General features: G+C 41.3%; 2 protein-coding genes and 2 pseudogenes across 6 annotated transcripts; 2 read left to right on the top strand and 2 right to left on the bottom strand.

Moving 5' to 3' along the window:
* Window positions 1–42,663: 42,663 nt before the first annotated feature.
* LOC127491544 (transmembrane protein 183-like) lies at window positions 42,664–43,253 on the top strand (annotated as a pseudogene).
* A 7,835-nt stretch (window positions 43,254–51,088) lies between these two features.
* On the top strand, window positions 51,089–105,806 carry FAM3C (FAM3 metabolism regulating signaling molecule C). Of its 5 annotated transcripts, none has more exons than XM_051848905.2 (10): window positions 51,089–51,217; window positions 64,242–64,296; window positions 69,100–69,204; window positions 76,028–76,057; window positions 76,758–76,881; window positions 85,139–85,197; window positions 86,721–86,771; window positions 88,803–88,887; window positions 103,041–103,167; window positions 103,861–105,806. In XM_051848905.2, the coding sequence occupies exons 2-10, from the start codon at window positions 64,284–64,286 to the stop codon at window positions 103,948–103,950; spliced, it is 684 nt and encodes a 227-aa protein (XP_051704865.1). In that variant the 5' UTR covers window positions 51,089–51,217; window positions 64,242–64,283; the 3' UTR covers window positions 103,951–105,806. The 5 variants fall into 5 exon arrangements, with proteins under 5 accessions (XP_051704865.1, XP_051704863.1, XP_051704866.1 ...); XM_051848903.2 differs by having other exon boundaries at window positions 51,134–51,335; XM_051848904.2 differs by lacking the exon at window positions 51,089–51,217 and adding an exon at window positions 51,644–51,736.
* An 8,758-nt stretch (window positions 105,807–114,564) lies between these two features.
* On the bottom strand, window positions 114,565–126,376 carry WNT16 (Wnt family member 16). Its single transcript, XM_002712104.5, has 4 exons — window positions 125,939–126,376; window positions 125,492–125,742; window positions 123,382–123,668; window positions 114,565–116,647 (listed from the first exon to the last, which is right to left on the bottom strand). The coding sequence occupies exons 1-4, from the start codon at window positions 126,031–126,033 to the stop codon at window positions 116,183–116,185; spliced, it is 1,098 nt and encodes a 365-aa protein (XP_002712150.1). The 5' UTR covers window positions 126,034–126,376; the 3' UTR covers window positions 114,565–116,182.
* A 12,880-nt stretch (window positions 126,377–139,256) lies between these two features.
* Window positions 139,257–139,603, bottom strand: LOC108176819 (large ribosomal subunit protein eL39-like; annotated as a pseudogene).
* Between the last annotated feature and the right edge of the window lie 4,576 nt (window positions 139,604–144,179).

Genomic DNA, 144,179 nt, shown 5'->3' with positions numbered 1-144,179 from the left:
AGCTGTGCCTATCCAAAGCCAGGAGCCAGGACGTTCTTCCAGGTCTCCCACGCAGACTGGGCCATCTTCTACTGCTTTCCAGGCCATAGCAAAGAGCTGGACCAGAAGTGGAGCAGCCAGGACTTGAACTGACACCCATATGGGATGCAGGCACTGCAGGCAATGGCTTTACCCGCTACGCCACAGCACTGGCCCTGAATAAAATCTTAAAAGCAAGTTTTCCTTCAGCAACTGTCTTCATTTTGTTGTGGGGATTTCCTGAGACTTTTGTTTCCAGTATAAGGCTTTACAGCTGGAAAAAGATCAGAAAATTCAAAGGCAGATCAGAAGAGATACAGAGATGATGAAAAGCTTGGGAAATGAAATACTGTGGCTAAAGTAATGGAAGTCATTCATCCCAGCAGAAGATATTATAATTGTCCTCAGGCATAAATATGCAGAGTATATGGAGAATTATGTACAGCTACTTTGAACGGTACTGTGGACAAAGTAGAGGAATGAAATTAAATTAAAAGTAGTGAAAGCAAATTTCCTGACAGTGGTGGCTGTACTCAAATAGGCTATTAAGAAAATTAAAGAGAGGCTGGTGTTGTGGCATAGCAGGTTCAGCTGCCACATATGATGCTGGCATCCCTTATGGGTACCAGTTCATGTCCCACTAGTCTACTTCCCATCTAACTCCCAGCTAATGAGACAGTAGAGGACAACCCAAGTGCTTGGGCCCCAGCCACCCATGTGAGAGACCCAGTTAAAGCTCTTGGCTCGTAACGTCAGCCTGACCCAGTCCTGACTATTGCAGCCATTTGGGGAGTGAATCAACAGATCAAAGATTCTCTCTCTCTCCTTTTCTTTCTCTCTCTCTGTCTCTCTTTCTCTCTCTCTCTAAATCTGCCTTTTAATAAATAAATAAAATTTTTTAAGAAAAAGAAAGAAACCTCTATGGATGTATTAGAAAATAAGGAAGTTTTCAATATAAAACAATTTCCAGGCACTAACTCCTTCCAAGGAAAGCAGTCAGATATAATTCACCGTGCATATGTTCTCACATTTTATACCTTGGACAGATCTGCTCCCAGCTCATTTGGCCCAGGGATGGGCTCTGGCTGGATTGGTGGCTACCATCAGGGCCCCTTCCAAGAGGGACAGTTTGGTTTCTTTTCTTTCTTTCTTTGAAGATTCATTCATTTATTTGAAAGTCAGAGTTACAGAGAAGGAGAAACAGAGGCAGAGAAAGATGAGTCTTCCATCCCGCTGGTTCACTCCCCAAATAGTTGCAACAGACAGAGCAGGGCTTCTCTGAAGCCAGAGTGAGGAGCTTCTTCCCAGTCTCCCATGTGGGTGCAAAGGGCCAAGCACTTGGTTCTTCTTGCTCTGCTTTCCCAGGAGCATTAGCAGGGAGCTGGATCAGAAGAGGTACAGCAAGGACTCGAACCAGTGCCCATATGGGATGCCAGTGCTACAGATGGAGGTCCAGCCTGTTATGCAACGGTGCCAGCCTGCAGGGACACTTTGTATTGGATAAGGTCATTACCTCCTCAGGAACCACTTCTCCTTTTCTTATAATACATCCCATTATTTTTCTTGTGGAACCATCCTTATCCGACTCCATGTAACCCATTCCTCCAGCCAGAGGGATCAGTTCAGAAATAACAAGTAACACAGAAGGAAGAGAATATTATTATATTCTTAGAATTGTATCTATGAACTATATTGAATCTGTCAAATACTAATTAAAATTTTAAAAATAATCAAACAAAGAGACCCAATTCCAGGACTTTTTTTTTCCAAAATGTTGGGAGCAGAGAATCTTTCTTTGTGACATGTTTGGGGGAATAAGATTTGATGCCTGGTTGAAGTGATCCAGCGTTAGGTACCTCTGCATGGAGACCATAGCAATGTCTGGCACCTTACACACTTGCATTCAGGTTCCCCAGAACAGAAGCATTTGATGACCAGCCAGGGAGCCAGCAGTGAGGCTGCTGAGCAGCGCACTAAGCTATGGAACTGAGGAAGGGACAGAAGGAAGAGGCAGCAGTCGGTCTTTGGTTCACCTCCATCTTTACAGCATCATGAGATCCCAGTGTCCATAATCCTCTGCCTCAGTGCAGTTCGCGATAAATGAGGACTCTCCTGAAGGATTTCCTCTCTCCCTTCCATTCAGTGGCCAGCGGTCCATGCTTTCCCTCTGGCAAACCTGTATTGAAATCTTTCAACTGCTGGTGTCATTTCTCCTGTCTTCTGAGTATTTATTTCCTTTAATTTTAGTGTGGTCTCAAGAAAGAGATAAATGTGCTTGATCAATACATCTTTTTTTTTTTTTTTTTTTTTTTTTGAGAAGCAGAGAGACAGAGAACTTCTGGCTGCTGATTAATTCATCAGATTTACTATAACAAGGGCTGAAACCAGAAGCCACAAACTCAATCCAGATGCAGGAACTCAATGGCTTGAGCCATCATCCATGCCTTCCAGGGCTTGCAGGAAAACTGGAGTCAGGAGTGGAGCAGGTATGGAACACAAGTGTGGGACACCAGCATCTTCAATGTTGGGCTAAATGCTCTCACTACCACCACCATCGTTTAACCATATCTATGGTAAGAACAAACCAAAATGCCCAAGAACAAACAATGAAGAGGAAAGAGTGAGAGTTAAAGTAACAGGTAATGTTTGCTAACTGCTCTCATGAGCTAAGTGGCAGTAGCTGGGCCACTGCAACTCAGTGCCTCTGGACATTCACTGTGGGCTGGCATGTCCTCAGAGGGACAATGCTGAATTCACGTAGGATAGTGACCAGACCCACTGCGCCCTGGCAGAGACCCAGCCTGCAGATGCTTCAATCTGTAATTTTCTCCTGGCCCAGTGAGAGTGATTCATAGGTTAATTCACTTGGTTCAGTTTTTTTTTTTCTACTTTCAGATTGACTTCAGGTCTGTTAGGTAGTGTTTGTCAACAAATATTTAGTATGCAATGAATAGGCACAAAATATTAAGTTATATACCAAAGCACAATGAAGAACCAAATCTTGTTTCAAAAGATCTTTCAATCTTTGGAAGAAAAATAATGTGTATGCTAGAAATCACAAGAAGAGAAGTATTTTTGACAGAGAAGGGCAGGGCAGGGCAGGACGATGCAGATGGGATGGGTGAGGCAGTGGCCACATGTAACAAGAAGAAATGTTTGGGAATAATCAGCTCTCTGATGCCAAATTGTAGCATCAGTGTTTACAGATATCTCTCTTTTTAACAATTTTGTATTATTTTATTTTCATTTTTATTTGAATGTCAGAGAGACAGATGGAGAGAGATTTTTCATTTGCTGATTCATACCCCAAATACCCATAATAGCCAGGGGTGAGCCAGGCTGAAGTTAAGAGCCTGGAAGTCCATCCTGGTCGCCCTCGTGGGTGGCAGGTACCTAAGCACTTGAGCAATCACCTGCTGCCTCCCAAGGTGCTGGATCAGAAGTGGAGGACTGGAGACTCAAACCAGGCACTCTGACATGGAATGTAGGTGGCCCAACCAGCAACCTAACTGCTGACCAAATACCTGTCCCTCCAGATATCTCTTTATAATGTCATTTTAGGCGTGGGATTAGTACTGGAGAGAGTTAACCCAGATTAGAGGGCGGGAGAATTGACCTGGTGGAGGTATTATTTAAAAAATACACAATTTTACACTATTCCTAAAATATAATCTATAATTTTTTCTGGTCTTTAGTTTTCTTATTTAAAATATCTAAGGTTGTTTACAGTTCTGAAGTTTTAGTTTTGAACCAAAGATTCTGGATTCTGGCAATCTCTTCATAGTCTTCCTCTTTATATGATAGTCTGACCCAAAACCATTTTATTAAAGATAAGGCTAAACATATGTAATTTCATCTTTACATGAATTTAATATTTTTTAAATCAAAGAAAAATAACAAATGAAAATAGAATTTTGCTATTTTACATGAGAATAAGATAGCTGCATCTGCATTGTGATATTAGAGCTCTGTGAGGGATTGGCAGCAAAATTGTTGACCTTGAGTCTGTATTGTTTGATGATATCAACCATGAGTTCTCAATGAATTATCATTCATGTGAGCTGAGTGACATCTAATTAAAAGCCCACTAAGTCATGAACTCAGAAAATGTATATTATATTATCTGTGAGATTAAGAAAAATTTCTTAAATTTTCTGCTTATGAATTCCTACTGAATTATACTTATAAAAGTTATAAAAATATTTTATATATAAATCTATATTATATTATATATATACTATAAAGATAATTATAATTAGATACTACATTGCACCTGTACACACAATTGCTTTCATTTTACAGAGCAAAAAAGAAGTACAGACAAAGTAAGCATGACGAAGAAGCAGAGCTGGAGTGATAAAAGGTGTATCTTTTTTCCTTTTATAGAAATTAATTTTTCCTGAAAAGAAATAGAAGATCATTAGGAAATCTTAGAAAATAACTAAGTAATAAGTAAAGGAAGGCCTGGTAAATTTCTCAGGTGACTTGCTGATAGACTTTTTTCTTATAAACATGAAGCATAAATTCAAAATTCTAATAAAATGAATTATACCTAGAATGTATTGAATTCTGGGTATCAGACTCTGCACCAGGCATTTTCCAAACTCACCTAAGCCTCAGAACAACCCTATGAGACAAATTTATCTTCATCTAATATGAGAAGGTTGCATTCTCCCTGAGCAAAATTAATTGGCCATTCTGAGGACACATATGGAACCAAAAGAAGTAGAGGAAGATTAAGAAGCTGGGCTGTCCAATGCAAGTACCTACAGTGTTAACCATATTGCCTTAGGCCCAACCATGGCAAGAAATAGACCCCACAGAAGTTACACCAGATCATGTTAGTATTTTAACATGAAGCAAATTCCAGTGCTTCTCAAACACTGCTTCCCATTCGAATCATCTGTGGTGCCTTTAAGATCACTGCTTTCGGCCAGCGCCACGGCTCACTAGGCTAATCCTCCACCTTGCGGCGCTGGCACACCGGGTTCTAGTCCCAGTTGGGGCGCCAGATTCTGTCCCGGTTGCCCCTCTTCCAGGCCAGCTCTCTGCTGTGGACAGGGAGTGCAGTGGAGGATGGCCCAAGTGCTTGGGCCCTGCACCCCATGGGAGACCAGGATAGGTACCTGGCTCCTGCCATCGGATCAGCACAGTGCACCGGCTGCAGGGCACCAGCTGCGGCGGCCATTGGAGGGTGAACCAATGGCAAAAGGAAGACCTTTCTCTCTGCCTCTCTCTCTCTCACTGTCCACTCTGCCTGTCAAAAAAAAAAAAATCGCTGCTTTCATCCCATAGCAATGAAATCATAATGTCTTGTGCAGAGAAAACCAACCATCAGTATTTTTAAAGATCCCTAGTGGATTCTAATTTCACCAAAATTGAGAACCAAAACCAATGACCAATAGTGATTTTAGGCATCTCAAACTAAAACTGGTCTCGGAGTCTTAAACTTCACATAGGAAAAATCACTCTACTGCAGGTTCTAGACCCAGAGGTTCAGTAACATGCAAAAACTATTCCCTATTTTAGGTAAGTCTTCCCTCTTTCCACCTCCTACCCTCCCTACTACCCCCCTTTACCAAAATCCTACACATGTGTACAGTTTAATCATTGGGATATACACAGGTGGATGTAGAGATACATGACAGTGATTTTTTTCTTTAATGTAACAGTGCACTGTTAGCTAAGCATACAGAGAAATGGGAGAGAGATTTGGTAATTAGCAGTTATTTTTGATATTGCTAGACAGCCAAATGAGGAAATTAAGCCAAAAGAAATCCACTTTGGAACCTAATCATCCCATTTGGCTGTCTACCATGATCAAATTATTCATCAAATTGCCTTTTCACTTGTTCTGTGTGTTCCAGCATTGTATAACTGAAAGTACCCATTTCAAACAAAACTCTTCTTTTTGCTATCTTTTGCAAAAAGTACGAATTGAAAAGGAGCTCACAAATCATCTGCACCAACCTCATTTTACAGTTGAGGGAATGAGGCCCTCGGTTGTTGCCTTACTCCAACAATGCTATCTGTGCCTTCAGGATCCCCTGTACAGCCTTCTGTCTTGGGATAACAACTGAGGTGACACCATGTCAGAGGGAACTGTCAGGAGACTTGGAATTGGCAGCCTTTCCAAGGAGGGGCATGTAATTCTGACACCCACAAAATCTGGCTCTCCTGGAGAGGGGATGCATTCTGCCTAGTGTGAACTGAATAGAGAAAAAGGAGGGAAAAAAGAATGAGAACATTCAGGTTAGGCTGTGCCACAGATAATTGGCTTTTTCCTAGCCTAGGGTTTTCAGGGGCAAACATAAGGAGTAGACACCATCTCCCAGATCTTGAGATGTCAGAAGGGTGGCTTGTTTCTTTCGCCTCAAGTCCTACAGATCTGTAGCTCCTTCCTTCAGACCTGGATGATTCGTGACCTCAGAGTGTTTGTGGTCCCTAAACCCTTGTGGCTGATGCTCACTCTGGCCTGTGGCAATTTCTGAAGTTCCCACCTCCATCCTCTCCAACACAACTAAATTATATTACCTATACTGGTCTCCTAACTTCTAGATACTTCTTTTTTAAAAAGATTTTACTTATTTATGTGAGAGGTAGAATTACAGAGAGAGAAAGACAGGGAGAAAGATCTTCCATCCACTGGTTCACTCCCCAAATGTCCACAATGGCCATAGCTGAGCTGATCCAAAGCCAGGAGCCAAGAGCTTCCTGCAAGTCTCATGTGGATGCAGGGACCCAAGCACTTGAGCCACCTTCCACTGCTTTCCCAGGCCCTTGCAAAGAGTTGGAAGGCAAGAGGAGCAGCCGGGACATGAACCAGCACTCATATGGGATGCAGGCACTGCAAGCAGAGGCTTAGCCTATACGCCGGTCCTCTTTTAACTACTTTTAAAAACTGTGATTAAAAAGCAGCTATGTAGAGTGGAAAAAGGAATATTAACTAACCAAAGTGAAAGTTTCTCCTAGCATTATCGGAGGAAGTGTAAAGATGATTCACTTTATGGAAATAAAAGCTTATGACGTCAGCCTGCGCCGCAGCTCACTAGGCTAATCCTCCGCCTTGCGGCACCGGCACACTGGGTTCTAGTCCTGGTCAGGGCTCCAGATTCTGTCCCGGTTGCCCCTCTTCCAGGCCAGCTCTCTACTGTGGCCCGGGAGTGCAGTGGAGGATGGCCCGAGTGCTTGGACCCTGCACCCCATGGGAGACCAGGATAAGCACCTGGCTCCTGCCTTCAGATCAGCATGGTGCGCCGGCTGCAGCGCGCTGGCCGCGCTGGCCACGGCAGCCATTGAGGGGTGAACCAACGGCAAAGGAAGACCCTTCTCTCTGTCTCTCTCTCTCTCACTGTCCACTCTGCCTGTCAAAAAAAAATAAAATAAAATAAAAAAGCTTATGATGTCTTTATATGGTCAAATAAAAATTTATCCAGCAAAGCAGACAGTTCATTAGTGACTGTTACCAAAAGGCATGCTTCACTACCCTGCTAGGAAGGCTTCCTTACTCCCCATGGTAAATATTGTAGAAGACTACACTATTAAGAAGCTTTAATTGCATTAGATTGTAATCGTAGCCTAAGATTCTAGGCAGCACCTTTGGAAGGCAAATCACAGGATTTCATTATATTGAATTGACTGTGAACAAAACTCTTGGCCTCTTTTCCACATGCATTGCCAATCAACACAGCTTTTCCAAAATGTACCTGGATATAATTGGTTTGACTATTCTTTGCATTGACCCTATGATGCGATGTCAGAAACAAGTCAGCCTTTCTGTATCTTTATTTAGGCATGTCTAAATATCTATCAATGTAAACTATCCTCTACTTTTAATTCCTGTCTACCCCTTCCTCCAATCCACTAATAGAAATCTTACCCAACAGCAACTAAAGAGCTCCCTTCTTCCCTTATTCTCTAACCCACTAATCTAAGCCAAATGCCATCACTCTTAAACCTTCTGAAATTTTATATTGATTCTTCCTAAACCCAACAGTTCCCATGCCAAAGAGTTCTCTCTGTTACTCCTTTTGACTGTAATGCATTTGTTTCAGGAAGGAAAATATTATTAAAAAGATGACTTCAACTTCCTGTCAATGCAGACCCTGGGAGGTAATGGTGATGACTCAAGCAATTGGGTTCTTCCCTCAATGTGGAAGACCACATTGTGTTCTTGGGTCCCAGCTTCATCACTGGCCGAGCCTTCCTGACCATTGTTGGCATTTGGGAAGGGAACCAATGAGTGAGAGTACTTTCTCTCTCTCTCTCTCTCTCTCTCTCTTTCTCTCTCCATCTCTCTCTCCCTCCTCCTTCTTCTGTATCTTTGTTTCTTCTTTGCCTCTCAAAAATGAAAACAAGACAAAACAAAAAGATGATTCAACTTTGCTTTGATAATGTAGGTAAGACACATAAAGATTCTCTTTCCCACACTCATTTTATATAAAAGTAGGCTCCAAGGTTTGGTCAAAATTGGAATGGTTGATAATGATAATATTATCAGCCAAATTTAAAAAATTTTTTAAACTTCCCTCAGAGGCTGCATTGTGGTGGAGTGGGTTAAGCTGCTGCCTGAAACACTGGCATCCCATATGTACACTGGGTTAAGTCCTGACTGTTCCTCTTCTGATCAGGATTCCTGCTAATGTGCCTGGAAAAGAAATGAAAGATGGTCCAAGTACTTGAGCCCCTGCCACCTACATTGGAGACTCAGATGAAGGTCCTGGCTTTGGCCTGGCCCAGTCCTGGCCATTGATCATTTACAAAGTGAACAAGCAGATTGACAGAAGATCTCTCTCTCTCTCTCTCTCTCTCTCTCTCTCTCTCTCTCCTTCTCTCTGTAACCCTGCCTTTCAAATAAAATAAATAAATCTTTAAAAAAATTTTCCCTTGGAACCTGAGATGAAGGATTTGTGGGGAGGGGAGTCTTGATATGAAGAAAGAAGAAAGATTTCAATAGGGGGCAAGAAAAACTTACAGGGGGAAGAAAAAGAGAAAAAGAAAAAGAGAACGATTCCTCTGGTAAGGGTGTCTATGGGTCTTTAAGAACAGTACTATATGTGGTCAGGAGGGTTTGGGAAATCATCTTTAGTTGATCAGAAGACAGAGACCCTCCCTTTCTCTGGTGAGAGACTGTCCTTTCCATCACCATTTTCTGATGGGACACATAAAATACAAAGCTATTTGTACTCATTACAACAGAGAAAGGTCACCTTTGTAAATTAGTAAGATAATTAAAGGGAAGGACAGTAACTAAAATATTAATCATGAGTTGAGAATTGAGAGTTCTAGAGAAATGAGCTGTCGCAGTCAGGAGTAAAAAGCATTTATCAATGTTGGAGGCACAGTGCAAATATGTAGGGGAGGCCCCTCATATAGATAAGGCCAAAAGGACCTGCACCTAGGAGGAAAGTTCCTGCTAGTACTGATAACAGGGTGACTTCATAGATTACACAACACTCACTGGAGCAGATTAAAACCCAGAACAAACTGTCCCAAGAAAGAATTCATCCACTGAATCCTTCCAGCGCTGCCTCTTCTTTACTCATGGGTGTGGGAGAACAAGTGAGGTGCTTGGAGTTACCTGTTACCTTTAGGAATCTCCATCATATGACCGGTCACTCCTTTCTTTCTTTCTTTCGTTTTCTTTCTTTCTTTTTTTGTTTTTTTTTTTTGTTCCTTCAAGAAAAATAAGGAAGTGTGGGAAAGAATAAACAATTCTTTAAAGAAACCAAGTTCTAATTTCTTCTAGATCCCTAAATAGCACTGTCATTATGTGTCTCATAAAGGAAGTGAGTGAAAACCTTAATATGGGTTTTAAAATAACTTATTTTCTGTGACCCAAATAAAATGTAAACATGAAGACAAAGATTTCATCCTTATTGATCAATGCATTGTGCCCAGCACCTGGAAAAATGTCTAGAAGATGGGTGCTGAAAACCGATTACTAAATGGAATGAATCAGTGTTTGGATGGTTCTAAAGTTCTCAAACCCTCTGCAGATATCAGCTTCACAAAACAACTGGTGTTGGGAGTACTTTGTTGAGTGTAGGTGAGAAAGCAGTGTTCCTGTGTGATGTGACATGGGCAAGGTGACAACTCAGAAGTCAACACCATAAATAGAGATAAAGCACTAAGAGGGAGCAGAATAATGAGTAATAGGGAACCAGGAAGACATGGAAATATGGCAGTGAGAAAGGAGTACTTTACTTCAAAAGCACATAGAATGGTGGCCCTAGCCAACTATTTGGATTAAAGGAAAGATGGCCCTGAAACCCAGAAGAATTTAAGAGCTATTGAAGGAATAAATTGCAAAACCATTCTTTCCTTGTGAACAAACTCCATTTCAGTCTAAACTGGATCTCAACCTGAGATTTAGAACAAAAGATCTAAACAATCAATCACCATTTATCAGATTCAGATAGGGCCCAAGAACAGATTTCACCCTGTCCCATTATTATTTCTTTTAGTAGACAGTGAGAGAGAGAGACAGAGAGATCTTCCTTTTTCCGTTGGTTCACCCTCCAGTGGCCGCTGTGGCTGGTGCGCTACGGAATGTGGCGCCCCGACCGGCACTAGAACCCGGTGTACCGACGCTGCAGGCGGAGGATTAGCCAAGTGAGCCACGGCACCAGCCCTATTGGTTCTTAAAACTAGATCAGGGGCTGGCGCCGTGGCTCACTTGGTTAATCCTCCGCCTGTGGCACCAGCATCCCATATGGGCACCGGGTTCTAGTCCTGGTTACTTCTCTTCCAGTCCAGCTCTCTGCTGTGGCCCAGGAAGGCAGTGGAGGATGGCCCAAATACTTGGACCCCTGCACCCACATGGGAGACTAGGAGGCAGCACCTGGCATAGCTCTGGCGGTAGTGGCCATTTGGGGGGTGAAATAATGGAAGGAAGACATTTCTGTCTCTCTCGCTCGCTCTCTAACTCTGTCAAAAAATAAATTAAGCAAGTAAAAATAAAATAGAATAAAATGTCTTACAAAGTCTTAAACTAAATATTTAAAAATTAATTAATTAATTAAAACTAGGGCCGATATACCTACATACATGAAGTAGTGAAAATGAGCTGCAGTTTTCACCCACACTGTTTCGATGAAGTGCCTCACTTTGTCATTTTTAATAATAATTGTATGTATTGTATATCTGCAGGGCACAGTGTGATGCTTTGGCTTGTATTTACACTGTGTAACTATTAAGTCATTCTTCTTCACTTTTTCTTTCCTGAATCCTGTTCTCTAGTCTAGGCTTCATTCACCTCTTTGCCCAGGGGTGTTGACTTAATCTTGCATTTGACCTTTTTAATTTGAACTTAGCTTTTGGTCTTCCCAGGATTTAAATTTTGGCTTTATTCAAAGGTCTATACTGGCTCATAACCCTGATTCTAGATGAGAATCCATATAAATTGCAAATCTTTGTGATCCTGACACCAGGTATTATCTGATGGATTGATTCCAACTTCTTTGTAAAATAAGAGTTGGAGAAAATCAGGATTATGTATTTCAAAAGTCTCACAAGATTAAAATAAATACATGTGTGGGGCCAGCACTGTTGGGTAACAGGTAAAGCTGCTGCCTGCAGTGCTGGCATACCAAATGGGCACCAGTTCAAGTCTCAGCTGCTCCAATTGTGATCCAGCTCTCTGCTATGGCCTGAGAAAGCAGTAGAAGATGACCCAAGTTCTTGGGCCCCTGTATCCACCTGGGAGGCACAGAAGAAGCTCCTGGCTTCAGATCAGCTCAGCTCTGGCCATTGCAGTTATTTGGGGAGTGAACCAGTGGGAAGGAAGACCTCTCCCTTTCTCTGGCTCTAACTCTCTCTGTAACTTTCTCAAATAAATAAAATCTTAAAAAAAAAAAAGTAGATGCATGTAAAGTATCAGGGATAAGGTACAAATACTTAACTCTGCAATTGATTAGTATTCAATAAATTTATTGAGTGCTTTGTTTGTTCAGCACTGATAGATACTATTATTATCTTCCTCATTGTCTCTTCCCACTCATCTTTTTATCTTAGTTTTTTGTTGTTATTTTAAAATAATACAGAAAAGTACAAAGAAGAGCTTAATGATCACACACAGATTTAACAATATCTAACCTCTTGCCATTTTAACTTAATATGTAAATATTATATATGTGCATATATAATATTTTTCTTGAAAGCAGGGATGGATATGTGTGCATCACATAAAGTGGGATTCATTACAAAGAATAGAAAGAGAGGAAATGAGGCTGTAGTATTATATAACAGGTATAATTCAGTGAAGACAAGTTTTATAAACATCTATATGCCAATATGGCATACACACATATATGTGTATATATATATTTAAAATTATATATCATATAATATTTATATATATGTATAAACTTCCACATATGAAAGAAACTATGTCATATTTGACTTCACATATCTGGCTTATTTTTGTTTAACATAATGATCTACAGCTGTATTCATTTTTCTACAAATGTCAGGATTTCTTTCTTTTTATGACAGTAATATTTCATTGTTTATATTTACCACATATTCTTTATCCAGTCATCCACTGTTGGGCATGTAGGTTGAGTCCATATTTTTTCTAGTGAATAGGGTTGCAATAAACCTGAGAGTACAAATATTTCTTTCAAATATATTCCCAAAAATCAGGATACCTTGTAGACCTGTTTTTAGTTTTTTGAAGAATGCCGACATTGTTTTCCATAATGCCTGTACTAATTTGCATTCCCACCAATAGTGTATTAAGGTTCCTCTGTTTCCACTTGTTATCATTTGTTATTTTTTCTGTTTTTTTTTTATGATAATCATTGAGTCCTTTTAACTCAATGAGTGAAATGATACTTTATTGTGGTTTTTGTGTTTCCCTGATGGCTAGTGATGCTATAGCATTTTTTCATATATTTGTTGGACATTATTCTTTTGAAAAATATACTAGATCTTTTTTATATTTTTTAATGGATTGTTTGTATCCTGGTTGTTGATTTTCTTGAGCTTCTTATATATTCTAAATGTTAATCCTTTATCCTATGCATCATCTGCAAATATTTTCTCCCATGTTGTCAGTTACCTCTTCACTTTTCTAATTGTTTCCTTTGCTATACAGGAGTTTCTTTGTTTATTTTTTGTTTCATTTGTTTATTTTTGTTTTATTGCTTGTGCTTTTGGGGTCTTATCCCAAAAACCATTACCTAAACCAATGTCTTAGGTTGTTTCCACTATGTTTTCCTCCAGTAGTTTCGTAGCTTCAGGTTTAAAGTTAGATCATTGATCCATTTTGTGTTGGGCATCCAATTCTCCCAACATCATTTATTGAAAAGACCGTTCTTTCTCCAGGGAGTATTTTTGGCACCTTTGTCAAAGATAGGTTGGTTAGAGATGCACAGATTTATTTCTGGAGTTTCTATTCTTTTCCATTTGTATATCTATCTATTTTTATGCCAGTACATGCTCTTTTGGTTATAATGGCCTCGTAGTATGTCTTGAACTCTGATATTGTGATGTCTCTGACTTTGTTTTTACTGTTTAAAATTGGGTATTCAGATCTTCTGCATTGTCATGTGAATTTTAGGATTTGGTTTCTTTTGTTTGTAATTCTGTGATGAATGTTGGTATTCTGATGGGCATTGCATTCAATCTGTAAATTGCTTTGTATAACATGGACATTTTCCTAATATTAATTCTTCTAGTTGGAGAATAAGGGAGATCTTTCCACTTCATTGTGTCTCCTTCAATTTTTTCATTCATGTTTTGCAATTTTCACTGTAGAGTTCTTTCATGTTATTGGTTAAATTGACATCAAGATCTTTAATTTTTTGGTAGATATTGTGATTGAGATTGCTCTTATAAGCATAAAAATTACTAATTTTTGTATACAGATTTTGCCATCTGCAACTTTGTTGAAATCACCTTTCAATTATACTTGTCACTGAGTGAAATCTTTTGGTTCCCCTATGGATGGAATTATGTCATCTACAAACAATGATAACTTGACTATTTTCCTTTCCAGTTAGAATATCATTTTTTTTCTTTTGCCTGATAACTCTCAATAAAACTGTCAGAACAATATTGAACAAAACTGGTGAGAGAGGACACGCTTGCCTGGTTTCTGGTCTTAATAGAAGTGCTTCAGCTTTTCCCCATTCAATATAATTTTGGCTGCAGTATTGGTAATTATATCCTCTATTTTGTTGAACTATATTTCTTCTATACCTAATTGGTTCAAGATTTTCATCATGAATGGATGTTGGGTTGTATTAAATGCTTTCTCTAGATCTGTTGAGATGATCATATAATTTTTAGCCTGAATTCTATCCTTTCTTGTTTTTTAATTGCATTTTCCTTTTTTAGTTAGTTTTTAATGGATTCGATACAGTTCATAGATATAATTCTATGACTATAATGACATTTCCTTCCTCCCTCCCTCATCCTCTCTCCTTCCCACACTTGTTCATTTGTTCGTTCTTTCTTTCTTTCTCTCTTCCTTTCTTTCTTCCTTCTTTCTTTCCTTTCTTTCATTTTTGAAATAGCATATTTTTAGTTTACATTACAGTCAAGGGCTTAATGCTTCACCAGATAAGAAGCTTAACCACTAAGAAGCAAAAAGACCCTAGTTTAGTGGGAATATAGGCAAGGGCTATAAACAATAATCAAGTAGAAAGCATTTCACCTACAGACAGTAAATTTTAAAGTAATCACAGATCATTAAAACTATAGTAGTATAACATTTTTAACCATTGCAAAGTATAAAACAAAGGTTGAAAAACTATATTTGCAGCAATATTGTTACACACAGTCATTTTTTTTTTATTTTTGTCCTTTGATTTCTTTGCTTTGTTTTAATTTTCGCTCCCACATATAAGGGAGAGCATGTGCTTTTGTCTTTCTGTGTCTGGCTTATTTCAGTCAGCATCATGTCCTCCAATTGCATCCATTTTGAAATAAATGGTAGAATTTCATTGTTTCTATAGCTGAATAATATTCCATTTTGTATATATACCACATTTTCTTTATCCTCTCATCTGATGGTGGACAGTTTGTTTGGTTACATATTTTGGCTATTGTGAACAGTGCTGCTGTAAACATGGAGGCGCTAGTATCTCTTTGATAAAACATGTTCATTTCTTTTGGGTATATATACTCAGTAGTGGGATTCCTAGATCACATGACAAGTCTACTTCTAGTCTTTTAAGAAATCTCCATACTGTTTTCTACAGTTGCTGCACTAACTTACATTCCCACCAACAGTGTATGAGTGTTCCCATTTATTCCACCTCCCTAGCAATATTTGTAACTCAGATTTCTAGATTTTAGCCATAGTGACAGGGATAAGGTGATAAATCATTGTGATTTTCATTTGCATTCCTTTGACGGCTAGTGTTAGTGAACATTTTCTTATTTTGTTCATAGATTCTTATGTTATTCATATGTATTTATTCTTTTGAGAGCTATCTATTGATGTCTTTGCCCATTTCTTAACATATTGAACTGATATATTATATTTATTGATTTATGTATGTTGAACAATCCTGTATCTCTATGATAAATCCCATTTGGGCAAGCTGAATGATATATTTGATGTGTAGATGGATTTGATTTGCTAGTATTTTGCTGGGAGTTTTTCATCTATGTTCATCAGAGATATTGATCTATAGTTTTCTTGTTTTTGTTGTATTCTCGTCTGATTTTGGAATTAAGGTATATTGTCTCATAGAAGGAGTTTGTCATTCATCTTAATGAAAAATATTTTGTCCTTCTAACAGTAACCTTTTGGTCTATTATGGTGGTCTTAGCATCTCCCATTCTTCCTGATTTGAAGAGATTTTCATTCTTGCTTTCTTGTTTTAATTGGGATTGTTTGTTGACCTTTTTGTTTCTCATTGTACTGTCTGTCTTCTCTTTCTCACTTTCATACCGGTGTACACACACACTGTTATGAGATCTACTTCCACTATCTTCTTCAAATATTCTGATGTACAATTTTCCAGCCCCCATCTCCACATTCATCATAATTATTATATTTTTATCTTATAATCTGCTCCTCTATGAGCAATGACACCAGTTACCTCTGTGTTCTCTTTACTAAACTGCCTTGATGCTACATTTGCTGGGTTTGTTTTCTTAACAATCCTGCATTTCTATTTAACATCGTCTACATGCTAGCAGTATACCTGATCTCATTTTAGTAGTCATTGCTATTCCTCTATGATTCAGTCATGAACGTCTTGGCTGTTCCATGTCTCTCCTGTCCCCTTTTTTACCCACTGCAGCCAACATTCTGACTTTAGAGACATTCACCAAGGTTTTATTACCTCCTAATTCACTTCACCCCAATGGAATCTACTTCACAAAACTGACTTTGGCCTGAGACTAAGCAGCATGGACTATAATGCACCCTCTTCACTAGGCTAAATGTCCCGGAACTGAACATTCTGCAGAACTGGACACCACAGTCTTCTATAAAGGGCTGCTACCATGGCTTTACTTCTCCACTGCTGCTTTCCAGAAACTGAGAATTCTTAGAAGAAGGTGTAGAGTAACTCAGATCCAATTCTTTTTTCCTCATTGACTCTGTAAACCCTCTCCTTATAAAAAATTCCCCATCCCCAAATCACAGAATCAGACATAGAATGTTAGGGGCTTTAGAGATTGAGTCCAGTTCTTTTATATTGCAAGTGAAGATTCCGAAAACTGTAGCCTTGGATGAGGACAAACAGACATTCTTAACCAGCTAAAAGTTTGAACTCAGTCTTCGTGGCTCCTACCTGATCTTTCACAACCAACTTCCTTATTTCCCCACACAAGTAAGTCCTGATCATCTAGTATATAATCTTGACTCTGATGACAAATTTGGGCCATCATCTTCAGTTTATCCCAGCATTGATATGTTCTTCAGGTTTTTTGATGTTTTCCCTAAGTTTCAAAGTAAGAGGTAAACTTCTTTATTCCTAAGGGAGAACCTCTCCACTTTTTCATCTGAACTGCAAAGCCCAATCCTTCTATTTTCCCTCATTTTTAATTGCTCCTTTATTTTATTTTTTTTTTTACATTTCAAGTCACTCTTCTCTGTAGATATCTTTTTAAAAACATGCTGTCAACTCCCTGTCCCAATAAATAGCATCAAAAAAAAAAAAAAAAACCAGGAAGACAAAAAGAAAAAACAGCATTGCATTGGCCTTATTTACCTTATTCTCTTATTTACCAAACTATTTCTCTCACCATCAAACTTAAGAAATGAGTGATTTATACTTGCTAGCTTTCTCTTCCCACTTCTTAATCTGAAACACTCATATGTGCATTATATAACCTACCAAAATTATACTTTCAAATATAATCTCCTTTCCACATTCTTATTAAATCCTAAAAATCCTTTCTATCATCTTATCCAAAATTTCTGTGGAATTTCAAGGCTTGCTATGCTCCTTTCCTTGACTATCTCTCTATATAGCATTTCAAATTTGTTTTGGACTTCCTTCTCTGATCACCTCCCTTCTTCAATTCTTCCAAAACCTAACCACAAAACACCGGGTCCTATCACAAGTCTCATACCTTTCATTTTTCCATGATCCCTTCCAATCTTAAAGTTTCCAGTAACAATCCATTTGGATAACTCCAAATCCAACAACTCTAGCCAATGCATCGTGCCTGTAATCTAGGACCAGATTCCAAACGCTCAAGGATAGCAATATTTGGATGGTTTTACAGCCAAGGGCTTTGATAACATTATTCAAGTAAATCATGCAGGTAGAGAAAAGAAAATTGCTCAGAGTCAAACCCTGAGGCACTTAAGCAATTAAAGATTAAGTAGAGGGGCCGACGCCTTGGCGCAGTAGGTTAATCCTCCACCTGTGGCGCTGGCATCCCATATGGGCGCTGGTTCTAGTCCCGGCTGCTCCTCTTCCAGTCCAGCTCTCTGCTATGGCCTGGGAAAGCAGTAGAAGATGGTCCAAGTCCTTGGGCCCCTGCACCCACGTGGGAGACCTGGAAGAAGCTCCTGGCTCCTGGCTTCAGATCAGTGCAGCTCCGACCACTGCGGCCATTTAGGGGGTGAACCAACAGAAGGAAGATATTTCTCTCTGTCTCTCCCTTTCACTGTCTGTAACTCTACCTCTCAAAAAACAAATTAAAAAAAAAGATTAAGTAGATAGGAGTCATCAAAGGAGACAGACAACAACCAATCATGAGGAAAGAGTAGAAATGAGAAAAATAATGTATCTTAAATAAAAGAGAGGAGTGAATGGGAAAGAAAGCAGCCAGGCTCACTGCAAGAAACAGTTAGTACAGCAGGATAGAGAGAGGCCACTGAAGCTGTCAACTTCATGAAGTTTACACATCAAGGAGAGTGACAAGTGGAGACAAAAGCCAGACCCAAGTGGAATGAGTGCCCGGTGATAAGGAAAAGGGAACAGAGTAAGGGAATTACTCTTCAGAAAAGTTTTACAAGAAGATCAGACTGCGGTAGGAAATGTAGGGCCAAGGTAGAAGTTTTATTTTGTTTCCTATTTTTTTTTTTAAAGATGTATTTAGTTTTTATTTGACAGGTATAGTGCCCAGCTCCGGCCATTGCAGTCAGTCATTTGGGGAGTGAACCAGCAGATGGAACACCTTTCACTCTGTCTCTTCCTCTCTCTGTCTGTAATTCTACTTCTCAAATAAATAAATAAAATCTTAAAAAAAAAAAGAAGTGAGGATGATTCCTAGCATTCTACAATAGGGAACACAATAAGTGCAACTTCCTCAGAAGGGAACATGCTTCCCATGGTCAAGGTATATTCAGAAACCCAGTATGGTCGGAACACAGTTTGAGAAAGTGAATGGTGACAGATGAGATGATGTAGAGCAGATCCTCAGAGTTTTATAGAAACAGATAAATGGAAATAATACCACATGTGCAAATTAGAGTGGACCTCAAAGATAGTTTAGCATGACACGTCTTATTTTATACATGAATAGATTCCTAGAAAGCATGAATGAGTTTCCAAAGTTATGAAATGGCTGGCTCAATAGGTTAATCTTCCACCTGCTGTGCCGGCACCCTGGGGTTCTAGTCCCGGTCGGGGTGCCGGATTCTGTCCTGGTTGCTCCTCTTCCAGTCCAGCTCTCTGCTGTGGCCTGGGAGTACAGTGGAAGATGGCCCAAGTCCTTGGGTCCTGCACCCGCATGGGAGACCAGGAGAAGCACCTGGCTCCTGGCTTCAGATCAGCGCTGTGCGCTGGCCGCAGCAGCCATTGAGGGGTGAACCAACGGAAAAGGAAGACCTTTCTCTCTGCCTCTCTCTCTCACTGTCCACTCTGCCTGTCAAAGTAAAAATAAAAATAAAAAAGTCCTGGCTCTGCTCACAATTCCAGCTTCCTGGTAATGCATATCCTGAGATGCAGCTGGTGGTAGCTCCAGTGCTTGGGTCGCTGTCACTTACACAGGAGACCAAGATAGAGTCCCCTGATCCTGGCTTCAACCTGACCTAACTGCAGTTGTTGTGGGCATTTGGGGAGTGAACCAGCAGATGAGAGATCTCTCTTTGTCAGTCTCTGTGAGACTCTGTCTCTATGCCTTTCAAACAAACAAAATAAACAAATGAAAAAAATTTTAAAGAGCGGGAGTTGTGGCACAGCAGGTTAAAATACCACTTGCAAACTCCTACTTCCCATATAGGGGAGTGCCAATTTGAGTCCTAGCTCATCTGCCTCCCTGCCAATGTTCCTGGGAGGCAGCTCAAGTACTTGGGTTCCTACCACCCACATGGGAGATCCAGATGAAGTCTAAACTCCTGACCAGCATTGGCTGTTGAAAGCATTTATCTGCCTATCTGTGTGTGTGTGTGTGTGTGTCTCTCTCTTTCTCTGTGTGTGTGTCTGTGTGTGTGACTCTGCCTTTCAAGTAGATGAATATAAATAACATAAATATTTTTTAAATATAAAAAGCAACCATAGACTGGGTGGCTTGAAAAACAGATTTCCGCCCCACCCCCCCAGGGGTTGTAAAATCCAAGATGAAAGTGTTAGATGATTTAGTTCCCCAGTGTGAACTCTCTTGCTGGTTTGCAGATGGCCAGCTTCTTTCTGTGTCCTCACAGGGTAAATAAAGAGGGAGAGGGACCTGTGCTGTGGAGTAGCAGGTAAAGCCAGCTTCTGCAGGACCAGCATCCCGTAAGAGTGCTGGTTCAAGTCTGGCTGTTCCAATTCCAATCCAGCTCCCTGCTAATGCACCTGGGAAAGCAGCAGAAGATGGCCCAAGTGCTTGGGCCCCTGCTCCTGGCTCCTGGTTTCAAACCAGCCCAGATTTGGCCATTGCAGCCATTCGGGGAATGAAGCAGTGGATGGAAGACCTCTCTCTGTGTGTCTCTCTGCCTCTGCCTCTCCCTCTCCATAACTCAAATAAAATAAATAAATCTTAAAAAATAAAAGAAGGAGAGCTCTGCTCTCACTTCCTCTTCTTGACTTCATCTAGTCCTATTTTTCCTAAAAGCCCTATCTCCAAATTCCATGATATTAGGGGATTAGGGCTTCAACATATGAATTTTGGAAAGACAAAAATAGTCATTTTATAACATTACCTATCACTCCAACAGAAGGTGGTAAAACTTGATAGAGATAAAATTCTGCAGTTTTATAAATGCAGAGTGATTGTTAACAGCTCCTAAGGTACAAAAATAAAAAGAGTGTAGGTTGGGGAAAATATAGGTCTACCCACAGTTTGGCAAGAATTCACTTGCTGCTTCTTCCTGAGTGGGGATAATAATGAGTTCAGAATTAACAAGGTTTAATAGACAAAAGAATTTTGTCTACCAACAACACATTTTCCTATTAGGCGTTTCCTGTTTCACATTTTAATGGCATAATCTTTTGTTTACTTGGGATTTTATAAAACCTGGAGAAGTAGTTAATTATTTGTTCTAATCAATAAACAAAATCTATTTTATTATTAAGCTTATTTTATGATGCCACCAGTATTTCTCATTTTTAAACATCATAAATAGGTAGTAAAGGACAGTGACAATTTACTCCATTTTTAGATTTTTTTTCTTTATTTGAAATGGAGAGAGAGAGAGAGAGTGAGTGAGAGAGAAAGGAAAGATTGGTTTCCCATTCCCTGGTTCACTTCACAAATGCCCACAACAGCCAGGGTCAGGCCAGGCTGAATTCAGGAACTCAATCCAGGTCTCTGACATGGACAGCAGAGACAGACCTATTTGAGCCATTACCTGCTGCCTCCCAGGACGCACATCAGCAGGAAGCTGAACTTGGAGGTGAAACTGGGACCAGAACCTTGGCATTCTGACATGAGATGCAGATGTCTGGAGTGGCATCTTAGCTACTGAGCCAATTCCTGCCCTTAATTTTAGAATTATCTATTTTGCAGTTCTTTTAATTTAAAAAAATTTTTTTTATTTATTTGAGAGGTCGACTTACAGACAGAGAGGGGCTGAGACAATGAGAAAGGTCTTCCATACACTGGGCTCACTCCCTAGATGTACCCAATGGCCAGAGGTGAGTTGATCCGAAGACAGGAGCCTCTTCTAGGTCCCCAACATGGGTGCAGGAACCCAAGCACTTGGCCATCCTACACTGCTTTCCCAGGTCATAAGCAGAGAGCTGCATTGGAAGTGGAGCAGCCAGGACATGAACTGCGCCCATATGATGGGTGCTGGCAATGGAGGCTTAGCCAACTAAACCATGGAGTCTGCCCTGCAGTTCTTTTATTTTAAAGGGAGAAAGACAGAATTCTCCTATATGCTAGTTCACTCTGCAAATGCCCATAGCACCTGGGGCTAGGCCAGGCTGAAGCCAGGAGCTCAGAACTCAATACAGGTCTCCCACATGGGTAGCAGAAACCCAATCACTTAAGCCACCATCTGCCTCCTCCCAGGGCACATATTAGCAGGAAGCTGGAATAGAATGCAGAGCCACGACCTGAATCCAGGCAGTATGATGTAGAATATGGAGTCCTAAGTGGCAGCTTAAAAACTGTACCCAACTCCTGTCCAACAGTTGTAATGAAAGCATAAATTTTGGTAATTGTGGCATATTTATACATTCAAGTTGATGAATTATTTCCTTTTGAAATGATTTCTCCCCAAAGGAAGTCAACCTCTGAGAAAAAGTACCCAGATCTATTCTGAGATTGGAGCCACACTGATAATTAAACTAAGTTACTTGTAGAGTATTTGCTTATTTTAAGAACCTGGAGTCGACTACTCCAATGTCTTCCAGCATCTGCTCCGCCTCCTTCACAACAAGAGGACTTGGTTTGGCTCCACCCAGTGGGAGATGTCAGATCCACTGCAGTGGATAGGACCAAGGGACTGTCTTCTGGATGGGCAGTGGACAGAGGCAATGTGTCCCACCTGTTCAAAGAGAAGTGCTTGCCTTCCACCTGTCTGGCTCCCCTCTCCTTTCATCTGAGTCATGTGGACTGGAGGAAACCTAGAGGCTGGCAGGGCAACCAGCAAGAAGAAATCAAGTCTTTGAGAGAGAGCTGTTACGGAGCACATCTGCCCATCTCTCTAAACCAGCTCCTTCCTCCAGCCTGTCACACAGACACCTCTGAGTCAACACACTCCACTAAGGATAAGTGTCTCATTTTGTGGAGGAGACACTGGCATATGTGATGTGTTCCTTCTCTTACTGAGATAACAGTCAAACAACTGACACAGAAGAGATCACTCAGACACTGAAATACTTAGTACAGTACATTAATACTCTCAGGAAAAGAATCACGTTAGTTAAAGAAGTCTATGGAGATTGGAGAAAGGTATTGAAATACAGGTTAAAACTAGTCTAAAAGTGAAGAATGGGGAGCAAGTGTTTGGTTCAGCATTTAAATCATCAGCTGGGACATGCACCCCCTCCCCATATCAGAGTGCCTAGGTTCAAGTCCTGATTTCATTCCTGATACTAGCTTCCTGCTCATGTGTACCCTAGGAGATAACAGCTGATGGCTCAAGTATTCCAGTCCCTGCCACCCACATGGGAGACCTGGACTGAGCTCCTAGATCCTGGTTTCAGTCTTGTCTAGCTCCGGCTGTTGCAGGTATTTGGGGAATAAACAGGTGAGTAGGGAGGCTTAGCCCACTTAGCCCAGGATCTTGGTTTCAGCCTTGTCTAGCTGTGCACATTAGCAGTTAATTGGAATCAGAACCAGACCCAAGAGACAAACCCAGGTACTCTAATATGGGACAAAGGCATCTCAATGGCTGCGCCAGAACCCCAGCTCTGGAATATTAGTTTACAAAGGTACAAAACTGAATAAAAATCAAAGTTTTTGTGCGCACTTGTCCCATATTTCAGTAATGCTGCAGACTTTGTGCTGTCAGACTGAAGTAATCCTGACTTATTTATTGTGGGCTTAGCTTATTTGTGTCATACATAGGATATCGTCTTATATTCCTGGGAGGTTGGTTACAAATACAATGCCTGGTACATATAAAGGGCCCCTATTTTGCTCCGAATTGAATTAAAAACCACAATATTTTATTGCACAATTTTCTCCTCATGGCATACGTGATGATGAGGATAGCCTCTCATAGAGCAGCACTCACAGGCTGCTTACCTTGGCAGTTTCAGACATTGCATTTCTGTGTTCATTTCCATTTGTAATTTCTTGCTGTCCTATTTATTCTCCAAGGGAGGTGTGATACTATCTATGTTAATATTTCCTGTATTCATTCTTTGCACAAATATTTACTGAGTGCTACAAAGAGTGTAAAGTCCACGAGATTAGAACCAGTCTGTCTGGTTGAGAAAAGCAAGGTCAATATGACTGGGTCAGAGTGAACAGGGGAGAGGAGGGAATGCGGTCAGCAAGACTGAAAAGTGCCTGGTTGGACTGTGTAAACCTTGGACAGGAGCTTGGATAGCATAGAAATAATGTGTTATTATGGAAAAATAAATACCATTGTGATTAATGCCAATATGTAGATCAATCTAGAGCAGACGCTCTTAGGCTAGAACATCACACTGAAAGTTTTCAGTCAACTTTGCAGAGGCTCACTCTTCAACAGAAACGTTCAGAACCATGGTTACTGGGCACCCTAGGAAACCTCCTAACAAAAAGTGAGAGATCAAAGATGTAAACAAAGAAGGTAGTACAAGAGCAGAAAAAAATGCTATGTAAAAAAAAAATCTATCATTAGAATCTTTGGGATGGTGAGGAAGCAAAGCCCAACAACAAAAATGTGCAGTGGGCTAGAACAGAAAGATAGAGGACTTGAAGAAGTGAAGATTCCAGTGAAAAACTGAATCAATGAAAGCAAAAGATAATCTTTGCAAAGATCAATAAAATCAATAAACCTCTAGGTAGCAAATTATAAAAATAGGAGAGACAAAAGTTACTAATATCCAAAATGAAACAAGGGGCATCACTACAGATCCATGTAGATTAAAAGAATAATCAAGGGATATTTTGAACAACCTTATAAACACAAATTTGATATACTAGATTGAAATAGATCAGTACCTTGAAAGACGTGATCTGCCAAACTCACAAAAAGGAACTGACAATCTGAGTTGGCCTATATCTGTTAAAGAAATTGGATCAGTAATTAATAACCTTCCCAAACAGAAAGCATCAGCCCTGAATTGATTCACTGATGAATTGTTCCACATATTTAAGGAAGAAAGCACAATAATTTTCTAAAACTCCTATCAGAAGATGGAAGCAGAGGGAATACTTCCTAACTCATTGTGAGTCTAAAACTACTCTAATATCAAAATCCAACAAAGATGCTACAAGAAAATTACATACCAACATCATTGCTGAACGTAGATATAAAAATCCTTACCAAAATATTAGCAAATTTAATCCAACCATGTATTTTAAAAAAGAATTATATACCATCGCTAAGTAGAATTTCCCCAGGTGTGCAAGGCTGATTCAAAATTTGAAAATTAATTAATATAATCCTTCACAACAACAGGCTAACAAAACAAAAAGATATACATCATTACGGATGCAGCAAAAGCATCTGGTAAGATCTAATAATCCACATGATATAAACTGCTGACATGGAATACATGGTAACTTCCTCAACTTGATAAAGAACATATCTAAAACCCTATAGTTAACACCATATTTAATAGTAAGAAAATTGAAGCTTTCTCTCTAAAATCAGTAACAAAGCAAGGATGTCTCCTCCATCACTCTATTTCAAAAGTGAAGTAGAAGCTCTAGCTAATGCATTAAGATGAAAAAGAAAAAAATGTATACATTGGGAAAGAAGAAATAAAACTGTGCACAGATGACATAATCCTCTGTAGAAAATCTGAGGGGCCGGCACTGTGGCATAGTGGACTGGGCTCCATCTGAGGCACTGGCGTCCCCTGTGGGTACTGGTTCGTGTCACAACTGCTCATCTTCTGCTTGTGGCCTGGGAAGACAGTGTAGAATGACCTGAATGTTTGAGCCCCTGAACCCATGTGGGATGCCCAAAAAAAGGACCTAGCTCCTGGCTTTGGATCAGCCCAACTCTGGCCATTGCAGTCATTTGGGAAGTGAACCAGCAGATGGAAGATCTTTCTGTCTGTCTCTCCCTTTCTCTGTCTGTAACTCTGCCTCAAATAAATAGATAGAATCTTTTTTAAAAACAAAGAAAAAGAAAATATGAAAGACTCAGCAAAATCTTCCTTGAACTAATAAATGCTTATGACACTGTTTCAGGATATAAAGTTATTATAGAAAAGACCATTGCTTTCCTATATAACAGCAAATAACGAGTGAAATTTGAAATTAGAAATGCATTACTATATTTGTTAGCACTGATAAAAATACATAGCTATAAATCTAATGAAATTTTTCCAAAATTTATATAAGGCAAAACTATAAAATCAATTCATTGATAGGAAGAGTTAATATTGTCAGGATGTCAGCTCTTCACAACTTGATATCAATATTAACAAGTTTATGGATATTGACAAACTAATTCTAGTTTAAATGGAGAGGCAAAATCCTCAGAATAGGCAAGTCAGTATTGAATAAGAACAAAATGGAGGTACTGACACTAACCAACTTCAAGACTTCAATAATAGGCCACAATAATAGAGACTGCATGATAATCAAACAATAGATAAATAGAGTAATGTAGTAGAATGTAGTAGAATGAAGAATCCGGAAATAGACTCACAAAAACACAATCAACTAATCTTCAATGAAAGGGCAAGGACAAAATGAAGCAAAAATAACCTTGGCAACAAATGATGCTGGAATAGCCCTATCCACATGCAAAACAAATGAATTTAGACACAGGCTTTATATCCTTCACAAAAATAAATTCAAAATGTACCATAGACCTAAATGTATAACACAAAACAACACAAAACAAATGAATTTAGACACAGGCTTTATATCCTTCACAAAAATAAATTCAAAATGTACCATAGACCTAAATGTATAACACAAACTATTTAACCCCTAAAAGATAACAGAAGAGAAAACATAGATAACCTTGGGTATGTTTCTGACTTTTCAGACACAACATCAAAGGCAAAATAAATGAGGAAAAATTTTGATACCTTGAACTTCATTAAAATTAGAAAATTCTGCTTTGTGAAACACCCTGTGAAAAGAACTAAAAGGCAAGCTACAGGCTATAAGAAAATATTTGCAAAAGATATATCATATCTGAAAAGGGCTGTTCTACAAAATAAACAAAGGACTGAAATGAATAGTAAGAAAACTAACAGCTTGAAAATACATGGGCAAGAGACACTTCACCAAAGAACAAATACAGGTGGAAATAAAGTTTATGAATATTGTTTCAACATCACATATCACTGGGGAATTGCCAATTCAAACAATGAGATATAACTACATACATTTAGAATGGCCAAAATCCAAAACACAGACAATACTAAATGCTGATAAGGGTGTGGAGCAATGTGAAATCTCACTCATTTCTAGTGGAAATGCAGAACAGTATAGTCACTCTGGAAGACAATTTGGAAGTTTCTTTAAAAACTAAATTTATCCTTACCATAAATCTAACATTGTGCCTCTAGGTTTTTATCCAAATGAAATGAAATCTATGGCCACAGAGAAACCAACAGCAGTGTTATTCCCAAACTTGGAAGTAACCAAGATGTCCTTTAATAGGCAAGTGGATAAATAAAGAGAGATACATCAATCCGTGCTAAAAAGAAACGCAATAACAAGCCATGAAGAGACATGGAGGAAACTTAAATGTATGTTGTTAAATGAAAGAAGACAATCTGAAAAGGCCACACTGTATAATCCCAACTATATGACATTCTGGAAAAGGCAAAACTATAGAAACAGAAAGTTTCATTGGTATGAGTATGGGAAGGATGAAAAGGCAGAGCTCAGAGGATTTTTAGGGCAACAGGACCTAGTAGGCAAAATAGTATGACACTACAATGGTGGGCACGTATTATACATTTGTCAGAACTCAAACAATGAATAACACCAAGAGTGAGCCCCAAGATCAACCACGGACCCTAGGTGACGATGCTGTACACTGTGGTGTGGGAGGTAGATAGTAGGGGTGGTTGTGCACATAAGAGGGCAGGGGACATATTGAGCTCTCTGTACTTCCCATTCATTTTTACAATAAGCTTTAATGACTGTAACAAAGTCTATTAAAAGTTGATTTCTAAAAATTAAAATTGACATATCATCAGATGTGTTGGTACACTATTGATCAGAGTTTTTACTTGTCTAGGAAAGCTAAAAAGTGAAGTAATGATAAATATACAGAAAACAAGTCAAATTGAAAAATCAAGATAACTATTATCTAAGAAGAAAATTATAGTGGAAAAAATACAATATCTAGCTCAGATTCAATTATTCCTATATACTCCTAAGCACGAAATATAATTTGTTTTAACATATATTTTGATAAGTATTGCCTTGATAAATCAGGAAAATTGTTACTAAGCAAAAAATACCTAACTGGCATAACTACATAAGAAAGATATGGGGGCCAGTGCCGTGGCTCAATAGGCTAATCCTCCGCCTGTGGCGCCGGCACACCGGGTTCTAGTCCCAGTCGGGGTGCCGGTTCTGTCCCGGTTGCTCCTCTTCCAGTCTAGCTCTCTGCTGTGGCCCGGGGGGTGCAGTGGAGGATGGTCCAAGTCCTTGGACCCTGCACCCGCATGGGAGACCAGGAGAAGCACCTGGCTCCTGGCTTCAGATCAGCGCCGTGCGCTGGCCGCAGCGGCCATTGAGGGGTGAACCAACGGAAAAGGAAGACCTTTCTCTCTGTCTCTCTCTCACTGTCCACTCTGCTTGTCAAAAAGAAAGAAAGAAAGGAAGGAAGGAAGGAAGGAAGGAAGGAAGGAAGGAAGGAAGGAAGGAAGGAAGGAAGGAAGGAAGGAAGGAATTGGGGAAGTGAATTCCGTGTGTGTGTGTGAGTATGTTTGAATATGGGTGTGTGTTCTGGATGGGTGCCAGTTGCTAATACCAGAAGAAACAGCTAAAAAGTATTGAAAATGTAATAATTTGTGGTCATGATACTTTCAAGAAATTCTTTCATTTCTTATGTTTGAATTTTACAGTTGGACCTTGTGAGTCAAAAACTTTTCTGAAAAAAAAAAATTAAAACCTAGGATCATGAGCCAAGCAGCCTTAATCAGCCAAAGGTTCACATTTGAACTCTCAACAATGGTTTTTTGTTTTGTTTTGTTTTTTGTTTTGACAGGCAGAATGGACAGTGAAAGAGAGAGAGAGAGAGAAAGGTCTTCCTTTGCCGTTGGTTCACCCTCCAATGGCCACCGCGGACAGCCTGCTGCAGCCGGCACACGGCGCTGATCTGAAGCCAGGAGCCAGGTACTTATCCTGGTCTCCCATGGGGTGCAGGGCCCAAGCACCTGGGCCATCCTCCACTGCACTCCCGGGCCACAGCAGAGAGCTGGCCTGGAAGAGGGGCAACCGGGACAGAATCCGGCGCCCCGACCGGGACTAGAACCCGGTGTGCCAGCGCCACAAGGCAGAGGATTAGCCTATTGAGCCGCGGTGCTGGCCAACAATGGGTCTTGAAAGGAACAGCAAACAAAGACTTCGATCTGTATCCAAGTAGACAGAAGACTGATTCTATAGAAAAGCCAAAGAGATCCTGCAACAGCTGGACGTGTCCCCACAATTCATGTGTTAAAATCCTAATGCCCTGTGAGCTATATATCAGGGATGAGCCTTTGAGAAGTAACTGAGTCAGGAGACTTAGGCCCTCATAAATGGGATTAGTGACCTTGTAAAGGGACTCTGGTGAGCTCTCTTACTGTACTTCCACTAAATGAGGGTACAATAAAAAGCCTTAAGTTTATAACCCATGGAGGGGGTGGGGGCTTCCCAAGAGCACAGTCCCATGGGCAGCCTGACCTGAGACTTCCAGGCTTCAGAACCATAAGAAATACATTGGTTGTTCACAACCCACCCAGTCTGTGACGCTCTGTTATAACAGCCTGAGTTGAAAAAGGCAGAAAAGCAGCCTGATAATTGAGAAGGCATTGGACTGAGAATGTGAGGTAAGGAGGGCCTTGCTGGTGATAGACTTTTATGAAAAGTAGAATTTAACTGTAGGTTAAAAGAGTTTGTCAAACTTCAATGTTTGATTCTGAGATACTTAATATGGATATTATGATTTATCTGTGAAATAAAAACTTGAATGGATAGTAATGGGTGGTGCGTTGAGTGGCGGCCCTCACAGATGTACATTCACATCCTAACCCTCAGATCCTATGAATGTTATTTGGAAGGCCACTGCAGATATAAGTAAATTAAGGACTTTTCTGAGATCATCGTGGATTATACCAATGGACCCTAAATCCAGTAAGAAGCACACAGAGAAAAAGACAGACACAGAGAAGAGGTTGTGAGGTCAGAGGCAGAGAGTAGAGTAACGCAGCAATAAGAAAAGGCTATAACGTGGCTATAAACTAAGGAAGTTAAGGAATGCCATCAGTTACCAGAAGCTGGAAGAGTTAGGCAGTGGTTCTCTCCCAGAGCCTCCAAAGAGGACACAGCCCTGTTAACACTTGACTTCTGGCCTCTAAGACTGCAAAACGATAGATTTATCTTTTCTTTAGGTTCCAAATTTTTGATTATTTGGTATGACCCATGAATCTAATAAAAAGAGACCACGTATCAAATATGGGTCAAATAAATAAACATTGGGAGTGGGAAGGCACACACACACACACACACAGTTGAGATGGGCAGTGGCGACACAGGCTGTAACTATGCCTGTGTTAATCTTACAAACTCTTTAAGATAGGTATTAGGCCAGTGCCAAGTCTTTCTTTGTGATTTCCACTGTCACTTTTCCTTTCAAGGAACAAGAGACATTATAGAGAAGGTAAGATATAGATATAGGTAGAATGCATTTACACAGGTTGATTCTTAACATTTTTGGAGATTTGTAATATTCCCCACCCCCACCATGATACGGCCACTCTTCACATTTTTCCATGTGGATTTACTTCTTTTTTATGATATGACAAAAACCTGATAACTTTATTCTCCATAGAATTTGAATAGTGCTATTTCTTAGGAGAGATTTGTATTTTATTAAAGGATTACTGAAAACAACAGAAACTTTTTAAAATTGTCTGTTTTATGACAATAGGTCTGATCTGATTTCATCATCATTTAAAAAAAATCATCTATTATTTTTCACTTTATGTTTCTGTGTGGGAGCAAACTGCTGAAATCCTTACTTAAGGTATACTAAGCTGATCTTCTGTATATTAAGATAATCGAAAATGAATCTTGATGTGAATGGAAGGGGAGAGGGAGTGGGAAAGGGGAGGGTTGTGGGTGGGAGGGACGGTATGGGGGGGAAGCCATTGTAATCCATAAATCGTACTTTGGAAATTTATATTCATTAAATAAAAGTTAAAAAAAATTGTCTGTTTTAGGGTTTTATTTTTTCTATTTAAAAGAGCAGAAACTCATTACAGCAGAAGGAGTGACATCATCAGATTTCAGTAAAATGCTACCCACGTAGAAGACCAGGATTGAAATCTGGGCTGGTGGGGGCCCGCACTGTGGCATAGCGGGTTAAAGCCTTGGCCTGAAGTGCCAGCATCCCATATGGGCACCGGTTCTAGTCCCGGCTGCTCCAGTCCCGATCCAGCTGTCTGCTATAGCCTGGGAAAGCAGTAGAAGATGGCCCGAGTCCTTGGGCCCCTACACCCACAAGGGAAACCCTGTGTGGAGCAACTGAGACTAGACTAAATTACTGGAACTGCTAAGACTAATTCTATGCATCTGCTCTCCCACAATATGGCGCTGAGAGGGAGCAAACAACCTCTACACAGCTGCCTCATCAGTTTGACTGATAAGCTGCAGGAGCTGATCCTGCTCCTGATTGGAGGAGAGCTGCGTGCTCGGCATGTGGGCAGCAGAGTTGGGATTGGTGGAAGAGGACTATAAAGGAGGAGAGAAACAACATGCACCAGGACCATCTGAGGGAAACATCTGAGCAGACCCCGAGAGAGCTGGCCGGCAGTGTGCCGCTCCTCCGCGGAAGCGGGGAAGGCAGCAGGGGATGCCGCCCCTCCGCGGAGTGGGGGGGGGCGAGGGGGGAGCGGCAGCTAACCCAGGACGGTGTCGTTCCTCCGCAAGTGAGGGACCAGCAGCAAACCCGGGAAGAGCCGGGCAGAAAGAACAGTGCAGGGTCTAGTGTTGTTCCTCTGCGAATGGGGGAGCGACAAACCCAAAAGAAGCTCCTGGCTCCTGGCTTTGGATTGGCACAGTTCCAGCTGTTGCAGCCATTTGGGGAGTGAACAAGCTGATGGAAGACCTCTTTCTCTGTCTCCACCTCTCTCTGTAACTGTCTTTCAAATAAATAAAATAAATATTAAAAAAAATAAAGAAATCTAGGCTGGTGGCTTTGGCCTGGCCCAACCCTTGCTGGAGTGGCCATTTTGGAAGTGAACCAGTAGGTGAGAGATTTCTTTCTGTCTGTCTGCCTATCTCTCTGTTGCTCTTCCTTTCAAATAAAGTGAAAACAAATAAACAAGTAAAACAGTTTTAAAAAATTACGGGAACAAGATTAAATCAAGGGCTAGCTCCGTAGCTCACTTGGTTAATCCTCCGCCTGCGATGTCGACGTCCCATATGGGTGTCAGGTTCTAGTCCCAGTTGCTCCTCTTCCAGTCCAGCTCTCTGCTGTGGCCCAGGAAGGCAGTGGAGGATGGCCCGAGTGCTTGGGCCCTGCACCCACATGGGAGACCAGGTGGAAGCACCTGGTTCCTGGCTTCAGATCGGCGTAGCTCTGGCTGTGATGGCCATTTTGGGGGGTGAACCAATGGAAGGAAGACATTTCTCCTTCTCTCTCTCACTGTCTAACTCTGTCAAATAAAAAAAATAGAGAGATTAAATCAAATGTGTCTCTTTTCTAACTGCTATTGATAAAGCTGAATTCAGCTGTCTTTCTTTTTCATGAATCATAAGATCAAAAGTCAAACATATCTATTGAAATATTTTGATGGTGAACAAAAGATATTCATTATTAAAATGATAACATAGGTATTACTAATCAATCCGTCTCCTCCTTACTTTTTACTCCTTTCATAAGGAAACAAAAAAGAAAAAACTACAGAAATCATAACTTTAATCAATTCCAAAATATTAGTATAGTTCATGATTACAGTCAGCCTTCTGCTAGAATTTAATTCCATCTTTCTTTATAAACTCACTCAGGCTTTGGGATAATTGTCATTGATTCTGTTTGCTGTTAAAAATAATGTATTACTTTTCTGGGACTGTGTTTAGAGTTAGTCAGTAGGGCCTAGCATTTGACCTAGTGCCATAGGTTTCCCTGCAACACTGCCTCAAACAAAACCAGACTATCCCAACTCCTGGCAACAGAACTGTTTACCTTTATACTAAGAAGGTTGAGAAGGCACCAAAGTCTGCTTGTGTCTGTGCACAGGCAGACTTTGAGGAGTTTGTACTGTGAGACCTAAAGTTCTGATGAAGTTGTCTAAAATGAAAAAAAAAAAAAAAAACACACACATTAGCAGGGCCTTTGGTGGTTCCATGTGTGCAAAATGTGACAATGACAGCATGCAGCATGCTTTCCTCCTTGAGAAGCAGAAAATTGTTGGGAAAGTGTTGAAGGGACAAGCACAGAGTCAGAAAGCTAAATCCAAAAAATGAAGCTTTTGGGTAATTAAAAAACACACAGCATGTTCTAATATTACATAATCACTCTCCATTTTGATCCCTAGGGGTTAGAACAATAGATGTGATTACCTTAACCTACAATCTTTCAAAAATATTTAACCGGGGTCAAGCCAGAGTAGAATCGGAGTTCAGAGGCTGACACAAATTTGCATTTATTCTTCATCTGATATACACTTAGATCAATACCAAGTTCACTTTCCTTGGTTACCCAGAAGTCTTCAGTCTCCCTGAGATACCCTTTCTCCTTCATTTTCTGTTAGATTTCCTCTGGGTATTGGCCATGGTTTTTTAAGTTAGTACAATGAATCAACATTTCCTGCCTGGTAACCTGCCATCTAAGTCCCTTGCTATTCCCCAATCTTCCACCATTGTAATATAAACACTTCAAGGACACGGACTTCACATATTTCTTTCCAAATCTCTAATTCCTAGAACTGCTCTTGGAATGCAGTAGGTATTCAACAAACTCATATTCAATAGATAAATTCTCAGAAGCATTAGAGTAAATAAAAGATAGAATTTTTCGTGCTAATGTTGATGGATCTTTGCTTAAAGACTCCAGGGAAGATGAATGAAAAAAAAAAGGTAAAAGAAAATCCCATCCTCCTGGAATGGCAAACCCCTTCTCGGAAGGGAGCCATCAACCAGCACCTGGCAAATTGGACAGGATGTGTTTGGATGTAGGTGCATTGACTGATTACACCTGTACCACAAACTACAATGAAGTTATTTATCTGAAATCTGAAACCAGAACAGTGAAAAATGCATTAGGGTATGGGCAATTGTAGAATTCTTCCAAGACACTTTTATCATGGTCAAAAAACAAGACAGACCTGAAATGAATAGATGTTCAAAACATACAATCATCCTTAGGCTCTGTGGCTACCATAGAGTTTGGGCTAAGTCAACAGTGGAGAAGCCAAATCACAGAAAGGTGAGGTCAACGTAAGGTCCCATGATAGCAGTTCTCCAAAAAATAGACTTTTCTTCTCCCTAAGCTTGAGATAGATTTGCATGGTGGAAAAGTATTTTTGTGGTGAAAGGGAGAATCAAGCAATAAAATAGGTCAAAATATTAAAAGATGATAAATAAACAGGGCAGCCCATTGGTATGTGCTATTAGTACAACATGCTCTGAAACACACTTGGATACCAACCCAGGACCAGGTGACAGACAAGGGCATCAATTCAAAAAGAAACTAGAAATCTGACCCTGGATTTATGAAGATCCTGTTGACCACACATTTCATCTACAGGGACAGCACTAAGATACTGGTGATTGGGTGTCACAGTGGCTTCTTTGCTTGTGTATTTACATGTTCTGAAAATTTTAAGCCAAGTCTATATGTGGGTTCACTTTACTTATTTAAAGACACATAAATATCATGTTCTTAGGATTCTACCTACAAAACCATAATGAATTTGTTAAAACCAATTAAAAATTAAAATATTAATAAAAACAAAGCTATGAACTATTAAAAATTTTTAAAATAACATGGATATTGAATTTGTCCATATTTTTTAAAGTGTACCATTTTGCTCCATGAGGTCTTCTCTTTCTGGGTTTCTCATTACTTTTTATTTATTTCAAATTCTGTTTCCTCTTAGTCTTAATAAGTCTTAATAAATTTTTTGCCAAATTATAACTTGCTAAGAAGCAGCCAATGTGAAAGGATTTTTCTTCTCCTACCTTGATGAGAGGATCCAAATATCCCAGAGGTTGAGTTACGGTGGCAGTGGCAAGGAGTGGAATCCACAGGCTGTGATGAGGAGAACCTGGCGAGGAAGTAGTAGGTGACTGTAATAAAATGCACTCTGGAATTAGATCTTCCGGGAGAACTCAGACTATCACATCTTTCTGTCCATGCTCCTCCATTTTTCCATTTAGGACCTGTGTAAAGCAATAGAAAATCACATATTAAATATAATTCATGCCAGCGCCACAATAGAAAATCACATATTAAATATAATTCATGCCAGCGCCACAGCTCACTAGGCTAATCTTCCGCCTTGCAGTGCCGGCACACCCGATTCTAGTCCCAGTCGGGGCGCCGGATTCTGTCCCGGTTGCTCCTCTTCCAGGCCAGCTCTCTGCTGTGGCCCGGGAAGGCAGTGGAGGATGGCCCAAGTGCTTGGGCCCTGCACCCGCATGGGAGACCAGGAGGAAGCACCTGGCTCCTGCCTTCAGATCGGCGCAGTGCGCTGGCCATAGCGGCCATTTGGTGGGTGACCAACAAAAAGATGCATTGGCAATTGAGTTTGGGCTAAGGAAGGAAAGAAGACCTTTCTCTCTGCCTCTCTCTCTCTCACTGTATAACTCTGTCTGTAAAAAAATATATAATTCATATACACATTTAACATATATAAAACTAAACAGTGAGAAGTGACTATGCAAAAAGTAGGAAGACTTAAGATTTGACCTTTAAAAGACCTAAAGTTTACCCAGATTAAGAAACAAACTCAGCATATCAGGTATGTTTAGCAGCATAATTTTTCCTGCATAGTTGCTCAAATGTGTGCAGATAAACCATCAAGTAGCCTTTGCAGTGTGACCTTTATGAAAGGTATCATAAAGTGCTAATCTTATGAAATTTTGAATACATTTTATCCATTGCAGTATATAAAGCGGAGAAGTATTTCAACAGCATTACGTATGAGAACAGTCTTTCTGCTAGTCCACTGAATTCTTTCTTTCTTAAGAAAGTTGTGCTAACATTGGGAAAAGAAATAATGCTAGAGAAGAGAATAATTTTGCCAGTGAGGTGATTTGCTTAGCAGACCTTTGGCTGGAAGTGGAGTTCAAAAGATTGTAATCTGATGTCCTTGGGTGGGCTTCAAGAGGTTCATGTACCTTCTGAATGAATCTCAAAGAGGAAAATTGCTATTTTGAACCATAATTTCCTTTTAAGAAGGTTGAATATGTCAAAGGAAGCCACGAAGTGTCAGATAATGCTTGATTCTACTTAGACTGCAGATAGCTTTTTGGTTCAGATGAGCACTTTGACACTTCTTTTGTTCACCCTTTTTCTGGGATGAGAATTCCACAGTTTGCATCAAATACTCACCTGCACAAAGATGCAAAGAAATTGAAAAAAAAATGAATTGATAGGAAAAAAAATTTTATTTTTAAAAATCTATTTATTTAGTTGAAAGGCAGAATAAGAGAGAGAGAGAGATAAAGAGAGAGAACAAGAGAATCTTCCATTTGCTATTTCACTCCCCCAAATGGCTACAATGGCCAGAGCTGTGCCAGCCCAAAGCCAGGAGTTTAGAATATCATCCAGGTCTCCCATGTGGGTGGCAGGGGCCCAAACATTTGAACCTTCCTCTGCTGGCTCCCAGGATGCATTAGCAAGAAGCTGGATCAGAGCAGAGAAGCTGGGACTTGAACTGGCACTCTGATATGAGGTATGAGTAGCACAAGCAGCAGCTCCATTGCTGTACTACAAAGCCTACTTCAAAGAAAAAAACTTAAACATCATTTTCTATTGCATATTTCTGGTTTTCCTTTGAATTTTTAGGTCTCCATGTCCTCTTTTTATAATGATACCTCAACATCACCAGGAAGTTACATTTATTTTTTGGAATTTCCTCTTTTTCTTCCTTTTAGATATTTGTACTTTGACATCGTTCTGAAGATGTTTTTCAGAGCCAAGATGACCCATTACTTTCTTAGAATTTCCCCTTCAAATAAAAAAAATGACTCAGTCTTTCATATTTAAAATACACCTCACATAGTTCCATTTGCTCTGGTTGAGCAAGGCGCCCAAGTAGATAACACCTGTCCCTTGAGTGTCTGGAGATGGCTGGACTGTGAGTGTATCAGTCATTTAGACCTGTCCTACCCAATTAGTTCACTGCAACTTTTAGACTATTTATGATAGTGATATTTGCCAGTGGAGGTGGTTGAGAGTTTACTAATCTCTACAGACTTACTAACAGTTTACAATGAGAGTGACTCTCACATCAAAATGTGGTACATAATTATTTTAAAATATAATTAGCAAGAAGGCACAAAGCAGCATGAGCTATGTATATAACCTATTCTATAGTTGACAAAATCCCCGTCCTCTATACCTAAAGAGATTTGAAAACAACTTTCATAAAAGGTTCATTCTGGAGGCAGGAACACTATACAGACGTTACCTATAATGATCATGCTTCAGGCTATAGGCTTACCAGATTCTTATACCCACTTCATGAAGTGAGTTTGCTGGATTCTAAAACCTTTGATCTAGTGCATCTGTCACAAAAACACTAATTTTACCAATAATGCACCATCTCATCTTTGTTATCAAAGTTGTCAGTGTTGATGGAAGATAAAGATGTCTGAAGTACTGTATTATAGCTATTGCTAGGGTGAAACTTTTCTTAAATATGAACAGGCAACTCCCAAAGTGTGAGTTCCTGACTAGGATAACTGATTGCCCTAGAATTTAGCTTACAGCAAAATAATTATCACACTATTAAGATGAAATGCTTTGCAGTTAAGTATATGGATGTCATATAGCCCTTTAAGCCAATTCTTTATTTATTTGAAGTTTCATTTATTTTCATTTTGTCTGAAAGGCAGAGACAGAGACAGGTCTTCCATCCACTGGTTCACTCCCTATCCAGGGTTGAAGCCAGGAACCCAGAACTCAGTCTCCTACAAGGGTGGCAAGGATCAAAATACCTGAGTCATCGAAATTGTCTCTCAGGGTTCACATTTGCGTGGAGATGAAATTGGTAGCAATAACTGGGCTCAAGCCAGGCACTCTGATAAAAGATAGTGCAACCATTGTGCCAAACACTTGTCCTCATTTCTTTGTTCTTGAGGTATTTACACATAACCCCATTTAAGCTAAATTGGCTTCATAGCACCTCATGCAAAGAGTAGCACTTGGGGCACTGGGAAAGAGAATGTTGGCCAGGAGGTGGATTGCCCAGATATAAGGAGGCAGCTCCACAACTTGAAAGTCAGTGATGGGGTCAGCGCTGTGGAGCAGCGGGTTAACGCCCTGGCCCGAAGCGCCGGCATCCCATACGGGTGCTGGTTCAAGACCCGGCTGCTCCACTTCCAATCCAGCTCTTTGCTATGGCCTGGGAAAGCAGTAGAAGATGGCCCAAGTTCTTGGGCCCCTCCACAAGCGTGGGAGACCTGGAAGAAGCTCCTGGCTCCTGGCTCCAGAGCAGCACAGCTCCGTTGGTTGTGGCCATTTGGGGAGTGAACCAGCAGATGGAAGACCTCTCTCTCTCTCTTTATATTTATATATATTTATATATATATATATATATATATATATATATATATATCTGCCTCTCCTCTCTCTGTGTAACTCTGATTTTCAAATAAATAAATCTTTAAAAAAAAAAGAAAGAAAGAAAGTCAATGATGAGGATGCTATCTAAGTCCACTCAGCAAGCAGGGGCCTGAGGCTTATTCCTGGCAGCCCAGTGTACACACTTAATGTGATTTCCCATCTTCCTCAGGGACTAGTTATGCTTCTGACAACTTCTGGAAATAGTGTTTTCTAATTTCTCTGTCATCTAGGGTCATAATATTGATAAAGTTTTATCCTTGCAGTTTTCATAGTTAGTGAATCACAAAGCCTGTCAATTCTTCCTTTATGGCATTTCTCTCCATAGCTTGTGGGGCCCAGAGTTACATGAAAATGCAAAATTTCCATTCAAAACACAGAAAAAATAAAAATATGCCATCAAAGGAACTAAGTGAAATTTTTCATTTTCTTTCTCAATCAGTCATGATTTTTTTTTATTTATTATTTAATGTTTCACTGTCTCAGACATCGGGTCATGGTGGTCCCTTTCCTGTGCCATGTGCCATGGTCCTGTATCATGGTACCACTCCCACCAGCTGCTGGTTCACATTTCAGGCCCCAGCTGGAGTACAGGATGCTCTCTGCTCCAACTCCCAGTGGACAGTGATCTGCATGATTGCCACCTTCCTGCCAGGACACGCTTTGTACCTAGACTGGGGAGAGCAAAAAGCTCACTCCCATGGAGTTGCTTATTGATTGCATTGGAGCTTTGACAGCTGAATCGAAGACAGCTGCCTCCAGATTCCACTGTGAGATGCCAAAGAACATGTATGTCCAACTCTAGTCTCCCCCATGCCTGTGCAAGGTCTGCTATGGGCACGAGCAGTCACTGGGTTGGAGCACAGAGGAAGAAGTCAGGCAGGGCCCAGATACCAGAGAGTGGTGAAGCTGGTGGGGGAGAACCCGTTTTGGGACAATGGGGAAGCTGTGAGTGTTGGGACAAAACATGAGCAATGGCGCTAAGCTCCTTGGTTGTTCCATCAGGTTTTAGACACAAAGCACTTATTCAAAGAGAAAATTATCAAGAATTTTAATATGGAGCCCACAGAGTATTAAATTCCAAGTGTGGTCCTTCTAAGTGTGGGACCCTTCTGAATGCAGGGCCCTATACATCTGATCACCTGCCATGAAGCCTGCCCTGGGTATCTCCCATTATCCTTCAATTTCTTCAATCCCTGCTGTTACCCAGTGAACTCAGACCTTCATCTCTTCTCACCTGCCCAACACCAAAGCCCTCTAACTGATCTCTCCCATTGACCACTTCCTTGTCACAATTCCACAAATATGAGAGTACTTCAAAATTTTCATGGAAGATGCATTTGAAAGATGTTTATTTTGGTGAATTTTTAAAAATTCATACGATCAATTAATGGCATCCTGTGGTAAGAAGACTTTCTTAAGTTTCCTTAATTGCATTTATTACCCTTTTGAAATCCAGCTGCAATATAAACTTTCCAGTCATATACATCAATATTAGCCATTTGCCCTGCAAATTTTATTTCCTGCATACTTGCATATGGACACAATGTCATTTCCACCACAATCCCCTTATGCCTCAAGATTGAAATGCAATATATCTCACCTTCCTAAGACTTTAGGAGAAATTTGTAAAGCCTGTTTACAATGGACCAGCTTTCTCTGGTCTTCTGCACCTGATCACAGTCTTCATGCATTTTCATGCATTCCTTGCATGAACTGTCCTTAAGCTTTGGTTATTTTCTAATGTGCAATTCCATTAAGAATCTTGAGATGATAGCATTCTAAATTATACAGAGATATCCCTAAATACTATGACAAATGTCCTTGTGAGGCATAGAAGAGAACAAACAACAGAAAAAAAGGCTATGTGAAGATGGGTACATCAGTTGATGTGATGTATCTACAAGTCAAGGAACACCCAGAGCCACCAGACTGAGGAAGACGCAAAGAAGAGTTCTTCCCTGGAGTGTTTTCAGGGAACTGAGTTCAACCCAACCTTAATTTCAGATTTTTGTCCTCCAAGATCATGCGATAATGAATGTCTTGTTTAAACCACCTATCTTGAGTCAATTTTTTATGGCAGCCCTAGGAAATGAATACATGTCTCTTCCCCTGGGCTCTATGTAGACATCGGTCTCTATCACTTCTGTGCATCACTTCTGTATGAGTAGGATTTTTTTAATGTAAGAGGTTAAAAGGGACAACTGTCCCAGGCTCCCCTCACAATCTATACTATTTGAATTCTTTAAAATGGTAAGTGCGGGGCCCAACACTGTGGCATAGCAAGTAAAGCCACTGTCTGCAGTGCCGACATCCCATATGGGCACCGGTTCAAGTCCTGGCTGCTCCACTTCCAATCCAGCTCTCTTCTATGGCCTAGGAAAGCAGTAGAAGATGGCCCAAGTCCTTGGGTCCCTGCAACCCTTTGGGAGACCTGGAAGAAGCTCCTGGCTCCTGGCTTCGGATCAGCACAGCTCCGGCCATTGCGGCCATCTGAGGAGTGAACCAGTGAATGGAGGACCTCTCTCTCTCTCTCTGCTTCTGCCTCTCTGTAACTCTGCCTTTCAAATAAATAAATAAATCTTAAAATGGTAACAGAAAACTCCTCAAGCTCTGTCAAAAGACAACATTCCAATGACACAATTCTTCAAGAATTTTGTGCTACCATAATAGTCACACATCTCTCTGACATGCTGTTAATTGAACTTTTTATTTTCAGATCATTGCAGATTCACACATGCGGTTCTTATAAGTAGAATAGGGAAGCTTCCAGAAGATTTTGCTCCCTGCCAAACAAGGATTGGCCAAGGCTTTCTCCATACATCCAGACCAGGTGACTTCCAGATCTATCCTGGCATTTCCTGCTGCAGTCACTCAATCCAAGCAGGAACTACGGGTCTGGAGGTTGAGCTGTTTCCCTCTCTTTGGCATGGCAACTGTGTCAGGGCAAGGCAGGCCAAGCAGGGGAGGACCTGGGTCACGAACCTGGTCAGGGAGGGTACTCTTACCTAGTTTTCTCAAACACTCTGTGAAATGATGACACCATAACACAACCAGGAAATTGACATAAATAAAATTCACTGACTTTGTTTAGATTTTCCCACTTTTAATAGTGCCCATTTGTGTGGAGGTGTTCATCTTGGTAATTTGATCACCTGTTTTGTTCATGTTTCCACAACTACAATCAAGATACAGAATTGCTGTTGCTACAAGGTCCCCTAAAATGGCCTAATGTATCTATACCTACTTCTTATTTTTCCTGCCTTAACACTGAGGATGACAAATTGATGATTCTCAAGAGAATTACAAAGAGTGAAAAAAGTCAATGCTTAAAGATGGTATACTGAAGCTGGCATTGTTTCATAGTGGGTTGAGCTTCCATCTGCAAAGTCAGCAAGCCATATGGGTGCCAGTCCAATTCCTGATTGCTTGACTTCTGATCCTGCTCCCTGCTAATGGCCTGGGAAAGCAACAGAAGATGGCCCAAGCACTTGGATCCCTGTAACCGCATGAAGCTCCTGGCTCCTGGTTTCATGTTCAGCCTGGTACAGCCCTGGCCATTGCAGCTACTTGCGGAGCGAACCAGCAGATGGAAGAACTCTCTATCTCTCTCTATCTCACCTTCTCTGTAACTCTGCCTTTCAAATAAATAAGTCTTTTTTAAAAAAAAAAAAAAAGATGACATACTGTGTGGTCTCATTTCTGTAACTTCTTTGAAATGACAAAATGTCAGAGATGGATAATAAGTTAATGGCTGCTAAGGGTTCTGTATTCTTTTGAAAGTTAGATTTCTTTGCACATTTTAGGAGGAACAATGACCTTGGTCAAGATGGCCACTCCCACTACACCCTCCCTGACCAGGTTCGTGACCCAGGTCCTCCCCTGCTTGGCCTGCCTTGCCCTGACACAGTTGCCATGCCAAAGAGAGGGAAACAGCTCAACCTCCAGGCCCGTAGTTCCTGCCTGGATTGAGTGACTGCAGCAGGAAATGCCAGGATGGATCTGGAAGTCACCTGGTCTGGCTGTATGGAGAAAGCCTTGGCCAATCCTTGTTTGGCAGGGAGCAAAATCTTCTGGAAACTTCCCTATTCTACAGAAGACTCTTTCTGGAGATGCTAAGTCTTGTGACAGCAGCAGCAACAGTGACAATTTTAATGCCCAGGAGGAAAGCATCACCACAGAATTATCTCCAGAAAGCAGGGAAAACACGCACAATGGCATGCACAGGGCTGGAGAAAGAGTCCCTCGTAGACGTTTTGCTATTGCTGGCCTCTGACACTTGTCCTGAAATCATGCTGAACTTCCTCCTGACTTCTAAGACTGCCACTGGCACTGGCTGCCTTTTGGACCCATTTGTACTGAAGGCACTGCACACTGGATGCTCCTGTGCCTTTGCACCTGTGACCAGAGCAGACGGATAAGCAGCTCTGGTGGGTGGGATCTAATCTCTGTACTTTATGCAGGAACAATTTGCTGCTGGAACCGCCAAGATTCCGGGCATTCCAGAAAGCACTCCTAGCACCCTGAAGAATTCCAAATGCTAACTTTTGTGATTCAAAAATATCACTGGGAGCCAAAGTAGGAATTCAAGCTCAAGTTCAAAAACTGTCCTCTAGGTTACTAAAGAGTGAGTGGGAGGACTGTAGTATCCCTTCAGGATGTTCAGGCCAATCCAAATCAGAACTGCTGCCTACTAGAGGTCACCACCCTCAATTTCATCTTTATTCCAGTTGTGGGAATATGTACGCTTTACCATCAATGTAAGCACAGACACCTGACATCATTGAGTAAGGCTGCTGTTTAAGATACTCCTGTCCATGCTGATCAGGAAACTGCACAAGGACTGGGGTGCAGGGGTCATCCTCAGCTGAATGCGGGGCATTCAACTCTATCTTGTGACATGCTCAGCATTTGTTCTCCCTAAAAGCTTTGTTACTATTTCCCATCCCTTGTGGTAGTGCTGAGTCTGATCCATTAGTACTTAGATTTCATTTTTGGAGGGCAAGGTTTGTACATCTGGTTAATACCACACATGTTCCTTGTGCTTCTGAATTATGCAAGGGGCAGGAGAAGGGCTGAATGGAAAATATAGGAAGGCATTTGGCCTAGGGGTTAAGATGCAGGTGCCCCACATTGGAGTGCCTGGATTGAAAACCTGGCTCTCTGGCTCCGACTCCAACTTTCTGCTAATGCAGACACTGGGAGGCAGTAGTGATGGCTCAACAGTTCCATCACCAACATAGGAGACCTGGAGCGCTTTCCTGGCACATAAAATTAGCTCTGGCCCAGATACAGACAATATGGGCATTTGGGGTTTTTTTTTTTCCCTCTCTCTCCTCCTATCTTTCTCTCTTTGCATCTCAAATAAATAAACATAATTAAAAATGAAAAACTGCTGTGATTTATAAACATATTTTCACATAAAATTTGCATTTGAAAGGAGAACATTCCATAATCATATTATGACTCAAAACCATTTTGTATAGCAAACTTCTTAGCAATTCAATAAACTTTTTGGGAAATCTTTTGTGTGTCTGACACCATTTCAGTGCTGGACATTTTCAGTTACTGCTTCAGAAAATGCTCAAAGACACCAAAGCAAGAAGCTCTAAATCACAATTACATATTAAATCTTTGGTAGGGAAAAAAAATCTGTCATGAATGATAAGCTTTGGTTCATATTCCATCTCCCTAAAGGAACTGGGAGAGGTTGTGAGAGAATATGGCTTATGAATTAAGCGTTTGGAAGACGAAGCAGCTTAGACTGTTAAGTTAGATATAATAAATCATGGGGCCCCTGGAATCCTGGAAGAGGGTCAATGGAGCCGGGATAAAACATGCACCCAGTGGTGCATGGGGAGATGGTGATGGGGAGATGACCTTCTGGACTGGACAGAGACAAAGAGAGTGACAGGTTTAAGAGGTCAGCTCCTACTGGATCAGGGTACCGCAAACCATAATCAAACAAAAAATGAAGTCTGAAAAAAATGAATCATGAGAGCTTTATAAGACCATGCAAATGAATTCTGGGATAGCTAGCAGCCTGGATGGATAAGCAGACATCTCACCAAAGTTTTGCATGCAAACCAGAGAAAATGAGTTTTATCTCTTCTACTACAAGTGATACCAAACATCCTTCAAAACTCACGAAAAATAAAGTGAGCAAACTAAAAAGCTATGGGAGAATTTTCATTGTTCTCATTTATAGGAAAGATACTGGCCTGGACAGACTAAACAACTTGCCTGAAGACACTTAGCAGCCAGTAATAGATGATAGCAAGGATCTAAATTCCTCTGTCCCTGTCTGGCTCCAAAACCAGCACTCACCTCAAGCCTTTCAATAAATTAAACAACGATAAGGGCAGAGAGGGGGTGACTTGGAGATATAGAAGAGAATGGGAATTGGTGAAGATGAAATCATCCTGATAGATATCAACTGAACCTTAAATTTCCCACTCCCGGTTTTTCAAAGTGAAGTGAGCAATTGCTCTGGCTTTGGCTTCATGAATAGAGATGGAAAGTTTGACTATTGGATAGAACTCTACAAAATACCAGATGCTATATTTGAACAGAGCTGCTCTGGGTAAACAAATTACACTTTGAAAAAAATATGTACCAAGCCTCAGTGAGACCACAGCAATTCTACAGAAAATATTTCAAAATAAAAGTGCAAAACTTGAACAGCTCAGGGATTCATAAATATTCCTTTGTATTTAATCAGGATACAAGCTGAGATTAGCTTAGATGTGTTGCTTTTGTGGTTGGGGAGGTGGGAGAAAAGACACTTCAATGGATATTGACCTGGAACTAGCAATGCAGTTAAGGAAACAATTTTCGATGGGTATGTTGATTCTAGCTCCCTATCTAGATCACAGATATATCAAGGAAAGGAATGCTTGCCCATGAAATACTGCCAGGCTGTACAAATGGAAGATTGTTTAAGCTTCTAGTGTTTTCATCCTATTCATTGGTACCAATGATTTTGAAAAAGTCCTATTAGGAAAAGGGTCCAACACATTGAAGAGAGTGTATACCACTACCGGAAAAAAGTACACAAAAAATGGCAATAACACATGTGGCAGGTTTTGATTTATTGTATCTGTTTGCTACTTGTATGCTTGTTTTGCTACTTGTATGTATATCCCATCATGAATTGTATTCTGTGGTGTGTTTCTGAACTACTTGTAGTGACCTTGAAATTCACCAGAGAACAGGTCTTATTGTGATAGCAACAATTGGATGATATTTTGTTACCTATATTCCCAACATTTGGCCTAAGAGCAAAGGATGCATTTTGTTTAAAAGTAACTGGAGATGTTAACATTGAATAAAAATAATGTAGAGACAGTGAATCCTCTTGTGTTTTGACTAAAGAGTTACCATTATTCAGTTCTAAACAAAAAACTGAGTTATAGACCTAAGCAATTATGCTTCAGGAAAACACAAACTTTGTTCAACGTTTGTTCAGTTGCTTCTTCTCTGAGGGTTTTCTGGTTGGCTTTTTATTTTTCTTTTTTAAAACAGAATGTGGGCAGAAGAGTTTTTAGATGACTTACTGTGAAGTTTATTCACTGTTTGTACTTAGAATTAAATGTGTATCAGGAGTGTCATTACATTTTCCCATTTGCTCTGTGGCCATGAAAAACTTAAAGCAACTTCTCCCAAGGTCTGATAAAACACACACTTTAACATACCCTATAGACTATGTGTATATTATCTATATGAAGTGTGTGTGTGTGCACATACACATATATGTGCATCTATACATATAGGCTGATTCATAGCTTACCGATGATTTATAAAACTTTTAAAAAGATATTTGTTGGGGCTGGCACTGTGGTGTAGTGGGTAAAGCTTCCACCTGCAATGCCAGCATCCCATTTGTCTGCCAGTTCATATCTCAGCTGCTCCACTTCCAATCCAGCTCCCTGCTATTGGCCTAGGAAAGATAGAGGAGGGCCCAAGTCCTTGGGCCACTGCACCTATATGGGAGACCTGGAAGAAGCTCCTGGCTCCTGGATTTGGATCAGCCCAGTTTATTTGAAGGTCAGTCTTACAGGAAAAACAAACAAACAAAAAAAGACAAGGAGAGAGAGATCTTCCATGCACTGGTTCACTCCCCAAATGGCCACAACAGACCGGGCTGGGCCAGGCAGAACTCAGGAGCCAGGAGCTTCTTCTGGGTTTCTCATGTGGGTGACAGGGTCCCAAATACTTATGCCATCTTCTGCTGCCTTTTCCAGGCCATTAGCAAGGATCTGGATAAAAAATTGAGCAGCTGGGACACAAACCAGCATCCATATGAGATGCTAGCTTCCCAGGCAGTGGCTTTACCTTATACACCCCAACACCAGCCCCTAAACCATTTACTTTGTCTACTGTCTTGTTCAGTATGCAAATGCTGTGCTATAAAATGTGAGAGAGCTTTGGTTTCCACAGCACTATTTTGCCCTTTCAGGCAAGGCGCTGAAGTTTGAGATGTCTGAATGCACATTGTGATGAGAATCCTGAAGAATTTTTAAAAACCCACTTAATCCAACATAGATGTAAAATTTGACACTTGTACTCTTGCATTTATTATTCCATCTCTTTCTCTTATTTTTTTCTGCTATTTTTGAAGAGATCAGCTAGTTCTTCCCATCTCACCACAGGTTTGAGTTTATTATCCAATAAAACCATGTCTTAATATTTTAAAGTAACCCTACGTGCAGAGCTAGACAGCTTCTCCCTCCCCCCATCCCTGAACCCTATAAACCTTTTCCTCCAGGATTCAGTTATTAACCACTATCTGACATACTGCCATAATACTTAGCAACTTAAAAGAACCAAAAACAAACAAACCAAAACCCCTGTAATTTCTCAAGCTTCTGTGGGTTGGCTGGTCTCAGCTGGGCAGGTCTGCACCACATAGTATTGTCTGGAATCACTCATGTGACCCATTTAGCTGGGAGCTTAGCTGGGGGCTGGACCAGCAATGTGACTTGACTCCTGTTTGGAGCCTTGCCTGAAGTGGCTAGAACAGTTTGCAGATACACAGGCCCCAGTCTTTCTGTACATAGTTCCTTATCATCCAACAGTCTTTGTATGGTGATGATTCTCAAGAGAATGAAAACGGGAGCTTCCAGTCTGTTAAGTCTAAGCCTAGAGGTTATAAAGCATCAGTTCCACAGAATTCTATTGGTCAGCATGAGTCTCAGTGCCAATTTAGAATCAAGAGGAGGGGCTGCAGACATCACCTCTTGGTGGTACAATGACATGAGCTTATGGAAATGGGAGGTTTTAGGGGCCGGCACTGTGGCATAGCCGTGCCGCCTGCAGTGCCGGCATCCCATATGGGCACTGGTTCGAGTTCCGGCTTCTCCATTTCCAATCCTGCTCTCTGCTATGGCCTGGGAAAGCAGAAGATGGCCCAATCCCTTGGGCCTCTGCACCCACATGGGAGACCTGGAAGAAGCTCCTAGCTCCTGGCTTCAGATCAGCACATCTCCAGCCATTGCAGTTAATTGGGGGTTGAAACAAGGATGGACGATCTCTCTCTCTCTCTCTCTCTCTCTTTCTCTCTCTCTCGCTCTCTCTCTCCTTCTCTCTGTGTGTAACTCTTTCAAGCAAAATAAATAAATCTTAAAAAAAAAAGAAATAGGAGGAATTGTTGGTGACCATGTCTATATATAATCTAATACTCCACATACACAAAATGGTATCAAATGATCTATTCTACTTTACAGTGGGTCCAATTAAATTTCTGAGGCTTTTCACAAATTTTACATTTAGTAGTATTATGTAATCCTTATGTGGGGGACAATACAGATTATAGTTTTATACAAATTCTGCACCCACTGAGAGAAGAATAAATATTCTTTTCAAGTAAACAAAAGAGATAGTCTTTGAAGAGAAGCATGTGGAACTGAATTTTGGCTCTGGTTCTAACAAGACTGTGGACAGTGTTCCTTTCTAGTCCTTCATTTTTCCCCTCTGAATTTATGGGATTGTGAGAGTTAAGTGAGCAAGTATACATAAAATGCTGAGAAAGTGCCTGGCACACAGTACCTGTACAATAGACAGACATTAGCTTTTCTTTATTCTTGTTCTGAAAGATACTTTTTAAACCTGGAAACCTTTTATTTAAGGGATACAAACTTACATTAGCTTTTTTTTTTTTTTTTGACAGGCAGAGTGGACAGTGAGAGAGAGAGAGAGACAGAGAGAAAGGTCTTCCTTTGCCGTTGGTTCACCCTCCAATGGCCGCCGCGGTCGGCGCGCTGCGGCCGGTGCACCACGCTGATCCGATGGCAGGAGCTAGGTACTTATCCTGGTCTCCCATGGGGTGCAGGGCCCAAGTATTTGGGCCATTCTCCACTGCACTCCTGGGCCACAGCAGAGCTGGCCTGGAAGAGGCGCAACTGGGACAGAATCCGGTGCCCCAACCGGGACTAGAACCTGGTGTGCCGGTGCCTACATTAGCTTTTAAAATACCAATTATCACTACATAATATCTTGTGACACGGTAGCAACCACTTGCTTTATATGTCCTGGAGCTTTGAATATCTCTGTATTCTTTTGAAACTTAATCTTGATGACTGCTTCTGCCTTCCTAGCCGCTGCCATGCACAAGTGGGAAGTATTGTTACACTTTCACAGGTGGAACATCTGGCTAAGTCCACAGTTGTCGCTCCCCCATTCGCAGAGGAACGACACTAGACCCTGCGCTGTTCTTTTGTCTGCTCGGCCCTTCCCGGGTTTGTTACTGGTCCTTCCCGGGTTGGCTGCCGTCCCTCCCACCTCCGTGGAAGGGCAGCTCCCCCTGCCACTTTCCCCACTTCCGCGGGGGAGCGGCACACCACCGGCCGGCCGGTGTTATCCGGATGTCCCCGGGGCATGTTGTCTCTCTCCTCCTTTATAGTCCTCTTCCACCAATCCCAACTCTGCTGCCCACATGCCGAGCACGCTGTTCTCCTCCAATCAGGAGCAGCTCCTGCAGTTTATTGGTCGAACTGGAGGCAGCTGTGTAGAAGCTGCTTACTCCTCTCCCAGCGCCATATTGTGGGAGAGCAGATGCATAGAATAAGTCTTAATTCGAGTAACTTAGTCTAGTCCGAGTTGCTCCCCACACACAGTGATTTACCATCTTTAAAAAAACCCATATTATTAAGAAATACATTTTACAACATAAACCAGACACACACACAAGCACACAGACACTCACCTGTAATGCAGTACAACTACATGAACAGTGCCTATCCTCAAGTGATACTATGAAGTCTTTTTGTTCTATTCCATTTCAGTGAACCAAAAACAACAATGTGTTGGTTGTGATCCACTTTTAGTGGTTTCATCACCTATGAGAGGGTCCTGAGCTGTATTTTACGGTCGATGGAGACAACGGATTTTCAGCACAGAAGCTGTTTCAGGCACGGGGCTGTAAGAGTATGATGTGTTCTTTCCATACAGGTTAATTCAACCACAGAGCAAAAAGTTCTGTGACAAATGTGGCCTGACCTCTACTCAAAGAGGATCACATAAATTGCTTCAGTTGGACAGAGGGACTTAAGGGGAGGCATGTGTCCAACAAGTATTGTTTTGTTTTTCTTTATTTGGGTACCGTAATAAAGCAAGTGTCATCTTGTTTGTGGTTAGATGTAGATTAGCTTGTAATTCCAGCTTCGTAATTTACTCTCTCCTATTTCTGAGCAAACTGCTTAAACTCCGTTTCAAGTTCTGGTCTTTGGATTTGTTAAAGTAATACAACATGTAACATCTACTTTGGATTGTGAGAACAGATACATAAAGTCCCAGCAATGTGTTTGACACACGGAAGACACTCAAAAGGTATTTCTTGTTTCCTCTCACCTACCATGGATGGCAAATTCCAGATCCCATACCTATCATTACACTGTGTGTCTCAACATTTTTGGAGGTTAGGTAAGATTTGGTCTAATATCTACAAACATCAAACCTACTATTATTTAATGCAACTTAATTTTTCAGCCATAGATGGTTCCAATATCCTATGTAATAGTAGTCAACAGTACTTATTACTTATTCTGGAATATGATCTGAATTATGAAATAATTTTGTGTTCTCAGGTCTTGTAGGGTAATATTTGGATTTCTGTTGTAGTAACACCAGAACAAACGTAGAATAATCTCTTAACCTAGGAGAAAATCATTTTTTGATGTGTGGGTAATCATTTAAACAAAAATGAAGCACAAAATGCAAGCACTCCTTTCCCTCTTGGACCTAGCACTTCAGTGTTGCCGGAATTCTGATGCCCAGATAGGATTTTCACGGGCAGTCAACCTGGCTTTCACGAAGCAGTTAAAAGACAGTTGCCTGCGTCCCAGCCTGACAGGACCATGGACCTTGCCATCCATCCAGCTGCTGAGTTTGGGCTTTTTTCAAATCTCTGCCTTAAAGGCTGAGCCTGTGTGTGTGTGCGTGTGCGTGTGTGCACAGGGAGGGGGCTGGTCCCCACACATCTTCCCCCTCCTGCGGTGTGACCCCAGCAGGCAGCAGACGGGGCCAGTCCCACGTGGCAGGTACCTAGGGCTCCAGGCGGGGTCCTGGGCGGGGTCCTGGGCAGGGGGCGGTGCCGCAGAGCCCCTCCTCGGCTCCCCCCCCCCCAGCCCTCCGGCCGGCCCGGCGCCCGCTCGGTCCTCCACCGCCAGGGGGCGGGCGCGGCCTCCCGGCGGCGGGGGCTCATTGGTCGCAGCGGGGAAGCGTAGGAGGAGGCCCAGAGGCGAGCTGGCTTCCTCCTGGCCACTCGCAGGGGTGAGGGGCAGCCGGAGGAAGCCGGGGGAGTCGGCAGCGCGAGCTGGAGGCGGCGGCCGTTCCCGTCGGCCTCCGGCACGACTGACCGCGGACAGGCCCGAAGGCGGGCGGGAGGCTGGTGAGACGGGCGGGGAGGCGGACCGAGCCTCGGCCGCGCTGCGGGGCGGGATGGATGGAGGGAGGCCAGGGCAGGCGGACGCCACCCTCGCCCTCGGCTCCGCTCACCCCGCGGCGGGCGGCCGGCCGGGGGCGGGCCCGGGGCGCGCCGGCGTGGCTGAGGCGCGTCCCGCGGTGGGAGGGCGCAGGCGGGACGGCCGAGCCCGGGCCACCGCCCCGGCGCGGGCAGCGGCTGCCCGGCGCCCCCGGGCCCGGCGGAGGGCGGGGCGGTGTCTGCACCTGGTGCAGGGTCCCGGGGGGTCCCAGGTGGGCGCCCCGGTCCCAGCCCGGCCCCCTGGAGCGCGCCGGTGCGAGAGCGGGGCGCGGCGTGGGCTCCGGGCTGCGGCGGGGATGGAGCTGGCGGTTGGTGTGAACTCTTGTTGGGGGGTGTTGACTGGGCTTGCAGAAGTTGAGTGTGTGCCGAGCGGGAGGCACTTTGTTTTTGCAGACCAGCCCCTCGGCGCTCGGTGTCGTTGGTGCACGTACTCTGTGCTTGCCCTGTGGTTTGCTCCTGTGCCCGCAGTTCGGAACCGTTAGCGCCCCTAGATCTAAGCAGTAACGCCTGGCACATCGAAGATTTCAGATCTCCATCTGTGATTGTTTTCGGGTGTTTTCTTCACCCTCCTACTTAAAAAAACACTATTTTTCCAGTGATGCGAAACTGCTGGTTAATTCAAAGGACTTTTTTGTTTTCTTCCTTTTTGTGTATTAGATATAGGTGGATAAAATGACTCTGAATAGTCTTGGGTTGTTTCCTGTCTAGTAGGCATCGTGCCAAATTAATCCTCACAGCAACTGAGTGAAAAGCCCTTTAGTCTGTCTTCCCCAGTGTTACAGATGATATGAGCTCCCAGAGAGAGGGAGTAGGATTGAGGCTGAGAGCAGGTTCCCAGACCCCGTGGACCTCTGACCGCATAGCGGTGTATGATTAACGTTTTCCAGGTATTGGGAAATACACTGAGCGCCATACCGTGCCTTGTGGAGTACAAAGGGATCACTTAGGAAATAAAAGTTAATGACTGAACGAATGCCACTCAGCGAGAAGTTGGCAGAATCACCAAACTGCGCATCTGGTTTCGGTCGCGTTGTTCACCTGTCCTCTTCCTAGACACCCAGCACCAGGTGTCAGCCTCTCCTGAGTTTACTGGCTGATTTAGAAGTGGCTATTTTTTCTTTTTTCCAGGCTTATAAAGGTGTTGGAAGCTTTGTTCCATAGATTCATGTAATATTTTCTGAGCTCACTAAAGGCTAGCATTTCGATGTAGGAAAAAATATAAAGAGGTGGATGTAATTTTAAAAAGTTTGGTGGTTCTCAAACTGGGGGACCCTGAAGCACCTGTGGGACTTTATACAAAGGACAGGCCAGGTTCCCCAGCATCCCCATTGTGGTTACTGTGACCTTCAGAATCAACTGCATGGATGATCTATTCCAGTCACAAGTTTTAATAGGGGTTGCTACCATAAGCATTGCTAGCTCTTTAGGACTTCATAACTTATGAAGATACCTTGCAAAGAAAAAGATAATTGGAGAGTCAAAAGGAAAAAGGTGACTAAATGACAGAAAGTAGCATTTGCTGGGAGATCATAAGAGTCATACTTTTCACCATCTAGTTTGTGCTTTAAATTGTCTCCTTTTTATTTTTTTAAATAATATTTTTAAAATGTGAGGTTTAAGGTACCTGAAGTGTGCCAGTAATTGTAGACATCATGGATTCTCTGAATAAAATGACATGGGCCCCTAGAAAGCTATTTTATTTCTTCTAGTGCAACGAGTCTTTAATAAGCTTTTTTCCCCCATCTTTTTTTAACTTGAAAGGTGCAAGACCCAAAAAGAAAAAAAAAAATTGGTGTTAGGACTCACAGAAATCCATCTGGCTCAGAGCTTAGTACAACAGCAAATACCTGTTTTGAGTTTAGTCCAGGAGAAGTCTTGTCCTGGGATCAGATAACTCAGATCTTAGGCAATAGGTCTGTATTTAGTCCTTGTGAATGGCATTGACCAGATTGCTTACTGCCATGCCCTGCTTCACTAGTCTGTTTGAGGAAACTGAACAGGGTGGTTTCCAATATCTTTAAACTTTAAATGGTTTTGTGATTTTTTTTTAACTATTGAAATAAAATCAGCTGGCTGCATGTATATCTGTATCTGTATATATAAATATATGTATGTGTGTCTCAGGAGAAGAAATTAAGTGTTGCAATCAGTGTCCACTGTGTAGCCTGTTAATATTTCATTCTCTTCATTGGCCTGTTACATTTGATTGAAGCAGTTCTTATATTTTTTACATTGCCCTTTTTTCTAATCTCACTTATCTGCTGTTCATGATTTTTCTAGCTTCACTTTAGTGAGTTTTTAATTCCCAATTTTACTTTTTAGATTTAATTCATATAACATAGAATTTACCTCCTTTTATTTATTTATTTTTTGGACAATACTTCCATGGTACAAGGGTATGTTGAATGTGTTTGAGTTGACAGCAGGGATGTAAGACCTGGTCATTTGGGTGCCTTGAGGTGGGTGCATAGTACCACACTAGAAACACCACAGCATTCCCAGGATTTATCCCACAGTTCTTTTTTTTAAAAAAAAAAAATATTTATTTTATTTATTTGAAAGAGTTACAGAGAGAGGCAGAGACAGAGAGAGAGGTCTTCCACCTGCTGGCTCACTCCCTAGATGGCTGCAGCGGCCGGAGCTGTGCCGATCCAAAGCCAGGAGTTGAAGTAGTCCAAAGCCAGGAGCCAGGGGCTTCTTCCAGGTCTCCCATGTGGGTTCAGGGGCCCAAGCACTTAGGCCATCCTTTGCTGCTTTCCCAAGCACATTAAAAGGGGGCAGCCAGGACTCAAACGGGTACCCATATGGGATGCTGACACCACACGTGGCAGCTTTACCCATACACCACAGTGCCAGCCCCAACTTGGTTACTTTTTTTATGGCTAAATAATGTTCCATTGTATATTCCACTGATATATACCATTCCATGTGTATTATCTCATTGTCATACCATATTGTGTTTATGCACTTGTCCACTGATGGACCCTGATGCGTTTCTGTGTGCTAGAGAGTGATAGGAGCATCTCCAGCATAATGTCTGTTCTTGAAATGAATTTGATTATAAATGCGGCAGGATTTGTTAAAGTAGTACCGTGGTATCAGGGATACTATCTGACTAAGATACCATTCATTTCCTGTAGTTATGTGGTCATTGAGTTTTGAAAGACTTATGGTCAACAAAAATGAGTTTTTAAATTGATTTAATTAAAACACTTTTGGGGCTGGTATTGTGGCATAGTAAGTTGGGACACCACCTGTAACCCCTATGGGTGCTGATTTAGGGTCCAGGTGCTCTGCTTCTGAACCAGGTCCTTGGTAATGCACCTGGGAAAGCAGTGGAAGATGGGCTTAAGTATTTGGACCCCTGGCATTCTCATGGGAGACTTCGATGAAGCTTCTGGCTCCTGGCTTCAGCCTGGCCCAATGCTAGCCACTGAGGCCATCTGGGGAGTGAACCAGTAGATGGAAGATCTGTCTCTCAATGTCTGTCTGTCTCTCTCTTTGCGTGTACGTGTGTGTGTGTGTGTGTGTGTAACTTGCCTTTCAAATAAGTAAATAAATCTTTAAAAACATTTCATGCTGGAAGCATATTATTCTACTGTTTGGAAATGACTGATGTTTTGCATCCAGTTCTTAAGCATGGAAATATTCATCCTTGTCCTTTGAGCAGAGGGAGCCACTGTTTTTCTCCCTTTCTTCATGTAGGTTTGACTGAGAATTATGACTACTTGTGCTTTTAGTTACTTCATGAATGGTATGTTCACTATTTGAAGAGCATAAATGGAGTGGAAATGTAGGGGGATTCTTATATATTTATTTAGGAACCAGAGAGAGAGCTCCCATCCACTGACTGACTCCCCAGAGACCTGCAGTGCCCTAGGTTGGGCCCGACTCGAGCAGGATCACAGCCTGGATCTCTATGTGGGTCCCAGAAACCCAGTTATTTGAGCTATCATGTACTGCCTCCCAGGATCTGCACTGGCAGGAAGCTGGAGTCAGGAGATAGAACCAGCCATCAGACCCAAGATGCAGACATCCGAACTGCTAGGTGAACTGCCTGCCCCGTGTAGGGGAATCCCTAAGCATTTATTTGGAATAGGAACATACAACTTCCGGTATAATTTAAAATAGTCGTGAGATTACGTGAGGTAAGACAGCAGCTACCCTGGATGTGCGCTTGTGCCTTTAATCTTTCCCTTTTCCAGCAATTCATGACCTGAACCCCTCATCCCTCTCTGTCATTCTTCCTGGTAATATCCTCTGTCCATTCATCCTCCCCTGGGTGTTGCCCTGGAGGGTTTAGGTAGTTCAGATTACAGCTTTTCAAATGAGTGGAGAACTCTGAAGGTGCAGAGCACAGTGGGTGGCATTTTGTAGCATTCTGCATTGTCTTCTATTTTGGAAATGTGTGTGCTCTGGGTTACAGCGATCTAATCACCATGTCATTTCTTCAACTGGATTATAACTTGTAAATCAATTCTCTGGGGGCTGAGAAAAACTGCAAGCAAACATCAGGGTAATTTTCAGTCTAGTACTTGGTTTTACCCATTGCCAGCAGGAGTTCCTTCTTTATTCCTTACCTCCTTTTCCTCACTTGCTCTTCACTGCCTGCCTCTCCTTTTTCACGCCCACAGGAGACCTGGCCTGGCTGATTTCCATTCCTTGTTAGGGAAAGAATGAAACTCCTCACCTCATGAACTTGACTTTTGGGCTTTGTTGGCCTAGATCTGCCTTGGCTCCCCACCCCACCCCTTCCCTGGCCTTCTCTGTGTGTTTGGGTTGTCTTGCTTTATTTCTGAAGTTCTAAGATCCCAGCGTGAATGAGAGTCACCCAGGGAGCTGTGAAAGGTGCCAGAGTTTTAATCCCCACACCTAGGGATTCTGATCCTCCAAGTCTGTGTTGGCTCAGGAATTTGCATGCTAGTAATTCAGCTATCCATGCTGTTGTAATTATAACCTCATAGAATCTTTATTGCCATATTTTGCAGATACACCATTATCTTATATACTATCCGAAACAGAAATGTGGTTGAAAGTCTTACTTCAAATTTAGATAGATTAAAATGAGGGAAGCAGTATGTATCTTTTTTTTTCTTTTTTAAGGTTTTTTCTTTATTTATTTGAAAGGCAGAGTTACAGAGAGGCAGAGAGAGAGAGAGAGTTTTTCCATCCGCTGGTTCACTCCCCAAGTGGCCGGAGCCAGGAGCTTCCTCTGGAGTCTCCCAAGTGAGTGAAGGAGCCCAGGGACTTGGGCCATTTTCTATTGCTGGATCTGAAGCGGAGCAGCTGGGATTCGAACTGGCATCCACATGGGATGCTGGCAGTGCAGGTGGCAGCTCTACCTGCAATGCCACAGCACTGGCCCAGCAGTATGCATCTTAAAATCAATAAGTAGGGCCCAGCGCTTTCGTGCAGTAGGTTAATCCTCCACCTGTGGCGCTGGCATCCCATATGGGCGCCGGTTCTAGTCCCGGCTGCTCCTCTTCTGATCCAGCTCTCTGCTGTGGCCTGGGAAAGCAGTGGAAGATGGCCCAAGTCTTTGGGCTGCTGCACCCGTGTGGGAGACCTGGAAGAAGCTCCTGGCTTCGGATCAGTGTAGCTCTGGCCCTCGCGGCCATTTGGTGAGTGAACCAGCAGACAGAAGACCTTTCTCTCTGTCTCTCCCTTTCACTGTCTGTAACTCTACCTCTCAAATAAATAAATAAATAAAAATCAATAAATAGAGGTCTTTAGGTGCCTGAACCAAAGGTCCCTGTTAAGTTAAATTGTTATTATGAGCCATAGGAGATAAGAGATAAAGGAGTGCATGTGACACTGATATCAGATACAGCGTGGTCATTTGATTTCTTTCATTTCTGCGCTTTGTCTGGTAGAGGGCTAGCCCTCAGTCATTAATGCCAGCTCCTGAGTCCTGCACGTGGACCCCAGTCGCACAGCATCCTGGATGGAGCAGTGTTCAGATGCAGTGGCCGCGGTCAGGTAGACGCCAGATCTGTGGCAGTAAGCTTCCACACCAGTTGGCCACACGTGGAGAAATGCTGGGGTGCTGGTTGGGTATCGAGTGAGAGTTTCTGTGGGGTAGAACAGAGCTTTCCCCATTGAGGATTCATAAACCTTCTTTCCCTGGTGGAGAAAGCTGCTTAGCTGTGTTAGGTTTGGGGAGGCAGAGCAAAGCACCTATCTGCTTAGTTTTGAATCCTCCGTGCTCGAGATGAAAGTGTTTCAGACATCTGAAATCTCAAATTTCTGAAGAGGAAAAGACCTCCAGGTCTCTTGAGCACTAATTCACATTGATTGAAGGATTTGTACGTGCAACTCTTTAACGTTGAAGTGAATCATGTTGAAAATGCTCTCAGAATGTAGTGTTTGTGGTTCGTCAGGGTTGGCTGCTCCTCCTTCCTGTTAGTATTTGGGGCAAAGTTGGTCTGGGTGGGGGAAGGGGGGACTGTTAAGACTGAGCCAGGCACCTTCACTAACTTGTTTTTAACAGAAGGGACAAGTGGGTATTTGTCAGTGTTGGTCCTTCAAGAGTAGAGTTTGTTTAAGCTGCTGTAGATCAGATAGAATGTTCTCAAGTGTTGCCTGCTCCACTCATTGTCAGGATAGTAGTATGGAAAGCAAGATATAGTAATTTATGGTGGATTGTGAAGGAAAACTGAGTCTCCACAGTATAATCCTAATTTGTTTCATATCTAGAATTGATTAGCATTCTCGGGGGAAGTTAAAGAAACTTTAGCATCATCTGTGCTTTTCCACAGTGTACTTCTAATATTTCTGTTTCCTAACTACGCTGAGAGATTGGTCTTCTTCTAAATATAATTTCAATGCGCTGCTACTTAAGAGGATTAATAAGAAAAACCATAGGATGTTGATTTAGGTAGCTGTTAAAAACTCAGGCTTATAGATCATTAGTATCCCTCTCTTCCCGAGGTTTCAAGAGAATGTTAAAAATGTATTCTAAGAGACTTATTGGTACTGTGGATCTATGATTTAAAAGTTTTTGCTCTGTTGTTTGCAGTCTCACCTTTTTAGGGGGGCACTTTGCACAGTCGATACATTTATATCATTTTCCTCAGTGATTATTTGAAAAATTGGCTATCCTTAGCTCTATAGAATTCTTAGTGATCACCTCCCCCTACCCTACCCACACATGTTGGTTTTACATTGGTTGTTTAAAAACTTGGATTATTTTTTTAGTTGTTAGTCCTTATGTCACTCTTAAGAGCTCTGTAACAAGAGTGTGTGTATATTAAGATGGTAGATTCTTTTAAAAAGATGCATTTTCTAGAATTTATTTAATATTAACAATTAAATCAGAAGAAAACACTACAATTTATACTCCATAAATGTAGAGGATTTGTAGGATTTGATATGAGAGTGTATGGTTAGCATTAAATAGTTTCTCAGATTATTAATTGGACTTCTTTATCTTTTAAGCATTCTGTGTTAAAAACACTAACTCCTATGAAATTAACATTTATAGAGATAGTAGCTCAGGTTTCATGCTAGATATTTACATGTTAATATTCTTTCCAGTGAACGCAGCCCTCTCACCCCTTTCCATTTTTTATTTTAAGAATCATCCAGCCTGGCAGGATGTGTGTATGGTGGATGAGATGGGGTGCTTGATAGCACTCTGTGTCTACTGCAGTAGTAACTTGTGATTAAAGAAAGTTTTTTTTTAAGGTTAAATATTTGACATTTTAAAAGTTGATCAGGCCGGCGCCGCGGCTCACTAGGCTAATCCTCCGCCTAGCGGCGCCGGCACACCGGGTTCTAGTCCCGGTCGGGGCGCCGGATTCTGTCCCGGTTGCCCCTCTTCCAGGCCAGCTCTCTGCTGTGGCCAGGGAGTGCAGTGGAGGATGGCCCAGGTGCTTGGGCCCTGCACCCCATGGGAGACCAGGAAAAGCACCTGGCTCCTGGCTCCTGCCATCGGATCAGCGCGGTGCGCCGGCTGCAGCGCGCCGGCCGCGGCGGCCATTGGAGGGTGAACCAATGGCAAAAGGAAAACCTTTCTCTCTGTCTCTCTCTCTCACTGTCCACTCTGCCTGTCAAAAAAAAAAAAAAAAAAAAAAAAAAAAGTTGATCAGACATCAGATTCACAGGTCCAGCACCCTGTTTTTAAGCCTTTCTCCCATAAACACCTGAATAAAGGAAGTATCAACATAACTTTATAGTTAATGAAATGGAGTGTGGCGAAGATTAATTTTTATCCGTTTCTTTTGTAACTCCTGGGACTGAGTAGGAGACCTCTCAGAGTGTAGACTGACCCTGCCTTTCCTATGTAGATGGACAGCTTCAGCCACAGGGAGGGATTTTTTTCCCCTTCCTTTTAAAGAGGATCCATTCTGTGTTTTCTCACAGAATATATACTGCTTTCCCTGGAGAGCAGTTGATTATGCAAATGTCTTATACAGCATAGGATTTAGGATCATTTAACCTGTCCTACTTCTGAAGTAACACTTCTAAGATGACCCATAGAAGCCATATGAAATTTAAGTATCCTGCAAGGAGCCCAGCAAAAAATTTCAGACTCTTCTGTTCTCCCCTCTTTTTAAAATTTTATTTTAAAAAATTGTTACTTCTCTTCATCAGGAGTTGGCAAATTACTTCCCCAAGGCCTGTACGACTGACCACCCAAGATTGGGTTTCACATTTATAAATGTGTCAAAAAAAAAAACCTCTAATGAAGAATTAATTTTGTGACACATGAAATTCTATAAAATTCAAATTTCAGTATCCATAAACAAAGTTTTATTGGAATATAGTTGAACATGTTGCCTATGCTTGCTACCCAGCTGGGACTGCTGGTAGCTGCAGGAGAGATTGTGTGGTCCGCAAAGCCTGAAGTATTTGCCGTCTGGGCCTTTGTGGAGTATGTTTGCCAACACTTGTATTATATTTACCTAAATGCAGCCATTTACTGCAAATAGTGTTTTTAAAAATACATTCTTGTTTTGTAATTACAACATCATAGTAATTTACTTTAGGGACTGGTACCATTACTTGGATTTCAGTATTTTCTCATTTTCCTTTTTTACTTTTAATACTCTTGTGATAAACATTTAAATTTTTGCATTCAGATCTTGTCTGTATTCAACCGGGTTCTATCTAGCTATAGATATATATTATTTATAATATATATGTAGCTGGAATTAGGTCTATGTATATGTGGGTCTGTCATTTTATATATAATTATATATGATTATATAAATATATGTGATTATGAATACATATTGATTTATATATATATATATAAAATATACATTTATTATAAGGAGTTGTCTCAACAGTTAGGGAGGCAGAGAAATCCAGGATCTGCAGTTGCCAAGCAAGTGACTCAAAAAAACTGCTGGTATAGGTCCAGTCTGTGTCCGAAGGTGTTCTCCCAGCTTGAAGCCTTTACAGACCGACCCAGAATAATGTTTAACCAAATATATAATTAGTACTCCGTGGCCCAGTCAGGTTAACACGTAGAATTCAGCATTGCATGTTACATCTGACTCTTTGTACTTTGACCTATTTTTCATAGTACTCTTAAAAAGTGCCAGCCCACAGGAATATTATTAGAATAATCTGAATTTACTCCGTTGGTTCTGCTAAAATTGTTAGTGGCCAGTAGTGGATTAAAGTTAGATTGAATTGACTGATCATTCCTCTACCTTTATGGAGTATACATTGTAGTATTTTCTTCTGATTTAACTGTTTGTTAATAGTAAATAAATCAACAAGGTGTATTCCTGTGGTTACTTTGTATCATTTCTGACTGGGTGATTCTAAGGTACAAACTTAGTCATTTTGACAAACTGTGAAACTCTGGAGCGGTGACTTTGTAGTAGAGATGAGCAGGTCCCACAGTATGAGGATCTGGGGTGCTGGTAGAGGCACTGTTCTGTCCAGGTCTCACACCTAAGTGTGTATGCAGGTTGGGAGTTTATTGCCAGGGACATCATGGTGGCCCTAATCTAAGGACATGCAGATAGATGACTGTGCATGTCACATATTAGCAAACCGTTTGGGGTCAGTCGTGTGTAGATTTACCTAAAACACTGAAACTTGTTTTGGCCTCCATTACACTTTTTGGAGCAAGCTGTTTCATAAATGTACTTGCTCAAGTTTTTTTTCTTTTTTTGTTTTTATTTTCTTCTGTCTTAAACATACCCTCTTGCCACTAATACTGTTGGTAAATGACTTTAATTTCTATCTTGCCACCTTTTGATGAATATATATATATATATATATAAGAAAAATTATCAACACCTTTACTGCTGCCTCTCGGTTAGGGTTCTGAATTTCTAGCAGAGGCTTTTTATTCCTGGACCTGTTCTATCCCTATTTGGTTGTTGTTGGCTCCCCTGGAGGTGTCATTAACTTCTTGCTTCACCCTCCCCCACTAAGATTATCAATATGTAAAAATTTTCTTTTGTTTTTGAATGTCTTCCTGAGAAGACAAGTAGGGGATGCTTTGGAATTAGCATGTGGTAAGTATGCTCCAGGATTTGTCCTCAGGTACATTCACTACCCATTTATGCTGATTTAGACTCAAAGATGCCTTGTGGCTGAGATTTCACTTGAGTTTTATTTATTTAAAAGTCAGAGCATCAGAGAGAGAGAGAGAGAGAAGGAGAGAAAGAGAGAGAAAGATGGCCACAACTGCCAGGGCTGAGCCAGCCAGACTGAAGCCAGGAGACTGAGTCTCCACCCTGGTCTTCCACATAGGTAGCAAGCACCCACGCAGTTGGACATCTTCCACTGTTTTCCCAGGCACATTTCACATGAAGCTGAACAGCCAAGACTCAAACCAGTGCTCTGTTAGGGAATGCTGGTGTCACAAGCAGTGGCTTTAACCCACTGTACCACCTTGCTGGTCCATGATGAGATTTTAATTTAGAGATTCTACTAAATGTTAATTCTCTGAGAAATTTTAATAGAACACAGTTTTCTTCAGCTTGACAGAGTTGCTTATATTGTGGTCTTAGTAGTGATGAGTGTAGTTACAAACTTAAGTGACAAACTTAGGGGATAGATGTATGAGACAGTGATTGTAATTACACAGCTTTGGCCACAAAAGGAAGTAGTAGATGTCCAGTGCCCAACAGCTTATCACACTTTCAAAGGAATTTTCCTAGATCCCCACTCAGATAAGACTAAAGCTGTTTTAGAATAGTAACCAAGAGGTAATGTGTGTGTTGTGATAGCACAGTTCAGTTTAGCTGAAATCAAAAGAGGATTTACAACCACGTGAGAGTTTCATTTGCAAAACTGAGGAATTTCTTCCTGCAGTCACGAGATGGTTTGTGGGTACTTTAATGTCTCTTGTTCCTTTTAGTATTTTCCAGGCCTTGGCTAAGTAGTTAAATAGTTGCTAACTGTGACATTTCCTGTTATGTGGAAGTATTCAGATAACAAAGAAAAACAAAAGCAGTAATGCAGAGCTCAGGTGAAGGGTTGATGCTTTCTTCAGAGTAGATTGTAATGGAAGATGGGGATCTGGAATAAGAGCCTTGTGCCTTTGGTGATGGCCGGACCCCTCTCCCTGTTGATTCCAGTCAAAAAGAAAACCATGGCTCACTTTGCTTTCTCTTTCTTCAGAAGTGTGCCATTGTTTACATTCGAAGCAGTCTAGGCATTACGTGGACACTGACATCTAAGTAGCAAAATATAACCTAAAGTAGAAATAGATGTTTCTGGTTAATTTGCTTCGTTAAAATTTCCTTTTGAATTCAGTTTCTTTACAATAGCAGTTGACTTTGAAATCTGTCTAGCTAAACTTGAACATAGCTTTCCCATCAAACTCATTTACTTTTTCATTTTATTTTTAAAATTTCACTAATCTTAAACACACATACACATGGAGGGTTTTTTTTTCTGTGTCTATTTCTTTGTGATTTTACAATAATATCAAAGAACAGTTTCTTTATTTGTATTACAGAATTACTCTGTTAATAATGATGATGGCTGGGATATTTAGAATTGTACTTCTATGCTTGTGAACATACTGTTTTACAAATTTAAGTTCAAAAATAAAAGTTAAAAAAAGAATGCAAAAAAAAAAAAAACAAAAATATAAAGAGGAAGAGGGGACTCTGGTGTTAAAATAAGATGACTTTTCTCTGAGTGCCCATCATGTACAGGAGTGAGCCTGCTGACCTAAATTCTAGCCCATTTTCTGCAAATAATTTGTTCTATGACTAGATAAGCAGCTTAACCTCTTTTTACCTCATCTGCAAACTGAAGGTTTGGAACTAAATACTGAAAGTGGCTTACAGATGCATAGTCACTGAGAATAATAATTACATGATTGAATGATGGCAGGTTCTTTTTTTAACTAGACAGACAGACTGATCTCCCATCCTCTGGTCCACTCCCAGTAGTGCCTACAACTGCTGGGGCTGGGTCAGGAACCCATGAGCCTGGAACTTAATCTGGGTCTCCCACATAGGTGTCAGGTACCCAGTGATTTCAGCCATCACCTCCCTCCTCTTAGGGTGCATATTAGCAGATGCCGGGGTCAGGAGCCAGAGGCAAGGCCAAGCCCTGCCACTTTGATGGTTGGTTTCTACTCATTTGTTCATTCAGCTTGGGGAGCTGAGATGCAGCAGTGTAAGACGCTGGCCCTTCTTGAAGTTTTACGGTCCAGTGAAGGAAACAGGCTCAGTGAGTTTTTCATTAAATGTCAATATTGGTAGAATGCTTAGAAATGTCATGACATTTATTTAATTAGTTTAATATATGTACTCCAAATCAAACTCAATCTAGGGAGCAGTGTTTGTTCTAGACTTAATGATGTTTGCCTTTTCTTTTGATTTTTAGGAGCTTATTTAATGAAAAGTGCCATACACTGAAAAACCAAACATGAGGGTAGCAGGTAAGACATTTAATTCGGTAGAAATAATTTTGCTTTTTGTGTAACCTGTTTGTTTAGTAATGACAAAGGGAGAGGGTAAATAATTTTTTTTCTGCATTGAGTGTAAAGCTGGAATATGACACAAGGTAATAGTTTTTTCTGTATTGAGTGCTAAGCTGAAATACAACACATGAAGCAATTTTTAGCATTCTGATTTTTTTAGGTTGTCAGCAAATCACAATTGGACATTTAGTGAGCATTAAGTAAGTTTCTTTGGACAAACCTTTTGTTGAAATTATGCCAAATAATTTTTGTATTTATAGTCTTTTAAAAATTTTTATTAGTTAAAAAACTTATTTGAAAGAGAGAAACAGGCACAGAGAGTTCCTGTCCACTGGTTCACTACACAAATGACTGTAGTGGCTGGAGCTGGGCTGGACCGGGCCAAAGCTAGAAGCTGGAAACTTAATCTGGGTCTCTGAGGAACCCAACTGCCACTACCTAGAGTTTTAATTGATAGGCCTAATGTCCATGCCTATATTCCCAAATGTTGATCTCATTTGCCATATATATATATATATATATATATATATATATATTATTCCATGTACATGTGTGTGTGTTTATATATATATATATAATTTATATGCTATTCTGTATATGGAATATAGGGAATATGGAATGATTTTTAAAACCTTGGAGGGCTGATTTTTGTTTATGGTAAATGTTGTATCTTGTAGAGATAAATGACTTTAAAGTTTAAATCTCTCTTATGTATTCACTTAAAACTAGTGTATATGAAGGATTCGGTAAAATATCTGTCTTTCTCAGTATTTGTCAATTCAGTCTGCCTAAGTGAGGCTATTTGTTTATTAGATTTTATATTATAGTCAATTTGTTCCTTAAGCAGTGTACTGGAGGAAGAAATTGAAAACTGTCATTGGGTGTTCATAGTACTAAATTAATTATGTCTAAGCATTATAAAAAGATCTGTGTGACTGCAGGGGCTGATGCCTTCTTCCTACCTGTATAATAGAAGTACACTGCGTTTCCCCACTTCTTCTGCAGCCAAAGTCCAAGCATTTCTTTCCATAGAAATTTCTACTGTGTGATCAGTTGTACTTCTTCAAAATCAAGATAATTAGTCTTTCTATAATATAATGTAATATGTAATATATATTAATATATAATTAATACAATATAATATGCTATCATCTTCTCACCAGTAAACCAAATTATTTTCCCACGAGATCCTCTCTGAGAAATGCCTGAAGTCAAGGTGGTATCTTCTTCCTTTGGTCACAGTTGTGTAGAATCAGATGCAGTTGATGAAACATGATTATTAAACTGAGATAACTTTGGGTTGTTAACAATGGTTTTGTTGAAATCTGAAAAACTGGATCTCTTTGCCTTGTTTAAGTAGTTATACAGTTTTTAAAGACAAATATTCCCAGAAACCTGCAGCTTGTCTGTGGTGTGGAAAAAAAAAAAAAAAAGCTTTGTTTTTTTCCTTTTTCTTTTACTCTTTTGTTGATCTTTGTGTAGCAGATTGTGGTACCATGTTTCCAATTGATTTTTTAAGTACTTAGTTAAGTATGGTGGTGTGAAATTATCGAAAAGTTTCTCAAATAATTCTAAATTCCTTCTAGTGGAAATTAACTTTCTCATCTAGTGCATTTCTCTGATTCTGACAATTGATGCCCAGGTTAATTGATAGGTAATTATTCACTCATTGGTCATTTTATATTTGGAACTGTTTCTAGCATAGGTCTTAAGGGCTGCCTTTAATAAATGAAAAAGAAAAATTAACTCTCTGTTGCTTTTAACTAATCTCCTCTAATTAAAAAGAATCTTGTTGCTTTGAAATATCCTTGTAGACATAAATTGTTCTCCTGGTGAATCATCTACATCTGAAGTTTATTGTTTTTGTTTGTTGAAAAATAGGGACACACTCAAATCAGTGCAGCCCTGGCTGTAAGAGTGAATCCCTTGGAGAGTTAGAGTGGACATCACGGTGTGGCATGGCTGAGCCCCTCCAGTGCTGGTCCTGGCTTCAGACTCACCCTGGAGGGATTTCAGACCTCACCATTACAGAGGCTCTGCCGAGTGTCTCTACTTCTCACTTCTCTCTCCCTTGGAGTTTTTGCTTGCTCCTAATTCCACTGATTGATCCTCAGTATGAGTGATTAGGTATTAGGTTTAAGACTCACTATTACCATTAAGCAGTTATGACTTTAGGCAGGTGATCTGAAATTTAAGACTTGTTTTCTTTATTTGTATAGTGAAAATAGTATCTTGAAAAGATTTTGAAAATAAGACTATGCTTATAACATTCAGTTTATGAGTATAGTAGGCACATTGTGTTATATGTGAGGATGTATTACATATATTTACTATATATGTGTATATGTATAAAACATGTTTAGTGTAGGCTCAGGGTCAACTTGGTAGTATTTGGTCTAGAACTTTCATGTTACAAACTTGGTATTTTAGTCATTCTGACATCTCAATCTTGAATAGTGAAGGTTTCATATACAAGGAATCTTCAGAAAGTCCTTGGAAAATATATATTATTGGGGCCAGCGCTGTGGCAGAGCAGGTAAAAGCTGCCTCCTGCAATGCCAGCATCCTGTATGGGTGCTGGCTCCAGTCCCGACTGCTACACTTCTTCTTCTTCTTCTTCTTTTTTTTTTTTTTTTTTTTTTTTTTTTTTTGACAGGCAGAGTTAGTAAGAGAAACAGATAGAAAGGTCTTCCTTCCGTTGGTTCACCCCACAAATGGCCACCATGGCCGGCATGCTGCGCCGATCCAAAGCCAGGAGCCCCTGCAGGTGCAGGGCCCAAGAACTTGGGCCTTCCTCCACTGCCTTCCCAGGCCACAGCAGAGAGCTGGACTGGAAGAGGAGCAACTGGGACAGAATCCAGTGCCCCAACCGGGACTGGAACCCGGGGTACCAACACCGCAGGCGGAGGATTAGCCTAGTGAGCTGCGGCGCCAGCCTCAACTACTCCACTTCTGATCCAGCTACCTGCTAATGGCCTGGGAAAAGCAGCATAAGATGGCCTAAGTAGTAGGGTCCCTGCCACCCATGTGGGAGACCTGGATGAAGCTCCTTGGTTCAGCCTGGGCCAGCATTGGCTGTTGCAGCCATTTGGGGAGTGAACCAGCAGATGGAAGATATCTCCTTCTCTTCTTCTCTCTCTCTCTTTAACTCTGACTTTCAAATAAATAAATGAATTTTTAAAAAAGAAAATGCATATTATTGAAAAGCCATGCATGGATTTTAAAAATTTTCTTGCACGCAAATAAATATCTTTTAATTCCATTTTTCCACAAATTTTTTGAAGTACCCTCATATCTGCTTTCCATATCAGGTTGTGGGTGATTATTAGAAATAAGGTGATAAGACTGTCATGTCATATATAATCCTTAAGCCTTTGTCTTGGTCTTAAGTGATCTTAAATGATGGAGGAGGATGGCTCTACCACCTGTTGTCCTTCATGTGTCTAGCAAACAGTTGTTGAGAGTGTTAAAGCAGATGAAGCACTCTGCTGCATCCTAGGAGATCTGTTTAAAGCCTCCTGGAATGTTTGTGTTTCTGCACTAAAAACACCTTGTAGTTGCTCTTGAAAACCAGGGAGGATGTAGTAAATAGACGAAGGAGGCAGTTGATGATTAGTTTTCTAGTTAGACTTCCTCATTGCCACATCATTTCTGTAATAATAGAGAGTTTCTTTTCTATACAAAAGACTTTTTAGAGCAATTTCTGATTCACAGCAAAATTTTGAGGAAGCCAACAGATTTTTCCATAAGCCCCCACCCCCTGCAGAGCCGTTGTCAAGAGTGTTTCCAAGTAGAAGTGAGTCAACTCTGAGAAGCTGCTGCCTCTGCACCCTCAGCTTTTCCGAGTGTGGTCAGTGCACAGCCTCCCCTCTGAGTCTGTAGTCTATTCTTATAGGTTTATGAAATTAGAATGAAGGTGTGTGTGTGTGTGTGTGTGTGTGTGTGTGTTAACTTTCTTACCAAGTAAGTTGAGCTTGGTGATTTTTCAGAGGAGTGTGGTCACTGGTGTTGGGGGGGAAGGGGGGAGGGCCGGGCAGACTGCCAGGTTTGTTAGGACCCTGGCCTCCAATTAATCTGTAATCTTGGGCAGTTTCTGTGTTCCTTAAGGACAGAAAGATGATCGTCAATGCAGATGAAGCCATTGGCAGTAGAGGAGAGTGGAGATTGCAGAGGCAAACACTAATACTGTTCATCTATAAGCTATTGAGATATCCCTGGAATCCTCTGAGTAAGAGGAACTTAATTCTTTCATGTCATTTCCCATTTCCTTTCTTGTACTTTCCCTTTTCCTATCCTAGATTTATTTAGCTCTGGTGAAAAAAACATGAGAGATGATTCATATTAAGCAATAATGCCAGTGCTATTTGTAAGGTACTCGGTTTTGATTAAAGGTATAAAGTCATAAAAAATAAGAGACTGTCCTTATACCATATAGCTCAGTGCATTAAATATATGTGATAGATGCCAGATTACGCCTTCCTGAGCAGTGAAGGCTTGTCTTAGCAGGTATGAGGAGGAAGACTTGTTGACCACACCAGGAGGAGATGTGTTGCATCTCACTTGAGAACTCCTTGCTTAATGTTCATCCTGACATTAGTATCTCCAGAAAGTCCAGAGTTACTGCAACATCCCTGAACAGTATTTCCCTTTATGTTGGAAAGAAATAGGAACACAACACCCAAACATGCACTTCTCATAGAATTGCATAGCAAGTTTTGCGGGCTTGTAAACTCATGTTGAATTATTTCTGCCTTTATCCAGGTGCCGCAAAGTTGGTGGTAGCTGTGGCAGTATTTTTACTCACATTTTATGTTATTTCTCAAGTATTTGAAATAAAAATGGATGCGAGTTTAGGAAATCTATTTGGTAAGTTTCATTTTTCTCCTTTTTTACACCTTATTTTTTATGTTATTCTCTAAATTTCTGTCAGTTCTCAGCATTCAGTCAATGGGTGTTAGTTAGTCTTTCTAGAGAAGGAATTTTTGTATCGGTAAAATGGTTCATTAGAATATTTTAAAACATAAAATAAGCAGTTTTAGAATTAAACCTGTGTAAGGCATGAATCTTCTGTCCTTCATTTTGAACATTTTTCAGAGTCTGTTTTACACATGCTTACGGGCATTAATCAGGACTTCTAAGTGCAGCTTCTAGAAGGTGGAATACTCTTTAAGTTGCTTCTCTGTTTCGGTTGACTGCTAGAAAACTTGGGAGCCAATTCTAGCCCTTAGTTGCCAAGTGTTTATGGTCACATCAGCACATTTTAGTTATCAGCCATGGTATTTTCCTTCTGTGATATTTTTCTTTTTACCTGTTTCTGTATTTTAAGTGTATCAGTATGAGAAACATTAGCTCAGTTTTTTAACAAAATCTTTAATATTGTAACATTTGAAATGTTTTTATAGGAATGTTACATTTAATGCTATTTTAAATGGCTATATTTAATATCTAATTGAATCTCAATTACGTGCTAAGTGTATCTCTTTTGTAGATATATCTTTATGGAAGTGAAAAATAGAATTTAATGTTTACATACTAAAATGGAACATATTTATTTATATTAAACCTAAAATTTATACAAGAGTAATTCTGAATGTCTTCTGGAAACCATAGGTCTTCATTGTTTGAAGTTAGTAAAGCTGTCTTCACAGATCTTTCTTATAATGATTTAACTTTGCCTGAAGTATTATTTAAACTATTAAAAAACTCAGGCATGAGAAAATGAGACTGTGAAACCTGGAAACAGTAATTTAAGGTAGCAGGCGAAAGTTAAGTGAGAGAACTTTGAGAGCTCTGGCTTAATGCGTTTTGTGGTTCACAGTTAACGTTTGAAAGGGACCATCAAGACCTAATTCATTTCCTCTCATATCTGTGGCGAGATGCTCTTATGCCAGTGCTTCTCAAACTTCAGTGTCGAACAGATCTCCAGAGAATCTTGGTAAATGCAGATTCTAACTCAGCAGTCTGGGGAGGGGCACGAGATTCTGCATTTCTGGCAGGCTCCCAGATGGTGCCGAGAGTCCCGACCATGGGCCACATGTCAAGACTTTGGACACATCTGATGTGTGGTCCTCGGAATCTCTGTAAACATACTCAGGTGACTTTTCTGAGGATGCCTACTTAAGAGTGCTGCTTTGTGTTGCGCTGGATTGTGCCGTTTGTATCCCACATAGTTTGAATACACTGGTACAGTCTGTCTGATGGTGCTCTCTTCCGTATCAGGGATCTCTCAGAGGTAAATCCTAGTCAAAGTTCTCAGACCCTCTTCTTAGAAGTTTTCATCTTTTCAGGTAATAAGGCCCTCCCTCTCAGGCATTCCTCTTTGTGGATTGGTTATTTTCCTCCTGAATCAAGTGGTCATTGCAGAGTGTGAGTCCAGAATGCTTTTTCAGTCCTGTGTACATCTAGGACTACCTAGTGCCCAGAGCACAGCTGTTTTCATTTGGACAGTGTGGCAGAAGCAACACGGAGGCCATTGAGGACTTGTTCAGGGTTGCCCTGGAAAGCAACATTTATAGCTGCTGCTTCCAAGAAATGCTGGGGGTGAGGAAATAAGCTGATGGGATGATAGTTTGATACAGACGGATGCTGCACATGTGTTACCTTTGTAAAGTGATGGACAGACTTCTACATGTCTGTAGGCCTTGAGTGAAAATTTGGTCAAACAGAACCAGCAAGAAAAGGAGGATCCTTAGGAAAGGGGAAGCGTGAGACTTGGGACAAAGAGAAAAGGTGCTTTGGGAAAGGCCCACTGTTGTGAGAAGTGACGAGGAGGCTGGGGAAGCACAGTGTGGCAGTCGTTACCCACACACGGCTGGCGATCCCCTCCAGACACTGCCGTCCGCCCTCTCGCTCCATCTCCCATCTTTGCCCTGGTTTGCATCTTCACCTTTCGTTTGGTCTGTTTTTGTAAACATCTTTGTGACAGCTGTATGTCTGTTCCCAGTCTTTGCCGTCTGCCTGTCTTACCTCTGCCAGAGCCATTCTCTTGAAACATGTGGACCTTCAGTACTTCCGGTTCCCACAGAGTAAAATCCCAACTCTTTGCTTAGGATAGCACACGAGCTTTTCCTTTCTCTACCCCCTGGGTGACACACTGCTCATGCCCACATGCCCACCATCGACAGGCACAAACCACGGGCTCTCTTTTGATTCCTTGGACTTTGCTCATTTTCATTCCTCACCCCACACAACTTGCTCATCCTGTCACTTGCTAATCCTTCTCAGTTTTCACATCTCTGCACTGATACCCCTTCTGTGGAGGCTCCTGTTTGTCTAACAGACTGCATTGCTCCTTTTCTGAACTGTTTGTTCTGATTGTATAGTATTTAAGTCTCTCAGTTTACCACTGATTTTTATAGTTTCTTCTTTTCTTCTTCTTTCTCTTCCATGTGTCTTTTGACCTGAGAGTAAGTCTTGAGGACAAAAATACCTTGATATTTCACCCTGCAGCTAGTGCTGATTCTTCAAATACTGATTGAGTGAACGTAAATGTGGGTAGTTGAGGATTTGGGAATTCCCAGAGTGGGATTCATGTAAAGCCAAATCACTGGAAAGTTAGGCACTGGCAGAGAGCTGTGAACAAATACTGAACTGTACTTGAACTGGAAGAGTTGTCTCCTAATTTTCATTTTGATTTTTCATAATGTCAAGAACCTGCAAGGTTTTATTATATGCATTTTATCTTTTAGATTTAGGCATTCTTAGTGCAAATGGTTTATTTTGACATCGTATTTAAAGTAGTACAGCGTTTCTATGAAACATTATTGGATTTCAGTCCATTGAATTGATAAAAATGTAATTTGTGGGATTTTAATTCTCATTTCATACTCTTTGCAAAGATAGTTATGGTTATCTTTGCCACTTGATTTACCTTCTAACATAATTTAAAAAAAGGTAGCACATTTGGCCCAGCATTAGAGTTTGTGTCTATAATCAGAGCCTTAGGGATTCATGCAATTTAACTATAGTTCTCTTAGTGAGTAGTTTTCCCTTTTTTTCAACTTGTTGATCTAATGACTTACTTGGTAGTTTTCTATAAACCATATCTGGTTTGTTACATACTGTTGTTTCAGAAATATAAAGCAGAGTTATTCCTTGAAAGAAAGAATGCAAAATTTGCTTGCAATTAGTATTTCAAAGTATGAGGAGATTGTGATTTTTAAAAAGTTTTTAGATAAAACTTTTTATTTTCAGATAAGTATTGGTTCATCTGCATTTGAAGAAATAATACTCAAGAGATCGTGCATACATGTCATTCTGTTTCTCCATTGATAACATTTAATGAAACTATTTAACTATACAATGTCACAGCCAGGATATTGACATGGATAAAATCTGCCAGTCCTACTCCTGGTTGTGATCTAATATAGTGTTAGTTTTTTAGCATGGATACTGAATTAGTCAATGTACTGAACACAGTCCAGATTATTTTTGTATATATTGCTACAGTAAGTACTTACTGTTCTTTCTACACTTTTAGATTTAAAAAATTGGTAAGTAATGTAAGCAAAAATTAGATTTATTGTTACTCTTCCTTGAAGGGAAATGTTGTAAATCTTGCTAAAAATTAAAGATTAAAATTTTCATGTGGTTGGAGAAGTAGGAATTGGTAGAAGAGGAGGGATGCTTGTCTTTTCAGATTGTGTTAGCACTGTACACTTGAGGAATGCTCTTTTATTTGCTAAGATGAATTTACCTGTTTGACCGCCAGGTATTAATATCCTTAGTATTGAAGGCCTGGTAGAGGAAGTTGAGTTTTGATGTGTACTGGGTAAAAATACAAAGAAAAGTTTTCACGAGAGTCTCTTTACTTTAAAGCCCCTTCTTCCCTTATTTGTACACAAATTAAATGGAGCTCATGGCCTGATGATTAAGAAAGGGTTTTCTCAGAACTGTAGCCTGGTAAATGATATTTAAGTTGAGTAGCAATTGCTGCTTACTCTGTCTTGAATTTTACAAGCAAGCTAATTTGTTTCAGAGACTAATCCCTGTTTTCCTGTCTGTGTCCTTTTCCTCAGCCAGCCAAGGTTCTTAAAGTTCCTTTTGCTCAGATCATTATGTGTTTATTGACGTCTCAGCCCCATTCTCTCTTCAGCCCTCTCCTTGGATGACTCACCCTTTTGCTAATTTTCCAAGTTACCTTAATCCTTGGATTCCATGGACAGCTGTCCCCTAACCTGTTCCATTTGGATCTTAAATGAACAGGTCCAACACAGAACTCACCATTGATCCCCATCCATCTCCTCTCCACATTATAAGCATCTTGAGTGCAGATACGGTATTTTGTTCACTGGCTCCTGCGATTGAAAAAATTAACTCTTCTGAAGCGAAATCCTTGAACAATATCCTTGAATCCTCTCTTTCTGTCATCTCTGCATCTGGTCCATTCCTAAGTCCTGCCAGTGCTGTTTCTGCAGTTGGTGTATCTGTCTACCTTTTTCAAACACACAGTCACTACCTTTTTGTATATGTGTCTGGGGAGGCTTTCCTACCCTTTTATATCTGGATCACTTAAGTGGCGTCCGTTGTCCTTGTTGAATTCCCTGTCTCTAGTCTTGAACCCGAGTCTTCCTGTCCTGGCTTCCTGCTCCTGGCAAGACCGGCAGGTTTTGTGTATGTGATTGCAGGACCTCAGACAGGGCCATTTTCAGAGGTGGTATAACAGGAGTTTGGGTGCTAGGATGAGGTATGTCATTGAAAACTAGTTCTGCCAATTCCCAGTGATGACCTAGAACAAATCAAATCAGTCAACTGCTCTGTCCTCACTGCATCCTTAAAACAGTGACAATGATGAAATCACTGAAGTGAGTGCCCTGCAGATGTGAATGCGCTGTTAGCTGAACACTGTTAGAGTCTCCTTAACACAGGTCAGGTAGACCAGAGTTCTGATTCGAACAACGTTCCTCCACCAGAGTTGTAACACCTGGGTCTGATGATAACACCTTTGCCTAGGACAGTGGAGAATTTCTAGTCCTTGTACTCTTTTTTTTTTTTTTTTTTTTTGACAGGCAGAGTGGACAGTGAGAGAGAGAGAGGTCTTCCTTTTGCTGTTGGTTCACCCTCCAGTGGCTGCCACGGCCGGTGCACTGCGGCTGGCGCACCGCACTGATCTGAAGTCAGGAACCAGGTGCTTCTCCTGGTCTCCCATGGGGTGCAGGGCCCAAGCACTTGGGCCATCCTCCACTGCACTCCCGAGCCACAGCAGAGAGCTGGCCTGGAAAAGGGGCAACCAGGACAGAATCCGGCGCCCCGACCGGGACTAGAACCCAGTGTGCCGGCGCCGCAAGGCGGAGGATTAGCCTATTGAGCCATGGCGCTAGCCAGTCCTTGTACTCTTAATCACACTGTGGATTTTGTGACTTTAATGATGCATAATGTTCTGAGTATTCTGTTGCATTATTAAGGCTTTGCTTACTTGGTCATTGTCCTCTTCTTAATCATTTAGGTACTATCAGCTTCAACTTTCTGTTCCCTAGTTTGACTTACAGGAAATTCATAATGTTACAGAAATAAAAACTGAGGGACTATGTGTAGTCAGGCAGCTGGCTGGTGTTTATCACACTGCATACTCATTAACCAAATCAGGCAGTGGCCATCCACTGCACTTTGATGACCTGAGTTACAGTCTGTTGGGCTAGGATCAGATGCAAGTGCATTTAAAAAGCTCTTAATAGGCCGGCGCCGCGGCTCACTAGGCTAATCCTCCGCCTTGCGGCGCCAGCACACCAGGTTCTAGTCCTGGTCGGGGCGCCAGATTCTGTCCCGGTTGCCCCTTTTCCAGGCCAGCTCTCTGCTGTGGCCCGGGAGTGCAGTGGAGGATGTCCCAAGTGCTTGGGCCCTGCACCCCATGGGAGACCAGGAGAAGCACCTGGCTCCTGCCATCGGATCAGCGCGGTGCGCCGGCTGCAGCACGCCAGCCGCGGTGGCCATTGGAGGGTGAACCAATGGCAAAGGAAGACCTTTCTTCTGTCTCTCTCTCTCACTGTCCACTCTGCCTCTCAAAAAAAAAAAAAAAAAAAAAAAAAAAAAAAAAAAAAGCTCATAAGTGTTAATTGTGATAAATGCCCAGATGCCCAGTTGAGATACAATGTTGTGGAGGAATCCCAGAAGGCAGTAGCTGACCACTGCCAGAAACTTTCATTTTCACCGTCACACTGTTTCTATTTTGGTTACTAAACATTTAAATCCCAATGAGAAAGGTAGCCTATGAGCTCATCTTTAAGTGACTATGAACAGAGACTTTGGTGAACACGGGTGTGTAGAGCATGGTGTTGGGCACACAGGACTTTCAAACCCAGCTTAGTGGCTAAGAGATTGGCAGGATGGAGAGAAAGGGTGATGGGGAGCTTTAATTTCTCCAAAATAGAAATGTGCTGGGTCTAATAGAAAAATTAAGGTCATTCCTAAAGTGTTATAATTCATCAACTCAAGGAAGCCAGTGCCTTCTGGGATTCCTCCACAACATTGTTTATAATGAGTCATGTTATTTAAAGTTGCTTTCTCACTTTTTCTCTGAAGTGGTGTTCATGTTTTGTTTTTTTTGTTTTTTTTTTTTTTAATCTTATACTGAGCAAACATTCACATACTTTTATATTTAAGGCCTATTAGAAGCACTACATATGCTTATAAAGTACATTCTTCCCAGTATGCTTATTGTTTCTAATGAAGGTAACTTTATTTTTCCCCTTAGCAAGGTCAGCATTGGACATTGCTGCGCGTTGTAAGTGTTTCTTCTTGATATTTTACAAATGATTTGTCTGACTTAGGCAAGTGAGAGCTTCTGTTCAAGCAATCTCAATAGTTCAGTGTGAGCAGAAACTGACACTAGACATTGATCTTTAAAGATAAAAGCATGTTATTTGATTGGGAGACCTGATCTGGTATTTATTCAGGACGGGACTGTTGTTTCATTAGCACTTTGATTTTAGTTTCAGTCTTGAAGTATAGAAAGTTATGGAGGAGTGAAAGGAGAGCTCTTCTTTGGAACCACTACTTGGGCAGATAGTCAGAAGGACATTAAACTTTTGGATGGTCCTGGAGGTAACCCATTATAGAAATGGACTGGAAATATAAAGTAACACTTCTAACCTCCTGCATTCTGCAGGATAAAATTAAGCTCAAGAATAGACAAAAATATTTACACTCAACAAAATCATACTACCGATCCATTTCTGTCCATTAGTAGCTGGTTTCCCAGGAAGTTCTGGTTTTTGTTGTATTTTGTTGTTGAATGTTTGGAGATCTTTGAAACCTTTGGGAAACAAATTTTAGCATGTATTTTAAAATATGTTTGTCCTAATGTTTTACCTGATACCCTTCTTTTGTGGCTTGAGCTACAAAACAAACTAATTGTAGTCTGTTAACTTGTTTTCTAACCAAACCACCCCCCACAAAAAAAAATCATTTTTTCTCCCCTAAAGCTACAAAGCCTCCCAGATATAAATGTGGAATTTCAAAAGCTTGTCCTGAGAAGCATTTTGCTTTTAAAATGGCAAGTGGAGCAGCCAACGTGGTGGGACCCAAAATCTGCCTGGAAGACAATGTGTAAGTATTCGCCGATTGGCAACTATAAAATATGCTGTTAAGTTGTGGTCAGGGATGGGCATTTGGCACACTGGGTGAGCTGCCGTTTGAGATGCTCTCTTCCTGCATTGGAGTGCTCAGATCCCAGTCTCACCTCTGATTCCACCTTCCTGCACTGTGCAGCCCGGGAGGCAGCAGGTGCTGGCTCCAGGAGTTGAGTCCTTGCCACCCACCTGGGACACTTGGGTTGAGTTTAGACTCCTGGCCTCCACTTGGCCCTGCCTGGGCCATTGTGGGCATCTCAAGAGTGAACCAAAACAAAAACAAACAAAAAAAGTGAACCAGAGGATGGCGGATCTCTCTGTGTCTGTCTCTGTCTGTTTCTCTCACTCCTTTCAAATCAATTTAATAAAATAAATAAATAATAGTTGAACCTGAGTTTCATGGATCTTCTGAAAGTGTGTTGGGCATGCTTTTACTAAGGGAAGTTGATTTTAGTTTTCATTTTACAATTCATTTCTCATGCACTTAAGGAGTCAAAGTTCTTAAATTGTACACAAGAGAGTGAGAAGATAGCTTTTCCAGCTTCGTGTAAACATGTGGAATTTTCTCAGGGTGAATTCTGTACATCTGAACTGTAACCTTTGGTAGCCAGCAGACACTAACTAAGATGAGAAACTCTGTTCCTTTGTCACAGTTGCCACATTTCAGGTGCTCAGTGGCCACACGTGGCTCCTGGTCATGGAACCGAATAGCACAGAATATTTATTTCTATCATGGCAAAGTGCTGTTGACAGCATTGCCCTAGGAAATCAACTCTGCCGTACAAGCCATCACCTTTCATTTTAAATGTTCGAGTGCTGCTTGTTGAAGAGTGACATGATCCAGCTAGAACCTCAGCTCCATTGCTGCACTCCCTGCTGTCACTAAGCTGAGTGGTTTCCTAGGTTGAGATCCTCTCCAATGTATGGATTTTAGGTTTTGCAGTATCCTACCTCGGTGTCACCCATCCCTTGTAACTTCAAGTTCCTGTCTCTGGTGTGCAGATTCTGCTTTTGGTTGGTTTCTTTTTAGTCTTCTATCATCTAGAAAACTAGATACGTGGGCATACCTGAGTTTCATGCAAAATAATAAATACGGCATTAGTTGTGTCGAGTTGATAACTTTATAGAGAGGAGATTTAGCCTAAACTAAGCAGTTTCTCCCAGCTCTTTTGGTGTCTCTTCTTTGAAATGTACACAGTCTTAAGTTGTTCTGTTGCCCCTCTTTGCAGCTGGTTATTTAGGGGAAGGGCATTTGGCCACGTGGAACACTTTCCTTGCAGAGTGAACGTTTGAGCAGCTAGGTGATCGTCATGCTGTTGGCCATTTCCTTCCTTCACAGGAACGATAATCTTTAGTTATTGCATTATTTTCTGATTTCTCAGTATAGTACTGTTTTGCTGAAAGGTAATAAAGCATTTGCATCGTAGAAGCTTATGGGCTTGTGAAAAACATTCCCTTTTCTGCTTTTCACCTATCTGGCTAAAGAGACCCCCAGTTTCAATCTAAATGATAGAAAGTTCCTTTAAAATAGCTGCCCACAGATGATCTCTGAGTACCTACGCTGCCCCCTTGCAGCATGTAAGTTTAATGAGGAGAAAAAGATTTCACACTCCTTTTTTACTAGCAGGGTTTCTGTTCCCTGATTATGGAAGTTAAAAAGAAAAGAGAGCATGCAAGTGGAGCCTGGTTAAAAAAAATAATAATAAGGTACTGGGCGTGGAGCCAGGGAATTTGCTTCTAGCATGGTAGGCTTGCCATGTAAAATTTGTACAATTTCTTTAACCATTAAATTGAGGCAGACCACCTATCCACCTTCATTTCAACAAGCCTCCTGCCAATCCCATGAGAGATTACATCATTGGTGGGATTTTATAGCTAGGCCTCGGGTCATGAAAATAGTCCCTGCAGAATGGCAGAATAATTGGCCAGGGATCCCCAGTGGAGACACTATGGGGACCAATTCATAGTCCAGTGCTTTTTCCAGTATGTTTCTATGTTGAAGGCCTAAGGGTTGGTTCATTGGTTGGTTGGTTGCTTGCTTGCTTTCTGTCCTCCTCCTCCTCTTTTTCTTCTTTTGTAGCTTTAAAGAAAGAGTCTGACTTTTCTAAGCATGATTGGTACACCTATGTAACAAGGTTTTATTGAGCATAGTCCCCCCTCTTGTGGAACTTGGAGTCTAGTAAGGGTAACAGCTTCCAAAGCAGTAAATGCAAGTAAGTAATACAGTCGTGGCTGTGCATGGTAGCTGGGAGTGATGAGTGTTGGTGGCAGTGACATGGGATGTCCGCTGCAACATGAAGGATTAGGGAGCAGGTTTTAGGGCAGCCTTGTGTTCGAGAGCTGAAGCCACAAGAAGAGAGGCAGCAAGGGGGCAGACTGAAGGCAGAGCATGCTTGAAGGTCCTGAGACAGCAAAGACCTGGAAAAGGAATGGTAGAAGTTTGTAGGACAGGCAGGTAAGGGGTTCAGATTTTTTGGGGGGTATATTGAGAAATTGATGATGATTTTTCTGACTCTGCCAGGTCATGATTTCATTTGTTTTGAGAAAATAAAAAGCTGTAAAAAATAATTCTAGGAAAGAGAATAGAGTACAATTGGAAAACCATTGCTAGCAGCCACCACGGCTCCTTGATGCTGCCTTCCTGTTGGTAAATGATGTGGTTTTTTTTTTGTATTTTTTGGTAATTCAGTAAAATTTAAATAATAAAAATACTAAATAGAAATCTTAACATTTTCCTGAGTTAACTACTGCTAGAGCAGAAGTTGCAGTAGGGGCTGTCTGTCATTTGGGGTTGTCACAGCTGCAGTGCTGCCACTCAGAGAAGTCAGAGATACTGCTAAGCACACTAGATGCTGCCATCATTAGAGGCAGAAGTTGAAAAACTCTGGTATAGATAAAAGCTGATACTTAAGATTAGGTTGGGGTCCAGAGCTGTGGAGTAGTGGGCTAAGCCTCCCCACTCACCTGTTTATTCCCCAAATACCTGCAACAGCCGGAGCTAGACAAGACTGAAACCAGGATCTAGGAGCTCAATCCAGGTCTCCCATGTGGGTGGCAGGGACTGGAATACTTGAGCCATCAGCTGTTATCTCCTAGGGTACACATGAGCAGGAAGCTAGAATTACAAAAGAAATCAGGACTTGAACCTAGGCATTCTGATATGGGGAGTGGGTGAATGTCCTAACTGGTGACTTTAATGCTACACCAAACACTTGCTCCCCATTCTTCACTTTTAGACTAATTTTAACCTGTATTTCAGTACCTTTATCCAATCTCCATAGACTTCTTTAACTAACGTGAATCTTTTCCTGAGAGTATTAATGAACTGTACTAAGTATTTCAGTGTCTGAGTGATCTCTTCTGTGTCAGTTGTTTGACTATTATCTCAGTAAGAGAAGGAACACATCACATATGCCAGTGTCTCCTCCACAAAATGAGACACTTATCCTTAGTGGAGTGTGTTGACTCAGAGGTGTCTGTGTGACAGGCTGGAGGAAGGAGCTGGTTTAGAGAGATGGGCAGATGTGCTCCATAACAGCTCTCTCTCAAAGACTTGATTTCTTCTTGCTGGTTGCCCTGCCAGCCTCTAGGTTTCCTCCAGTCCACGTGACTCAGATGAAAGGTGAGGGGAGCCAGACAGGTGGAAGGCAAGCACTTCTGTTTGAACAGGTGGGACACGTTGCCTCTGTCCACTGCCCATCCAGAAGATAGTCCCTTGGTCCTATCCACTGCAGTGGATCTGACATCTCCCACTGGGCGGAGCCAGACCAAGTCCTGTTGTGAAGGAGGCGGAGCAGATGCTGGAAGACATTGGAGTAGTCGACTCCAGGTTCTTAAAATAAGCAAATACTCTACAAGTAACTTAGTTTAATTGTCAGTGTGGCTCCAATCTCAGAAAAGATCTGGGTACTTTTTCTCAGAGGTTGATTTCATTGGGGAAAAATCATTTTAAAAGGAGAAAATGAAATAATTCATTAACTTGAATGTGTAAATATGCCAAAATCACCAGGATTAATGCTTTCATTGTAAATGTTGGACAGGGGTTGGGTACGGTTTTTAAGCTGCCACTTGGGACTCCATATTCTACATCATACTGCCTGGATTCAGGTCGTGGCTCTGCATTCTATTCCAGCTTCCTGCTAATATGTACCCTGGGAGGCAGCAGATGGTGGCTTAAGTGATTGGGTCTCTGCTACCCTTGTGGGCGACCTGTATTGAGTTCTGAGCTCCTGGCTTCAGCTTGGCCTAGCCCCAGGTGCTATGGGCATTTGCAGAGTGAACAAGTTTACAGGAGATTTCTCTCTCTCTTCCACTTTAAAATAAAAGAACTCCGGGTCAGACACTGTGGTGTAGTTGGCTAAGCCTCCGTTGCCAGCACCCATCATATGGGTGCAGTTTGTGTCCTGGCTGCTCTTCTCCCAGTCCATTTCTCTGCTTGTGGCATGGGTAAGCAGTGGAGGATGGCTCAAGTTCTTGGGCCCCTGCACTCACATGGGAGACCTGGAAGCAGCTCCTGGCTCCTGGCTGGCTTTGGATGTGCCCAGCTCCAGCCCTTGCAGCCATTTGGAGAGTGAAAGGGAAGACCTTTCTCTCTGTCTCTCCCTTTCTCTCTCTAACTCTGCCTCTCAAATAAATAAATAAAATCTAAAAAAAAAAAAGAGAGAGAGAGAGAGGCCGGTGCCGCTGCTCAATAGGCTAATCCTCCGCCTGCGCCGCTGGCACCCCGGGTTCTAGTCCCGGTCGGGGCGCCAGATTCCGTCCCGGTTGCCCCTCTTCCAGTCCAGCTCTCTGCTGTGGCCAGGGAGTGCAGTGGAGGATGGTCCAAGTCCTTGGGCCCTGCACCCCATGGGAGACCAGGAGAAGCACCTGGCTCCTGCCTTGGGATCAGTGCGGTGCACCGGCCACGGCAGCCATTGGAGGGTGAACCAACGGCAAAGGAAGACCTTTCTCTCTGTCTCTCACTGCCCACTCTGTCTGTCAAAAAAAAAAAAAAAAAAAAGAGAGAGAGAGATATTAGGGTAGTGGACATGATTTTAATGATAATCAGAAGGAGTCAACATATATTATGAAGATGAGGAGATCTTATGAGGAAATTTTGGGTGTAAACCTCAGGTGTCAGTAAAACAAGAGCTTTCACTTTGCGATAGAGAACTTAGGATGTGCTCACGTTAAAGTCACAGCTGTCATCTGAGGCAAATAATCTCGTTGGATTTCAGTCCGAGGTTGTTACTAGGAATTATTTTACTTTATTATAAATATTTAGTGCAGGAACACATAGGAGACTATTTTGAGTATTTTGGGGTTTCTTTCTGTTTTTTTTTTTTTAAACTAAGGACCAGGTTTGGCTGTGAGTGCTCAGAAGTAACATCAAGCGTATTATGTAGGTAATTATATAATCCATTAGTTGTAGCCATCTAAAAATGTGAAAACTCAATGAGTATTAAAACAAATGAGCCACATCATGGTGTAGCAGGTAAAGCCACTGTGTGGGAGGCTGACATCCTGTTTGCAAGCTGGTTCATGTCCCAGCCACTCTACTTCCAATCCAGCTTCCTGCTAGTGACCTGGAAAAAAGTGGAAGATGACCCAAGTTCTTGGGCACCTGCACCCATGTGGGAGAACTGGATGAAGCTCCTGGCTTCAGCCTGGCCCAGTGTTGGCCTTTGCGGCTATCTGAGGAATGAACCAGCAGATGGATAATCTGTCTCTCCCTCTCTGACTTTAAAAATAAATAAATATTTAAAACAAATAAAAGAACCACTGAATTGATTTGGCCCATGAGCTATAGCTTGCTAAATAAACCCTGCTTTATACTATTCATTTTAAGTAGTAGTAACTACAACAAAATTTGAAGATTTAGAAACAAAATTTGAAGATTTAGCATAGATCTACAAGTTAGATAATCATTTCCTTTATATCTTTCCATTGAGGTGTATGGTGGGGATGGCACCTTCATATGCATGAAAGATAAAGTGGTTCAACATGGGTTAGTAAGGGGAACTGGCTTTTACACATTTTACATCTTCAGTAGTTTTCCATTTGTTGAGTTTTCCTTGGTGTGAGTTCCAGTTTTTAAAAATTGATATGCTGCTGCCCTCTTGTGGGCAGCCTGTGTCATTGTGCTGCTTCCTTATATCTGTTTCTTTGCTTTATGATAGACTCAAGGATATACAATACAGCAGCTTACTCTGAAAAGATGGCTACTTGGAAACATCACTGTGGCTATTAATCTAAGAAGTTAACCAAAACTGCTACTTTGTGATATTGTATTTTCTAATCTGATAGATATGAAATTCTCTAATATTTAGTTATCTTAAAGGGGCAGAGCAAATGCACTTTGAAATTTCCCTCCTCTTTGGAAGCCGCTTACTACTGCATTGGTCATGTGGTAGAGCATAGACCTCTCTGTGTTCTTTTGTTTAGATAGCTTTGAGACATAACTCGCATGCCATTCTCTTCAGTCAGTGGTTTTTAGTGTGTGCACAGGTGTGCAGAATCTCTGTCACAATCTATTTTAGAATATTTCTGCATCTCAAAAAGGCACACTATACTTTTTGGCTCTCACTCACCACTATCCTGGTCCTAAGTTACCGTTAGTTTACTTTCTGTCTCCATGGATGCCTGTGTTGGACATTTCATTTAAGTGGTATCAGGTAATATTTGCTCTCTTAGGATCAGTTTCTTCACTTAGGTTACTGTTTTCAAGTCCGTGTTGCAATGTGTTGTGTTAGTGCTTTATTTTGCGGCTGAATAATAATCCATTCTACAGTTAGTACAATAGCTTGTTTATCCGTTCATCAGTTGATAGACATTTGAGTTGTTTTCACTTTATGGATGTAATAATAATGGTTCTATGAACATTTACACAAGTTTTTATGTGAACACATGTTTTTTTCTTTATACTTAAGGGAGCGGATTTTGGTTCTAGTGGTGGCTGTTTGTAGTATTTGAGGAGCTGTTTTGCATATCATTTTTGACACTTAGGTTATCTGACTTACTGTTTGTAGACACCCTAGTAGAGGTGAAGTGATATTGCATTGTGGTTTTGATTTGCATTTCCACATCGATGAATGATGTCTAGCATCTTTTCTTGTGCTTGTTGACCATTTGTGAGAAAAGTGTATTCCAAGCCTTTGAGCATTTTTGCATCAGGTTGTTTCTTATTCTTACAGATAGCATCTGTCAGTTTAGTTTTTAATTCTCTATGGCTGGTTCTTTTTGTTTATTCTTTTTGCTTCGAAGATTTATTTTATTTATTTGAAAGGCCAAGCTGCAGAGATAGAATGAGGGACAGAGGGAGAGAGCACTTCCATTTGCTGGTTCACTCCCCAAATGGTTTTAATTGCTGTATTCTGCTTTCCCAAATTCTCAGGGAGCTGGATCAGCAGCACAGCAGCTAGGATTTACTGGGTGCTATGGGACGCCAGTGTCACAAGCAGCGGCTTAGCCCTCTGCACCCCAGCTCTGGCCCCTCTCGGGTTTTACTGTGTTTTTTTGAGTTACGTGAATGTTTTTTAGAATTTCCTTTTGATTTATAGTGTTTTTGAGTATATCTTTTTGCATAACTTTTCTTAGTGACTGCTCAGACTCTACACAAAACGTTTGTGGGTTCAAGCTCTGGACTTAAAGTGAGGGAGAAAATGTGAATTATGCAGATTCAGCTTTAAAGTGGGTCATGCCTTTCACTGTCATATGATGAATAGCACAAAAAAATTGAAGAAATAATTGTCTCGTATTTGAAAACTTACCTGATTCAGCAGATGTTGACAGGAGGGTGGTTAATGTCTCTTCTGTTTCAGATCACTGTGATGTTGCACAGAGTGGAAAAGATTACCTGTTACAGTGTGATCCCTGGAGATGGAACAGGGCATGTGCATAATGTTCATGTGTTTTAGGGATTTTTCCAAAGTGATATTTTGTAATCTGATACAGAGCAGCAAGCAATAGTGTAGTAGTTCAGTCCCAAAGCTTTTTGATATATATTTCCATTTGTAGAATATTATTTAAGGACATTGCTTTAAAGTTACTCAGTGTTACACTGCCTGCTCTGACTTGGTAGAAACCTTTAAATGCCCCCTGCAGGATCAACTGAAGGATGTGCCGTACGTGTGTGTACGTGATGTTCCTAACGTGGGTTTTTTTTTTTTTTTTTTTTTTTTTTTTTGGCATGACTTTATTTTTGTGATCCGTGTGCAGTATCTGATTCTAAATTTGTCTTGACTTTTCCCCTTCAGTTTAATGAGCGGCGTGAAGAACAACGTTGGAAGAGGGATCAACGTTGCCTTGGCAAATGGTAAGAATCATTATTTTAGCTTGTGAATGTAGCGAGGCGTATTCTTGTGCCCCAGTGCATTCCAGCCTCAAGGGAGCAGGCTACCAGCGCCACTCTTGACCCTGAAGTCCTGAGTCCCTCATTCCCTCCTCACCCCTAAAAAACAATTACTAGTGCATACTTAAGTGTGTTGAGTATGTTGTTAGCAAGGGTTCTCGAAAGCGTTGCAGCTTCCTGTGCGCTGTGCGGGGACTTGTCCTGGAACTGTCAGCTAACAACCCTTCCACTGCTCACTGGATGAAACTACGCCACAAATACTGCAAATACTTCATTCCATGAAGAAACCTTGACAGGAATGAGGGCGGCACAGAAGGATGGTGGACTTTGGGGTGGGGTAGGAGGTGGAACAAAGAGGAGGGATTTATTGTAAATTTTTAGTGTTGTTCCCATTGAATCCTGGACATTTTGAGTATTCTTGAAAAATTGAATCTGAAAATCTGCACCCCTAAAGTGAGGCCCATTGCCTAGTAATCCTCACCATTCTGATAGGAAAATTACGCTGTCAGGCCATGGAGGGTGGTTAGGAGCCACTGTTACCTTTTCCAGTTCGGGTGTAGGAAGATGTTCTTTGTTCACAATGGAAAATGAACTTCTGCAGTTTTTTACCCTTGTTTTTCTTAGGAAAAAAGGTTCAGTATCTATTCACCTAATTAATTGATAGCAAAAGAATACATTTTATAGGGAAAAGAAATGTGCATTCTTACAACATTATGAGGACTTTAATACAGAAAGTATCTGATTCAAGGATGTAAATTTTTTGTTTGTGGAACTTGTATATATTTTTGAGTAATTCTTACATGAGGGAAGATGGTCACACCTAAAGAAGAAATGTGTCTAAGCTTGAATAGGAGTGCTTTGCAGTTGGTGATAAACTTCTGTTTGTCGTTCTTCAGCTTAAAAGGTTAATGAGAAAGTCTTATCCCAAACTTATTCTTTAAAAATGTATTTCATGCCGGCGCCGCGGCTCACTAGGCTAATCCTCCGCCTAGCGGCGCCGGCACACCGGGTTCTAGTCCCGGTCGGGGCGCCAGATTCTGTCCCGGTTGCTCCTCTTCCAGGCCAGCTCTCTGCTGTGGCCAGGGAGTGCAGTGGAGGATGGCCCAGGTGCTTGGGCCCTGCACCCCATGGGAGACCAGGATAAGTACCTGGCTCCTGGCTCCTGCCATCGGATCAGCGCGGTGCGCCGGCCGCAGCGCGCCGGCCGCGGCGGCCATTGGAGGGTGAACCAACAGCAAAGGAAGACCTTTCTCTCTGTCTCTCTCTCTCTCACTGTCCACTCTGCCTGTCAAAAAATAAAAAAAATAAAATAAGTAAATAAATAAATAAATAAATAAAAATGTATTTCAGACACACAGAATTTCCATCTTAAGTTGTTCTCCAAATAATTCTATCTCGGGTAATGAAGTCACATGAGTCGTTGGGTTAAGATCATTTGCCCTGTATATGTCAGAAGCATAATCTGATGTGAATTCGTTTTCTTTCAGGAAAAACAGGAGAAGTATTAGACACTAAATATTTTGACATGTGGGGAGGAGGTGAGTGAATACATATAATTCTGAGTATTGTTGCTGGTACTGACTCAGTCACCTCAATATAATGCAATTCATTAACGACAGAGTAACGGTACAACTTGTGTGTTCATTTTGTTTCACTTTATTAAATGTCCTATATTTAAGCCATCAGTCAAATTGGATGTACTGATGTGTAATTGAGTACAATAAAAGCAAACTTGGTATTTTCAAAAAATGACCTGCGTCTTATTTTCTGCAGGACAACAGAGTCACAGCTAGACTTCCTTAGGGTTCGTGCCTGAGAGTCACAAAAAGAACAAGTAATCTGCAGACTGGCACGACCAGTGCAGCTGATGGAATGGATTTCTTTACAACCCATTTTTCTGTCGCAAAAATAAATCAGGACCAGTAGAATTTTTTTAAAGATTTATTTCATTTATTTGAAAGGCAGAATGACAGATCTTCCACCCTCTGGTTCACTCTGCAAACGGCTGCAACGGCTGAGTGAACCGGTGTTCATATGGGATGCTGGTGTAGCAGGCAGCCGCTTAACACGCTGCACCACAGTGCTGGCCCAAAACCAGGAGAACTGGGCATACAGGATAAACTGTCAGGTTTTAGAAAAAGCAATAATCCTGTTATTCCTTCCAGTTCTGTCTTCTGATCGTGGCCAGATAAATATTTGAGAGGAGGAATAGTCAGATTTTCTGTCCTTCGCTGGATTTAGAGTCATGCACGGATTTTTTTCCTTCCCTATTTGGAAGACCTTTAAGGGATGGGAAGGAGCCACCAGCAGACAGAGACAAGAACCTGCCCCACTGAAGGATGCCGCCCGCAGTGCGAGGGAAGGAGGGCGGCTCTGGGCCCTTTCCCCAGGGGAGAGGCTCCCCAGGGAGCCAGAGCTGTTCGTCAGTCTTTCTGAAATGTATGTGAAGAGGGTTCCACAATATGGGTTTCCGCGTTCTTTTAGCTTGTGATAAGATGCTGTGTACTCTTGTTTCTTAAACGAAGCCGAAAAATTTCGTAGCTGTCAGAAGTTGTTTATGCTTAAAATCCTAGCGTCAATTTTAGCTTCTGCAGGCATGACTGGTGCTACTTAAAGAATATCGTGTAGGAAAACTCTTACAGGCAGACGAGTGGCTGCGGAAAGCACTCAACCAGGCCCGGCAGCGGTTGCGGTGCCCGCTCTGCATTTAGATGGAAATCGTTTGTTCACTGTTCCGTTACACTTTTCTGAGTTGAAAATGGTACTGTTAGAGAATCTGATCAATTAGAGAAAATCTGCAGCCTTTTCTGTGGAAAGAAAAATTGGATAAATTTGCAGTAACCTAGTTTTGAAATAGTATTAGATCTGAGGGCTAGAAGGAACCCTGACGTTGTAAAGAGCTCAGGATGTAAAAAGATTCATGATTCTTGAGCTGTCTGTCTGGCATCGCCACTTTGTAGTCAGTTTTGAAGTGGTTTATTTTAAGTCTTTGTGGATCTAGCATTTGCCATAATTAGGTTGGGGTTTGGGGATAACCTAACCTAAATTCCTTCCACCACTTGATAACAAGTAGAAGATCCTTTAAATTTGTGTGTGAGTGAATTGATAGGTTAAAAAAAAATGACAGATTTCTTTGAGAATTGGATAAAAGCCGTGTGTCTTCCGAGAAAAATATCAAAGTTTTGCAAACTCAAGGAATCTGAGTTCCTCTCCTGCTTCCTGAAGCTCAAAGATGACAGAATCAGATTTCCCATAGTCCCAATTATATATGTGAGAGATCCCTTCCCTGCGGTTTTCACTTGATGTCATGCTTTCACATGGCTTTACTGTGTGTTTTGTTTTGTTTTCTCTTTCCTTTCGCCTTAGGCATATCAGTGCAGAAGTCACAGCGTACATCAGGACTGGGAAATTGCAAGCTGGATGTGGAGTTATATTAAGATTTGGATTACTTGACATTAAAAATTACAAATTTATACAGAAATTATCTTTTATGTTAATTTCAGAGATTATCATGGTGCTTACTTAATAATTGTTTTCAAAAAACAAATCACTATTTTTTTTTTCTTCAGATGTGGAACCGTTTATTGAGTTTCTTAAGGCCATACAAGATGGAACAATAGTTTTAATGGGAACATACGATGATGGAGCAACCAAGTATGTAAGCTTAAAACCTTATACAACTCTCTGGAGGTATAATTTATGATTATAAATGCAATCCATTTTCATTGAAAAAATTTGTAAGATGGAGCAATGTACTTCTTTTTTTTTTTTTTTTTTTAATCTTTTATTTAATGAATATAAATTTCCAAAGTACGACTCATGTGTTACAATGGCTTCCCCCCCCATACCGTCCCTCCCACCCACAACCCTCCCCTTTCCCACTCCCTCTCCCCTTCCATTCACATCAAGATTCATTTTCGATTATCTTAATATACAGAAGATCAGCTTAGTATAATGGAGCAATGTACTTCTAACTACTAAAAAACACCATTAGCTTGTTTCAGTTTATTTCCTTCCTTTCTGGATAAATATTTATCATGCATGTATTGTTGTAATATTAGAATGACATTGTATATAGAAGGTTTTATACTTTTAAATTTTGGTTTCTGATACCCTTAATTTGTTTTCCCTGGCATGGATATTCTGCAGTAGCAGTGTTTTTTTTTTTTTTTTTTTTTTTTTTTTTTTTTTTCATGGTTGACAGTTCATCATATTGGCTCCCCTTTATTTAATTTTGATTTATTTATTTTATTTATTTGAAATGCAGAGAGACAGAGCGCTATCTTCCATTTACTAGTTCACTTCCCAATGCCTGCAACAATCCTGGCCTGTGCCAGGCCAAAGCCAGGAGCTCTGAACTCAGTTGTGGTCTCCCATGTTGGTGAAAGAGACCCAATGATCTGAGTAATCACTGCTGCCTTCCAGGTGCCCATTAGTAGGAAGCTGGCATTGAGAGTGAGCCAGGACTTGAACCCAGGCACTCTGATAGGGGCTGTGGGTGTCCCACCCTGCCCCTTAACTACTGTGTCAAACGCCTGCCCAGCTCACATTCATTTAAAACTTCCTCTTTTGTCAGTGTTTGCATCATATAAATTACATTAAGATAAACACCTTTTTATATTATTTTTGTTGCACCTTTGATTATGTCCTAAATAGGTCCCTATAAATGGAATTAATTGTCAAAGATGTAGTTGTGATATATATTTTATGATGTTTAATAAATGATAGATAGTTTTGTAACTTTTTTTCTTAAAATTATGCTTGTAAAAATTTGGAAAATAAAAGCACAAAGAAAACGGTTCGTTGCACTGGCCAGGGATAAGCATTGATAGTATTTAGTTTCCACTCCAGATGAATTAAAATACTTATTTTCTTTGTTTTAAATATTTAGAATAATAGTATCTATTGGTTACCTTTTCACTCCTGGGATGAATATTTTTATTCATATATATTTTTATAAATATTCTTTATAATCAAATTGTTCACGTCGGCCTACTCTAGTTTTGAAACGTGTCATGATTTATTTAATATGTCTATTAGGAACTTGAGCTATTTCCTGTTTTGTGCACTTAGTGAAATGCACTGCCTTAAAAAGTTTTTAACAATCCCTGTCTATTTCTTCAAGACAATTTTTTTGTAGTGGGATTGTTGAGTTAAAGGATGTACAGGTTTTTCAAAAAAATGATTTTAAAATTTGCTTTAGTTTTATATTTTTTCAAGAGTTCCATGACACTACTAGTTAGTAATTTGAAATTCCACTTCTGAAAGTTTTGAAAAGATAGCTTGCCTTTCAAAAAAATATGCCTTTCTTTGATTATTGGTGAGATTGAACGAATATTGATTTGTTAGAGCCTTTTTATATTAAGTACACTAATTTCTTATGTTAAAAATGTGTTTTTTGTATATCATTTGCTTTTAATTTTGTGACTTTTTAAAATAGGTTTATTTGTAAGGCAGAGTTAGAGAAAGAGACAGAGAGAAAGATCTTCCATCTGCTGGTTCACTCTCCAAATGGCTGCAAAGGTTAAGTGTGGGCCAGGCCAAAGCCAGGAGCCAGGAACTTCATCCAGGTCTCCCGCAGGGGTAGCAGGGGCCCGAGCACTTGGGCCATCTTCCACTGCCTTCCATTAGCAGAGAGCTAGATCAGAGGTGGAGCAGCCGCGACTCATATCGGATGCCAACAGGGTTCAACATGTTGCGCCACAACGTGGACCCCTTAATTTTGTTACTTTATACACTATTTTGACTTCTAAAAGGTTAGACTAATTCCTATGTAGTTAAGTCTTGATTTTCCTTTTTTGTTTCTTCCACTTTTATACGTGAGAAGTATTTTTCCGTCTTTAAGTTGGCTGTTTTAGTAGATTTTCTCTTCCAGTGATGTCACTGTTTTCGTGTCTTTTTAGACATTACATTGAGTTCCCTGTGACTTGGAAGGCCTGTGTGCCCTGGGCTCATATGTAGATTTGGCCTTGCTTCTGGGATTTCTGTTCTCTTCTATTCTGTTGACCCATTTATTTCTGTTCCCAAAATACACTATTTCAATTACAACTATTTTATTAAAAAAAATAATGTACTTCATACCCCTCTGGTGTGGCTAAATGCCTTTTAATATTACTCTTTCTTTCAAAAATCTTTTCAATGATATTTTTCCAGATGCTTTTTTCAAGAATTAAAAAAAATCACTTGCAGATTGAATTGAAAAGGCTTTAAAAATCACAAGATTCACACATGAGTGTAGTATGACTTTTTTTTTTAAGGTTTGTTTATTTGAAAAGCAGAGAGAGGGAAAGAAAAAGATTAAGATCTTCCAACTGTGGGTTCGCTCCCCAAATGACCTCAAAAGCCCTGGCTGGGCCAGGTGAGAGCCAGGAGCCAGGAACTCCACGCGGGTCTCTCTTGTCGGTGGCAAAGGCCCAGGGACTTGAGTGCTCATGTGCTGCTTCCCCAGGCTCATTCATGTCTCTCATGCCTTTTTATTGGCTGACTTTCATCTTCGTCATTGTATTTGGTGTATAGCTGTATTATTGCACATCTGTACCAAGAATGCCATTTTATGAATTGCTATAAGCTGAAGTAGTTTCATCGACACTGTATATTTAATCTGGTTTTACTGAAGGGGTATTAAGTCCATAAATTGATGTTTGGTTAATCAATTAATAAAAATTAATCATCAATTAATAAAACCTGGTACACTGAATAATTCCCATGTAACTAAACAAAACAAATTGTAAGTGAGATTTCCTTATCAACAAACCAGTCCTTTGCAGTTTGCTGTTGCTGAGAGAATTGGATACCGTATGTCTGTCTGTCTGAGGTTTTCACATTTCTTTGAAAAGCCTTTTTTCTGAAGAGACACGCATGACCTGTCTTTACCAGATTACTTCATTACTATATCTGATGAGAATCAGACTTTTTCTCCCTAATAATAAATTACAGCCATACCTAAGAATTAAAGTAGGAGTGATGTTTAACTCTTCAGCTACTGTGTGTGTTTGTGCCCATTAAATGCACCAAAACAGCCTCAGAAGAGGGTTCAACTGCAAGCGAAAGTAAATCACTAATATCTCTTCCTGCTTGGTCAACATGTGCTTCAATTTTGCGGCATTTCAGTGAATTAGGTTGTTGCATCTTCAGTTTGGAGCACATATATTTCGGATACTTCCCTCTTCCAAACACTGGTAAATAAATTCTAAGCATGCTTTTTTAAGAAAAAGATTTTGTGAAAGGCAGACAGAGCAAGCAAGTACAAACACACAGGAGCAAGCAAATGCTGCCTCCCATTCTGTGGTCCACTCTTTAAATGCCGTTAGGCCCGGAGGTGGGACCAGGCCTGAAGCCAGGGTCTTAAGAACTCAATTCAGGTCTCCCAGGTGGGTAACAGGATCCGAAGCACTTGAGCCCCCACCGTTGCTCCCTGGGGTCTGCATTAACAGGAAGATGGAGTGAAAAGCCAGAGCCTGGTATCAAACCTGGTTTGATGCAGGATGTAGGCATCTTAACTGGTGTCCTGACTATGAGGCTAAAACTTGACCCTGACTTGTCATCCCATCATTCTCTTTTTGTAAGCTTGATTGGTTTGCTTATTTATTTCAAAGGCAGAAAGAGAGAGAGATCTTCCATTTGCTGCTTCATTCTCCAGATGGTTACAACAGTTAAGGCTGGGCCCACTGGAAGCCAGGAGCTCCATCTGGGTCTTCCACATGGTTGGTGCTGACCTGGCTACTTTGAGCCATCATCCACTGCTTCCTAGCTGCAACAGCAAAGAGCTGGCCATCCCGTCTTTTACACTGAAATGGACCAGTAGTCCTTAGGAAGTGCCTCCTCCATGTATGTAATACAGCAGTGTGAGCAGGGTATCTGGACAGGGATTTGTGTAACACTTGAAATGCTGCCTGGGTTGTGGTGTACCTATTCATGTGTGGACAGAAGCCCCTCCTGTTGCTACTGGTGTATGGATGCTCTTCCTTATGGAAGGCCACTGGATCCTACCTCGTAAGCAATTGTTTTCCTCCCACTTACCCCAAGAGAGTCTAGAGTGTAAAATGGAAGGGCCAGGGCCGGCATTGTGCTGTAGTGGGTTAAGCCTGTGATGCCATCAACCCATATGGATGCTAGTTTGAGTCCTGAATGTTCTACTTCCGATCCAGCTCCCCGCTAATGCAGCTGGGAAAGCAGCAGAAGATGGCCCAAGTGCTTGGGCCCCTGCATTCTCATAGGAGACCCAGATCAGGCTCCAGGCTCCAGGCTCCTGGCTTTGGCCTGGCCCAGCCCTGGCTGTTGGCAGCTATTTGGGCAGTGAACCAGTAGATGAAAGATCAATCAATCTTTCCATCTCTCTGTAACTCTTTCAAATACATAAATACATCTTAAAAAAAAAAAAAAAAAGGAAGGCCTACTCTTTCCAAGAGGGGGGGTTTGTTTGCATGTTGACTAGGGAAAGCAAGGCCTCATTCTGCATTCCTCTCGGATCCTAGTTAGGACTGAACGCGAGGAGCCCCTCAGCAGTACCGGGAACGTGAACAGGCTGACTGGGACTGTGCCATTGCAGTGTGGTCAGTGGGACCGCAGTTCTTTACAAGTACAGCGAGCAAATAAGTTTGAAGATCTCCCTTTGTATTTCTCCCCTTTTAGGATTTTATGCATAAAGACTCTGAAAGTTCTGCCATGAAGAAATCTCTTCCATTTTTTTCTTAATGTTTCTTGATTTTAATCAGGAAACCTATTAAAAAAAGAGAGAAAAAAAAAACTATAAGAAAACAAACGTTAGGGAGTGCCAGTCTCTAATGATGCCTCCTTTCTACCCCAACTCCAGCATAAATAGGGTTTTTTTTTGTTTGTTTATTAAGTGAAGAATATGATTGTTTGAATGAGCAAGCTAAGTTTGGATAATGTATTCCTCCTATAAGACAAGTTAACTTCATGTCTAAGAAAGATTTAAATGTTCATGTCTCAGAGTTAAAAGGCATCTTAAGGGGCCGGCGCTGTGGCACAGCAGGTTAAAGCCCTGGCCTGAAGCACCGACATTCCATATGGGTGCCAGTTCTGGTCCCAGCTGCTCCTCTTCCAATCCAAATCTCTGCTATGGCCTAGGATAGCAGTAGAAGATGGCCCAAGTCCTTAGGCCCCTGCACCCACGTGGGAGACTCGGAAGAAACCCCTGGCTCCTGGCTTTGGATCAGTGCAGCTCCAGCTGTTGCAGCCATCTGGGGAGTGAACCAGCGGATGGAAGACCTCTCTCTCTGTCTCTACCTCTCTCTGTAACTCTTTCAAATAAATAAAATAAATCTTAAAAAGGCATCTTAAGGCCGGCGCCGCGGCTCACTAGGCTAATCCTCCGCCTTGCGGCACCGGCACACCAGGTTCTAGTCCCGGTCGGGGCGCCGGATTCTGTCCCGGCCGTGGCGGCCATTGGAGGGTGAACCAACGGCAAAGGAAGACCTTTCTCTCTGTCTCTCTCACTGTCCACTCTGCCTGTCAAAAAAAAAAAAAAAAAAAAAGGCATCTTAAGTTGTTTGTTTATTTGAAAGGCAGAGTTACAGAGTGAGGGAGAAATCAGTCTGTCTGCTGACTCACTCCCCAAATGGCTGCAACAGCTAGGGCTGGTCCAGGCTCAAGCCAGTGAAGCCAGAAGCCAGGAGATTCATCCAGCTCTCTCACATGAGTGGCAGGGTCCCAAGCACCTGGGCCATCATCTGCTGCTTTCCAAGGCACATTAGCATAGAGCTGGATCAGAAGTGGAGCAGCTGGGACTCGAACTGGTGCCTGTGTGGGGTGCTCAGTGTCTCAAGTAATGGCTTAACCCTCTGTGCCACAGCACTGGCCCCAAGAAGGGATATTAAAGGTCAGCTGAAATAGCCTCTGTTCCCAGGCAAGGCTCCCTGGCAATGTTTCTGTGACCCCTGAATGCCCCACACATGTAAGATTTCAGTACCCTTTCTTTTTCTCCATTTGAAGCAAAACAAAAAAAGTATTCATGAGGAAATGTTAAGTTCTCAGGGTGGTCTCCCTCTGAGTTCTGTCTGATAGTCCTTAACTTGGGTGAATGGAATAACTAAACAATAAATATGTTCCCCAAGTCATTTGATACTTGAAGTATTTGAAGCTGATTAGCTCCTGCAGTTTTCTCTTTTCCAGACTCAATTACGCATGGCTCCTTTAACCTTTTATCATGTTAAGTTTCTAGTTTGTTTTACCCTCCTGGCTATATTTCTTGGGCATTCTCTGGTTGGTCGTTGTATCTCTTAAAATGAGTACCCTGAATTAAACACAGTGTTCCAGATGTGGTCTGGCCAGTGCAGGGCGCAGCAGAGACGCTAGCTTGCCATGTCTTAGAGATTACATTTCTTTGAATATTCATGCCGACTAGTGTTGTATTAGTTTTCCTTAAAAAAGTCACATCGCATTTTTGGCTCAAGAGTTTTTGGTCAAGTTAAAGTCTCAGCTCTTTTCTTTTGATCTCAGATTTATTTTTAAACACCGCCAAGTAAGGTCTTTATCCTTAGAACTTGATTTTCTTTTATCTAAATGAAGGATTTTTTATTCATATATTCTTGTTTAATTTTTCTGATTCGGGCCTACTTGGTCTTGATTCTGACATTTGTCCTATAAAGTTTCTCTCCAGATTAATTTTTATGTGTAAATATAAGTCATTGCTACAAATGTTTACCAAAGTTAGAGTTCTCAGGCTGCCAGGGTTCTCCTCTAAGCGATTCAGCTGTTGATCAGCTGCACAAACTACTTCCCACATGGCTGCCAACGTTCCCCAATAGGCACAGCATCCTGCTGCTGTTTCATTATTTTTTTTTTTAAGATTTATTTATTTATTTGAAAGGCAGAGGCGGAGGGGGGGTCTTCTATCTGCTGGTTCACTCCCCAGATGGCTGCAACAGCCGGAGCTGTGCTGATCCGAAGCCAGGAGCTACCTCTGGGTCTCCCACATGGGTACAGGGGCCCAAGGACTTAGACCATCTTCTACTGCTTTCCCAGGCCATAGCAGAGAGCTGGATTGGAAGTGTAGCAGCCGGGACTTGAACTGACACCCATATGGGATGCTGGCACTGTAGGCAGCAACTTTACTGCTATGCCACTGCACCAGGCCCTGATTATTTCTTCTTAGAGGCTGTTTTCTGGGACTGTCCGATGTTCACTTGAAATCGATGGACTATGCTAATCCCAATACTGTGATATACTGCTTGAAAAGCTGAGATGAAGGTAACTTGACCTACTTATCCTTTCTCCTTCCCACTAACACCCTGATCCTGCTCCCCACTAATGTGCCAGGGAAAGCAGTGGGAGATGGTTCAAGTACTTGGGCCCCCTGCCACTCATGTGGGAGACCTGGATGGAGTTCCACGTTCCTGGCTTCAGCCTGGCCCAGCCCCAGCCATTGTGGCCACCTGGGAGGTGAACCAATGGATGGAAGCTCTCTCTCTGTTGCTCCCTCTCTGTAGCTCTGCCTTTCAAATAAATAAATAAATCTTAAAAAAAAAAAAAAAAAAAACAAAAAAAAAACAAAAAAAAAACGAACACAGGATGCTTTAATGTAGAAGAAAAAGCTTCTCTCCTCAAGCTGTGCTGCATATAAATGCATGTATATATTATCAAAAATGTATGGAAAATGGGATTGAGAGACATTTGGTTCAGAAAGATAGGGGCTTACTAATTTGATGGTAGGGAATGGGCTACCTTGAAAAATCACTGAGCACCTGTTGCTGGGGTGGGATGAGCAGAGACCCCAGATCATGATACACATTTTCCATGAGACCTTTTTAAAGTAACCTGTATGAGTTACTCTAGCTTTTAAAGAAATGGAGCATTTTGATGCCAACTACATATTTTTATATTGCTGAAAACATTGCCTGTCTTGCATGCTTTTAAATGTCTTTTTGAAATATGTAGTTGTCTTATTTAGTTAAATAGAAGATATCAAAGAATGATAAGATAATCCCCCCAAACTCTGCTTAGGCAGGTAAGAAAACTACAGATGTGTTAAGGAAGTCATCTTGTTATAAAGGTACTGTTAGGTATACAGGGATATGTGTCAGGGTCTCCAGTACCACCCTCGGTGTGTGATGATTCTGTAGGACAGTGGTGTGGAACATCCAGCCCACAGCCATATAAGGCCCACAAAATCACTGGGTCTGGTCCTGCCAAGGCAATCTCAGGAGGGACTCAAAATTCAGTACGTCTATAGTGGGCTGATTTTTAAGCTGATAATTTTGTGAGGCCTGCAACTGATGTTAATATCCAGGTGACCCTTGGCAGAAAAAAGGTCCCCACCCCTTCTCTAGGTAGACTCCTGGCTATGATTTGTTACAAAAAAGAATTCAAGGCAAAGTCAGTAAAGGGAGAAGGTGCATGGGGCAAAGTGTGGGAGGGAACCAAGCCCAGGTGTCCAGGAGTCCTCTCCCAGTCAGACAGGATGTGCTTATTAATTCTTCCCACAGTAAATTATAATAACACACGTGAAGTGTTGTCTGCTAGGGAAGCTTATTGGAGACACAGCACTCAGGGATTTTATCAGACTGTTCATGTAGGCACATTCTGGCTAATCTGTCCCAGAATTCCAGACTCCAGACAGAAAGCAGGTGTTCCACGTAAGCTGTACTGTTTGGACAGAGTTTAGGCACAGTGAATCATTCTTACCAGTTCTGGAAAGGGTGAGAGTGCTCCCCAAGGCCATGTGTACAGCTGCCACCCAAGGCCAGTCCTGGTAGGGAGCCTTTGTAGTTGAAGGACGCTTCGGCCTGCTGTGGTAGTGCGTCTCTGCACGGGACCTCGGGTTAGTCTCACAGGAAAGAAATTAATGGGATCAAAATGGAAAGCTGAACTCTGAAGCTGCTTCCAAATCTGCAACAGTATTTGGCCAGGTTTGTTCAAACAGGATGTGTAAGTACAAAAGTGGGGCAGGCATCTGGTCCTAGTGGTCAAGCCGTCGGCTGAGAGACCCATATCCCACATTGGAGTGCCTGGGTTCAAGTCCCTGCCCCACTCCTGACTCCAGGTAGGCAGCAGTTGATGGCTCAAGTACTTGGCTTTTGCCATCCTTGGGAGAGATCTGGATTGAGTCCCTGGCTCCTGACTTTACCTTTCCTGTTGTTGGCATTTGGGGAATGAACCAGCAGAAGGAGAGTTCTCTTTCTGTATCTCTGTCTCTCTGCCTCAAAAATAAAGTGAAAGTACAGAAGAAAAACTCTCCTTTGATACATTTCTTAGTGCATCTTAGTAGCAAACTGTTAGATTAGAAAGAGTTTTTACTTTTTGTGGGAGCTCAATCTTGCATTTGGATGACCACATATTTTTCTGGCAGTTTCTGTGTACAAAGCAATCCCTTATCATTTGTGATGCAGCATCTATTATTTTTGGTATGTACGAGCTACCCTAAAGGCTTGTGTGGCACCAGTGTGTAATTTTCTGGGATGTTACTGTGAGTGGCGCTGTGGGGTCCCTGCAGAAGGCAGTCGCCTACCTACCCAGTGAACCTACCACTTGCCCTCTGCATCTCAACACCTTTTATTCCTGTGAACTCATCTACTAGTGCTGATAGTACAAGTGAAGACATCTAAAGAAGTCTCCAGAAAACGGGGCACGTGGGTAAAATGTGTGAATGGAATTGGACCACCTTCCTGGTCCGTGGCTTCCTAACACCTTTTGGAAACAAGAAAATAGGGTCAGGCAGTACTCTGAAGCAGCTTCCCCTAGTACAGGGGTTATCGGGTGAGCAAACAGGTGAAAAGTGATAGCTGACTCGTGAGGGTGAGCGTGGCAGCCAAGGCTCCTGGGAACTTTGGGGAGAAAACTGGAAACCTGTGAAGTCATGGCATGTGCAGGGCTCAGGAGCTTCACAGAGACTTTGTGCTGCTTTTGCTGGAGACATTTCACTTTTTTTCTGTTCATTTAGTTATAATGTATTATTTTATACTCTTTGCTAAAATGTTTGCACGGGTGGTAAGAGTAAGGGGGAGAGAGAGAGAGGGAGGGAGAGGGAGGGAGATGAGAGTCTGAAGGACTGCATATTCCAGGGATTATGGCTTTACTTACTGATTCTGCTCCAGGTGGACAGCAGCGTTCAGCTGTGGTCAGAACAGCCCTGCTGTGCTATACATCTGGTTTATATAATCATGGAAGTTATATATATATGTATGTATAAAATTCTTTCCTGTTTTGTAGAGCTTTTTTTTGACAAATTATCTAGTTTATCTTGAAGTTAGGTAAATAGAAACCATTCTGTGTACTGTTTCCTGCATGAATATTAAAGCAGCAAGCTAGTAGTAACATGGGATGTTTAGAACACTGTGGAATGAATAGGTACTGTAGCTTCCTCAGTAGCCTTCCTGCTGTTTCCTTATATAAAACTTGATTTGCCTCAGAACTGAGCAGACCAGACCTCTCTGATTGATATGTAAGAGCTGTCTTTTGGGCAGTAGATACATAGGACTCAATGCCAAATACCTGTGGAGCTGCTTCTGGTTATTGTTTTGTTCTTTTTTAGCTCTACAGCTTCCATTTATCTACCATATTTCTTCTCCACTTATACATAGAGGGAAGAGTGAGGATCACTCAACAAAAGCATAGTGGCCCACACAGATTGTTACAAAACATTTTATTTATTTATTTATTTATTTATTTGAAAGGTAGAGAGATAGCGAGAGAGATTCTGTCTATTGATTCACTCTCCAAATGTCTGCAACTGCCTAGACTAGACCAGGCTGAAGCCAGGATCCTTGTCTGTAATCCAGGTCCCCCATGTGGTGACCAGGACCCGCACACTTGAGCCATCACTGCTGCCACCCAGAGTGTGCATTATTAGGAAGCTGGGGTCAGAAATACAACCAGGACTTGAACCAGGCACTCCCACAGGGGATATCAACATTTCAAGGAGTATCTTAAGTAGTGTACCAAATACCTACCCCACAATTTTTAAAGAATGTTTATTGTCATTGGAGAGAGTTCCCTTTCATTAATTAACTCTCCAAATACCTGCAGCAGCTAGGGCTGGCCAGACTGAAGCTGGGAGTCAGGAATGCAGTCCAGGTCTCCCACATTCATGATGGTGACCCGACTATTTGAGCCATCACCTGCTGCCTCCATGCCCTGCATTGGTGGGAAACATGAGGAGCTAGAGCCAGAAATCTAACCCAGACGCTCCAATATGGGATACAGATGTCTTAACTGGTGTCTCAACCACTAGGCCAAATGCCCATCCCTTACACAAAAATTTTAATGGCATTTTTCAGTTAACACTTTGCCAAGTAATGTACTTTTGTCACTGTCTCTCGCTCTACTAGTATGCATTTAGCTGCTATATGTTTAATATTTTCATTTTTTATTAACCCCTTAGCAGATACTACTGAAGTAGAATTTATATCCCTGTTCTCAAAGTAAGTTTTCTTTAAAAACACAGCATTAGAAGCATCCAGATTTCCATCAGCATTTACCTTTATCCTGTTCAAATGTGGTTTACAAAGTATTTACAATGATCACTTGTGTATGGGCTATACCAGACCTTGGAATAGTATAGATAGGCTTCTGACTGTGGTGTGACTTACTTGTTTGATGAATGTATTTAAAGAAACAGGTGAAGATGAATTATTGTTGTGAAATAAAGACATCTTAACAATTTGACACTCTGGTTTATGGTGTCAGTAATCTCCCTAGGCTCTAGTCATGAGTAACCAAGGCTATGGAAGCCTTTTGAGTTCGACGACTTCAATCTTATTCCGACAGGGTCATAGTCAAAGTGGAAGTTCTCCCCTCCCTTCAGAGAAAGGTACCTCCTTCTTTGATGACCTGTTCTTTCCACTGGGATCTCACTCGCTGAGATCTTCCATTTAGGTTTTTTTTTTTTCCCCCCAGAGTGTCTTGGCTTTCCATGCCTAAAATACTCTCATGGGCTCTTCAGCCAGATCTGAATGCATTAAGGGCTGATTCTGAGGCCAAAGTGCTATTTAGGACATCTGCCATTCTATGAGTCTGCTGTGTATCCCGCTTCCCGTGTTGGATTGTTCTCTCCCTTTTTGATTCTATCAGCTAGTATTAGCAGACACTAGTCTTGTTTGTGTGATCCCTTTGACTCTTAGACCTATCAGTGTGATCAATTGTGAACTGAAATTGATCACTTTGACTAGTGAGATGGCATTGGTACATGCCACCTTGATGGGATTGTATTGGAATCCCCTGGCATGATTCTAACTCCACCATTTGGGGCAAATCTGATTGAGCATGTCCCAAATTGTACATCTCCTCCCTCTTATTCCCTCTGTTATATTTAACAGGGGTCACTTTTCAGTTAAAATTTAAACACCTAAGAATAATTGTGTGTTAATTACAGAGTTCAACCAATAGTACTAGAACAAAACAAAGAGAAAATACTAAAATGGATAAAGTATTACATTGTACATCAACAGTCAGCACAAGAGCTGATCAAGTCACTGTTTCTCATAGTGTCCATTTCACTTCAACAGGTTTCCCCTTTGGTGCTCAGTTTGTTGTCACCGATCAGGGAGAACATATGATATTTGTCCCTTTGAGACTGGCTTAATTCACTCAGCATAATGTTTTCCAGATTCCTCCATCTTGTTGCAAATGACCGGGTTTCATAGTTTTTGACTGCTGTATAGTATTCTATAGAGTACATGCCCCATAATTCCTTTATCCAGTCTGCTGTTGATGGGCATTTGGGTTGGTTTCAGGTCTTAGCTATTGTGAATTGAGTTGCAGTAAACATTAATGTGCAGACAGCTTTTTTGTTTGCCAATTTAGTTTCCTTTGGGTAAATTCCAAGGAGTGGTATGGCTGGGTTGTATGGTAGGGTTATATTCAGGTTTCTGAGGAATCTCCAGACTGACTTCCATAGTGGCTTAACCAGTTTGCATTCCCACCAACAGTGGGTTAGTGTCCCTTTTTCCCCACATCCTCGCCAGCATTTATTGTTGGTAGATTTCTGAATGTGAGCCATTCTCACCGGGGTGAGGTGAAACCTCATTGTGGTTTTGATTTGCATTTCCCTGATTGCTAGTGATCTTGAACATTTTTTCATGTGCCTGTTGGCCATTTGGATTTCCTCTTTTGAAAAATGTCTATTGAGGTCCTTGGCCCATCTCTTAAGTGGGTTGTTTGTTTTGATGTTGTGGAGTTTCTTGATTTCTTTATAGATTCTGGTTATCAACCCTTTATCTGTTGCATAGTTTGCAAATATTTTTTCCCATTCTGTCGGTTGCCTCTTCACTCTTCCTGAAGTCAACAACAGGAGTCACTGTGTGCTTACTTCTCATGTGGGATCTGTCCTTAATGTGTTGTCCAATGTGAAGTAATGCTATAACTAGTACTGAAACAGTATTTTACACTTTATGTTTCTGTGTGGGTGCAAACTGATGAAATCTTTACTTAATATATACTAAATTGATCTTCTGTATATAAAGATAATTGAAAATGAATCTTGATTTGAATGGAACGGGAGAGGGTGCGGGAGATGGGAGGGGTACGAGTGGGAGGGAAGTTATGGGGGGGAGCCATTGTAATCCATAAATTGTACTTTGGAAATTTACATTTACTAAATTAAAAAAAAGACATCTAAGATACTTCCTAATCGAATGAGCTTAAAATTAATTGCTGGATTTTATAATTTTTTGGCCACTAAAGAATTCAAATAGTGGGAGTGTTACTCTGCAAACACTTCTGTTCATGTTGTATTCCCTCGTTTAAGCTGATACATTCTCATTTCATGTCGCAGTGCCTGTGCATTGGCATCAGCTGGATTACGTATGGTAACCTGTGTATCATTGTGTTCTTTTCTCTCCTCCTTTCAGACTCAATGATGAGGCACGGCGGCTCATTGCAGAATTGGGAAGTACATCTATTACTAATCTTGGTTTTAGAGACAACTGGGTCTTCTGTGGTGGGAAAGGCATTAAGACAAAAAGCCCTTTTGAACAGGTTAGTGTCTTGGGTTCTCATAATTCATGGACAAAAACAAATTGTTTGAAACTACAGTGCATACTCCTATTCCAGTTATTTGACTATTAGATAAAACAGTTAATAACTACAAGAATATCTTTAAAACGCTCATGGAAATGCACATTATGAAAAAACTACATGGATTTCAACATTTTTTACACCAGAATAAGTTACATTTTCCATGAACTTTCTGAAGTGTCTTCATATGCTCATATAATTCTCATAAATTCTTCATAATCAGGTACCTGAAATAATCCTGGCACCTTTAAAATTTCAGAACTTAAAAATAAACTTAAAAATTCTGTATGTTAATTGCTTTTATCTCAAGCCTTTTAGGGCAGCTTTAAACCATTAAAGATTTTAGTTGAGTTTTGGCTATTATGATCGGTTAAGTTTGGGAATACTTCGGGACTCGGTAGAATGTAAACTACTTTTTGACTAACATGATCCTTTAAAAACAATGTAATGTTTTGTTCCTCCAGCTGTTACTCGAAGGCCTGCCATTTATGAGTTAGGCCTTAATGGTTACTTCTTTAATATCTTGAGCAATTATATATATGAACTCATTAATGACCATGAGTGTTACTGAAATGATAGTGGATCAAGTTTGTTACTGTAAGTCAGCAGTCCCCAAAGGTGTTTTTAAACGTACACTGTTCTTGTGTTCAACAGCACATAAAGAACAATAAGGATACAAACAAATATGAAGGCTGGCCTGAAGTTGTAGAGATGGAAGGATGCATCCCCCAGAAGCAAGACTAAAGGGACCGTGGAGAAAATGGAAGGAAGCACACTTTAACTGTTCACGGGAGAGCTCTAAAGGAAAAACTTCATGTAAATATTTTAAGAGCATGCAGCAATCTCGGTGTATGCATGAGCATTATTTCTTTTGATATCAGGATTATTTATTACTAACGTAAATAGATATCTTTGTAAATAGCCAACCTAACGAGCAGATCACTGAACCATTTCTAAGCACATCTCCCTGCAAGAACAATGTGTAGACTGCTGTGGTGGTAATGTGTCTTAATTCTAAGTGCATACCAGACAGATAACTGAAAAGATTGTAAAAACTATATTGATATGTATACTGTTGCTGTGAAAATCTGTCATGGAATAATAATGGATTTTAGGGAAGAGACTTGGTTTTGTTTTATATAAATCATATATGTATGTGTGTGTGTGTGTATATATATACATATATGTGTGTATATATAGAGAGAGCTTTATGATGACCATATCTTTTAAATTAAAAAGAGATTTGGCTCATTGTGTGTGTAATGTTACTTTATAGTCCAGCTCTCCCGAGACACCTTTTTTCTTACTTTTCTCTTCCCTTCCCAGGAAATAGAGAAATTTATGAAGACTTATATCAGACATGTGAAAAGCACAATGAAATTCTTTTAATATATGCAGTAAAAAGTAAACATGCAAATGTAGATGGCATTCAGGACCAGAGTTTCTGAATTTTGTGTTAGCAGTGTGAATAACTTGATTCTGTACAAGAGTCCTTCAGAAAAATTCACAGAAACTGTAATTGAAAGATAAGTTTATTTTGGTGCAAAATACAGGATGCACACATGGAATCTTTAAGAAGTTTGTGTAAAACTATTATGAAAAACCACATGGATTTCAATTTTTGTACATCAAAATAGACATATCTTTTAATTCCTATTCCCCATGAAGCTTTTTGCCACACCCTTGTATAGAAGCTGTTGAGAGTGAGGCTGGAGGTGGCAGCTTCACAGAACTGGGAAACCAAGCCAAGTCTTCCCCCCAGCGTACTTAGGCCATTGAAGACTCTTGCGTCTTTGTATTTAGAGCAGTGCTGGCATGTGTTTTCCTTATTTAATTTGTCAGCATTTACCAAGTGGTTTAGAAGGAGACATGATTTCGTATCACAATAATTTTGATTTGTAACCAAGAAGTTAATTCTCTGTTATCTAATTTCATGATAGCAAGTATTGCCCGAAGCTATAGTGGCATATTTAGAAAAGTCCTAATTACTGGGTAGACTGATAACATTTTAAAAATAACTTGTTGACCTAAAATGACTTCATACCCAATTCTACATAAAAATATAGGCAATCTACCTTTTTTTTAAACTTTAGATATTCAACAAATGACAGTTTTCCTTTTTTTTTTTTTTTTTATGGCATTAGATACCTGTTGTGTATGGAGTCTCTTAAACTGGAACATGAAAAATCTAATGATCCAACTGCCTTTAACAACGTAAGGCAGCACTTAAATTTTGAACCTAACTTTCAGATGACTTATGTAAAAAACCTGAAAGCAGTATTTGTTATTTTGCTATAAGCCAAGTTAGAAGCTATTCACATATTTATCAAATATTCATGAGATGTCTGGTACTGTTCTTTCCCTCAAACTGAATGTAGCTCATGAATAAATGCACCTTATACATTGAAACAATTTTTGTACACTTTCTGGAGTTTCGGTGCTTATATTGTTAAATCACATTCAGCATGTATATTTTGACATTTAGAATACTCCCCACATTTCTGTAAATTAAAAGAGTTGGTATTTTACAGTTCCTTGGATTGTGAAATGTTGCTTTTTTTTTAAATAATGAAAATAAATATTCACTTTTTGCATTGTGATTTTTTTGTATTATCTGACAAAGTAATATACCTATAGGGAATCACATTTAAAATTTAAGTATCTGGATGGTAGGGCATTCCGTTGATACAAGACTGTAAAAGGATGACTTGTACAGGCGTTTGTAAGAGGTCATAAGAAGTGATAAAGATTTTGATTATGAAATTTCTTGGGAATAGTTTGCTTTTTTTCCTCAGTTCTTTTGTATAAATTGTGCCAACTCAAATTTGGAAGCAGTAATTTACTACATTTCATTTCCAGATCTCTTTAAAATCAACATTGTAAATGCTCATTTGATGTTAAGAATTTTCTTTCTTAAAATCAGAAATTTGACATTTTGATATTTTAAGTGGTGCTTAAGAGCTCATCAGTACATAATTTGTATTTAAAAGTACTTATGCTTTCCAAGAATTAAGTGTATTACAATATGAATGTTAAAACTGACCAAAAGGAAGTAGGAAAATAAGTGATAATTGAGAAATTAAAGAAAAATTCATCCAGTCTTCATATTCCTGACTTCAGTTTGACTACAGTAAAATTTATCATTGTTCCTTGTTTTTTTTCTTCTTAAATGAATCAGGTAATATTTTATAATTTTACAAAATATGAAAGCTCAGCCCATTAAGCCTATATTATAATTTATGGTTTAAAAGTTTATAAAAATTATAGGTAGTCTGAGCAGAAAATCACATTATTTCCTTTAATTTCTTTCTTTCTTTCTTTCTTTCTTTTTTTTTTTTTTTTTTTTTGACAGGCAGAGTTAGACAGTGAGAGACACAGAGAGAAAGGTCTTCCTTTTTCCGTTGGTTCACTCCCCTTAAGTGGCCGCTATGGCCAGTGCATTGCAGCCGGCGCACTGTGCCAATCCGAAGCCAGGAGCCAGGTGCTTCTCCTGGTCTCCTATGCAGGTGCAGGGCCCAAGGACCTGGGCCATCCTCCACTGCCCTCCCAGGCTACAGCAGAGAGCTGGACTGGAAGAGGGGCAACCGGGACAGAACCGGCGCCCCAACCGGGACTAGAACCCCAGGTGCTGGTGCCACAGGCAGAAGATTAGCCTAGTGAGCTGTGGCGCCGCCCCATTTAGTTTCTTTACAACACACATTTTAACTCAAAGAATGAGAAATGTGCTATGTAAAGTTAGTAGAATGGTTAAAGTAGAAATGATTTAGAGTGCTTATTCAAATGAACATGAAAAGAAAAAAATTGCTTGTGTTGGTCAGGTAAAAGATTTACTATTTAACCTCTTCAATTATTTCAACCAGTATTTGAAATTTAGAGCTATAGAGTAAGGGAACAGATTTCAGGTTTCCAAAGCATCACTCAGAAGCAGTCTATTCCTGTCGCGTCCTCCCGTGTCCTTGTTTTTAATTGTCATTTGCCAATAGCTAGTTAATTTCCATTCCCTTTAGAGCTCCTTCAATTTTTATTTTTTTTCCAAAATTCTTTAATAGGTAAGACATGCCCAGCAACTTAAATATATTAAAACATAGCAATTCACATTGGCCAAAAAGCATAAAGAAATGGTGCTTGCAAATCTGACAAAATAGGCCGGTGCCGTGGCTCACTAGGCTAATCCTCCACCTGCAGCACTGGCACCCCAGGTTCTAGTCCCGGTCAGGGCGCCAGATTCTGTCCTGGTTGCCCCTCTTCCAGTCCAGCTCTCTGCTGTGACCCAGGAGTGCAGTGGAGGATGGCCCAAGTCCTTGGGCCCTGCACCCACATGGGAGACCAGGAGAAGCACCTGGCTCCTGGCTTCGGATCAGCGCAGTGTGCCGGCAGCAGCACACTGCCGGAACAGCCACTGAGGGGTGAACCAGTAGAAAAGGGAGACCTTGGCCGGCGCCACGGCTCACTAGGCTAATCCTCTGCCTTGTGGCGCCGGCACACCGGGTTCTAGTCCCGGTTGGGGCGCCGGATTCTGTCCCGGTTGCCCCTCTTCCAGGCCAGCTCTCTGCTGTGGCCAGGGAGTGCAGTGGAGGATGGCCCAGGTGCTTGGGCCCTGCACCCCATGGGAGACCAGGAAAAGCACCTGGCTCCTGCCATCGGATCAGCGCGGTGCGCCGGCCCTGGCTGCCATTGGAGGGTGAACCAACGGCAAAAAGGAAGACCTTTCTCTCTCTCTCTCTCTCTCACTGTCCACTCTGCCTGTAAAAAAAAAAAAAAAAAAAAAAAAAAAGGAAGACCTTTCTCTCTCTCTCACACTGTCCACTCTGCCGGTCAAAAAAAAAAAAAAAAAAAAAAAAAAAACTGACAAAATAGAAAGGCTATGCCTGTTCTTTCTCTGGAATGATGTATCCTATAATTGCTGAATTTCAGAGTGGTACTTTGGAAATTAAGTGGTATGTTAACAACATGATGTACAGCTAGGAAGGATCAGTGATGGGTAAAGTCCTTACTCTGTGTAATGTTCTGTGGAAGCTCTATTTATTGATTTGAAAGGCAGAGTGACAGAGGAAGAGACAAAGAGCGGTCTTCCATCTCCCCAAATGGCTGCAACAGCTGGGGCTGGGCCAAGCCAAAGCCAGGCGCTCCATCCTAGTATGCCATATGGGTGGCAGGGGGCCAAGTGCTTGAGCCATCACCTACTGTTTTCCCCGGGCATATGAGCAAGGAGTTGGATCAGAAGCAGATACAAACCGGCACTCCAGTGTGGGATGCCAACATTATAAAGCAAAGGCTTAACCGACTGTGCCACAATACCAGACCCAGAGCTCCCTCAGTTTAACCACGCCGATGCCTCTCTTTATTGGTCGCTCCTTACTACAATCTCCTTCCCCGTTATTGAATATTTATTTTGATTTGGACAGTAAGAGAGAGCTTCCATACACTGGTTCATTCTTCAAATGCCTGCAACAGCCAGAGCTGGGCCAGGCCAAAGCCAGAACCCCAGAACTCAACCAGGGTCTCCCATGTCAATGGCAGGGACCCAAGTACTTGAGCCATCACTTGCTGCCTCCCAGGCATAATGCTAATAAGCATTAGCAGAAAGCTGGAAGTAGGACTAGAGCCTGGACCTGAACCCAGGCACTCTGATTGATTCACTGCACCACATGGCCACCCCAGCAATCCTGTTCCAATGTGAGGACCCTGAGAAAGTCAGTTCTCTCACCTTTAAGAGACAGGACTAATGTGTTTGCCATGCCTACCAAAGTGCCAAGGACAAAGTACTCAATTCAGTGCAACTGCTGGTACTGCTGTCTTTGTCAGCCCTGCCTCTTGCAGGCTATTAACACATTAGCCTAAGAGAAAAGTGAGCCAGTCAGCTTCTAGCTGTCCACTCCAATCATATACTGCCAGAGAGAATGCTGAGATGACTTGGGCAGTAAGATGAGGGGAGAGGATGCAATGCAGTTCACCTGTGGTTTTAGACCGCCACACCGCTCCAGGATCGTCTCATCTTTCACTCAGTACACCTTGATAGCAAACTCCCCTGCACATGCATTTGTGTGTCTCCAGGCAACTAGTACTTCAAATGATCACCTGTGAGAGTCCTGTGTGTTTCAGTCAAAGGCGGTGGTGGAGGTGGGAGGAGGGGACGTGGCACTTGAGTGACCCCTTCCTGTGCCAGCAGCCCGTAGAGGAGCCTCACAGCGGAACACAGACCTTGCTCCCTGACTCCTGCAAGCTGGGGGAGATGCAGACCCTTGGCTGCACACTTGGGCTTAGGTGGCCTGTGAAGGTTCTTAGCCACCACAAGGGAATTTTAAAGCAACCTTTTGTTTTCTGAGATCAAAACTGCTTATAGTGGTACATGTATTGAAACATACCTCAGATTTCCAAACGCACTTTGTGATATATGTGTTCAGGCGCAGCCCTGCCTCTGTACGGTGCTGCTGCTCTGCACTGTGGTAGGATGGGAGGGACAAACTCAGTCCTGGGTGCGTCCCACTCCCAGTGTATTCCCTGTCAAGTCAAACCACGGGAACAAAATGACCAGTTTGGAAATGCACCTGCAGCGTTGTCCATAAGTGCATCCCTTGAAGCTAAAGGACATGATGGCTCACCTGTGAGAATCGGGTTTTAGCTAAGAGCCCAGTGTGAGCCTGAGAAGTTTTCTTATCCAAAAACTTCATGTGACGTGCACGTTTTATCATTTACAGATAGTTATACTAACATGGAAGTCTTACACTACCTTAAGTTTGGGCTCCCTGAACTGCTTGACTTGTGTATAGTTCTATATATCGGAAGCCTGATTAGAGAAGTACTGTTTGCCTCCTTTGACGAGAACAGAAAGGAACTCCAAGGAGAATGTTCTGCAAGTGCAAGCTCTGAGCAAAGGAGAGTTTTGAAAGCAAATAATACTGTGTGGAAATCACACATTGGGAAAAAGCTGCATGACTTGAAATTTTTCCAACACCAGAGTAAATTTATCTTTTAATGGCATTTTCCATGAACTTTTGGAAGTACCCTCGTGTGTTCAGTTTGTGGAGAAGGCAGTAGTCCTGGAGAATTGTGGTTCGGTGCTGTGAGAGAGGTCCCAGTTGGACAGTGGTGAGAATTTCCTTAGGTGTGAGGAACACACACTCAGCCTGCACCCTTCCTGCCCCTTACCTGGGAGCACAGCCTGCCCTGCATGGTTTTCAGTTCTCCGTTAGGGAGAGGACTAAAGGTTTAAGAAAATAGGGGCTGCTGTTGTGGTTAAGCCACCACTTGTGATGCCTTCTTGCAAAATAGGCATCCTATATTGGAGTGGGAGTCCTGGCTGAACCTCTTCCGGTCCAGCAGCCTGCTAATGCACCCGGGAAAGTAGCCTGATTGCCCAAGTACTTTGGGCCCCTGCCAGCCACATGAGAGACCTGGATGGGGTCTGTTACTCCTGGCTGTGGCCTGATTAGCCCCAGTCATAGCAGCCATTTGGGGAGTGAAATAGCAAGCAAAAGATCTCTTCCTCCACCCTCTTCTGTCAGTCTGCCTATGAAATAAGTACTGCACACACACACACACACACACACACACCACGTGAACAGTTTGTCCCCAGACTCCTGGAGAAATTGAAGCTTCTGATCTAGAATAAGATTGAAAGCCGATTCTGGAGGAACTATTTTTTTTGTCTACAACTTATTTATCTGAGAGGTAGAGTTACAGAGAGAGGGAGAGAGAGAGAAAAGTCTTCCATCCTCTGGTTCACTCCCCAGATGTCCGCAACAGCCAGAGCTGGGCTGATCCAAAGCCAGAAGCCAGGAGCTTCTTCTGGGTCTCCCACACGGGTGCAGGGGCCCAAGGACTTGGGCCATCTTCTATTGCTTTCCCAGGCCATAGCAGAGAGTTGTATCGGAAGTGGAACAGCCAGGACTTGAACCGGTGCCCACAGGGCTTTACCCACTATGCCACAGTGCCAGTCCAGAAAGCGTGTATTTAGATACTCCGTTAAATTTGGTGGTGTTTCTCCTCTATCAGAGAGTAAGCCGAGGTAGAAACAAGGCTCCTCCTCCTTTTCTCTGGGCTAACCAGGCCCGGTGGATGTGGGCCGGGTGCCAGGTGCTCAGATGTGACCAAGGCAGAAGAGAGAGCTGCTGGGCCACCGTAGAGGTGTCGCCTTCAGGGCTCAGAGTGGCCCTGGCAGAGGAAACCCTGCCTCCAGTGTGTGACTTTCTCACATAAGTCAGATGCTTTCAGGCACATTCTGCAAATTGAAAAGCCACATCTGAGACTTCAGTTTGTGGGTCTTGGCCCAGGTTTACTCCTGCTTTCTCTTCCCCGACACATGGTAGAGGCTGCGTTTCCTAGCAGCAGTTTGTTTCAAAAGGTTTTCATGTGCTGCAAGCCACCTCCAGTGGTTCTGCCCACCCGCACTTGGATGTGAACCTACACCATTACAAGTGGTAACTGTGATTCCTCTATTAAAAATAATACCTTATGTAACAATTGGCTGTAAGCACAGCAATAGGAAGGATGTAGTATTTATTTTATGTCGCACCAAGTTAGTTCGATCTTTGCCCTTAGTCATTTCCTTTTGGAATCATTGTTACATCCTGGCACCCTACAACTGTTAGCCCCATCGGGACCTAACATAGAAGTCGGCTTAAATCATTTTGAGCTTAGAAATCAATAGCAGTGGATTTTAATTATATTTCATGGTGAGTTCTAAGATCTCAGTTCTCCTGTCACTTTAGTTCCTGCCTCTCAACCGATATAACCAAACCATGAAGGAACATCCTGTCATTTTGGTTTTATTTATAAATCCCCCAAACTCTTTAAATGGCATATTGTAAACACTCTACTGACAATTTGGATAACTGTGAGATGCAGAATGACAGTGTGGTTAAGGGTACCGATGCTGAAGCCACTCCGTCCTGTGTGACCTTCTTGGGCAGTTGTTCCTTCTTGGGTCTGTTTCCTCATCTATACAGTGATGACCACAGTCATGGTGCCTGCTTCATGACATGAGGTTGGTGTAAGGATTAAATCTGTATGTGTGTATAATACACACAAACATGCATACATAGATAAAGTTTCCTAGATCAATGCCCTGGTATATGATAATTGCTACCTAAATGTTTGCTAATATTACTTTCTCTTTCAAAGGAAATGAGACCCTCCCTGGTGTACCACTGTGTCCCCTTTCATGCTGAACCACATGTCATCATCATCATCCCTCTCCAAGAAATGTTACGCACTTGCCTCCTCTGGTCTATAGTAAAACTGAAATAAAAAGAGGAAGAGAGTCAAGCCATCTTAGCCAGCTTTCCTGGAGGAGGGCTTGTCCTGGGAACTAGTCATGGTTTTTGGAGATGGGATTTGAATTTGTCTTCCCTGAAGTCAGCCAAATGGATCATTGTGTTCTATCTAGATAACTAAATGGCTCCAAGTGTTTGGTTTCATTTCTTGGTCTTTGATGACTTTTGGGTGGTCTTGCAAAAGTATCAGCAACTCCCCAAGTTGCCTATAAATAAATATTTTGATGAGAAGCTTTTCTGCTTCCATGTTTTAAACTGAATAAAAGCAAAGATCCTCTCAGTACTGACAGTACTTCAGAAAATTAAAATTGTGTTTCTAAAACATTTACTGTGGCTTCACATGGCACCAAAGCTGTAGATACATAGGTCATTGTATCTAAACAAATAATTCAAATTTTATTGTTATTCTCAGTGTAATCATCATAGTGTCCTAAGATACAAAAGAAAGCAGTTGTCACTCAAATTGTGAATAAGGAATTGTTGCTGTAGTTAATATTCCCAAGAATGTGTTATTGATATCATACAATGTGCTACTAACAGGGAGGTGATTTAGTTTGTCAACTTATTTATCCAGAGGTTAAAGGCTCCATTTAATGTTTATCTTAATTCCATTTCAAGATGCAGCATTGTCTCTTTACCATGCCTTCTACCATACCCAAACAATACTCTAAACTCAACTCTCAATTTTAAAATAATAGATTAGGGCACCTTCCCAGTCCTTTCAACACCATAAAGGGCATTTAACCCAATGAGGGCACATCCATAATCACCATTGCTTTGGGTCTGCTTTGGCTGTGAGCTCCATGTGCTGCCAGAATCTGTCTCCTAAATAATCCGGAGGACTGAGACATCTAATGGCTTTGCTGCCCAGCTTCCAGGTACACTTCACTAGTAACATAATACCCTGGTTTTCCTCTGTGGACTTAACCATGTTTCCATTCTCAAGCTGTGTACTTGCAGTTGGCATGAGCCCCACTGCCCGTTCCCAGCATGGCCTACAGTGACCTCAAGGCAGACCAGCCACCTATGGCCCACCTTCAACTCCCAGTGGTCACTGGGATTGATTCAGAGGTAGACACATTTCACCAGTCAAACTCAATCAGACTCAGATGACCTCTGGTGGGACTTCTGGGAATGAAACGTTTTCCCCCCTCTTCTGTATAAGCAACCATTGAGAACCCTTCTTTTAGAATGTGTATTAGGAAAATGGGCTGCCTGGAAGTGAAAGGCAGCAAGCCTGGCACCACTGGAGGCGTGAGTGTTTGGGTGATGCAGCCCCTGTGGAGGCTGAAGACAGCGCCGACAGCCAGCCTGAAAAGAAGGAGGGGCCAGAGTCTCGGTGAGAGCTGTGAATCCAGCTTCCTGGGGGCAGCTCTGGAGCTGTGGGTTACTGAGTCAACATGTTTCCTTTAATGATTAACCCAGTCTAGGCTGGGTTTTCTGTTGTTTCTAGCATAAATAGCCCTAACTACTGTAGGCAGAATAGCTCAGAATGGTGTTCCCAGGAGCACCCTGGTGCTTCCTGTATCATGCCCAGGAGTGAGAAAGGAGTGAGTCAAGGCCAAGCTGTCAGCCACCAAGACAGGCAGAGAGAAACCAACAGAAACCAACAGCTTCCATGGTGGCACCAATGAAAGGAAGGAAAAGCAGAACCCAGCGACACAGCCCGGGCATTGGGAGTCCTTGTCCAGACATTCCAGAGAGCACAGCCTGAGTCAGCATCGTTGTTCCTAAAGCAGGTGCTAAATGGTGACCAGGTATTCATGAATTAGAGGTTACAGGACTCTTACAATCAGTTAATAAGGTGATTATGAAAAGTCTGCTACTTAATAGAAGAAGTTAATTGTTCATAGGAACAACAATCTTCTCTATTTCAATAAAGGAGCTTATTTTCAATGACGATTGCATAGACTTACTTTGCAAAAAAAGGCATCAGTGTATATGTCTTTTTTTCAGATTATTTTATTCAATGGATGCTAAAGAATGGGAAAAGTCACTCTTTAAAAAAAAAGCACTATATTTGCTTTGATCCGTGTCTATTTCTGAGTCTCTTATTTGGTAAATAATAACATTAAACTTTAAGTCATAGTTAAATGTTTAGTCTTGACTTTAATATTAGATCTAAGAAGTCTTCCATAATTTTGTTCTTTTTCACAAGTTAGTATTCTGTCTCTGTTAATAAAAGAAAATAGAAGGAGACTTGGGGGCCGGGGCAACAATTTTATCTTATTAAGAAAAACACTCTTTGTCCATTCTGAACTTAGAAAATCTATTTTTTCTACATAATATTGAAATATTTAACAGTTTATAAAAACATAAGCATTTACATTAAATACAGCCCTGTCACTTTCGCTGGGACTCTCATAAAAGTGATGAATATACATGCATGAAAATTTAAAAAGACCATCAAACATTCATATGGAAATGCAGCATTATAAACAATAAATATCTGGGGTATCAAAGTCACAAATTTATCATTATTCTGATTGCCATGTGTTTTTCCAGTTAAAATCTTTACTATATAACTTATTATAATAACTTTATGAGTTAAACATAACTAATGTGAAAGAGAGTTCAATTAATTTGATGGCTAAAATACAATTCTCAATATTTTGCAACATATTTTAGTTTCTACATATAAAACTGTCATTTTGGCAAGAAATACACATCCATATAGTAGGTGTTCAGTTACGTTCCTTTACAAAGTTAACAAAAAGAATATAATGAAAGAATTATTTCTGAGATAATCTTACTGCTTTAGCTCTTGGGCTTTGGCAATAAATGTCTGGATTTTTAAATCTATATAACTTAAATATTGTATTTACAAAATATAATTACTTTTAGTCAAAATATTATACAAAATACTGTCATTACACATTTAAAGGGTGCTTTTCTGTACCATGAATGGGAGCCCTTTATATGCTAACCTCTGCTTTTCCCACTGTTTTCAGGATCCTTCCACTCCCCAGTATCTCAGAGCTGAGTTTTTAACAATGAAAACTGGTCTATGATAAAATATGTGTCTGAAGAGCAAAGAGTGCTGTATAACCTACACAAGTTTTTCTAGACAATTCCTCCCAGTTAAAGGCGCTTAAAATTCAAATGGCACATTTTACATTTTTATTCTTTCAGTTTGTCATTAAACACCTCTAACAGATACTTTTTAGGGATATTGTGTCATTTTGGAAGATGCTTTCAAAATGCATAGCTGAGCAAAGAAGCACCCTGCTTACATTAACTCTCCAACATCTTCTGTCTATCTATACACAAACAAGTATGAGTTATTCAATTAAAATACTGACAGAATAAATGATATTCATGTTTTTGCTCCTGGCTGCTAGAAGAGGTGTCTTTGTAAAATGACGAATGTATAATCATCATTCTTGAGTTCCATAACTGAATTCCACAGTTGAGGATCTTGTCCTGAAAATGGACCAGGTCTCCTTCCTTATCTATCAGGGCTCTTCCTTACATATCAGTGCATATCCCCAGCCCATCAAAAGATGGACACAAATCTTTTCAACTTGAGAATCCCAAGAAATTCACACGAACGATGTGTGATTGGATGTGGACCAGCCAAGAATAAGGGAATTCCAATGCACAAGCCAACTTCAGCAGCCCTGCCCAGTACAAGGTGCACACTTGGTTGCAATCCATATACGCGGCACATCAGGAGTCCTTGCCCAGGGGTGGACGGAGGGTTACTTACACGTGTGGACATCAGTCATGCTTTCGCATCTTCTGCAGCGGACGTAGCAGCACCAGATAAACTTACACTCACACCTCTCCACGTGCCTGACCACATGGGTGTTGTATCCTCGGCCACAGCATAAGAGGTTGCAGCCGTCAGCCCCTTCCGAAGTGCGGTTGCATTCTCTGCCTTGAGTCCCTGGGATGCCCAGTTTCTTGTCCTCCACACAGTAGTTGGGAGACTTATTGACATAGAGCAGATCTTCCTTGCGAATCGGTAGTTTCCTCTGATCTTTTTCTCTCCGGTGCATTTTCTTCTTTGTTTTCTCTGATATCTGAATACTATTTTCATATTTATCCTTCAACAAATGGCCGATCTTTTCAAAGGAAGACATGGTTTTCCAGCATGTTTTAACAGCACAAGAGCCAGAAACTCCGTGGCAGCGGCAGTCTACTGACATCAACTTGGCGACAGCCTGAAACCAACAGTAACTACGTTCAAATATCACTCATCAAGACGGACACACAGCTAACCTAATCGCTTAAGTTCCTGGGTGTGTTTTCTCCAAGGTAAAAAGGATACGTATGAACATAAAGGACCTTCAAGAGTGTTTAGAGTTCAACTGCTGTCCTTTGGTTTTGTCCCAAATGTTTTCTCCAACTGTCAAGACCCTGCAGAGGAAGTTTTCCCAGGAGGCATTTAAAGTACCGTACCTAGCAAATATTGTTATCAGAGATGATCTGAGTTAACAAGAACGACTTTTATTTCTGACTCCACATTTAATTTTGGGTGTGAGAGGATGCTCATGGATGCCTGTATCTTCCTGAACCCATTCTACCCCTTGCCACTCAGTGTATATGATCCATGAACCAGCAACACTAGTGTCACTTGTGAGAAACACAAACACTGAGGTCCCACTACAGACCTACAGAATCAAAAGCTGCATTAAGACCCCCAGGTGACACTTAGGCATATTAAAATTAAAGAAACACTGAAAGAGCAGCTTCCCTCACCACTGTTAGTATGCAGAAACATCCGTAGAACTTTACGGCTAAATGATGTTCTATGCCCTAAGATTCTGACTTGATTGGCTAGGGTGGGGTTTAGCCACTGGTACTTTCACCAAGATGCTCAGATGATTCTGACGGCATCCAGAGAAGACACCTGCTGCTTCAACTAACAGTTCTCAAGTTTGATGATTATTAAAGTGAGTTCTATTCATGGGATTTGGGTAAATGTGCTATCCCCTGGTCTCAGACCAAATGAGAAAACCTGATCAATCAAGAAAAGTTGTTCAAAAGGAGAGGGAGCTGGAGAATATGGTTGCTCTCAGCAAATTCTTACCCTCTTCTGAAAAAATGAATTCAAAACATATGTGCTATCTTTGATGCACCAGTGGCACTTTCCTAACAGAGACAGTAAGTGCTGTGTTCAGTTTTTACAGACTGAGGAATTAAATGAGATTTCGCATGTTTGTAATTGTCAAATGTCTAGCACATGTGAAGGTCTAAATAAACACTCTCTTGCTCTGAAGAAGAAGGTAGTGTATGAACTAGAATAAAAATGTTCCAATGGAGCTAACGGCACAGAAACCACATAGAGATGTGAAAAGTTTCAGCCTCTAATCTCTTACATACCAGGCTAGCCAGCATAGCTTCCTTCAATCCCCAGATGATGGCAGAGCCGATTAATCAATCGTCAGGGCTAGCTGTAGAGCTGACATTCTGTCAACATGCTGGGTAAAATGAAAAATGGATCCATGTATTCAATAACTTGGAAATTATGTATGTAATCTCACCAAAGAAGGGGAAAACCTTCCAGTTTAAATTCCACTTACAGCTCTTATCAAAACTGTAAAATGATGGGGGTCTACACTACTCTGTACCAAAACTGACATTGACATGTGTGCCGAATATTACATTTTTTTTTAACAAATTAACAAAATTTCATGAACTTTCTAATGAGACTATCTCAAACAATTGATAATATCTGCAGTCTTAAATGACAGCATATGGTATTGATTCATGCAATGTCTGACGCTTGTTAGCGGTGTTTAAAATAAACAGAATATTGAAACCTTGTCCTCTATAGATTATAGCACGTAGGCTTTTTCTGACTTCACAAAACTGAGAAGCTAACCCATGTGTCTATTTCTCATTAGCTCAAGGCAAAATTATGTGAGAGCAATTTACAAAGCATGGCACAAAGGCTTGTTTGGCTGCATTTATGGCATTTGATAGTCACAAAATCCTCAATTCTTCAAAATGTCTCAAGACAAATAAATGTTCAGATTAATGCAATCTGCTTAGATTGATTCAAATTTTAAGTGTCTGATGGACAGGAGAGAGCTCATTTGGCGTGAGGAAATAACAAGAGATTGTTTAAAAAAAAAAAAAAAAAGCCCAAGCCTAGGAATGTCTGTTTATGTGTTTAAACACAATTTTCCCTACTGTCACCGACAGTGATTTAAGGTTGCTTCTTCTTCTGGGTCATGACTGAGGAGCCAGCTTTTTCTTTTATTAACCAGTTCAGACATCACTAAGGTGTTGCCTATTTGCAAAGCTTGGAGGACAGAGTAAATGTTTATCAAATATTTATTCAGTGATTAGTCTAGCTCATTCCGACAGTTTTACCACATCCTCAGTTGGTAACCTGATCGGGTGGAGGTAATAGAAATCACCTTCTTAAAAGTCATTTTCAGAGGGCCAATGGCATTGGGAGAACTTGAGCTGGCCAGGAGCTGTTCTAATTCCTCAGCCTTAGCCCCAGACACAATAGTGTCGCCCACAAAAGTGACACACCGCACCACAGGTTTGAAGGAGAAAAAGACTGACTTTCAAATTCAGTTGCATCACCTGCTGAATTTGTATCAGAATTTTGGGAGGGTATCCCTACTCTAAAAAAACTAGCCCTTCAAAAAAAAATGTCTAGGGTTTAGAATTAGCTAGTGATGATAAGTTGAAAGTTTTATTCTATGTTTGTGAATTATAAGTTACCCCAAGCAGTAAACATAAGATAAATAATATTTAATTATTTATACACGTATACATACAGACACACACACACACACACACACACACACAGTCTAGGCTAGGACAGGAAAAACAAGAACCTCAAGGAAAAGAATCCAAGTCTCTTGACATGCAATTTGAAGGATTAGACCCTAATAATACTCCAAGGAAGAAACTTGGACAATTAGGAAATAAAGCCACGTAATCACCCTTAAGAGAATCCTGTGAAAAACAGAGTTCAAGGGCAGATACATACACAAACACACACACACACACACACACACTTTAAATTCTACAAAACTTAGTACTTCTCTGAGCAAATTTTCAGAAGTTGTTTTACTTAATTTAGTTTTTTAGGAAGAAATGTTTTGTACATACTAGATAGTGAACAAGCACTTACTTAAGATTCCAATTTTACAGAAAAATAAACAGTGTGGTTAAGACACTTGTCTTACATAGGAAAGTGGGTGATATATGATATAAGATCTTTACATATAGCAGGGTAATTTTAGATCAGAGGAAAAATGAAAGTGGAAAATGCAAGTATATTTAAGGAAATTGTGTGAACACTAAGAAAAAAGGTGTATTCCCAAGCTTTTCTGATAGGATTCTTAACTAATGTTAAAAAGCCGTCATGAGCCACAATGATACACACTCATTTTCTGCTAACAGGAAAGTAAGAGAATAGCAACCAAGTGAGTTGTGTGTGGTTATGAGAAAATTCCTTTCTCTACTGTAGTTGAGTTGTTAAGGTTTATAACGATATTAACAGAGGAATGTTTTGTTAACTATTGCAAACAGATGTGCACATTTTGTTGGAATATTTTTAAACTATGGGAGAGCAATTAGGAGGGTAGCATTTAATCTGCTGGGCTCTTTGTGTAAGTTTTGGTTTGATAAATTTCTAATGAAGCGAAATAGGAAAGAGGTTTTATTAATGCTTAATGTAAAAATAAAAACTGCTTAAGAAGTGGTTTTAGGACTGATTGCTCTCACAATTTTGACTCAGAAGTATTGCAGCAGGCGGCGATTATTTTCCAGTATATTACTTTATCCAAACTTTGCAGAAATAGCCAGAAAATTGTTGTGGAATATTTTGTGACTAACATTTCATTTTTTCAACCATCAGATGATCTTTTTAAGTTTTTATGAAAACTGTGATATAAGTTTGGACGGGTATATGCAGGATTCCTATGTCTCTGGACTATTTTGTCCTTTTCTGTCCAAAAATATATTTGAACCTGCTGAAAAGCAAAACATGATCATGCTGGACACCTATTTATAAATATTCTTCAAACAGGTCAATGAAAACTTGGGGTCAGCCCTTCCCACTTTGTTGAGTTACTCATCATAAAACAAATTATGGGGTAGGAAAACTTAAAAGTTTATGAGGTGGACCTGGTAAGAATGGAAATATTTTAAGCACACCAAAAGAAATACCCATAAATATTCCAAGTCACATTATTCCCAGAAGTTCTACCCCTGGAAGACATCACATCATTCTGTTAGCCAATCACCAACCGGCAACATTATTCTTGGAGTCATAAGTTTAGGAATGGTGTCAGAACCCAAGTGGGAATCAGAGTATTTAAGGTCAGCGGTTAGAAAATCATCTATCCTGCTCATAGCACTACTAAGCGCCAGTACCCACATTTCTCTGAATGCTTTCCTACATTTTGAGTTTGGGATTTTGAGACCAGGAAAATCAACTCAATTGAATGCAGATCTTGAACTTTACTCAGAAGAATATGGCTATTAAATTAAAGTCCTAATTGTCAATATTGAGAATCGAGTTGACTGCCCTTCCTTGTTAGATAATAACTTGGAAATCTGGGGTTTAGTTTTTGGCCACCAAGGGGGAAAAAAAGCACAAAAATGTTTTGAATTATAATGTTTCATGAAAAAGACCAACAAAAATACCAGTGTAGTGCTGCTCCCAAAATAACCAGGTAAATATTTTGCAATATTTAAAAATTCCATCTAGAACAATGTGGAAAAAATTCGTACAGAAAATGGAAATTTACAGGAAAGGTATATATATTTATGGGTTAATTTATTCTTCTGCCTAGTTAAGATAACAGAAAAAAATCAAAGTAATGTGAGGATATTGTTTTTTTTTTCCAACGAAAGTGGATTAAAGCTGATGCTGAATAGCTTCATCTTTTTAATAAAATTAGAATATTAAAATAGTCTAAGATAAAAATTAGCAGTTACAGGCAAATATTGCTACCTAATTTAAATACACACAAGATTAAATAAAACTAAAAAGCTGTCTGATGTTACTTATAAAAATACATTTTAAAATGCTTTATGACTTTTCCTAAGTTTGCAGATGACTTTATTTAAGAGATTTAATCCAATGAGCTTTTAAGTTTTGGTTCTGTGGTTAAAATTTTTTAATCTCTACCAAACTTCTTAAACAATGGCTAAAGAAGATATAAGATCTATATTGATAATAAAAATTCATTTAATTATTTTCTTGTTTTTAAATGTATCAATTTTAATATTTTTCTAGTTTATAGTTTTAAAGAACATATATTAGTTAAATTTCACCTCTTATATTAATATATTAAAAATAATAAAAGTTCATTTATTGGATAACGTGTAGTTGAGGCAACATATCATTCATTCTTTTTTTATACGTAAAATTTTAAGGGAAAGACACACATACATAACTGTTGTGTTATTTTTGTGATATAAAATAAACTTTTGACATTTATAAACAAAAATATGAAAAGCTTACACAGCTATTTATTGATTTTCCTATTTGTTATTTTGTTATTTAGAATCGAACATTCAAACTGAATTAAAAATTCAACTTTGAAGCATTACAGTGATATATTTACTGAGTTTTCTGTTTTTTTATTTTTAAACTAGGGCAGTTAAGTAAAGAAAACTGGCTGGAACTTGCAATTATTCTGAATGAGTTCCATTTATTCACTTTCCACAAATGTAAAATAAATGCAACATACACTTTAAATATCCCTAAGAGATATGGCAACTTGTTTTAATTTTACTTCAGGAGAATGCGGCAGATTTCAATTACCATCTTGGGACCTCTATAGGCTATTGGATATTAACAATAATATATAATATGTGCTGATATTCCTGTCCTGAAAGTTTATTACACCATAGGAAATATATATTCATAAAAAAGTTTCTACTCTTTTATGAAAGTCCCCATAAATTGCCAAATAATTCAATTATGTTGCCACTATTCATTGATATAAATAAATAAAACTTAAAATGAGCTCTAAATATACTCTATTTTAAGAAACCAATATAAAAAATTAGAATTCATTAAGGAGGTTAGTTAGATTATAGTTCCTCAAATGTCTCCATTCAATCTTTAATATATTTATATTTTAAGATATCCATTTATTTAGTATATACACAGCTTTTTATACCTATGAGTTTTTAATATTAACATATTGCTTTATAATAAAATGATCACTTCCCTTTAAAAAAAAACCATTGCTTTACAAAATATTAGTTAAAGATTGTGTATTCTCTAAGAATATTTGCTAGAGAAAGTAAAGACAAAACTGACAGGATCCATTGTCCATTAGAAAGTAGATTTTAAACAATATAGTTGAAATCCAAATTTAGATAAATAAAATTTAATTATTAAGTCTCATTAGAAACTCAACTACTGTAGATCGAATTATGGTTTTGCCACTAACTAGCTAATAGAGAAGAGCCAAGAAATTCAACAGGCACTTGTATAACTACTGTTTTATAATTAATATTTTAGATATATAAGATACACAACCATACACATTTTATAACACAAAGCAACCGACACCAGACGCAGAATCTAAACTAAACCAATGTGCTTTGCATATACTCTTTAAGAAATAGATATACATTCATGTACGGTGGGATTTCAACAATTTCTTGGAAAATAGAAATAAAAGGTATTTATTTAAGTGCAAAAAATTGAAGTCCATGTGTAGTATGCATGGATTTCAACTTTTTGATATAAGATAAACATCTTTTAATTCAGTACCCTTCCGTGTGTGTGTGTGTGTGTGTGTGTGTGAGAGAGAGAGAGAGAGAGAGAGAGAGAGAGAAGGGGGGGCAGAGGGAGGAGATAGAGTGTGTGTTAGGCTGCCAGTGCTTGACTTTTAAACGATCTTGATAGGTTCATGCAGAACTGTAATCCTACTGATACTTGATTCCATTTTCTAATACATACCTGCCTCCCAGCTTCATTGTTATGTAGATTCATTGCTAGCAGTACTTTGCTGTCCTTCCCTGTGGTGTTTCTGATGGGAAAGTCTAGGAACTTCCTGCTGAACCACATGCCATACTGGACATCATCGGAGCAGCCCCCCCAGTGCCAGCCTTCGCTTGCCGACCCACCGTTCTGCAAGGTGGTGTCACAGGAGCATTCTGTCATGTTGCCTGCACTACAGGACCTGGTCACAGCATGCACCAGGCCTGCAGCCATTACAGCATAAATAAATGCTGTCTCCTTGGTGCCTAGAATAAAACATAGGTTGCTAAATTAGAGAGCTATGTCACTCTCCATTTATGATCAAAACAAAGCTTCCTATTCATCCTCTTACCAGGCAAGCAATTTTTCTGTTTCTTACAGTAGATGCTTTAATGAGCACATATTTAGAAAGAAAGCTTTCCTATTGCTCCAATCTTTTAAAAACCAGCATTAGTTTTCAGTAATCCACTTGAAGAGATTGTCATACATTGCATGTTATACATTGTCTTCGTGCCTTAAAATTATCTGTGTATTTTTAAAGTGTGAAATGTCAGCACCTAAGGCAGCACTTAATAGGCAGGACTAGCTGGATAAAACCTATTGATTTTAAAATCTTTTGCATGGGTAAATAATGAACGTAGTACAACATCCAAATGAAACAGGAATGTCATTCTTTTTAAATTTAAAATGTACCTTCCCATAACAGTTGAAAATTTTGTGATTTTTTGCATGCATAAATAATACAAGTCAGAAGGCAAATTAAAATTAAACAATGACCAAAGCAATTAGTAGATAAATGTTACAGTTTACTTTCACATTAACGGCTAGATTTTTTTTAGGATACCGTGAATAACAATCACTGGTATTATATGAGACAGTTAAACACTTTATACAGTACTAGCTAATCCTCTCACAACTTTAAAGGCCATGAAAGGTAAGATAATGGAAATATCATTAGGAAAAAAAGAAGTGTCTGTTATTGAAAAAGGTGAATTTATCACACTTGCAGTAGAATTTGCGCTAAAATCTTTGAAAAGTAAAGTTCCACCAAAACATTAACAACATGGACTAGAAGGGACTCAGCAGGCGAGTTTTTTTTCTTTCCAGATGTTTAGATTGGAGTAGCAACAGTTTCACACCCGTTGTCCAATAAACCTTTCAACAGCGGATGTCTCAGCAACTGTGAAGAGCGCATCTTCTTTTTTCCCTCCTGTATTTGTCTTTTTCGCCCTGGGGCCAGGGTTCCTGGAGGAGCCCGCGCGGCCAGTCCCAGGGTCCGCGATGCTAGGGCGGCAGCACGGGGTAGGGACTGCACCCGGCAGGGTCAGAGCCAGGGAAGAGTGGCTCTGCAGCGTGAGTGCCACGCCTGTTCGATTCTCTGAGCCTGCTGATGTGCCTGGAGCAACTCTGGTCCCTGTACCTTTGTCCTGACCAGGCCACCACGCACGTGGAGGTAGCACTTGGTTTGACTTCAGTTCGCGCGCCGCGGCGTGCCCCTGTGGGGACTAGGGGGGAAGGGGCGGGAAACAGCGCCGGGGCTTCAGGAGCCGCGCTCGCCTTAGCCGCATGTTAGGTTCTCTGGGACAGCGCCTTTCAAGCCTCCCGCGTTCCGCGAACCCGGTGCTCAGAGCAGCCAACACACCCGGGGCTCGGCTGCGGGGAGTCCCTGGTCCAGGGCTCCGCGAGCAGCGGAGCCGGCTAAATCAAAGCAGATGCCGTTGCAGCATTCCCCGCGGCCCGTTTTATGTTTCTCCAGCTGGTCACCTACATAGGGGGGCGCTACGGGGTCCGAGGCGGGTCGCTGGGCCAGCAAAGTCGGAGTTTTTCTCCAACTGGGACAAGGCGCCGCAGGAAAGAGGAAGAACCACAGCCTCCCGTGCGCCCGGTTCTGGACCTGCGGAGTCCCCACCCGGCCTCCAGGCCGCACCTGCACCCCTGATTTAGCCAACGTCCCTCCTGATTCCTGGGCACCGAGAGGCCTCTTTGGGGATTTCAGCGCGGGGCCACACCAGCGCTAACTCTTTGGAGGACTTGGCGGAGAAGTGCTAGCCTTCCCACCCTGCCAACCCCGAGGGTCCCAGGAACTCACCGCTGCTCAGCTCGTAGCCGAAGAGGGGCCCAGTGCCGAGCGGCGCGGCGGCGGCCGGGGCGGCGACCCTGCAGTTCCAGCGCTCGTGCCGGAACTGACTCCTGCACTCCTGGATGCCCAGGCGCGCGCCCTCGCGGATGCTCGGCAGCAGGTACGGTTTCCTCTTGCACAGCTCCTTCTGGCGGCCGCTCAGCGGCAAGTTGGCGCAGCCCAGCTTCTCCGGGACGCCAAAGGAGGCGATGCCCAACCACCTGTGAGACACGGCCGCCCCCAGCGTTAAGCCGCTCCTTGCTCTCCTCCCCAGTACCAGATGCTGACTCGAAAATCAAAGTCACCGCCCTAAGGGTCCCCGCCGCGCCTCTCCCCGGCCTCAGCTGAAAGCTGTCTGAGGCTGGGCACCCTTTATACCGCGTCCACCCCGTGTACCCCTGGCTTCCCGATACTCACATCCAGTTTCCTTGGGCTCCGCAGGGAAACAGCGCGAGCAGGGCTGCCCACAGCGCGCACAGGCGTGGCAGTCCCAGGAGCGCCGCTCGGTCCATGGCCCCCGCATGGAGTCCCCCAGCCCCAGCCACTCCTGCGCTACCTCCCTAGAGGCTCGGCGGACCCGGCTGCAGGTCAGTCCCCGAGCACCAAGTTGTCCCTCGCCCTGGTTCTCCTTGCATGCAACATAAAAAGAAGGTCAATCTGAGAGGGGCTCCCAGAAGCTCCCCCTGGTTGGCAGGGAGCAGTAGAGGAGTGGGGGAGGACAACCTGGGCCCTCCTGCTGCGCGGAGCCGGGGTGTGCGGGAGATGCGCCAGCGAGCCTAGCACTCCAAGGTGGGAAACTTCTGTTGATGTATCGCGGTCTCCATCGCCCCCGGCCTCTCCTCCCATCTCCTCCCCCTGGCCGCGCCCGGCGTCTGATTGGCCCAGCGGAGGTCCTGCATCTTATCGTGCCGGGACCTCAGGTTCCCATTGGCTGAGAACGAGCTCCTCGCAGGGCGTCGCGGGCCCGCGCCTCCCCAACAGTGGGTCCCTAGCTGGGGTGTGTCCTGACCTTTCCTCCCGTTACTGTCTGCAGACAGCGGGTAGCTGTGGGGCTTATTCAACGCCCAGCCTGAGAGGCAGGCTTCTGTTGTCGCATCCTGGGGGAAAGCGTGGTTTTGATGGAAGTTTGAGTCCCAGCCTCCCCAGACGCATCTGGGTGGAATGGCTACACAATGTCATGCTGCTCTTCCCTTCTGTCCTTGACCTCCCAGGAGAGTCGTGGTTTTGAGGGACATTTGGTCCCAGACAAATTGACCTTCCAATCCCCTGCTTGAAGTTTTAGTGTACGGAGACATTAAAAGATGGGTGAGGTGCTGTCAGGATTACGTTCCTTGTCATTTCTGAATACGTGTATTTTTAGTCTTACATTGAATCTACTGTATTTTAATTGTCTGTGATTTCCTTTTCCCCGCTTGTCGGATTTCCTACAGTCCTCAGGAGCACGGTGAGTCCTAAGCAAAAGATGGAGGGCAGATCAAGCGAGAGCTCTCTGCCAGTACTAGAAAGCCTTGTGGTGATTTAATTTCCCTTTTGTCCCACATTATAACTTTTGTGAATACCTTGGACAGGTCTTCACCATGAAGAAAGCTTTTTAAAAAGTGTTTTCAGCACCTCTTCTTTCCCCAATCCTGTGGAACTTGACCCTTCAAAAGCAGGAGTTGTTTCGGTGGCTGGTTGGTCAAGAAGGCTAGTTAACCAGTGTTTTGTATTATAGACAGTCTCCGGGAGAATTCGGGAGGCCCCTCTCCTCAGAGCATGCCTAGCTGTGTTTTCAGAAAATTCCATGTCTCTGTTTCCTGGTTAGGCACAAGACATGTTTGTGAGACCCATTACCCGCACCCCAAAGAACTTCTGGAAAGTTAATATATTCTTAAGGTAGGCATATCAGTTCAGCAGGTGCTCCCAAGGAGACAGACTGAAATAAAGGTTTTGATGATATTTGTTGCCCATTTCCTTGTCAGCCTAAAGCAATAAAAACTCACCGAAATTCTCATCCTGCCCATTCACTTCTTTATCCAACAAATATTTATTGAGTGTACACAATGTACCAGGTCCCAAAACCACATTATAATTTTTTGAGTCAAGCTGATGATAGGGTATAGTTACTCATCCAGAAATGTTTTTGGCTAACGGCTAGTGGCCTCTCTGAAAATCAGCGCCTTCATCCAAGGTTTGGTCTGTAAACTTCTCCAAGAAGGACCATGACATATCCATTACTGTATTCCTGCCACTGGGCCCAGCACATAAGATCCTGATTTTGAACACAATCGTCAGAGTGGAATAAGATTATGAAGAACATCCTGGGAAGACACCTGGTGGCCTAAATGCTGGTACTGAAGTTACTTCCTTTTTAAGGGGAATTGGTGTTGGAGGGATGGGGAGGGGGTGACAATCTTGGAATTAAGGAGAGAGTTGGAGAACATCAATATTTGAGGTTGATTTTAAAGCCAACAGTGCTAGTTGTTTTACTGTTTTTGTTTTCATTCAAAAATGTATATTTAACCCTCTGTTACATATCAGTGTAGGGATAGCACTGAGTCAAATGGTTGTGGAATCCACAGTCTACTTGGCATGATAGACACGTGACTTGGCAATTCCAGTGCACTGTAGTAAGTGTATAAAGTAGAATGTGCCATGAAAACATACACACACACACACACACACACACACACTCAGGAGTTACTTGATGCACACTTGAGGGCTGGGGGGAGGGGTCACTGCATGGTACTTGCATGATTTCTCCAGGGACCTATCACTGTTCAGGCATTCAGAACAAACCTGTGGAGGAGCACTCAGAGTATGGCATTCTTGGAGTTTAAGAATACCAGGTCAAATGTTTTCAAATCCAAGACAGGATTTCAGTGCCCGAGTGGTCTTGTGCCTCATTTGTGCAGTCTAGGACCTTAGAGGTCCTTCTGTCCATACTTCTAAAGTAAAGGAAATGTATTCCCAAGAGTTGACCCAGCTGAAAAAGTGTGATTTTCTTTCAACTAACAGAGTTGATTGCCAATTTTATGCTAGGCATTGTGATCTTTCGTGTACTGAGAGTCTGCTGTATGCACTTAACATCCTCTCTCTCTCTCTCGCTCTCACTCTCTCTCCCCCGCCCCGTGTGTGTGTGTGTGTGTGTGTGTGTGTGTAGTGCCACTCCCTCCCTCTCTCCTTCTACATGCACAAAACTTCAGCACCCCAACAATTGATACTGATTTTATAGTTGAGGAAATTCATCTTGGGTGATTAACAAATTTGCTCAAACCTCACTCAGCCGGCAAGGAGTAGAGTCGGAAATCAGCCTTGTTTTAAAACCCTCTTCTTTCCACCACCACTTCCTGTTGCATAACGTAGTTCAGAACCATTATTTAATTTTTCCTGACCAAACACCAGATCGCTGCATCTTAGGGTCTACATGTCTCACTTCTGTGCTATGGTTCCTTACATCACAGTTCCCAGTAAGGCCAATGTAAAAGCTGCTCTGTTCTCGGAAGATAAAAGCTACACTAGGTAGGTCTCCTGAGGAGGACCCTGTGAAGCAGGTCTCCCTGGGGCAAGGGGCAGTGGGCAGGGATGCATTTCTATGTGTCCTTTATTTGCTGTCTTCAGTTTTGTGGGCTGGGAAGAGCAGCAGGCGGAACAGTGATGCAGCTGAGCAACTGGGGCTCTAGTCAATGGTTGAAATGAGCAGCAACTCATTTCAACCTGGAGCCCGTGTTTTCTCATCTACAGAGTTATGGAAAGCTCTCTTTTAGGTTTGAATCACTTGCTGGATGTTTCCTAGGAGTGGGTGGTGTGTGTGTATGTGTGTGTGTGTGTGTGTGTGAGAGAGAGAGAGAGAGAGAGCAAGCGAGGTAGGGGAGAACTGAATTTTCTAGCAGATTGCAGGAGAAGGCATCCTTAACCAATGTGCTTGTCTACTGAGAGATGGGTCCATCTGTCCTCAAGGAGGTCACACACTGGGGTTTTTGGTCATAATCTATCTTTTGCTCCAAATTCACCTCTGGATTTCAATGAGCATGAATCATTTCCATTGTGGGAATCTTTTATTTTCAAAGTTTTATTTATTTGAAAAGCAGAGATACAGAGATAGAGGGAGAAACAGAGAGAGATACCTTCCACCTGCTGGTTTACTCCCCAGATGCTGGCCACAGCCAAGACTGGTCAAAGCCAAGAGCCAGGAACTGCATCCCAGTCTCCTACTTAATTGGGTCATCATCTGCTGCCTCCCAGGTGCATTAGGAGGAAGCTGGATCAGAAGCAGAGGTGGGACTGGATCCCAGGCACTTTGATATAGATTACAAGTAGGAGCATAATCCTCTGTACCACAATATGCACCCCGTGGAAATCTTTAAAATAGTTACATTTTAAGATATGCAATAATTTTATCAGCACATGAAATTTTATTTGGAGAATAAAAGTAGAAGTCACAGGTATTTTATTTATTCTGGACTAAAAAAAGTGAGTGTTTTCACAAACTATTTTGTAACTATTAATATAGTGTAGCTCAGCTCCGCTATCATTAGTGGGCATTAAGCACTCTATTTAGACTTGAGGCCTGGAGCAAAAAACGGATCAAATTGAAACACACACACAACCACATATTTCAAATTATTTATTTCTTTAGCAACAAGCAGGCACATCATTTTCTTTTTATGATTTTTTGGTTTTATATTTTGGAGGAGAGGACAAAATATTAACTAACCAATAGAATATGTCTAGTGCTTACTGTTCTGTGCAAGGTTTCTGAGCTTCTGGTAACCATATTTACAAAATGTTGTAAAGATCAAAGAACTATTTGTTCAGTAAATTGGAGATAGTATTATGATCTGAGCCCAGTTGCCTAAAATTTGATTAGTGGTGTTAAGAATAACCCCTTGTGGGGCCAGCATTTTGGTATAGCAGATAGAGCTACCACCTGTGATGTCAGCATCCTATTGGGCTCTGGTTCATGTCCCAGCTGCTCCATTTCCAGCCACTTCCCTGATAATGGGTTGGGAAAGCAAAGGAAGATGGCTCAAGTGTTTGGACCCCTGCAACCCATGTAGGAGACCCAGAAGAAACTCCTGGTTTCCTCCTGGTCCAGCTCTGGCTATCGCAGTTATCTGCAGAGTGAACCAGCAGATGAAAGATCTCTCTGTCTCTGTCTCTGCCTCTCCTTCTCTCTCCTCTGTAACTCTGACTTTCAAATAAATAGATCTTTAAAAAATAGAAAAAAAAAGGATAGCACCTTGTGACTCCAAGTTTGCCTTGATTACTGAAACATCTGTAGTTACTTGATCCCACAAGGAGGGTGTGCACTTGAATTTGTTTTCCTAGCAGGGAGTGAGATGTTTTGAGCTCTATTCTGGGAAGGGGACTTAGGAAGGGAAGAACCAGATTTCCAGCAGATTCATTAAACTCAAAACAGCTCTCTGGAGGGGATGAATCTGTGACTATGGTCATTTCTGACCAGCTGAGCCAACTGGACCAGATAAATTGGCTGGCAAAAAAAAAAAAAAAAAAAATCCCAGCTCCACCTAAGATTGTTGTAGTTTGACCATTGTAGAACCCAGGGGAGCCTGTTCCCTTTGGTAGTTTTCTCTCAGTCCCTGGGAAACTCAGCAAAAGTCTGCCTGCACAGATATGCCTTGGACTCTGCCTCTGGCAGCCCATCAGAGGACGAGACTTCTAAGGGCCCTGTTGTAAGAATTTCTGCTGCAGATCACAGAGACTTATGTACTGGAAACTGATACCAGAAGCACCCCAGCTGGTCTTAACTCCTATGATGGAACAGAAGAGCAGAGGTGACTTTTTGCATAACTGGGTCCCCATCCATTCTATTTTAAATTCCACCTGGATGCTACAAGTGTGGAACAGGGCACAGGCTTGTGACCACTGGCTCTCAGGAGGGGGTGGAGAATGGCATCCTGGATGCCCTGCTGTCCTTTGGTGGCCTGAAACGCCTGCAGGAATGACAGACATGGGGGAGCAGGGGAGACACCAGTGCTCGTCCCAGGAGGGAGGGCGAGACTTGGAAAGGCATGGTGATGTCTTGCTGTTTAAGTGGCCACAACTATAGAAGTTAGATGTTTTGTTGTGGTTGCTTACTAATCCTAGAAATTAAGGCTGAAGAAACCTCATAAAGGGTTTGGAAAGAGTGGCTTGTCTCTGGGACAAGATCTCCCTAATCCCTGCACCCCAACACCCTTAAAAAAAAAGGAAAAAAATGTAAAAAAACCTCACAGAGTCAGAAATAAATGAAGTGGCTTATCTCTAGCAGTATTTAAGGCATTATACAATCTTTTCAGAATGAGAATGAAATTAAAAACAGTCTGAACAAAAAAGAGTGATTACTTTTGCCCAGAGAGTACAGGTAAGCAAAACATAAAACATAGAAATACACTGAGAAGGATGAGTTTTTGAATAGATCTTTTCAAAGAAACTTTGCTGAATTTTTCAAAATAAAGCAACTTCATAAATTAACAAATTATTATCACTTTTAATAAGCTGTCAAGGAAACTACTTTAAAAATCTACCACTTACATTTTTTTAGAGTAACATTTATGGAGTGATTGCTAGACTGCTTATAATGGAAAAAAGAAATTTTCTTCTTTTGGAAGTTTTTGCCAAAATTGGACAATAAAAATTTTAAAAGAAATGTCATTTTGAATTGATCGTGGCCATCTTTTCCAACTGTTGCTGTGCTTAGCCACACTTACATTATGGTGCCATAAATGTTCTTCTGCCAACAAAGGTCCGTCAAAAGTCAGCAAATGCCGATACTACTCTTGTAGCCAAGGTTGTTGTGCATATGTGTAACCTCTGGTCACTGTCTTCATTAGCAGTGAGCAGCAAGTTAATGTGGAGTTTATTAAGCCCGGTCAAGCAACAAATGCCATTTGGCATTGATTCATGTCTCAATCTTTACATGGAAGTCAATTACATTTTAACTTGACTTTAATAGTTTGAGTTTCCTGAACAAAAGCTTTAATAACTTTATTTTTTTCCTACATCAGTTTTTTTTTTAAAGATTTTATCCATTTTTTTGAAAGGTAGATTTAGAGAGAGAGAAACACTCCATCCACTGGTTCACTTCCTCAAAACACCGCAACAAATGGAGCTGGGCTGGTCCAAAGCCAGCAGCTTCTTCTGGACCTCTCATGTGGCTGCAAGGGCCCAAGCACTTGGGCCATCTTCTGCTGCTTTCCCAGGTGCATTAGCAGGGAGCGGGATCAGAAGTGGAGCAGCCTGATGTTGAACCGGTGCCCTTATGGGATTCTAGCACTGTAGGTAGTGGCTTTACCCACTATACCACAGTGCCGGCCTCATCTACATCAGTTTTTTTTTAATTCATATATATTCCTTTAAAAATGTTTATTTAATTTAATTTGAAGACATAAATAGATAAAAGAAAAGGAGAGAGAGAGAGAGAGAGATTGATTTTAGATGCATTGGTTCACGCCCCCAAATTCCCAAAATAGCCAGGGTTAGGCCAGGTCAAAGCCAGGAGCCATCATCTGCTGTCTCTAAGTGTGAGCATCAGCAGGAATCTTGAATGTGAAGTGGAGCCAGGACTCAAACCCAGGCACTCTGATATGGGATGCAGGTGCCCCAACCAGCATCTTAATCATGGGCCAAATGCCCACCTCCTGACATCAGTTTTAAGCCCTTTGGTTTGACTTCCAAAATCCTTAATTCAGTATTTTTTTTTAAGAAGTATCTCATTGGGACCAGCGCTGTGGTGCAGCAGGTAAAGCTGCCGCCTGCAGTGCCGGCATCCCATATGGGCGCCGGTTCGAGTCCCAACTGCTCCACTTCTGACCCAGCTCTCTGCTATGGCCTGGGAAAGTGTTAGAAGATGGCCCAAGTCCTTGGGCCCCTACACCTGCGTGCGAGACCTAGAAGAAGCTCCAGGTTCCTGGTTTCGGATCAGTGCAGCTCTGACTGTTGTGGCCAATTAGAGAATGAACTAGCGGATGGAAGACCTCTCTCTCTCTGCCTCTCCTCTCTGTGTGTAATTCTGATTTCCAAATAAAATAAATGAATCTTTTTTTTTTTTTTTTAAAAAAAAAGATGTATATTATTTATTTGAAAGACAGAATGACAAAGATTTTCAAGATCTTCCATCTGCTGGTTCATTCCTAAATGGCCAAAATGGGACACCAGGAGCCTATATCTCTATCTGGGTCTCCCAAGTGGGTTCAGGGGCCCAAGTACTTGGGCCATTTTCTGCTGCTTTTCCAGATGCATTAGCAAGGACATGGTTTGGAAGCAGAGTAGCCAGGACTTGAACCAGTACTCATATGGAGGGTCAGCGTTAACTCAACCTACTGCACCCCAGTGTCAACCCCTTTCATTCCATGTGTATCCATAGCATTCATTTTAAAAAAATTCATTTACTCTATTTCCTTAAACTCATTCTTTCTAGTCAGCCTGATTCTTGTTTCTATTTTCTGTTAAGCAGAGCCCGAATATTTATATACCAAGTTCTTTACTCATCCAAACCTATCTCCTCATCCTCTAGGTCATAACTCTTCAGGAGTTAGCATATTAACATTTCTCTCCATGCAATTCCTGTAACATCTGGGTCCCTACTACAAAATGTATCACTTTGTTTGCTTTTTCTTTACCTAATGTACCTTAATTGTCAGTCATCAGTTAGAATGGATAATTCTTTTGGGATGTCCATTGTCTACCAAAGGGCTGAGTGCATAGTAGGCATTCAGTAATGATTGTATGGTTGTGATTGTAACAGACAAGGAATCTCTCACAGGAACAGTGGAATCAATGAAGCATTAAGTTGAGAGCTGTCAACATTGACATAATCTACTAACTTGCCAGTTTTCAGTTGGAAGTTCGCCATGTCTGATACCTACTACATTACATTAGTATGTGCCACATGATTTGCACACCCTCCAAGGGGACCACCAGATGGCTGTGTCTGGAGTATTCACAGCTTCGGTTTCTGCTGGTGCTAAAATCAGTAAATAAACGGATACTCCTAAATCTTTCTGACAAATCTGTAGCCATGCCATGTGCTCCTTCCAGGTAAGTTTGTTGAGCTAGGCTAATAACTCAAACTCCTACTGGAGTTTTCTCCAGAGAGTACATTTATTTGAGTAGGCAAGTGCTCAGAGCCCAGGAGATTTATGAGGGTCCAGAGACATAAACACAAACTGCATAATAGGTGTGAGGTGTGTTCCAACTGCAGCCCTCTCACCTTCTGTTAATGATTACGGGAAGGGAGGCATCAATACAAAAACAGTCAACTTGAGGGCTCTCAAGTTTGCAATCTGATGAAGTCTTCTGGTGCCAGACCAACTTTTGGGGTTGTCACATGGCTTAGTGAGGCTGCTTCCAAAATGGGCTGAAAACCACAATTTTGATATACTGGGCCAAATGCCAGAACAGAGTCTTGAGTCTAGCCGGCTGAGTAAAAGATTCCAGTTGCTACTTTAGTACCAGCGTATTGTCTGAAATCCCCAAGGCACACTCATGAAACCAGCACCAGACAAATGCAGCGGAGCCGTTTGCAATGCTGTTTTGGGGAGAGAACTAATATTTGTCTTATAGGTTAACAGAGTTATGGCAGACTTTGGCTGGAAGGAGTTTTCCTTCAGGAACTGATTTGGCCCTCAGCATATCTTAATCTTACAGTAATTGTTGGCAGTCCAGGGTGGGGATCAGCACTGGAATCTTACCCTTCTTGCTCCACCCCTGTCTGCCCCAGGGGTGGTGATGAATAAAGCTCGCACAGAGAGAACTGAACCAGTTTGGGCAAACTATCAGCTTTATTAAGTTTTAAGCTTCCTGGTCTTGCTAGACTATGCAAAGTGCAGTTTCATGTTCCTTCTCCTGGAACTGAAGACAACAATGCTGACCACCTAGTCTTAGACTGAAAAGCAGGAGGTTAATGAATAAGCATAACAATTATTGATCAAACAGCACCTTTTGTAATCACCTTGGGATTAATTCTGAGAAAAGAAACTAGTTAGAAGCAACAGAAAGTGGAGAGGAAAGCTCTCTCAGTGAGGACATAGAGGTCTGTGAAGGCTCAGGGTAGCATTATCTTAATTTTGAAGCCCCCACTGGTGATGGAAACCAATTGACTGGCTACTCTTTTTCTCCAAAAGGAGGTGCAATCAATGAGGAATAAAACAGGGTGCAGAGTCCTCACCATAGCAGGAAGAAATGACAGTTCAGATATGTCAAAGGAGTCCTCACTTCCTGCTGTAAAGTGTAGTGTCACAAGCCCTCAGAATAGAGAGGCAGGAAGCAGTATACAACCTTTGTGGAAGCTCTGGGCAGGATAACTATGATGTAAATGTTCTGCACTGTATTCTGAGAACAAAGAAGTTGTGCAATGATTACGGCACTGTAGCGAGTGGTTTCTGTAGGGTCCATCAGTGCCAGCTGGTGCACTGGCCTCTCTACTTGAAGTCGTGGTGAGACAGGGTAGTGATCTTATTACCAACTACCTCTGCCTCTACAGGTTAACTCAGGAACAGAGGGAGATTTCACCAAATACCATGGCATCCTTAAATAATGTCCTCCTCCACTTTTTAAAGCTCAGAACACTTTAGTTTGTTTTTCTGCTTGCAGTTTCCTTTGATTATGCTAAATTAAACCATTATCCTCTCCCAATGTCATCTCAGGCAAGGGGCACAGAAACTTATCAGGTATGGCGTAATCAATCTGAGACTGGAATGTTAAATGAGGTGAAATCACAAAATAGATAGTCAACAGGTAGTTTAAAATCAGAAGATTAAATTTGAGAAATTGATGTATGTGGATATTCATGAAAACACTGAAGAAATAGTTTCATTCACTTAATAATCACAGTTATTTGCTTGTAGATTGCATACATTTTTAGTCTAGACAAAACATGTTAAAACTGCTTGTGATTGCATATAAAGAAATCTACATTTTTCAAGATAGTTTAAGTCATGTGATAACATGATGGAGAGTTGTTTGTAGTACTTGGCTTGCTTTAAAGGTGTGTCTTGCTTAGAATTCATAAATGAGCAAATTAATGGAATTGAAAGTCTTAAATGTATTTCACAGCTGGAGAAAACAACCACGTAGAAGGATTAAGCTCATCCAAGACTGTTTATCTTTCTGGCTCAGTTTTATGCAGTAACCCTCTGCAAGTGTTGGATTCTTCCTGTGGTTCTTGTCTTCATATTTAAACTGTGGTATTCCATAGTCCAATCAAAGGTGTACAACAGAGAATCGAGGGAACTTTGCAAAACAACCTAAATAAAATAATACTTTTGGTAAAATTCTAACAATAGATTCTAAGAAATCACCTATATGATGTAAATAATTCTATTTTTAAAAAACATTTTTATTTATTTGAAAGGGAGACAGGGAGAGAGAGAGAGAGAGAGAGAGAGAGAGATCTCCCATCCACTGGTTCATTCCCCAAATGCTTTCAATAGCTGAGGCTGGGCCAGGCTGAAGTCAGAAGCCTGGAAATCCATCCAGGTCTCCCAGGTGGGCAGTGAGGACCCAAGTGCTTGAGTCATGACCTCCTGTCTTCCAGAGTGTACATTACGCAGATCCTGATTTTGAACTCTGGTGTGGGATGCAGGCATCCCAAGTGGAGTCTGAACCACGCCCACCCTAATTATATAGTTCTTGTAACGAAAAATAATAGTTTCCCACTTCCCCACTTCCCAGTTACCCCCTCACTCAGAAGTAACAACTTTCAGCTCTTTTCAGTGATTCTATTAGCATTTTCCCTCAGTTTATTAAATATAATGTTTATACCATTATTTCATAATTTTAAAACTTCTAGGCATTATCTGTGTTTTTCATCACCCTCAGGGTTTTTTGTTGGTTTGTTTGTTTGTTTGTTTGTTTTGTTTGTTTTTACTTATTTGACAGGCAGAGTTAGACAGTGAGAAAGAGAGACAAAGAGAAAGGTCTTCCTTCCAATGATTCACCCCCTAAATAGCCGCTATGGCCGGAGCTGCACCTATCCGAAGCCAGGAGCCAGGTGCTTCCTTCTGGTCTCCCATGCAGGTGCAGGCACCCAATCACTTGAGCCATCCTCCACTGCCTTCCCGGGCCACAGCAGAGAGCTGGACTGGAAGAGGAGCAACCGGGACTAGAACCCGGCGCCCATATGGGATTCTGGCACCGCAGGTGGAAGATTAGCCAAGTGAGCCACAGCGCCGGCTCCAATCACCCTCAGTTGTTAACATGTACACATTCTCATCTTTTCTCTTCCCATATGGATGCTTCAAATATGTGGTTATATATATATATATAATAACATATGTTATGACACAATGCTACTCATGCTAAGTGATATCAGATACTATGATTATTTTTCCTTTCCTCACTTGCCTTATCCCCTACTTGCTTCTTTTACTTTGCTATAAATTAGTGACATAATTATAGATCTTGGTGGTGTTCAAGTGATGTAATTATATGTAAAGTAATCTATCTATGTATATACACATACAATGTAGAATGGTTAAATAAGATTGGTGAGCATATTCATTCATCACCTCAAATACTTCTCATTTTTGGGGTGAGAACATTTGAGATTTACTCTCAGCAATTTTGAAATATATATTGTTATTAACTATCATCACCACACAAGGCAATAAATCCCAAAACATGCTGTTCTCCAGTGTAACTGAAACACTGTACCCTTTGATTAACATTCTTCCCATTCCTCAGCCCTGCTGCTTCTGGGGTCTCCCATTCTCTTCCCCTCTTACCTGTGTCCCCATCGGCTTTGTTCTCCAAGTGCTGGTCACGAATCCAACCCCAATTCTCACCAGTTTTCTGAATCTCCTCAGAGGAATCCACAGTGTTATCAATTGTGCCTTTTTGATTCAGGGTCTCAAAGGGTCGTTGGGTCTGTTTGGTGCCCAACTGTTCGGGGATCTTCTTCACCTTCATCTCAGGAATATCATCTTCCTTGTTTCTGGTTTTCATCTTTGGTTTACTCTCTTGTGATGGTGGAGCTTTCTGAGAGAGTGATGTGAAATCAGTTGTATGGGAATTCATATATCTTAAAAAATAGGTTTATCAGGGGCCGGCACTGTGGTGCAGTGGGTTAACGCCCTGGTCTGGAAGCACTGGCATCCCATATGGGCACTGGTTTTAGTCCCGGCTGCTCCTCTTCCAGTCCAGCTCTCTGCTATGGCCTGGGAAAGCAGTGGAGGGTGAACCAAGTCCTTGGGCCCCTGCACCCGTGTGGGAGACCAGGAAGAAGCTCCTGGATCCTGGCTTCAGATCGGCGCAGCTCCGGCCGTTGTGGCCATCTGGGGAGTGAACCAACAGATGGAAGACCTCTCTCTCCCTCTCTCTCTCTCTGCCTCTCCTTTCTCTGTGTAGCTCTGACTTTCAAATAAATAAAATAAATCTTTAAAAAAATAGGTTTATCTAGGGTGGGGGTTTGGCATAGCTATTAAGATGCTGCTTGGGTGCCTGTACCCTGTATTATGCACTTGGGTTTGAGTCCAGGTACTGCTCTCTATTCCAGCTTACTGTTAATGTGCACACTAGGTGGTGGCTCAAGTGTTTGGGTTTGTGCCACCCATGTGGGAGACCTGAATTGAATTCCCCGTTCTCAGCTTTGACCTGGCCCATCCATGGCAGTTAAAAGCATTTGGAGAGAAAACCAGCTGAATAGACCTCTCTGTTTCTCTCTCTGCTTTGCATGTAAATAATTTATAAATAAAAATATTATAACTAGTTTTCACCTACTGTTTGCCTGGATATTGGATTTTTTTCCCCAATATTTTTTTTTTTTCAAAAGGGATCACATATTTATTACTGAACCAGCCCACTGGTCACAGCCCTAATCAAACATGTCCAGCTGTCCAGATGATGGTGACATCTTCAGCTTGATGTGGTGATAGTGACGTTGTGACATTGAGACAGAAGAAATGAGCACGCCATTCAAGTGCAATTCCTTATAGACCCAGCTTGGTTCTTCTCCAATGTCTCCTCTTGGAGTTATACCTGATTTTATTACCAGTTTTCATCCGAATCCATTGCGGAATGGGGCGGTTTTGTTTTTGTTTTTTTGGCCAGGAACCTCTTGATTCTGAAGGTCTTGTGAGAAGACATGGCGAGGAAGAATCAGGGACACCCACCACGATGGCGGAGGAAAGGAGAAAGGTTTCCCCCAATATTTTAAAATGACTTTTTTTTGGTTGTTATTTTCAAGCTTCCTGGTTACTACTCTAATTCCAGGCCTTTTGTGTATGGTATCTTTTGGAATCTTCTCTTTCTCTATAATGTTTGGAAATTTCATGATGATGTGGCAGGATGTGAGTATATTACATTGGTTTTTCATACTAGTAAGCCATTTATTGAACTGATTTCCTTCCTTCAGTTTTCCTTCTTCTTTATAGATCTTCTACTTCTTTAATGTTAAATTAGCTTTCTGATTCCATAAGCTTTATTACTGTTTTCCACTTTGCTTTCTATGTTTTCCTTAATTTCTGTGCACTTTTCTCATTTGGATTTTTATTTGTTGCTTTTTTTGAAAGTCACAGTTACAGAGAGAGAGAGAGAAAGAGTTCCATTTGCTGGTTCACTCCCCAAATGGCCACAACAGTTGGAACTGGAACTTGCTGAAGCTAAGAGCCAGGAGCTACCTCCAGGCCTCCCACGTAGGTGCAAGGGCCTAAGGACTTGGGTTATCTTCCACTGCCAGGAGCATTAGCAGAGAACTGGATGGGAAGTGGAGCAGCCGGTACTTGAACTGGCACTCATATGGGATGCCAGTGCTGTAGGCAGCGGCTTTAGCCACTATACCACAACATTGGCCCCTCCTTATTTGTCTCTACTGAGCTTTTTATTTTGGCTAATATACATGTGTGTGTGAATAAGCATATGGTTGTACATAGGCATATATATATATATATATACACACACACACACACATTTGACTTGTAAGAGCTCTTCTGTTTTCTGTTCCTTTTTAAAATGAAATAATATTTTTGCTCTAATTGTAAAGGCATGCTATCTTTTCTTATATCTGTATTAACTATCTATTGTTTCTACAAAAAATTCCCATAATTTTAACAGCTCCAAATAGCACACATTTACCATCTTATAGTGTAGATGTCAGAAGTCTACAATCAGTAAGACTGGGCTCCTGGGGTGGGGGAGAATCTGTTTCCTTGCCTTCTCCAGTGGGGAGAGGCACCTGTATTCCTTGGCGTGTGGTTCCTTCCTCACATTACTGGCATGTCTGCTTCTTTTGTCCCAGGAGGACCCTTGTGATTATATAAGGACCATAGGGATAATCAAGAAGATCTTCTCTTCTCAAGATCATTAACTTAATCACATGTATAGAGTCCCTTTTCCCATGTATGAGGTGACACATCAAACATTTTGGGGATTAGTACATTGTGGTGAGTTGAGTGGTAACTTTCTGAAAGATTGATCCACATCCCATTACTCAGGACCTATTGATGTGATCTTATTTGGAAACAAATAAGGATGTGATCTTATTTGGAAACAGGATCTTTGTAGAGGGAAATAACTTAAAAACCTTTCAACAAGATCATCCTGGATTATCTGGATGGGCCCTCAATCCAAGTATCTTCATGGAGGGCATAGAGGATTAAGACACCCAGAAGGAGGACAAGGCCTGTGCAGATTGAGGCTGGGACTGAAGGGACCCCACTTTCATGCCTGGGACCCTCAGAAGCAGGAAGAGGCCAGGAAGTAGCCTCCCTTAGGACCTCTAGAGCAAGGTAGCTCTGCTGGCAACTTGATTTCAGATTGCTGGCCTCCAGCATGGTGGGGCAGTGCATCCCTGTTGTTTCTGGCCATCTTGTTCCTGGTGTTTTTTTATGGCAGTCCTAAGAGACCAATACAGTTGGGGGTCTACTGAGGGGAGGAGGGGCATTATTCTAGTACACTATGTTAATGATATTTTTTGAAATTTTCTTCCCCTTGCTTCTTTCTTTCAAGGTTTTTTTTTTTTTTTTTTTTTTTTTTTTTTTTTTTTTTTCTGTTTGCTTTCCCTCTACTCTTTTAGAAGCTTGCCTGGGAGTGTCTGGCTATCCTTGGTTATTGGTCTTGATTGTGAGTAAAATGCTTAAAAGCCAGTTAGACACTCTGAGCATGTGGGTGGGGCTTGTTGACTTTGGCTTTTATTTTAGGGTTATCTTGATGGTCATTTTATTGGCAAGTCTTCAATGTCATCATATTTGTGTCTTGTCTCTTAGTCTGGTTGGTTTCTGCAGAGAATATTCTGGTCTCCAATTTTGATGATGTTGGCTAATGTTCTTCAGTCTAGTAGGCAAACAGGGCTCCAGAGGTCTTAGCATTCACCAGCTAAAAGTTTTCTTTAATATGCTAAGTACATCCTCACTTTTCTCTGTCTATTCTCTAACACATTGCATCTTATATTCTTCAAAAAGTAGGCCTGTTGCCTTTGCTAGGGTCTACTGGGACACTTGTTACCTTCTATACAGTGGGGAAAGTACCCTGAGGGCTAACTGCTTCCTAATCTTTCAGCTGATTCTTTTGTTTCCAGTCTTACTTTAAATATCTGACTTTCAGGGTTTGTGAGACCTCCAATTCCTGAGACTTTTAGAAATTTTATGGTGTCAGACAGATTGCCTCTTGGCTTTCCCTGAAGACCTAAGATCTCATGAATTCAGGTCTGATAATACAGGCATCATTCAGTTATCTACTGGGAAGTCCTCAAAATATATTACTTCCTTTCCTTAATTGTTCCTTGTTGTGTGTGTATATCCTGTTTAAAAATCAATTTATTATAGTTATAGTGGAATTTTGGAAAAGATCAAAATTAAATATTCATGGCCAATCTCCCACATCTAATCAGAAATTTCATAATAAAAACGTATTTATTGGGGCTGGCACTGTGGTGCAGCAGGTTAAAGCCCTGGCCTGAAGCGCCAGCATCCCATATAGGCGCCGGTTCTAGTCCCAACTATTCTTCTGATCCAGCTCTCTGCTGTGGCCTGGGAAAGCAGTAGAAGATGGCCCAAGTCCTTGGGGCCCTGCACCCACGTGGGAGACCCAGGAGAAGCTCCTGGCTCCTGGCTTCGGATCGGCTCAGCTCCAGCCGTTGCAGCCATCTGGGGAGTGAACCAGCAGATGGAAGACCTCTCTCTCTGTCTCTACCTCTCTCTGTAACTCTGTCTTTCAAATAAATAAAATAAATCTTAAAAAAATATTGATTTGACTTATCATAGTTACTGACTAGGTTCATTCATTTTCAGGAAATCTTAGGTTATGTGTTAGTTTTTATAAACACTTATATTTATTTCTGACGGGTTTTAATAGTCAAAAGTATATTGATCATTCTTAAAACTTTAGCCATTAATATTACTACACATTTATTATAGAAAGATTATATTCAAGTAGGCAAATAGAAAAATTACACTTAATCTCCTGACCAAAATAGATTTTGTTGACATTTTAGTGTGTGTTCTTTTGATTTTTATTTTTGCATGTATTTAATTTATATACATTTTTTAAAAGATTTATTTTTTACTTGAAAGTCAGAGTTATACACACACAGAAGGAAAGGCAGAGAGAGAGAGAGAGAGGTCTTCCATATTCTGGTTCACTCCCCAATTGGCCATAATGGCCAGAGCTGAGCTGATCCAAAGCCAGGAGCCAGGAGCTTCTTCCAGGTCTCCCAGGTGGATGCAGGGGCCCAAGGACTTGGGCCATCTTCTACTGCTTTCCCAGGTCATAGCAGAGAGCTGGATCAGAAGTGGAGCAGCCAGGACTCGAATCAATGCCCATTAGGGATGCCAGCACTGAAAGCAGCGGCTTTACCTGCTACATTCCAGCACTGACTCTTAAATTTTTTTAAAAAAAGATTATTTATTTTGAAAGTCAGAATAGAGAGAGAGGGAGGGAGATACAGAGAGAGAGTGAAAGAAATATCTTCACTGCTGGTTCATTCTCCAGATGGCCAAGGCCAGAACCCAGGAGCTTCATCTAGGTCTTCCATGTGGGTGATAGGAGTCCAAACACTTGGACCATCTTCTGCTGCTTTCCCAGGTGCATTAGCAGGGAGCTGGATTGGAAGTGCAGTAGCCAGGACACAAACTGGCAACCATATGGAACATATGGAATACCCGTGTCACAGTTGGTGGCTTTACCCATTTGCCACAATGCTGGCCCTACAAACATTTCAAGTTATATATATTGCTTTGATAATTTACATTTTTTCATTTAAAATATCAAAATATATTTTTTCTGTTGATGATTTTATTCAATTTTATGAGTAGAAAGTTCTTGATCTAAACACTTTGAAGTGAACTAATCTTGTAAGCCTCCTATCATCTCTTCATGAGAGGTAATAAGTGTTCAGCAAGAAACCAACTAATAAAATTCTTTTTTTGTCTGATCATGCGCATTTCTTTGGCAAATTTATGTAGTCATGTGTTAAGTAATGATGGAAATGATGAACTTCATGTACAATGGTATGAGGGAATTTCAGAATTCAATTTCATGGCATATGAAATTGAAAATACATTATTTTGGTGCAAAAAGATTAAATCCATATATATGGGGGCCTTCAGGCAGTTCATAAATAATGTTATGAGAAAAGTGTATGGATTTTAACATTGTCTTCTTAAAAATAAAATTGCCTTTTAATCCTATTTTCCATGAACTTGTTGGATTATTCTCAGATATTCCATATAGCTTACGTATG

This window comes from Oryctolagus cuniculus, chromosome 3 (genome assembly GCF_964237555.1).
Source record: "Oryctolagus cuniculus chromosome 3, mOryCun1.1, whole genome shotgun sequence".
NCBI lineage: Eukaryota > Metazoa > Chordata > Mammalia > Lagomorpha > Leporidae > Oryctolagus > Oryctolagus cuniculus.
The sequence above is the reverse complement of the archived record's forward strand: the minus strand, read 5'-3'. Positions and strand labels throughout refer to the sequence as shown.

Excerpts from the sequence above, each read along its gene's own strand:
- WNT16 (XM_002712104.5), bottom strand. The coding sequence starts at position 126,033 with ATGGACCGAGCGGCGCTCCTGGGACTGCCACGCCTGTGCGCGCTGTGG. Across the intron at positions 125,743-125,938 it reads GGAGCCCAAGGAAACTGGAT|GTGGTTGGGCATCGCCTCCT; the intron begins GTGAGTATCGGG and ends CGTGTCTCACAG. Across the intron at positions 123,669-125,491 it reads CGGCTACGAGCTGAGCAGCG|GCACCAAGGAGACAGCATTT; the intron begins GTGAGTTCCTGG and ends GTTTTATTCTAG.
- FAM3C (XM_051848905.2), top strand. Across the intron at positions 69,205-76,027 it reads GAGTTTAGGAAATCTATTTG|CAAGGTCAGCATTGGACATT; the intron begins GTAAGTTTCATT and ends TTTTCCCCTTAG. Across the intron at positions 86,772-88,802 it reads TTTTGACATGTGGGGAGGAG|ATGTGGAACCGTTTATTGAG; the intron begins GTGAGTGAATAC and ends TTTTTTCTTCAG.